The sequence below is a fragment of the Scomber scombrus genome, chromosome 15 (genome assembly GCF_963691925.1).
Source record: "Scomber scombrus chromosome 15, fScoSco1.1, whole genome shotgun sequence".
In the NCBI taxonomy this organism is placed as follows: Eukaryota; Metazoa; Chordata; class Actinopteri; order Scombriformes; family Scombridae; genus Scomber; species Scomber scombrus.
In genome coordinates, this window is record NC_084984.1 from 16,583,162 (window position 1) to 16,727,340 (window position 144,179).

The 144,179-nt window shown below is 39.8% G+C and overlaps 1 protein-coding gene across 1 annotated transcript; it reads right to left on the reverse strand.

Annotated features, from left to right (window-relative positions):
- Positions 1–14,004: 14,004 nt before the first annotated feature.
- Positions 14,005–92,421, reverse strand: LOC133995562 (ephrin-A5b-like). Its single transcript, XM_062435019.1, has 5 exons — positions 92,297–92,421; positions 26,429–26,721; positions 15,920–15,985; positions 15,703–15,783; positions 14,005–14,129 (listed from the first exon to the last, which is right to left on the reverse strand). The coding sequence occupies exons 1-5, from the start codon at positions 92,419–92,421 to the stop codon at positions 14,005–14,007; spliced, it is 690 nt and encodes a 229-aa protein (XP_062291003.1).
- Positions 92,422–144,179: the final 51,758 nt, after the last annotated feature.

The window sequence follows — 144,179 nt, forward strand, 5'->3', positions numbered from 1 at the left end:
TGTTCCAGTTACTTTGTACCACTTTCTCACTTTCTCGTCTCAGAGGTCGTCTCCTCAGCGACAAGTTGTGTATGTGTGTGTTTATGTTTCAGTATGTGATGTAGAGCTGCCCTGTCTGTGAGCTGGCTCCTGGGATCTCGTACAGTTACATTGTTGGGGGAGGTGTGTTTGTCTGCATACTGTAACTGTATGTAAGTGTGTGTGTGCGTACCTATGTGCCAGGTGGCCTCCGGAGGCCCCGGGCTGGGAGAACACCTGCCTCTGCACTGCCTGCAGCTCCGTGTTGTCCCATGTGTTTCAACTTCATGTTGTTGTTGTGTAACAGTTACTGTAACACATTGGTGAAGGCTGCATGGAGGCAGCAGACAAACCACTGTACACTACATAAACTCTGCTACTACTACTATATTACTACTATTTCTACCATTAATTCCTCTCTTAATATAACAAATTCAACTATACTAAAGCCTCTATTTAAGGGTCAATTCAAACTAATTTTACCATTCCATTTTCCTTTTATTTCTAGTGGTCATAGTTTAGATTTTTTAAGTCAATTCTTGAGATCTGAAACTTCTACCACCCACTGAAGTTGACAAAATTTCACCTGTGTGTCAGATATTTTTGCATTTTATGGGTTACTTTGTACTTCCTTTTAGTTAGTTAATTGTTTTATGAAAAAACAAGAGCACTTTACAACATTAAAGTCCCCCTCCATACAGAAAAGTGTTTTTATCATGTTCGTATAGTTGGATGTTTTGAGCTTGCAGAATGTTGTAGGTGCAGAGTTTGACACTGAAAGGCTGTTTTCACATTCATCTGCTGAAAAAGTAACATCACAACTAGTGTGGAGTAAGAGTCACTTTTTATAAGTTATTTGAACTTTTGTTAAAACATGGGGAAAGATGAAATATCTCACAATATTACCCTATTTAAATTCAAAATGTACAGTTGATAAGCGTAACAGACTTTTCAGAGTAGTTTGCCTTGTTATCAAGCACTGCTTTCTTATCAGTTAACTAAACTAATAAATAAAAACGGAGAAGGACAGTAGCAAGCAAATCTCAAGCCCCCAGGAACAGCACCAGGCTTCAGGACCAATTTGGAATAACATATTGGGCCCATAGAGTATGCACAGTAAGGCTTTCCACGCACCACTTTCATATGAACTATGACTCCGTATCTAGTTGTCTTTATACATCCATGCCAAAGCCATGTTGATGATTATGATACCGAAGCATCTGAGAAGCAGTATATGGAAGTGTTTTAGGCTCTAACACCGTAGATGGCAAATTACCCCAAACCCCCCAACCCCCAAAAAAACCACAGTTGCCAACTTTGTAATGAGCAGCTGGCTTGCTTTACAACGACAACAAATCTGAGGATTTAGCAGCTAGCTAGCCACATTAGTGAGACAGCAGAGGCATCAATCAAGCGGAGCAACATCAACTCTACAACCTAATCTTACTGCCTACTTAAGACACAGAGTAATCTCAAGACATAAAGTCCAGTGGTATGACATCACATGGGAAAATACTGAGACTATACTGAACAGTAAGATGCTCAGACACTGACGAATGGACATTGTTGGCCATTTATTATATGCCTATAATTGTCCCAATCATGGTCCAGTATTCAATTTGTTAAGTGGAAACTTGAAGCCTCCAGTACCTAACACTGAGAATGGTCTTCACAATGAAGTCCTGTGTCTATAGGTTAAAAGTTTAAGATCAACAGTTTTTGTATATTCTTAGATTCTGGGTTTTTAATGAACTAGAAGAAGAAGATGTAATTGTAACACTTTCTAACATGTTATTTGAAATGAAAATGTGTAAAAAAATGTATCCAGTCAAGGTATTACAATTTATCTGTTACATAGTTTTCGCAGTTGTCCCTTTTCTGCAAATACAGAGGTGCCTTTCTAAACTTTTGTATGCTGTGCAGCTTGAGAAATGTACTCTACTTAAGCCCCAAAACGTCTAAAGCCACCACATCAACTACTTCTGAAATATCCAACAGCTACTGAAGAAGTCCTGCTGGCTCCGTTTATGCAGAAGCACACAGAAGTGGCTCCATAATTTAACCCGACATTATTCTAACATGACATAATACATAATAATGAGATCAATGACAGACAAAATAGCGTTTTGGGGCTCTAGAATAGAGACAAATAACTAATGATCAATCATGGTGCTCCAATCTGTGCTACACAAGTACAAGAAGTCATTTTACCAATATTGATTTTTTTTTCCACGGTACCCTACAGTCCTGTATGTGTCTGAATAATAGATTTAGCCCATTTTCACTGGCCTTGAGTCAATCACAGTGCCTTGCTCTGTGTTTTCTCTGGCTCAGCTCTCTCCTTTCAGAGATCCTATTCAGCTTGGAGCCATCCACAGCGAGACGAGAGAGCGATGAATATGTTCTGTTCCACTCAGTCTTTATTTTTAGGTTTGAGTAGACTTACAGATGGCCTACATAAAACTGAATAGGGCTTCATTTTAACAGCGGGGCAGAGAATTGGCCGGCGTGCCATTGTGTGGTCTCTGTTATGGGAATACGGGGGAGTTCAGTAATACAGCCTGTCCCTCGCTGTCCGCGCATACGGCCAGCGTGATTTTCCATGATGATGTCTAGAATGGGTTTGTCCTCGGGGTTTGCGGCTGCGCTGCCACGCGGTCGAAGGTCGGCGCTTTTGAAGAGGTAGCGCGATTGTTTGGCTGTTGATATTACGTCTCGTTCTCCCCGAAAAACATTTGCTGCAGCCCGTCACTGGATTCCATCTGCTTGAGCCTTCAACTAAATTGAAGAGGACAGGAATAAAGTTTTAAAGAGGAAGCATTTACAATTCAAGTGGAGATATTACAGGAGGGGGGCTCTGGAGACGTTCTAAAGACAGAGACAACGGGAAAATTAATCAAGAGAAATGCGGGATTATGAATTAGAAGGTGTCAAATTGGTAACATGCCAGTCTGTATTCCCTAAACTTTTATTTATTTTAATTTTAGAGCACATAACTACATCCTGAAAATCCACCTCTATCAGCAATCTATTCTATATTTTCCCCACAGTCTGTCCTCTAATACCAGGATCAGACTATGCTATATTTTTGTCTTTCGATGGTTCCTGTGTGAGATCAGGCCATTGTGGAGTCATATATGCTTGCTGTAACTTGGCAGAGAGCCATGGTAGACTACACGATTGGACCCCGACCAATCATAGCTTGTCGTTTCTCACAGCTTGCGTGATGTACATTACATGAGGTAATCTGTTCCACCTGACAGCACCATTAAAATGCTTACATGTAGAAACCAAGTGAAGTTTAAACCCATTTATGAATGAAAGTGAAGCTGGGAGTGTTGTCACTCTGCAGCGACAGTGGGATCTGTCTCTTTTTTTCCAAGTCAGTAGAGAGAGCGTGTGTGTGTAGCATAAATGGTTGCAATGGTTGACGTCTTAGCCACAGGTGTGATTAATTTGTTTTAATGCTCCTGACCCGAGGGTGAGGGAAATAATCAAATGGTTATGGGTTCACTGAAACGAAAGGAAACGTTATTCTTCTTTCACTTTGCCATGTTCATGTTGCAAATTAGGTCATGGAAGGCAAAAATATGAGAGACTCTGACGTGCTTCTGTGTTTCTGTGTTTGGTCCTAAGGCTTCCCAGACGCTGCATCATTTGTCTTTCAATATGACAAACAAGTTCTATTACATCCTCCAGAATATCCTCTATAAGAGATTGTACCATACCATTTCATCACACTATATTTAGGCAGTTGGCTTTCTCTGTAAAAGCCACAACTGAGTGGAAAGCCCTTACATACTGTTCATATTCTACACCCTCACAGTATGTTTCGGTTCACATCCAATCTAAGAATCCCCTCATAAAATGTGTCAATACCAAATTTTAAACCACAGATATGTTTAGAAAGCATCAATAGTTGATCTGACTGATCAATAAATGTGATTAAACCTTGATTAATGTTTCAGAGAGCAGAGATAGTGTATTGTTTTTACACCTTTTTTACACAACCCTTTTACACCACTCATTTTTGGAGAAAAACAGCTACTATCACACAATATCATGTCCTATTTTACCTAAGACATGAAAATATAACATAGCAATAATGATTGAAATGTATTTTATTGAAACTGAAAATGAAGAACTTTATGGAACTGTGGGGTTTATTGTATAACCATTAGAGCCATCAGTCTTCACTGCTATATCATAAAAAGAAATCCTCATAACTACTATCTTATTAAAACTATTACCTATTCATTTCACTAAAACACATGTCAATAGATACGGGTCAGATTTGACCCACAACAGCCTCAATGGATAAACATGTGTAGCACATATACAAAAGTACAACATTTTAAAATATTTGTCTTTTTATGCATTTTGGGCCACTTTTTACAAGCTGTCACATGTCAAACTGAGTCAAATATGACCCGGACAGTATGTAAGGGTTATATTGTTTGTTAATATTGACCCAGTAAAGATTAAAATTACATAACTCTGGTACTATACATCACATGGTAACATTTATGTTTAACCCTGTATGCTCCCAATAAACTCATTACTACTACACAACACAGGATACCACCAGCAAATGTCCCAACACACCATGTTTGTCATTTCAAGATAATAGTATGTAGTCTCATTAAGCACAAGGAAGAACTCTTTTGCTTATTTAACTTATTTTTTTCTTTTTTCTGTAAATTGAATTTTTATTTAATGTATTTTTCATTATACTTTTACTCTTATATCTTTGTTTTTTTTTCAAATGCTGACTGAAGCTTTTTCTGTCAGTCTACATTTTATCTGCCTCCTTCTCTCTCTCTCTCTGTCTCTCTCTCAGACTAAATAACAGCAGCCACCAGACTCCACTTCCTGCAGCTGACATTTTCTCAAGGTGGCAGGTTTCCTCAAAGCCGAGTTAATGAAAGTGACGCGCCTCGCGCCTCCCGCCAAGGCGTCTGCTGCGTGAAGTGAGCTGCAGATGGAGGAACTGACAGAAAACAGCTTCTGGGCTTTTACTGGTTGGATAGAAAATGATGGGGCAGGCTTCCCCCCGTTCTGTCCTCGCTTTCAGGTGTTTTAATGCAGGATTACACAAACATGATCGTGCACAACACTCCTATGATGTCACGTTGCTATCTCCAAATGTCATGATTTTTAAGTTTCTAGAAATGATGTTTGTTTTTGAGCAATATCTTCACTCTTAAAATAGCTTGTTTTCCTGAATTCATCGAAAGTAGACATTTAGGTTGGGAGGAACCCATCTCTCGTGATAATCAGCAGCTTTTGAAGTCTTAAATTGATCTATCTGACAGCGGGGCGAGTTCCTGGATTTATCGTCCATAATCTCGCAATAAGAGTTTAAACACAAGAGGAGTCCCACAGGTTAAACACTGATTAGCCCGCATCCTCCAGAGAGTTGCAGAGATAACATTGATTGCATGTTTACTTCCTGACACATTATTCACAAAAGTCCTCTGGGCTCACGTAGCCACAGATGAGGTCAAGAGACAATGATGCCAAAAAAAGGGGAAAGTCTGTTTTTTTTTAGCTAATAAAGTTTGGTTTAGTTTTAGGTATTTTAAATCCATGCTTATGATCAACAATATCAGTCTAGAAGAGCACAATGAATGGGAAGTGGAAATGTCTGACATATATTTCCCTCAAAATCAAAACACAGATAGCAGGAGACTGGTTATCAGTGGGAAGTCCAGTTCGAGACATTCCCACAATCCAACCGTCTGTCAACATGAAACAAATACAGCAGGAAGCCAAAATAAAGAGCTGGGAGCTAATACCCCGTTTCCATATAGGCAGGTTATTATGTCGAATAACAATTAGGAGCATCATTCCGTAGATTGTCAAACAGGTCTGCCATTAGCGATTTGATATGCGAGTTTCCATAACAACAGGAGACAAGAGCTCAAAAAGGTCAGATCGTGTGTGTCTGAAGTGCAGGTGCATCAATAAAAAACACTGTCATTCTTTTATAAATGTCAGGAATGACTGTGTTTGTGGTTTTATGTTTTAACGCACATGAAAAATGAAACTAAAGAATAAGTTTGTCTCGCTCAATTTATGTTCTTTCTGTCTGACATGTTAGATATTTGTACAAGAGTCTGTTGAGTGATGCATGTGCTTGTTTTTTTGTTTTACTGTGACTGCGTTGTCCCTGTATAATATACTTATTTTACTTTCTTTTCTTTGTGTTTTTTTTGTCTTGTGTTGATGTACGGTTGATGTAAGTGGAGCACACATCAAATTAAAAGAATTGAACTTAAAGTGACCGTTTTTCAGGGGTCAAAAATTTGTGTGGTTACAAAACCAAAAGAGAGCATGCAACTTCCAGCTCTGCTCATACCAGCTGATACTACCTGACCCTAACTCTTAGCTACCACCTCAATCAGCTGGCTCATTGTTAAAGGGAGTGTCAGACTCAATCAGCTGATGTCAAAGTGGCTGACAGCTTACACTTACACTTCACAGCAACTATTAACTATAGTACAATGATTCTAAGAAACCTCTGAATTTTGTATTTATTAATTTCTTTTTTTTTTTTTTACATTTTTAAAAAACATAATTTATCTAATTATAAAATCATAATTTTGGCTCCAACTGTATCTGTTTCTTTATGATATATCTGTTTAATCTCACCAAAAAAACAACCTGAAGTTTTCAGGATTTTTTTCCAATTGTAGTTTTCTTTTCTTTTTCTTTTATTCTCATATATATTTTTTTTTCTTTTTTCTTTTTTTTTGGGGGGGGGGGGGGGTTCATTTTTATTTCATTTGTTATAGGAACATAAGACTTTAATCAGCAGTTCTGTAAATGTCCCACTGTTAGCCAGCTGGCTCGTTTTCAGCTGCAGTTCTTTGGCAGGTTTCTTTTCTTTTTTTAATTTCTTTTTTTTTTTTTTTTTGCCTAAAAACCTTTTGCCTCAAATTTAAAGGTATTTCATCTAAAGTCTGCTTATTTTAGGTTTTGAAGGAAACTTAATTCCTGCCTGAATTATGTTCCTTGGCAACATTTCCTTGGAGTGTAGGAAGTGCTACATTTATTTACCAGCTCAGGGTTCATGAATAGGAAGGTGATGAAGGTGGATGGTGGCTGTACAAAGTGCAGGACTTTGACACTGTAGACCAAGGTTCACATCCTGAATATGTCAAGGCAACCAAACACATCCATTAAGGTTAGTAAGACCTTAAAATGCCTCAAATTGACCTTCAAACATTATATAGAGATATGATAATTAAGTTTTTAAGTTATGTTGATTAAAAAATCACTGGAAAAAATTTATTTTCTAGTATATAAATGTTATTTCTGAGAGACAACATTGCTTAAACATGTCAGTGTCAGCATTCAAAAGGTACAGTAATTTGTGACAGAATGAACTCTTTTCTGAATAGGGATTTTTTTTAAAGTTTTTTTTTTTGCAGTGTGTTGCTCAAAGACACTTCAGCAGCACGGACATATTGGGGTCAAAACGAGACTGAACTGGCCGATTGAAAAGGCCCCTCATCTGTCTTTCACCGCTGCAGTACACACAGAGTAAACTCAAGTGTGTGCTTCAGTTAGCACATGACCACAGGGCCGTCTGAGAATAGTCATGTGGACGGCCCCCTGAGGACCACGATGGAGGGTGGTGGTGGACTTGGGTGCCACTAGTGGTTATGAAAGGATATGAAAGAGTAGAGAAGGGTCACCGGCAGCTTCTTTTTCCCAACGCTGCATGTTTCTTCTGTCTGGAAAAATACACTTCACTCCATGCTCAAACAGAGCTTAGCTGCAGGGTGGCAAAGTAACTTGAGTATATTTACTTGACTAATCCTCCTTTCTGTCCATCTTCCTGCAGAATGTTGTGAAAGAGGCAGGAGTGGGTGAACTCTCTGCCCTCCTGCCTTTTATACAAGTTTTCACCCAACAGTAAAACGGTTACTATGAGTTTTAATCAAGTTAGACACTTGATTTTAAAATGCCTTTATTGTCATTGCATGTTAACACACAATCAAATTTGCTGTCTGTCTTAAAAAGGAAAACTACCCTATTCACTCTACTCATCCGTCCATTCTCTCACATTAAAAGAAACTGCGGGTTGAATGAGTAAATAACTATAAAAATATAGTTTAGAATACAATATAAAATTAATTAAAATGCTTATGCAGTTATTGCACATTTTCGTATTATGATTGCACTTGAGGTAAAATTATTGTGGTGGCAGAGTGTGTGTGTGTGTGTATGTGTGTGTGTGTGTGTGTTTGTGTGTGTGTGTGTGTGTGTGTGTGTGTGTGTGGAGGGGGGGGGGGGGTGTACTCTTTTACACTTGGTACTCTCACACTTATTCACTTTTTTTACTTAAAAAAGTGAAAAAAGTATAAGACAAAGTAAAAAAAATTAGCAAAAAGTGAAAGTAAATTTTTTTATGCATTTACAATTTCATATACTTGGAATCAAGGCTGAATTTGTACCACTCAGGGGCTCCTGGGCACTGAAGCTCATATCCCCCAAACAACCTATATTTTATTCTGCTACTGGACATACTATAGGTTTCTGACAGTGACAACAATAATCAGCATCAAGAAAATGGGTCAAGCCTTGTGTTGTTTTTCTGTAGAGCCTGATAAGATAACATTATTTAAAAAGTGCACACATTTTTTGACTTCCATCACCGAGGGCCCCTTTCTGCTCGAGGGCCCCCTGGCGCTTACCCAGATTACCCGTATGGAACATTCATGCTTAGAATTGGGTATGGTGTGTATGGTTACAGTGTGGTATTGCTACTTGTATTTAATCACAGGATTCCTGCTCTACCTGTAAAAAACTACTTGTGCAATATGTAATGAAATAACCCTGATGATGTCATGGTGATATCATGGCTTGGGTTTGGAGAGTACACGTTTAATAAAAGATGAAATTCAGCGTTACAAACTGGGGGAGTGGAGTTTGAAAGATATGGGCCTTTCTCAGTCAGGGACATAAACATACATGCAAAATCTGATTCAAACACTAAACAGCACCTTTATTACTGTTAATAAAACAAGTTTCTATATTTGATCACACAACAGTCTTCACCATAGATATTTCCGAGCATGCATGTGACAACCTGATCTAAACATTTTGTGCAGCACATTGGTAAAAGGTGGCAAAGAGAGACACTGGAGAGACAGAAAGAGGAAAAGAAAGACAGAGAGTGAGAAATAGAAGTAGACAGCAGGAGAGGCAGAGCGAACCAGGAGCAAAAGAGCGTGTGAGACGAAGTTTTCTTGGCGCGGCTCCCTGAAGTGCTGCACATTCCCGCAAGATTAATTGAAGCTGTTTCTTGTTTTTTTGTTTTTTCAGTCTGGCGAATTACCTCCAGATTATAGAGAAACAGCTGTTCACTCACTTCCCCTGGACTCAGCCTGTGTGATTATGCATCAAGTGACAACCAAGACAAACAGGCAGGGCCTCGCTCGAGCTGCTCCGACGGCGCCTCCACGCCTTTTTGATGTTCTTTCCATTTCACAAACCGTCACATATTTGCATATAACAGTTAATAATGAAAAAAAAATCAGACATGATAATTACAACGACAAAGAAATATTTATTAAATCTTTTTTTGTTGTTTGTTTTAGTTAGTCATAGCTGCTCCAACACGTGTATTTACAAAGAAATGGCCTTTTTGTAGAAAAATCTAGTGAAGGATTGAGCAGGAAAACAGACATTAGAATAGTTTAGATGAGTACAGGAGAGGATGGGGCTCATATAGGCACAAGGTACAGTTACTACAGTTTCAAAAGAAATGTGCAGTTTTGTGGCACATCCATGTCTAGTTTGGGAAAAAACACAGTTGTGAGTAAAGTAACGAAAACCTTCCCATTGCTAGATGCACTGACAAAAACACATCCTTTTTTTTTTTTTTTTTTTTTTTTTTTAAGAAGATACAGAGGATGGAGAACAGACACTGCAAACCAGGGACACAGTGGTGTTAGCTTCAGGCTACATGGTACCAAAATCAGGTGAAGAAGAAGAAGAACACAACTCCTTTTAGAACCTGCCCTCCTCAAAGCACAGTTCGTTCAAAAAACATGAGAACATCAGAATTCGACATGGAGAACAGACTTTTCAACACATCAAGCTTTTACACCAATAAAAGTCAATCGCATCTCCTGAATCCTGCAACGCCATGCACGGCAGCTCAGCGTGGAAACAGCTGGAGGTGAAGATTAGCGAAGGACTGCGAACTGAAACAAACCAAATCCAAGTACATCCTGCACCTGAAAGACACTTTGGATGCAACGATACAATGAACAGGAGCGTTGTCTTTTTAAAAATCCATCCATTCTTTCTTCAGGCCCTTTGATTCATGATTGTAACCCGACCACACTGCATGTTTGATATGTGCCGCGTTTGCACAGATTTACAGATAGAGGGTGCTGTTTTTTTTCCTGTTTCATATAAAAGACATACAAAATGAAATAAAGCATTTTTTTTTTATATCAAATGTTGACTTTTTTTTTCTTGCTAATCGCCCTTCAAAAGAGTTGTGAAAAAAAGAGAAAGTATCTAGCACTGTATGTTACAACAGACTCATTGTTGGATACACAGTATCCGCAAAACTATCGGATTGTTTTTTCTCATTGTGGCGTGGCTGGAGGCGATGATTTCAGTGACAGTGGACTGATGTTGGACGGACTCAAATACAGAGGTTGGTACTGTAGGTGTCAGGAGGAAAAGATTCTTGATAAGTCGTCGAGATACATGAACGTTCTTAGGATTTTGTCTGTAAAACACAACATGGTGATAACCTGCTGTTCATAAAAGAGAAGGGAGGGCAGCAAATTAAGTAAAATCTGAGAGTATGTGATACAAATTTAGATGATTTGAATTAAGGATTCAAAGGAATTCATGTGACATAAGCAAAAAGTCATAGCAAGAATACAGAGGGATTAATGATGCTACTCATTCATTCCCTTTGAATTAAATAAGTATCAGTCCTGAATCCTGCAATTTGATGAAATTATTTGTATGAGCATGAATTACTTTTTAAAGGGGCATTTCATACATTTTAAACATGACCTTGTGTTTAGTTGTCACTACTCAGTTACTGAAGACGATTACTTCATAACAAAAAGTCTTCACAACAAACTGGAGGGGGGAGTTTAAAAGACAGGGGCAATTACCTGGCTGATACGGTCCTTTAAAGGCATTACTGAGCTACATTACAGGAATTGTAGGATCTAGGATTGTCTGGAGTTAAACCTGTACTTGATACTACAGTGAGGATATCTTGGCGTCTGCTGCTTCAATAATGACCGTTCTTTTTCAATCTGTCTCTTGTGACCCCTAACCTTACGAAAGTGCAATACTAAATTGCTGGAGTGGAGTGATCCTTTATGGGGATCATTTATGAAAAATTCTCCTCTCTGACACGTGCAGTCTCTGTACTATGAGTATTAGGGACACTGCTAAAGGGGGGGGGGGGGGGGGGGGGGGGAATCAAGAGAAAAGTTGTCATATTTTGAGAAAACATTGTTATGAGAACAAACCTTTTGTATTTATATTAGTTTTTTCTCATAATGTTAAATTACAACTTTATTGTCATTATATTTTGAGTTTTTTCTTATAGGCATATGTTATGACTTTCTTATTAAATTATAACTTTTTACTCATTACATACTGCTTCTTGATTCGTAAAATTATGAATTTACTTTCATGATATTCTAGTTTTGTCTTTTTTTTTCTCAAAACATGGCATTGATCTAATTACATTTTTGTGACATTATGAATGTAATAACTTTAATTCTCCTGAAATTAAGCCTTCATTAACTCTACATTCATATTTTTTCTTTTAATATTAGTTTTTTCTCCTACAATGATTTTATTTAGAAAATTACGACTTTATCCTCATAACTTTCTCAAAATAACAACCTTAATGTAAATCTCTGATGTTTTTTTCTCCCCCAAGAGTGTCCCTAATACTCTGTTATACTGTAACAATGAGCAGGTGCTACAGGTGTTCATTTTCAGCAGTAAACCTAGCAAGCCTATGGTTTAATTTGGCAGTGAGTGATTGTGACGGTACTTGTGCAGCTGAGAGTGACGGGTGGAAAGGATATGTTTACCGCATGTTCCTGCTTTGCAAAAAGAAAAAAAGAAATAAAAAGAAGAAGAACACGACTATTGATCTCAGCAGGAGCACTACAAATCTTCACATCTCCTCTATCCTTCTTTTTTCCTCTCTCAGGTCCACTGGTGGTAGAGTTTCAGCTCGCCCCGAGAGAACAAGACACCTCGTTCTGTTTATTCCATCTCTCCCGGTGGTCGATTTTTCATTCCAGAAATAACCGGTAGGAGGGTGCCCCCGGTGTATTTTCTGTACAGACGCCACTTTACACAACATCAAAGAGGGCAACTGAATCACACACAAACCCCCTGCCCTCCCTACACACACACACACACACACACACACACACACACACACATACACTACTACCACCTGCTCTGTAACTCGGTCACTGTCTCACTGAAACATCTTTAGCCACAGAAATTGTGCTGCTTTTTTCAGAGGAGGAGTAACTCATCCCTCCCCTGATTAAAAAAGAGACATTAGGCTCTGGAAATTAGGCATGGACACATCCCTGAACTTTTGTAGGAAATTTGCCTCTATGTACAATAGTTGTGTTATGACAGTGATTCACAAAAGCAATAGTGTAATAGTAAAACTACATTGGTGACATTCGTTAATAACAAATCCGAAACACAAATATTCTATGATTTCTACACCCTGATAGCACATCAGACTTCTTTTTTTTTTCTTCCTGGACTCGGTTAAAAACAATTAAAAACCATTCACTTAATTCAGCGATAGACAGATACATAAACTGTACTCAGTGTTTTCATATGATTGTATCAAATGAACTGTGTGTAATATGAGCTAACTGGATGGGTATAAGTGTGGGTGTTTTTTTATTTTTTTATTGCCTTTCTACCGTACTTACAGACTAAACCAGAACAGAAAAAAACACGAGGACTTCACAATAAATAGGAAAATACATTTTGCCTGGCAAAATACCATATCCACTTCTTCTACGCTCCGTTCAAATATTTTACTATACACCCGTGTTGGCTGCTACAATTGAATTACGTGATTTTATTAAAAAACAAAAACATTAATCATTAAATCGCCCCTATCCCAATACTAAAAGATGAGTGCTTCTTTAAATTTACTTATTTTTATTCTCAACGAGGGTCCTCCACAGTCTGAGACGATGCATCCACCTCCTTTTTTAACCTGAGAGAAAGGTTAAGTCCTCAAAAGTCCTGCCTCATTCCCTCATACCATTGGCATCCGTCTCCTAGCAACAACATCCTTTTTTCCCACTTTTTTAAAACTTTTTTTTGTGTGTGATGTGTCGCTCCCAGAACTTCTTTGCAACCTCTTCTACTTTCACGTGAAATTTAATCATGTTACATGTCGGGGGGGTTTACGTGATGTTCCTGAACACACAAAAAAGAAATGTTCAAAGTCTGTAAACTTTGAAGGATCCTGCTGTGCTTCTTTGCCTTTCAAGCTAAAGAGTGTTCTGATTGTGTAGTTCGTGTCCTGTGTGTGCGTGTGTGTGTATATGTTTAAAAGCATGTATGTGTTCTTGTCTTTAATGCAAATAAATGTTTTAACATCTGCATACTGTGAACAGTAGCGAGGCAAACAGGTAAGAGACTCTGCCTCTTTCACCTCAGGGTGCCTCGACCATCAGCCACCCGCCGCGAAAAGTCAAGAATCACACTAGTTTTCCAAAGTCAAAAAAACAAAGAAGGCTTCAGTGTCAAAGTCTCTTCTTCTCTCTTTTCACATAGAGAGATTGTCAGTGTTTTTCTTATTTTTTATTTTTTTATTTTAAAAAGTGCTCCTTGAGGGGAGGGGGTTGAAGGGTAGAGCGGCCTGTGGTCCAATCAGGACAGTCCATTCCTGGTGGGGGTGGGGGGTAGATTCTTCATGACTGGCCGCTATAAAGATAAAATGGCAGCCAGGAGTATGAGGGCGAAGCTGAGCAGGAGGACTGAAGTCTGGCGCCGACCAGCAGAGTTCACATCCCTTCGTGACGGCTCGGGCGACTCATGACTGATGTCGTCTGAGGGCAGAGAGATGAAAATAATCAATAATCAGAGGATAAACGGATGAAAAATATGAAATGAAATAAGGGTTTTGTTTTCTTTGTGAGGAAATCAGACACTGGGCAGTGGTTGGCGCAGCCTGGTACATGCATAATAGTGTCAGCTCAGGCAGTAACAATAAAAGGGTAAATACAAATACAACAAGGCTGGATTAACAAGCAAGCAAAGCCCCACTTTTAGGAGTTGTAAAGGCTAAATATTAAGCGCTTATTAGCTGGTTTGTTAGTAGATTAACTGCAAATGCTCTTGGGCATACACACCATTAAAGCAGCACCTGAAATGATAAGGGTCTTAAGCACAATTTAACACCTAGTATTAGCATCACGCACCCCCTTCACAAGCTTAAGAAATGCACCAAAGGCCTGTGTCAACTGTAACATGAAGCTACAGTTAGCTTAGCTTAGCTTAACGTAAAGACTGTGGAAGCAGCAATGAATAAGTTGCGGGGGGGTTACGTGACAAAACTATTTCTTAGCAGGGTGCAGTGATGCCCTGGAGTCGCGTTGTCACAATGAGGTTGTCAAGCTAACACTACAAACTCCAGGAAGCCACTGCAGTCTGTCAAGAATTAATTCATCACATTATCCCCCCATTAAACCACAACCTGTCATTTTTACACTTTCTTTATGTAACAATAAGATATAACATGTTAATTCATGAGCATTAGTGGTGCCAGTAAGCATATTTCTTTGCACTTAGACAGCACCAGGTTAGCTGTTGCTCCTATTTGTGCTAAGCTAAGCTATCCCATTCTTGCTAGTGGCTGCATATTTAGTGAGACTGGTAAACATCTTTTTATCTAACTCTTGGCAAATAAAGTGAATTAGTACATTGCTGTCACCAAATCAGCACAAATAGGGAGCTGAAAGTAGCCTACAGCTAGTTGTCCCCCTGGAGCTGACTAACATATTAACCTAGCCATGCTGTAAAATCCAATTCATCAATATGCTATTTAAAGTCATGGTCTAACTGTAAAGTGCTATTGGTAAGCACTTATTTATGTCTATGTATTTTATTGAGTGCTCAGCTACTTTTGTGGTTATATAAACATAGTTTTTATTACAAAAATACCATGTTTACCATGTACTTACTATTACTGTTCTATTACAATGCAAATTTTATGATAACATGATTATATACTACAGTATGTGCTACATTCTAAATGTTATGATTTGCAGTTTTCTTGTATAATAATTGTTACAGTGTACAATGATTTTTATTTTTTACTTTTTAAAGTTTTAAAGTTCCCACTGTGAACAGACAATACTCAATGTCTGGTTAGATTAAGTGCATAATATGGAATTAAGACAGGAATATATTTAGATTTTTTCAATTCTTAAACTCTCTGTAATAAAAACAAAATAATTCTAAAGGAAATGAAAAGAAAGACAAGATTATGAGCAGATGTAGCAGTTATGGGAAGGTTAAATTCAGGATAATCTTTATTGAGCCTATCATTCAGTCTCTTACACACAGATGCACACACACACACATGCTCACAAACATGATGTAATGTATATTCCCACCAACCTCTGGGTTCTAGGGAGTTGTGACTGTTCTCGTCAAAGTCGACCCCTTCCTGCGAGTTCCCAGAGTTTCTCACACAATTGTCTTCAAAAACACAAAGAAGAGAGAAGGGGATGGAAAGATTAGTGGAGTCAAACGTCATGCGTCCGCAGCCTGAACGCAAGCTGGTGCAAAGCAGAATGGAAAACCAGCAGAGTAAACACAACAATCTGCAACTCACTTTGAGGCCTGACGAAGACTTTGAGTCGAAGGCAGCTCCTTCTTCCCTTGTCATCGGTGATGGAGGCTGTGGAGAAGTCACACAGAGTTAAGAATAAAATGGAAAAAATTATAATGGACTACAATTCCAATCACCATTATTACTGCACTGCTACACTACTGTTTTCTTTATTAGACACTTCAAATCAGGTTTATTCATTAAACTTTATTTTGTCTGTATACTTACACTTTTAATCATGCAGCCTTATTGAGAGAAACTATAATTTCACTTAGGAGGGAGGTAATGACGGTTATTGAGAACTGTTCTTAAATTTGTGCTTGTTTCTGATTTGTAAGGACCAACCAGTAATCTCCTGCAGTAGTCAGCACTACTATCAGTACTGGAGAGTTATAGTCATTCATTTAACGGAAGAAACTTTAAGTTTACACATTGTATAATAAACTAACTCAGAGGTGTTCTTTTCCACCCCTTGCAGTGAAAAACTCATCCAAAATGGACACTAAAAAAGACAATTTTAGCAAATGTCAAGCTGTATTTTATTCAGGCAAAGTTCAAGTATGCCTGATTATGTATTACAACTTTTAACATTTGAGAACTTTGGCTTCTTTTAAAATAAAATAACAGGTTTTACAGAAAAAAAGGTATGAATGTCTCTCAAGGTAAGGTATTGAAAAAAGCAAGATATTAAAAAAAGTATAGTTTTGGTACCTATAATGATATTCACATGCTTCATCAGCCCGAGTATCAAAAAATGACACCGGCCCTACTAGGCTACACCAAGATGTAGACAACACTATAACATGTCCAAAATCTTTCAGGCCAAACACCTTTTCCCTTTTTGTATCCAACAATAATCTTGAACAACCCAAATCACAGGTATTGTTATATCAGTATACAACCAACTTGTGATGAAAAGACTAGTGTGTCAAATAGACTCTTTTCTCACCCAGTTTGAGAACCTGAAGTGTTACCTGACACTTAGGCTTAATAGGTCTGTGCACACATAGTCCCCAATGTATGCCACAAGGGGTTAAAGAATTAAAGCTTTGTCTTACACTGCACTGTAACCTTTTATTCTCCTGTTTTTCCCCATCTTTTTCTATTTTAGCTTAATTTTATTTCCAATTTAACACTTCTAATCATATTTAAATGTCTTTTTATTTTGTTATGTGTTGCTATTATATCCTGTTTTGATGCATTTTATCTGACATTCAGATGATGTATCAAAAAATGACATCAGCCCTACTGTACCAAGATGTGGACAACACCATTTCATGTCCAACATCTCCAAGTCCAAACACCTGATTTTCTTTAATCCACCTTGAATAACCCAAATCACAGGTATTGTTTAATCAGTACACAAACAGCTAAGCCTGTGATGCCTCATTAATGTCTGTTTGAGAACCTCTACAGAGTGTTCCTTGACACTTCCGCTTGTTCGCTCTGTGCTCCCATAGTCCCTAACGGATTCCACAAGGGGTAAACGACTGGTAGTTGTAGTCTGCCGTGTCTCAAGGCCAAGTCAAAGCAACAGTTAATGAGTCTATGATTGCGTAATCTTGCATAACGATTAGTCTGATGCCAACATAACAGGTTTTCTGTCCCTAGTTCTGCATATCTACTCTTCCAATTACGTCACAACTTCACCTGTGACTTCTTCACTTTGTAAAATCTACCATCATTAATAAAAAGCCACCAAGCAGCGGAGACGAACAACCTGACAAGGTCGATTGTTTCTCCAGCTGAGGGATTCCACACTTATCTCCTTTAAATAGAGTCTGAAGAGCTTTATCTCGCCATCTGAACTTCCCTCCTCATCCTGATGTAAGAAAGGTTTCTGCTCCTTATTTGATGATATGAAACAACTCAATGTCACCCTCGTATTTCCAAGTCTAATTTGGTCACGGGTAGTCATTTTCTGCAGATGTGTGACACGCTGTTATGCACACCTACAGAATCTCATTTCCTGTGTTTCCTGATTGTGAAAGGCAAAGATTAAAAAGTTATTTTGGGGGGGTTTCTGTGATTGTTTAGTGGAGCTCACAAAACTAATTAGTTTTCAAGTAGTGCTGAGGACCGAGTTGCTAATAGAGCGCTGAGCGTGTCTCCAGCTGTGACAAATGACTTCAACTTCTTTCAGTACTTTTGTCATAAATATGTGATGTTTTTTCTGGCCTTATCTTCATCCCACAATAGATTTCTCTCTTTTCTTTTTCCTGATAGGTCTCAATACTCTGACCTCTGTTATTTCCTGCTGTCTGCCAAGCCTTTCAAACTGCTCTTAATCTGATCGTACACACACACACAGCCTCGAGTATGTTTAGACTTCCGTGACTATGACTTGGGTATGTGTGCATGCATGTACTGTACGTGGTTGTGGTTTTCTGCATATGTCCATCTGTGCACAGACGTGTCCATAGTTTGTCTTTCCTTTCAGCCAGACGCTCCGTGTGTGATGGATTTCTGAGACAGCGGTGGATTCCTGATAAAAGTAAACCATGTCAGTGTTTCCACTGTCGCCCATGACTCAGGCTCTTATTTTAAAAGACACTTTATCAGATACAGTGCGGCTGTGAGAGGAGATAAAAATCATCTTTAAAACTTCACCATGAGGGAAATATTTTAAGTGAAGCGGCAGAGGGAGGAAATAAACGAGAGAGAAGCGGTGTCAATCACACTGCTTCTGTCTGTGTCAGCGAGTATCAAGTAACTTACCCCACACACCCCTACGGTGGCTGGAACAGACGGGAGAACTCACGGTCTTCTGTTTCTGTGTCTGAACTCAACTGACCAAAACTCTGTCTTTCTCTTTATCTGTGTCTCTCATGCTCTTCTGTCTGGGGTTCTTTGGTTGTCTTGATCTCTTTAACTGTCCTAACTGTCCCATAAAGTGTGCTTCTGCACTCTTGCATGAACGTCCTGAGGGTCACATATATCATGACAGATTGTAGAAAAAAGCTTGACATTCTATTGATCCTTTATTCAGATAAAGGTTGCAACTTACAACTAAACAAATCTCTTAATTATATAATTAACAAATTAATTGTTCAGTCAAAAAAAAAAAAGACAGAAAATGTAGAGTCTAAGTGACTTCTTCAAACTCTGACTTTTGTGTGCCCTACAGTCAAAAACCTATAACCTAAAAATATTAAAATATTAAAGTTACACTGATATGAAACAAAGTAAATAAGCACATTTCCACATTTCACAATATGAAACTAGCACATGCTTGGCAGTTTGACTTAAAAACTGACTTAAAACATTTCTTTTATTGGAACCTTTGACTTTTAACTAACTTTGCTGGTTGCTGCTTTTATGCTCTTAATTTTATGATGTTTTACATTAGTTTAAAAAAAAAAACTTTTATATTGATGCTTTTACTTTGTTGCACTTGGAGCTTTGCTTCAAATGTAAAGTGCACATAAAATATATTATCACTATTATTATTATTAATAATAATAATAATAATAAATTATAGTAATATTAAAGTTATTACAATTATTAATATTATTATTACATTATTATTATTGTTGTTGTTATTAGTATTATTACTATTATCATGATTATTATTATTATTAAAATCCACATTTTTAACATTTCTGTCTGTTGATTAATCTGCAGCATTAATCCAGAAAATATTTGTTTTCCTAACACGCATTTCTATATATTTTTTATTTATATATTTCTGTATTTTTCTTTTTTCCTTTCTTTTTTCATGCAGATTACCTATCTATCTATTTGACATTTGTATATTTATTCCATGAGTATAAAATAATGAAACGGAGAACTTTGCAACACAGTACAGCTGTTTCAAACACTTGTTGGTTCGCTGCTGCGCCTCGTTGGCTTGTTTTTTGGCAGTTTGCCAATAGGCTTCAAGTAGATGTCGTTTTTCATTGAGAGAAAAAGAAACGTTCCTTTTCCTGTCATGATTTCAATGTGCACGCAGCAGCAGGCAACTAGAAGCAAACGGGTTACCGCAGGGCAATAATGGTGCTACGTGCATATCATACGTGTATTGTGGGAGTAAAGTAAAAGAAAAAGAAAAATAATTACCATAATTTTATTTTGCCCCCCCCCATTTTGTCATGTACGTAAAGACCCAAAATGAACAGTGTAAGAAAACTACTTTATTACTATAAGAAGATTATTGAATCCCCAAATCAGTAAACAAGATATGCATACTGCTTATAACCATAGCAACAATGCATATGCTTCACGTTGCCAGTTAAAACTGACTACATATGTTAGCTACATGTTGAATTCACAGATTAACAGCTGCCTCCACAAACAAGCTATTCTCATTATTTTTATGAATAATGTATTGCTGCTAACACACCAAAACAAGTGGAGAAAACCAAAATGAAATGCAGAAGATAATCTTTCAGTTGATACCAAATCAAATTCTGGAGAGCGAATAGAGGTGCTAGGTTATCTCTGAAATTTGGCAAAATATTAGAATTGTGATTTCTTTGTCCTTTCTTTGTCAAAATTGTGAATTCCAGACTTTCCAAAGATGCACCAGCCATATCTGTTGGCTAATCAGCAGTGTATATCCAAAAAAAGAGACAAAGAAGCAGCTGAGTCTGTGCTGCAAAAAGAGATAATGTTTTTTGAAAGGTAAAAGCCAAATGAAAAGTATTAAAAAGTAGGAAAATGTGAAAAGCCTCAACCTCCGTGACCATGGTACATGCACAATAATGTACCCTGAGGTGTCATATATAAGGAGACGCTCAACCTCATCATGTAGAATCACACATATATTAAAAACAACCTGTTATTGCTTCAGTATGATATTCTTGGAAATGTTTTTTGAAGACACAGAGTAAATAGCCAATCATTTGTTTAGGTACATCGGTAGGCAGCACCGGAGATGAGTTATGAAGTCGGTGGACATCCAGCTTTGGATGATGTATTAGCCACGATCAGACCAGTGGTATTTCAGCCATAACTCTAAAGCTAAAACATCAGTTCTGCTGCCTTCAGATGCTGCAGGGATTTAATGAACTACGGGGAGAAGTGTATAAAGCAGCTGTGAACAGCAGCATCCACATTCATTTACAGATCAATACAGATGCTTTAACCACTAAACGTTATTTTCTGTTTTTTTTTGTTTTGTTTAGACAGTATTTAATTAAAATAACTTATTCATATTTCCTGCATTAATCTATTATTGCAGCACATCTGCAGCAAGTATTTACTTTGCTTTTGTTGATAAAATCACCAAATGGGAGCGGGGCTGATTTTGCTCCAGAAACAGATGTGGTTCTGAGACCTCTAAGACCAACGTTCCACAAAAACATATCTGGGCGTCTCCCGTCGGCAGTTCACTGTGCATGCAGCGGTGGCACCACAATACCAGGCAAAGATAATTTCAAAGTCACGAAAATACCAAACTTTCCATGTCCTGCTTGCGCTGGTCAAAAACATTGTTATTGGTCAAATTATTTAAACTGGTCTAAAATTAGTAGTATCAAATACAAATTAAAGGATAAGTACTAGGATGAAATTAAACTAGTATAAAATTAAATAGACCTATAAAATAAAATAAAAATGTTGTGTGTGTGTGTGTGTGTGTGTGTGTGTATGTGTGCACGCGCATGTCTTTCTATCTTTGAGATTCAGTTGAAGCATTGTGAGGACATTTGTGTAGCGGGGATATTTTGTCTATTTAGGGTAAAGGGTAAAGACTTAGTTTTAAGGTTAAGGTTAGAACTGGGTTTAGGTATTTAGAGTAAGGGGCTAGGGAATGCAAGGATATCACAAGGATATAAAGACAAGCGTGTCTGTATGCAGCCATAATAAGCTACTCATGGTCCTCTATGTTCTGATTATGATTGGATTTAAAGATTCAACATCTTACATTAGGCTTAGACATTATCGCTGTGACAGTAATATCTTTGACGTTACCACTTTTTTTTTACCATAACACCTGAAAGAGGAGGGACAAAAAATGTAGTTATCCCCCCTATTCCAGGGTTGTTGCATGGCCTTTATTTTCACTTTGAGATTATCCCTCAGGGGTTCTGTCCGATAAACTGTAAGATGGTTTTAAGGAAGATCCTTCAACCTCCGACATGTTGTCTTGTCAGTTAATAAGGTGCAGATTCTTTTTTTCTGTCTTTGTTTTTTTCTCCTCACTCTCCTTCTTAATCTTTCTCTGACATGGTGTCACACTGTCTTCCTCTCATTTCCCTCAGCCTTTTTCTCCCTTCACAGATTCCAACACACACGCAATTACCCAACTGACTCTCTTCCTTTCTCGCATGTCTGCCACCGAGGTCAGAGTCTGGGTTTTCTGTCCTCGAGCAACACAGCCGTGCTTCACCGTGACTGTAACTCCAGCTCTGCTTGCAACTCGAGACCAAGCGTTAGTCAGGTCATCCGGCCGCCGCCTCACTCTGTTGAAGGCGAACCTCCCGGTCACACGCTCGCACACAGTTTACACGTTCAGTCATGTGCTGCCGGGCCTTGTGATCGTTGCAGTCACACATATGGCTCTGGCAACACATATCACAGATCATGAAACGGGCTTCGGATGCCTTGGAAGGCTAGGCTTTGGTGTGACTGCGAGGTGAATTAGACAGATCCTGATATAAATACTGTGGGATCAGATGTTTTTTCTTGTGATGATCGGTTTATCTTGGGGGAACAAAGCCCTTTGTCTTTGCTTCAGCCGTGAGAAGCTAAAGGGGAACTGTTGGGGCGCTGTGCTGGCGGGGTTCATGTCATTATCGATGTAGATCTGCACTGGCTGTACGGAGCAGGACCCGGGCGTTTGAAGCGCGAGGGCTTTACAGGGAGACAGTCATCTCTCTCACACAGGGAGAGCCAGACTCTCAACTGTCTCCTCTGAAAATTGGATTTCTATCCCCTGAGATTAGGATCAGGCTTCCCCCGCTCAACTGCAGCTCTATTAGAAAAACATGCCGCCCTCTGAGGCCACAAGAAACTTGCAGAGCAGACCTCGCCGTCATCTCGGTGACCTTTGACCTTCCAGGACCAGCCGTGACACTGATCCAACACCAGTGTGGCTTTCCTCCGGGGTGTCTGTCTGCCTTCCAGACAGGCAGGCCTGTAGCCAACTGCAGGTGTCATCTATTTGACGTGGCCCCGCCTCTCCCCCCCCGCCCCCCCCCTGCCTGGGGCAACTGACGATCATCCCCACACGAGGACAAAGGAGTGTCTGTCTTTACTGAGACAAGCAGACATGAACCCCCTTCAATATGTCATTTACATGAGCACTTAACAGATTCCCAAACCATATACAATACTGGTATTATCTATCAGCTATTGTTAAGTTTTGTTAGAGTAAGACACAGTCAACATGCAATTTGACACTGATAACAGCAGCTGATAAAACATACTGTAACACAACCAGCATTTCTAGATGTGGATGTTTCTGTTGGGAAAATGCTGTCTTATTTATTTACTACCATCAGTTAACAATCTAAACTCCTGTAAAATGTGCCTTAAACACTTATCCAAGGTATACTTAAAGTAAATTGAAAATTGTTCTTGAACCATTAGTATTACATAAATGGTTTTAGTGTCTTTTAAAGGTAACACCGTTTTTCCCCCAGCAGTCAGAATCACTTTAAGTGCTACTGGCATTGAGTAATAGAAGTTTGAACACACTGAAGTAGATGATCCAATATTATTTTGCAAACAAATGCCTGCAGATGACCTATAGCTGGGACTTATTAGCTTGAAATCACAATGGGACCACAGCATGGAGTCTTACCTAATCTAAGTAAGTTCAATTTAATAACAATACCACAGAAAATGAACAGTTGATATATGTTTTTATAAGGGTCTTCCAAAAGAAGACCATTTAGAGACACGAGATGACCCCTGCAGAGTTACTGAAGCAAAAACATATTCTAGTGCTTTGTTTCCTTCTTGAAACTAAACTATCGGACAAATTCAGTCACCAAGCTTAAAACTGTGTTGTGTGCGCAGTTAGCTGAAGCTAAACTTTGTAGCAACCTGATTAAACATTCAGCAGCTAAAAGCTCCACAAATTGATATTTATGCAGTATATTAACAATGAATCAAATTAGTGTATATAACGTGAAAATGGGTTGCTTGTAATGAGAAACCTATATATCATAAACTTTGCAGTTACCCGTAGCTCTATGGAGCATTTTAGCTTCTTTACCTAACAGTTATGTTTTTTTCTTTCCACAATTTCCAGCAACAGCAGGCAGCTTTTTTCAAGCTAACTGATTGTACGCTACCTGCCCAGCATCAAACAGCAGGTGGACAAAGTTAGCAACTAGCTTCAATAGCAAACAAAGCAAAGCCTCTAAAGCTGCGCTAAAGAGCCAGATATTTTTTCTTCTCTAACTTTTTGGAGACCAAAACACAGCTACTTCCACCAAAATACACAAATACACAACTAAAAATGAACGATAATGTTGCTCTGTAGGCCTATTAGTTAGATGTGTACATTGTTTGCTAACACACTGAACTCTTCTACATAGTGACAGTGGCTGAGGCTCACATGTGGTGTAGTATTATTTAGAACCATCTATCATACTATACTTAGAGAAACACATGATTTCTCAAAAGGGAAGTTAAAGTAATTAAAACTGATGGCCATTACATAAACCTACCATATCGTTACATTATCCATGTGACTCCACTGATTCTATGCTGAGGGAACATAGAAGATATCATTAAAAAAACCTTTCAAATGTGAATTTAGTAGTATACATGAAGTATACATACCACTACATGAATCTATACAGTGTTATGTGAAATGTTCTGACTATGAGGCTTTGGTATGCTCCCTGAGGTGTCATTGTGTTTTGTTATTTCATCCTGTGCACTGATCCTGTGTTCTCAGAGGGAGAAAAAAAGTGTCTTTGGTGAACAAGGAACTGATGGATGAGTCATAAATCTGAGTCGGCGAGAGATAGTCCATATGGCCTCAAACAGCTCAAAGCCATATGGACCGTCTCTCTGCCTTTCCCTCTCTCTCTCTCTCTCTCTCTCTCTAGATGATCCATCATCATCAGAGTCTCCAAGAACATCATCTTCAGTCGGTTTCACATCAACCACAGCCAACTGTACAAATAAAGAAGGATTAGGCAACTTCTTTTTGAATCGATATCCAAGGAATTGCAAAAACAACAATTCTGCACAATTTTGCTAAACAAAAGTCGCATTTTTGCAATGGAATCAAGTAGACTAGCCAATGAACGCTGTTCCAACATCAACATCTAGTGAAGGATAATACATCACTAAACAAAATACTGCAACAATAATCTAGATTCAGATCTTGTTTAACTCACTTGAGTACAAACTGATGATCTTGCAATCCCAGATGCTCGCTTGTAGCACCATCCAAGATCATTCAAGGGAAGGCAAACTCGACAAAATCATCAATACTCAATACTTAATTATAAAAAAAATGATCCTTGTGATCTTCAGCTGCACTAAGCTACCAGCGCGTCAATCACTACAAACCCACAGAAACCAATTTTAGCATCTAGTGGCAAACTTTTCAAAGATGTGTATGAATAAATTATGCACATTGTAAGGATCATAAAGCCTTCATCTAGCATTAGAGCAAGCAGTTTTAGAACATATCGGATATCATATTGCCACCAAAATGAAATTTAAAAGGCGACATCAGGGTTCAAAGTGTTTTAAATCAATGATTAATTAGTTCATACAGCAAAACCTTGTGCAATTTGGCCAATTGTGGTTGGGAATTTGACATAAAAAACATTCTGTTGAGATTAGCCAGAGAAGTGAAATTGTGTGTGTGTGTATGTGCTTTCCAGAACACCTGCTCTGAGTCTGGATACACGGCTAAAAAGCTGTACTAACATTGTAGAGGATGTTTGGGGAAAATACTGGTATCTTTACTTCTTTGTATTTGTAATGTCAAATTTATGCTCTCTTTCCACTGACTCTTGCACTCATTGTTTGTTCCTGTTAATACTCTAACAAGATAAATAGTTAAGATCTACCATCAGGTGCACTGTATCTTATCGAGTCCTTTTCTTCTTCTGGCTGCTGCAGGGCACTGACTTTAAATAGGAAAACATGACTTCCCAGCTGCTTGTTTTCCACTGTCTTCTCACGAGGACGAGAAGTCTGAGCTCAGCCAGTCGGCAAAGAAAGACACTGAAGACAAAACCTCAACAGTAGAGATGTTTTCTGCTCCCTCTGGATCATGTTTTGGCTTGGCCCTCATTCTGAGGGCTTGCAAAACAAAACCATTACATCGCCGCTCTGTTTATGCAAGATTCCAGGATGAAAGTGATACCGATCTTCTGATGTAACTCACAATCTGGACTAGATATCGTTTGAAATATTTCTAGTGGTGATACAATACCTGAGTTTCATTACTGACAGTAAATTTATACTTTTGGGTGCCTTGCTGTGAGAATTTTCCTTTTCTAAAATACCCTTTTCTGTTTCTCGTTTAACAAATGAAGCCAAAGTTCTCAAATGATAATCAGTGCCACATCAGAATGGTAAGTGCATACTCACAGATGTAATAATACTCTCTGCCGGGGCGGAACTCAAAGCCTAAGGAGAAGGGGGTGAAGAGCTGGAACTTCTCGGAGAACTTCAGCGGTCCGTTCGGCGACAGAGGCCTGTTGCACTCCCAGCGTTTGAAGCCCTTGGCGGTGTGGTCGCAAGAGCTGTAGCCGTCGTAGTTCACCATGTAGAGGATGTAGCGCTCGGCCCGATCCTCGGAGACCGGTCCGACGTAATGCGGACAGTAGACATCAAGGTAGTCGTTTATGCAGACGTCGATGTGGTAGTCGCCCCGGTAAAACCTGGAGGAGACAGGAAAGTGAGAAATATGAGTACATTGTGCAGAAAGACATCAAATCTGTGTAATAATACCACAATTCCAACTTATTACCATAGGTTTTACACATATTTTTGGAAATTATAGTCTATAGACCTCATTTAAATGAAATTATATCTAATTTTTTACTTAACACCTCTTGTCCTCCTGTGTCAAAATTGACCTGAGAACAACAGGAGGGTTAAGGAGTCTCGAGTAAGTAAAGTCTCCCGGCAGTTAGTCCGAGTCAAGTCTTACTTTCTCATTATTGCGACTTAAATCTCTAAAGTTCTGAAAAACACATAATATAAAAACATGTCTGAAGCATGAGGAAGCATGTGACCTCTCTTTTTCACATGACTGGATTGGGTTGACTGGTTTCTAATCCACAGCAAGGTCGGTTTGTGTGTGTGTGTGTGTGTGTGTGTGTGTGTGTGTGTGTGTCAGCAATAAGGCTAACATGATTAATCAATTATTGGTCAGGTGATTGTTCTCCGTGTGTAAATACAAGGAGAATTCCCACAGTAGCATCATACAAATCACGCGGTCGCCGATCTTGACCTTTTTCTTTTTAATGATTTGTTTACTGAACAATGAGGATATATGCTGAGCGTGCAGGTTCTGTTACAGCTGCCTGCTTTGTATTTTGTACACATTTAACATTCACATTCCCTTGAAGGTTTGCTTTGCTCGAGGGCACATTGGTTTCTCCCCATCGTACTCCCCAATGACGCGTGCTCCAAAGACTTCCGAGGTCTGATGACAAGATATGATACTTAAGGTGTCTTGTTGAGGCTCCAGCTGAGGAAAAAGTTACCATATGTGCTCGGAAACACAGGACGGACTGTGAAAGATACATGAAGGATCGGGCTCCTCTGGTTTTGTTTACAGGATCTCATCGTGTCAGTCTTAATCATCCCAAGCCTTTTGCAAGACCGAATCCCCCCCCCTCCTATTACACCTCCCCACAACCCCACCCTTGGCAGAAACCTCTCACGACACACGCTAGTCAATCCTAAGCCATATATCAATGTTAGTGCTCAGCAGAGATGACTTATGCTGGTGCTGAAATTAAAGTCCCCTAGCGTTACAGGGCTAATCCCCTGGTTAGCATGTGCCTTTAGCAGCTTTAAGAGGATCCCTCTGTAGAATGAGATTTTCATTAGCCCAATATGACAGCTTGATGTAGGAGCCCCTCGTGGAATCTGCAAGTATGGGAAAATGAGGCCTTTTCTCAAGGCTCCAAGCCTTGAAATGGCCTTGAGATTTTTCGCCTGGTGTTTACTGTAAACCGAGTGGACAGGAGAAGTAGAGGGGGGAGGGCGGCAAAAAAGAGCAGCGTTGAGATATGCCAGGTATTCCATTCCCAAGGAGAGTGATTGGAAACACATATTCCCATAGGCGCCGTATAAGGTTGCATTTCTGAGGTTTTCAGCAGAGACGGATTAGGCTTGGACGGCCAGCTCGTTGTGTGTCTGTAGCTGCTAATGGCCCGCGGTTCAGTATCACTGACATGCTGCGGATGTCTTCAATGCTCCACCTCTGCTCATTGACACAGTGACAGCCATCAGGGGAGATAGGCCAAGCCAGAGACCGTGCTGGAGCATGCAAGCAGGCTGATGATCTGTTACGGGTGAACTCGCCAGAACGCCGCGGGGGTGTTTTTTTTTCTTCTCACCCCGACGGACCTGGCCTCGCTGAGTCAGATATTACGCATACTCCTCGCCAAGGGGATGGCGGTAACAGTCAGCTGATGTGAGGCCAGGTGAGACAGGGAGGGAGGGGTCGAGACGCAGCTGTTGCCACTGACACGTACACGTCGGGGCTTCGGGAGGCGTGACTAGCATAAAGGGAGGTGTGTGCTCGCCGTGGCCTGCTGGGGGTATCGGGTTGTCTTTACACAGATTGTAAATGTGCTGCAGGATTAGTGGCCGTCCTACTGGGTTTGCAGGGGCTGCAGATGAGCGGATATGTGTACGTGTGTGTGTGTGAGAGTGTGTGAGTGTCTTGTGGCATCGTCAGCCATATTCTAATCTTTTTCTCTCTCTAATTATAGTCTGGTCAAACGTGAAACCAAAGCCCTTGTTTTCTCTCCCATTTTCCTTTTTTTTGTCCTTCCTCCCCACCCCCCCCTGCAGCACCAGCTGAGCGCTTTGGCTCCAGGCAGGCACAGCATGGCCTCCCCTTAGCCTCGGTTTCAGTGGTGCTCCCTGATATTATGACTACCAGGGGTCAGCTGGCTCCACAGTATCAGGTCCTCAGCCAGAAGCGCTGTGGGATAGCCTGCTTTGTCCTCTCGTGTCTTTCCTAAGCCTTGAACGTTAGCTTCAACCTTGGAAGTGTTAGCGGCTGTCAATCAGACATGACCCAGGAGTAACAACTAAGATTAGTCAGGATTAAGCGGTTTCTAACAAATGCCTCTCTGGGAGAAAAGTGAGAAAAAGATTTTGGGAAGCATGTGATCTGGTCATGTTTTGAAGATGGGACACTTTGCATTGAGATACATCCAGATTATGTCTGGAATGAGGACAGTGTTTACTCTTGGCATCAACATGCTTCTGGAAATCAGTCTCCAGTGAGCACGTCTGATTGGATTTCACTTCGCCAAATACATTCATCACATTGTAATGCTTCAGTGAAGAAAAATCCAAACAATAAGTCAGTGCCCATCTTTGCTTATAACAGGCAAGCACAGAATTTAAATATTATTATATGTGAATTTCCTAATTTAGCTGTTTTCACTGTTGGAACTACTTTTTAATGGGGCTTTCGATACCAGTACCAATCCAAGTACTTTTAAAGTGATATTGATACCAATTGAGAAATTCATTCAATCCCCCTCATGTGAATAGAAGCATTAAATCACATAAAATGCCACCGCTCCTCCACATCTGTATGATTAGATTTTTACACAGATGTATTTTGAAAGTCTTCAGAGTGGGCCAATCACATGTCGCATTAAATTGAAGAACGCTTGCCTTGATTAGCTGTGAGCAAGTCCATACAAATAGTCGCATTTTCTAGCTCTGGGTGCAAAAAGGATCGATTGCAGATATCGTTTGACGGGATTGATTCCTTAAAGGTTAGGGTTAGGGTTAGTACCAATCGAGCACGAACACACAGCCCTACTTTTTTTTTACCAAACAATCAGTTCCTCTAAGACAAGTTTCTTTTGAATTTTGAGATGTAACTTTTCAGTTCTTTGATGCGTGGAAGCTCTAGAGGTCAAAGGAAAGATATAGTTAAAAAGTTAAGATCAGGCAACAAGAATAACATGAGGACTAATAAAGTACTAAGAATAAAATACAATTGGAAACAATGTGCGTTCCTTTCTGTCTGCAGATGTTGCCGGGGGTGATCAGATTCTTATTCGTGTCTCGGATGCATATTTTTGTGTCTCTTTACGATCGGATCACCAGGCGTTGATTTTTAATAGCATTTCTGAGCTGGGTCAAATGCGGCCAAAATATGCAGCAAAGATGATGAGCCCAAATAAAATCTAAAGTATGGACTGTAGATGTAAAGTGTTGAAGTAAGTGTGGGAGGGTTCCCACACTGGGTCTCAAAACCTCAAGTCTCCCACACCACAGACATCTGTGCTGACCACTCAGTTAAACCTCAACTCCTGCAGACAGAGAGATCCAACTATTTATACATCCATGACACATAAAGCAGACGTCATGTGACCTCACACGGTTAGAGCCCAAACCTGGGGTCATGTTTTTTTTTCTTCCTCCTTTTAAAAAAAAGTATTCATACAAAATAAAAATTCATAAAAACCTCACAATTTGTGCTGTATTTGAATTTGGCTCCACACCTAGTAGCATCGGCACATGCCGGTGCTCCAGCTGTTTGCCAGATGGAGGCTATGTGGAGGTTTTTGAGTGGCAAAAATGAAATACTGATAAGACACAGAGCCATAAACACAATGCCAGACTCAAGATGGAGTCGAATAGATGAGATTTGAGCCTCTATAGACTTTTTAAAAACTTTTCTTTCAGAGGAAACTGACCAGACCCTTTCTCTTGCTCATCTGTACTCTGATCTCTAACCGAGAGTGCATCCGTCAACCCCCCACCACCCTCCGACTGCGGGGCTGGACTGAAAAGCGTGAGAAGCCTCCATTCGTTTATCGAGCTGTAAACCTTTTGGCTGTATACACAATCTTAAGCATCGGGGTTTCTTCATTTTCATTACCGGCGAGATTTATTCATCTGTTTTTCCGTAATGGCTTTGTTGTTATAGGCTATTTAGTGAGTCATTAAACCTTCACGGGGCTGATCGAGGTAATTTCAACAGTTGTGTTTTTTTCTCTCTTGGCGTCGTTGTGAGCAGCGGGAGGTAGGCAAGAGCTGATCGAGAGGGGTTTCGAATTTTGATAGCAGGAAGCAGAAAGAACGATTGGACCCTGACAATAAAAGAAAACACACCAAAAAGAAACCTTTAACAGTTTGGCGTTGGTTATAAATGTGTCATAATGAGCCATTATAGCGTATAAAAGCACCTAAATCCTAAATCCATTTGTCTTGGGGATTAATGATCCCTGATTGGCTGAATGGCTCACGGCATGCTAGAAGGACTTATCAATGAATCAGTAACCAGAGCTCTTAGCAAAGCACACATCTATGGATAATCCCCCTTTTCAGTGAGCTCCCCCGCTTGTTTGCTTTCTTTATCCCCATCTGTTGTGTTTGTGTGTCACTCTTTGGCATGGCACAGGTAAGGTATGGCAGAGAGCAGAGGAGAGGGTTCAGTAAAGAAAAAAAGAGAGCTAATCGGAAAGAGGGAGTGGAAGAAAATAAGAGAATAGAGGCAAGAGGAAAGGAAAGGGTGCAAGAAAGTGAAATGGAAGGAAGTAGAAGAAAGGAGATAAGATTGCTTTCCTTTAATTATTGATGTGGGTCACCTCTGGAAATTAACAAGTACCTTTCAACTCAACCCAACAAACTTTAAACCCCTGATTAAAACATCTGTCTGGGTCTCTATTTTCTCCATATTCCGGGAAAATTATAGTTATAGCTCCTTCCAGGAAACTTGTTAGGAAATTGTTATGAAACGACTGTAAATAAAGTGTCACCGTTCTATCGTCCAACATGAAGGTCTCAGTGCTGTTTTCAAAGCGCCGCTCGCGCTGCCAGGAAATGCTTGTGGAAAAATAATTAATTTGATCCTAATTTCTTTTCTCGTTTGGTCGAAGAAAGAGTAAATACAGGGTCTGGAAATGCTGGAAATGGCCTAAAACAATTTGGCTTGAGAGAGGAACGTAAGAACCCGCTACAGTCGCTGAAGCGCCGAAATTGCCAGAAAATACGAGGACATGACCCCGCCATCCTCGATGCGAGCTGCAGTGCTGGGTGAAAGTTGAGAAGGGAGAAGAGAGAAGGAGAAAAGTTTTATAGTCCGTAAGCATAAATATGAAAGTAGTAGGAACCAAAAAAAAGAGGACATGAGAGAAAGAGGAGAAGGTTGATGGGGGAGGAGTAAATAAGTAAGTGGAGTAAAGAAGCAGAAGTAGGAGAAATGGTGGAGAAGAAGAGGAGAAGAAGGGGCAGAGGCAAGAGAAGAGTAGAACTGAAAAGGAGGAAGGAGAAGAGATGGCGAGAAGAGAGTAGGAGGGAGGAAGACTGTTGAAGAAAGGAGAACAGGAAAAAAGAGAAAGAGGAACAGATAAATGCGTGAGGAGCAAAAGTAGGAAAATGGTGAATAAGAGGAGAAGAAAGAGGAGAGTAGAAGAGAAGAAGAGGGAGAAGAAAAGATGGAAAGAGAAGAGTAGAAGGGAGGAAAGGAAGAATGTGGAAGAATGAAGTAGGAGGGGAGAAAGGAGAAAGTAGATGGGCGAGGAGCAAATAAGTGAATGGAGGAACGGAGCAAAAGGAGAATGGGTGAAGAAGAGGAGAAGAACGGATCAAGGCAAGAGGAGAGTAGAAGGGAGGAGAGGAAGAATGTAGAAGAAAGGAGAAGAACGACAAGGAAAAAAAGAGGAGGGGAGAGAAAGAGGAGGAGGTAGACGGGCGAGGAGCAAATAAGAGTGGAGGAAAGGAGCAAAAGTAGGAGAAATAGTGAAGAAGAGGAGAATAAGAAAAAACAAAGAGAAGGGAGGAGAGAGAAAGCATGTAGAAGAAAGGGGGAAAAGAGAGCAGGGGAAGAGAAGTAGTGCAACAGGAATAGCAAAAATGTGGGAGAGGAGGTGAACAAAAAAGAGTTAAAAAAGTAGAGAGGAATGTAGACAAAACAAGAGGGGTAAAAGAAAGTAAGAAGAGGGGGAGGAGGAGTGGAGGAGAGGAGCTGGGGAGAGGATAAAGCCCTCCTGTTGTTTTCCTCATGCACACAGCCGGGTCAGACGAGGGGCAGCTTCCCAGGGTTATACCACAAAGAAAGAAAAGAGGAGATACTTTCAGACCGCAGAAACACATGAAGCTACTGTCTTCACACACACACACACACACACACACACACACACACACACACACACACACACACACACACACACACACACACACACACACACACACACACACACACACACACAATCAGTGACAATGTTTGCACTGAAAGACAAGAGGGCGCACCAACCACAAGCTGCAGACCTCACGCTGCTTCTATATCAAGTCCTTCAATTTACTCCTCCACAAAACCCAGAGCACTAACTGGCTTTTAAAACAACTGTAGTGACTCCCATGTAGTTCCACATCAAAGCCTCCAGGGGGCACACTTCCTAAAAAAAGAAGGGGGGGGGGGGGAACCAACTCTGGTCATGTGATGTGATGTCACCAGATGGGGTCTGTCCTGTTGCCCTCGGGGTTGATCACCCTCCTTCCACCTGTCCCATCATTCATAGCTTCGCCGCTGGGAAGTTAAAGCCATTATTACTTTGTCGGGCTAATTATATATACACACACACACACATCTGTCAGTGGCCTCACAAACACACATATACACACACACACACGCACACTTACAGTGTGTATTTAAACACATAATGTGCCTGCCAGGGGGCTCAGTCCGACTGGGCGTCGACAGCGAAGAGATGGGAAAAATGGAGGCTGTAAAGTAAAGACAGCGCTCTTTTTTTTTTTCGGTGCTGGGAACAAAACCAGAGGAGGTGAATAATTGGCCTCAGATTGAAAACACATTGCCTCTTGTGGGAAGGCACCTCGGATGCTTAAAAAATAAAGCGGAGGGCTGCAGAGAGCGAGAGGAAACGCAGGCAGGGAGAATGAAAGCGGACTGTCTTGTTTATGGATCCTGGTGGTCCCGACTGTGCCAATCTCAAACTCGTTTTTTCAATGCAGCTGCAGCCACACTGTGTGCCAGGCTGCACACATACACACACACACACACACACACACACACACACACACACACACACACACACACACACACACACACACACACACACACACACACACACACAGAGTGAGAGAATGCAGCGCGTAAAGCTTCATGTATATTCTAATCTCCGTCTGTTTGCACATTGGGTCCTGTTGTCATGTGCCAGTACGCTCTCTCTCTTTTGTGTGTGTTTGTGTGTGTGTGTGTGTGTGTATGTGACAAAACTGGAAATTGACTAAATGACAACAAGCTGTTAATACAACACATACAACACTTTTTTAATGTCTGAGCATCATCAGCGCTGATACCAGAAGTATGTTTTTTTTAATACTGTGCTTTGAAAAGCATACAATTTATCTACCACAGAATACTTTTTTCTTCATTTAACAAGAAGCCAAAGATCTCAAATTTAAATGTTTATTTTTCAAGTCCATAATTTCCTAATAATTTAAGGACGTTTCCAGGAAAAAAAATGATGAAATTTGGCTGCACTTTACGGGCTTTCCAGTATTGCACTTCTTTAAAATTGGAGGATTCACAAGAAACACATTTAAAAAAAAATAATGCTGATTGTTAAAGCAGCAGAGACTGATGTATCCTGAAATTTAGTCACTAGTATGGGTCGAGCTCCAAAAATTCTCTCTCCTACATTCCCGATAGTGCAGCTGAATGGTGTCTTTCGTTAAACCCACCTATTCCAAGCTCCCAATGTGTAATGCTTTCGAGAAACTATGACACATTTGTGAAAAATGTCTCAAACTGTACAGTCTGAGATTACCCTGATGACATCATCAAGGTTATTTTCATGGACTTTAGAAAGTTACACATCTTATTTTACTACTATTGTTTGTTTGTTTATTGTTTGTTTACTTATTCTTTATTGTTCTTTATTCTTTTTATTGATGCTCTTTTATTTTTTAATATCCACTTGCTGCTGCAATAATGTACATTTCCTCACTGTGGGACTAATAAAGGAATATCTTAACTTAACTTAATTTGACTTGACTTGACTTATCTACAGAAGACAATATACAGCTGTTTTTGCAGGCTGAGCAGTGCTAAACATGACAAGTAAACCAATCTTCCTATCTAATATTGGTGGAGTGCCCCTTTAAATCCAAATACATATTAATTCAGTGTTAATTTATCATTGGAAACATTGCTATTTGACATACGTCAAATAATATTTGATGTTTTTTCATGCTCTGCTGTGCACTGAATACATGTAGATACAGTTGAAACATGATTAGTTTATAGGTATAGAGTATTAAATTAATTTCCACATCGGAGCTATGATTGAGCTAAAGTGGAAGCAAAAAAGCTGCAAAAGACTCAAAAACTTAACTTTCTTTATTTTATAACCACAAAATAATGAAGATGTTGATTCACACTGGACAAATACGATCAGCTGATCTGTTTTCAGGCATGTAATCTACAGTGGAATGTTGTTGTTCTTTTATTTTCAGGTTATGATCGTTGAAATATCTGCACAGCATGTGTGACATTTCTCATTGGCACTATTTTTGTAATAGAGAGTACCTCATTTGTGAAATATTCCAAGACTTCCCTGAGTGACTGCTGTGAATTCGGTTATTTGAGTGACCTGACCCTTTAAGACGAATATTTCTGACCGTGTACAAACTGAGAGGGACAAGTGATTCTCCTCCTGTCTTACATGGACGAAGCTGTCCAGCAGGTTAATTACTGCCAACGCTATTCTGGTGTCAAGGGGGTCAAAGCAGCAGCAGCAGCATGGGGTTAGTGTCAGTCATCATCACACACACACACACACACACACACAGACACAGACACAGACACACTCACACACACACAGACACAGACACACTCTCACACACACACACACACACACACACACACACACACACACACACACACACACACACACACACACACAGCAGGGCTCCGTCATTCAGTCAGTGTAAAACCCCAAGGGGCCGACAGACCGACTCATAAACTCCCTCTGTGCCAAAGATGGTTGTTCAGGTTGCCATGACGCCAGTTTACAACAACACAATGTTCTTAACACGGAATTGCAGCTTTTGACAAACAGAGTGTTCATACCTGATGGTGCACACTTATACTTAGACCCAGAAACACCCATCTCCTCGATCACCTCTAATGCCACGTAACTCCAGGAGTCCTGTCCTGTTAAAATAACCCCACTAAAAAAAAAAAAGCCCCATCAGCACCTGCCAGGCAAGTGCACAAAGGAACAAAGAGCAGGATGCTACTTCATATAAATCTGATTAGGCTGATGATTATGTATGAATTTTTTGATTTAATTATGCCTTTGAACCAAACAGAGCACACACACACACACACACACACACAGAGAGATATGGTAGCCTCTGAGAGCAACCGAACAATCCCAGGATGCCTCCCCGTCCCCGTCCCGTCAGACGAGACGCTCGCCGCTCGGCTGGTATCGATCTGACACCTTAGACTCCGAGTTGAGGTCAGGGGTTAGTGACAGCTCATTATTCAGCCCTGAGAGCCCGTGTTTGGTCAGTGTCTGAGCCCAGGTGGACGGGCTGACCTCGCTGTCGTCCATCTTAAGGAGACGCAGAGGGACGGAGGGTGAAGTTTAAGGAGAACTCAATTTGCCATGAAATTTGCTTTGTTTTCTGCCTGTGAACTTCTGCTCACATCTCACTGTGCTTTCGAGTTCCTTCCTGGTCATACTGTGTCTATACTTCCATTTTTCTTCATCATCAAAACTACCTTGTATTTTCTTTTGTTGGAAATACTCAACCTTTCTTCCCCCCCCCTCCCCTCTTCTCTTTTCTTTTATCTTTATTGTTTCCTTACATTGTTACTATTGTGCCTGTTTGCCGTTTGAAAAACTCAATACATAATTGATCACAAATGTTTTTTTGTTTTTTCGGACTGTCTTTTAAAAAGCAGCAGATTAAATTTCTTTGTGAATCAAGAGTGGAAAAACACTTTATAGATTAAAAAAATAAGACGACAGGAATGTCTGCGTCGAGCTGATTCAGCAAAGTAAATCAAGATGCTTCCTCACATTAATGCAAAAATCATATAAAAATGCAGCGCTGCCATAAAGCAGCTCTGCTCAATGATTTACAAGATTGCCTACGATGATATTCTCTCTTTTTCTTTTTTTTCATCTAGGAGTTTTTTTTGGAGAAATAAAACACTTATTTACTGCAACTACTTCGACATGCTCCATTTTCTGTCTTTTGCATTTATCTTTGCCTTGATCATGCTCGGTTGGGTTCTTGCTCTGCTGTTGCACACACACATTAAATCACCACAATTGCATGTTGCTTTGATGACTCAGTTAAGTATAAAATGGACATGAATGCAGACTCATATGAGGCTCTGTTTTCATTGGATGTCTGTGTAGGTGGTCATATTCACACATGGGCATATAAAGTGTGCGTGGACCCTCATGGACATGAGTTAATGATCAGTTACATCTATGCATAGACAGAAAGTATCATTAAATCAGGAGTGTCAAACTCATTTTAGTTCAAAAGCCACATACAGCCAAAATTGATCTCAAGTGGGCCAGACCAGTAAAACTATTGCATAATAACCTACAAATAATAAATGTAATATATAACATATATCATAACTTTACCATAACAAACCATTTATTTACAGTACAGCTGAATAGCCTGAGATGTCTTGAGAAAAATGAGCAATTTCAACAATATTATGTCTGTTTTTTCAGATTATTTTGCACAGAAGCTGCTGATTGACAACATTTTACATAATGTTCAATAGATAAATGTATTAAATATGACCACAATATGTATTAATTGTTTTATTAGAGAGTTGTATTCATGGTCAGGGTGGGGGGAAAAAAATTAGAATTACTTTTCTGACATTTTCATACTTTGCAAAGTTATCCAGTGGGCCAGAATGGACCTCTTGGATGGCTGGTTCTAGCCTGCGAGCCATATGTTTGACACCCCTGATTTAAACCATCTAAAGCATCTAAATTTGAAGAAGAAAGAAGAAAGGAAGAAGAAAAGCAGGCCGGTAAAGTCGGAAAATGCTAATACACCCCGCCATGCAACCAATTTTTACTGCTATAGTGTTAAAAGTAATGTTTCTATAATTCATATTCTTTATTTTCTTTTATTTACTTGATTTTGAGCTTGAAGCAAACACACGCTGGAGTTTATTTATTTATATGTAGGCTACATGTAAGTGTAACTACATGTTATCTAGATATTTAATGGCTGAAACTGAAACTGGGACGAAATAGATGGGAAAAAAGAGCAAAATTTGGTTTAAAAAAAGGAGGAGGAGTCACACACGTGACCAAGACTGCTGCACATCCACACACAAAACCCAGATGTGAACATGCCCACGCAGCAGTGAATTCTCCATGAAGGCCCGCACCTGAAGCATGTTTGACTAGCATGGCCCTGACCCCCTCCTCTCTCTCTCTCTGCAGAGCTAAGACTCAGACCCCTGACCTCCCTCCCCCTAGGGGCGATCCTAGCCCCCCTGCACTGCCCTATCACTTTACTGCACCCCAGGGAGCCGTGGCCCCTGCAGCCCCAGGCCCGACACACTCTGAACCCACAACCAGAGAAGGCGGATGGGGTGGGGGGAGGGGACGGCGGTGAAGAGAGGAACCCGCAACGTCTGGACTCAATCACCCGCCCATGACAAGGCTGCAAAGCTTTCACACACACACACATAGGCACACACACACCAACGCCAGCACTTATCCACCAGTGAGGTCTCACACACATCAAAGTGCAGTGGAGCTGACTTGGTTGAGTAATAGGCGTTCTGTGGGGAGCTGGTGAAATGCTAAAACTCAGGCTTGGAAAATTTGTTGTGTTCAAGGTTTTGAGAAGAGAGTAGGGGAGCAAACGGGTGAGGGACTACAATACTGAAGGTATGAAAAGAGAGAGAAAGAGAGAGAGAGAGAGAGAGAGAGAGAGAGAGAGAGAGGTGGGAGGTTGGAGGAGGAGGAGGGTGGGGGGGGGGGGGGGGTTGGTGGAGTGAATTGACAGATTGACTAGTGAGAGAAATGTGAAAGAAGATGCCAAAATGATGTGAGAAAAATTTGAGGACTGTGATAGAGCGGAGTGGGAAAGAGCACATCCTTGATTTAGATCTCCCATAGGTCCCGTATAAGAGCAAGGAGGTCTGTGTGTGTGTGTCTGTGTCTGTGTGTGTGTGTGTGTGTGTGTGTGTGTGTGCGTGTACTTGTTTCTGAGAAAGAACAGGGTCCACTATCACGAACAGTCCCAACTGGGGTCCTACAGCCTCACAGCATCAACAGTTTCCAACCATAAAACACAAACTCCCACAATAAGGAAAAATAAAGAAAATACAAGCACTCCTTTTCTGTCCGTTCGCTCATATATGTACCACTAACCATATGTGTCTCAATGGAAAAATGCAACTCATAACTCATAACATACCAGCGGGGCCGTGCTGCGACATGACAGCGCGCCAGGGGGTCGACAGCGGGGAGTCTCTCAAGGGAGCCGCTACGACATGCGAAACAAGATTCGCGTAACTGACTGAGGCAGCTGAAAGTGCTCAGTCAGTGCTTGTATTGTATAGAAGGAACACGTCGGAGAGAGAGGGCCGGACGTCACGACTGACCTTGAAATCCCAACGTTTAATAAGAACGCTAACTGCATTTCACGGCAGGAGGGGGGAAAATAAGGGAGATGCTTCATAAATAACCTGTTTCTCTGTACTTTCACCTCTGTAATTTGTCCGTGATTACAGTGATTACTGTCATTCATATGCCACGGTGGTCCCTTGAGACTTTTAGGTGGAAAACGGTTGCATGAGGGGACAAGGGATCATAGAAAAGGCGAATGTCCTCTCTGTCTCCCTCTTGCAATGATCGTAGCATCTTCAGCACACCTTACGCTCTGTTTCAAAGGATGGCGTGGAGTTGGGTTGGTGTGGGCGTGTTGCCACAAGTACAGGTAAGAAAATGACCCCAACTGACACTCTAAAATCAATAATTTTGACCCAATGCTTCCCTTTTATTGGTTTAAAAACAGGGGAAATATGCTAAAAAGATCATTATAACGAACCAGAAGAGACTAATAATCCACAAATAGGATTAAAACATGTGCGACACTTGAGTGCGTATCAATACTGATGTAATAAATGCAATAAAAGAGGTCTAACATGTCTGTTGAGGAGGACTGAAGCGGGAGAACCACTTAGGAGGCGTAGCTCTGTCCCCTTTACATCCTACAGCAGGCCTAGGAAAAACAGCACATGTAACATCATGTAAGGGCTAAACATAGAAGCACCCTCCAAGTGCCCTGCATGCCAGTGCCGAGCCGCGCCACCTGGCCCGCTCAATCTGCCCCTGCAAGGGCCCCATAACACACCCTCCGCCAACCAAACCCCCCCGCCTGCTCGCAAGCCCCTTCCCCTTGACACAGAATGTCTGTCAGAGTCTCGTCCATCAGCCGGCAAACCAGAGAACCAATCTCAGATCTGCGCATACCGCCTTAAGAGAGGCGCAGTTCGGATTCACAAACGCCGCCTTTAAAAGTCCCAGGCTCATTTTTTGCGCGATCCACCTTAAGAAGGCTGTAATTCATATTCACACCCGCTGGAGCATTCCTGTGTCAGCGCCGGCGGAGGCCATGTCCCCCCCCCCCTCATTCACATATTCAGCAGCGCCGTATGAGGCGTACAGTCGGTGAGGTAATGGCTTGTCTTTTGGGACTTCCAATGGGCAAATTTCAATGCATATAAAATGGTTTCCTACAACTACAGAGGATAAATGGGCCGGAGAGGTGCCTAAAAATTTTAAGCACATGTGAATATACCTACCTCTACACACACACACACAATCACACACACACACACACAAAGGCGGAAGGAGCTAAAAGTGACTGAAAGGCTGCTAAATCTCTGTCTGGGTGGGACAATATGTGACAATTAACACACTCCTTTCAGCCATACAGTTAGGTCATTTTATTCCAAGTTTCAAATCCCTCATCCAATCTAGAGTTTTTCAAACAACTGAAATAAGAAAAGTTTTAAATAAAAAAAAATTTAGAGACAGTCTAGGTTCTAAAGCTTGTCAGTTTTGGCAGTTAGACATTGTGTTAATATTTTGCATGTTGCTCCTGGCTAATAATAAAAGAGAGAGAGATAGAAAGATATGATTAGACGTTTGTAAGAGCTCGAGGGAGCGTTTGACCAAATTACACCCCACAATTTATTTATTTATTTAAATTTTCATGGGACTATTTCTTTGGGGGAAAGTAGTTCCAATGAAAACTGTTCACAGTGAAGTCTACAAATTATCCAACGGCTGCAAATGATACAAAGAAACAAGGCTATTGTTGGAAAGACAAGCTTAAATTCCATTCCATTCTTTCCAATGTGCAGGCTGAAATTTTTACCACAGGTATTTTAACTTTAGGGCAATTAAAACAAACTCCTGTATCTGTATCTGCATGGTTAGATAACACTAAAGGTAAGAATAAGAGGTCTTTTTTGTTATTTGGTTGAATTGGAAATGAATTCTACCAGTTTAGAACCAGATCTGAAATAAAACCAGTTTTCAGAGCCGAACACTATGTGCAACAGTTAAAGTCTGTAGTGTAGAAGGTGGTAATGTGGCTAAATGTTGTGAGCCTTAAGCAGGGCGTTGCCAAAAAAAAAAAAAAAACCTCCCTGAATAAATAAAAGTTAAGAAAAAAAACACACACATACAAACCCGTCCGCCCACATGTGCACGCACTCACTTTGCAGACACAGCGCAAATTATTCTGAGCGAAAGGCCACAGAGAGCTGCAGCAATCTGGGCCAGGACAAAGCAGAACGGTCCAACAGGGTGGAATGGACAAAAAAAAGAAGAAAAAAATCACCAGTTGATCCAACAGCTGATCAACATTAAAACAAAACCAAGTCCAGTCACACAAACAGGTCTTTTCAAACATTTAAATAAACTCACATGTGCACATCCTCCTAGGTTTTGCAACACCTGACGCATTTCTCTCAACTTCAAAACTGACCCCACACCCTCGTTCCTGCCGGCCCATTCCTCGCCACGATGAGCATCACCTCAGATGAATCCAGACCGGTTTTGAAATCGCTATATAGGAACCACATGTCAGCAGCTGCCTGTCAGTTTGAGGAAGGATTTACTGCGTGGATGTGATGATGGAAAGGGCCATAAAGGATAGATAGAGCCGCTGCTGATAGATCACCTCACCACGGGCCGGTTTCCATCTCTGAGAACACAAGCGGGGCTGCCTCTTCACCTCCAGAACTCGCCGTCGGGAAGGAGACATAAGACAGATGTGTATCTCTTTTTCTGACATCTCAAAAGTCGGAAACTTTCTTTTCTTTCCATTTATCATCCACCACCGTGTGTGTGTGTTTTTCCACGTACGCTATATATGCGCCTGGGTTCAATTAAGCATTTTCGCGGCAACCGAATCCTCCCCTTCTGCCCGTCATTATCGGCGTGTTTTTTAGGGAGCAGACTGCAGTGATTAGCCCCAGCCGCTGAACCGTGGGCCACCTCATTTAACACACCACTTGATGTAATTGTTATTTGAGTGGAGATACTAGCCTGCTGTTCACACTGCAACACGCCACTTCTCTCCTTTCTGTCTCACTCCGACAGTTGCAGGCGACACCGTCACCTCCTGCCCTTTTATTGTGAATTAGAAAGCGCAGAAGGAAAAAAAAAGAAAAAGGAAAGGAATACAGGTTTGGCAAAATGAGTTCTAACAGCGAGAGTGAAATGTGTGTGCTTAGAGGCCAAAAATACAGTCAGAAGAGGCAATTCATTAGCTAAAAACCTGGGGAGGTAAGCGGCTTTGTGTTGTCCCAAGCATTTAAATGATTATATTCATCAATGTGAAGCAGTTACAAACCTTTAGACTTCTATTTATGGCTGGCATTGTTAATAGAACAATCACTGTGTTTGTATAAGCTTCTCTAAACCATAGTATGCATTGAGTTTGGACTCAAGTTGCATAGCTATGTAGCCTGGTTCCACTAAAAAAAATCCATCATCTTCTATTTATTTAGTGATTTGTATTGTTTTGTTATTGTTATTGTGTATCTATTGTGCTCATTTCCCCTGTTTTAGAGACATTTAACAAATCAGATATTAAGAATGGGGACATCATCTTTCTTCATAAAGGGCTAGCTACTGAACACTAGAACATTTTGTCTTAAAAAAATTTGCAAAAATCGGTGATTGGTGTTCACGAAGTTGATGCAAATATAACAGGATGTTGGAAATCAAAGAGTTTCATATGTTATTCTTATTTCATATGTTATTCTTATAATATAAATATTGTGATATAAAGTATATTCATATTACAAAAATACTCTTATCTTTATTGTGATAATCATTTAATTACGCCTAAACGTCTTTCGACCTGCTTCAAATCAGTGGTTCCTGGCATATGTGACAGGGGTGATTTCACAGTGAGAAAAGGAGATGTGAGCTGTGTGAAACAAGAGAAACATGAGGGGAGAAAAATAAAATAGGAAACCGAAGGAAAGAAAGACCTCAAACTGGGATAGAAACACATTCAGTGGGAGTCGGTGGAGTGGAGGTTAGGATAAATATACTCCCATCCGCTGAATGACAGGCATTCTTGTTTCTCATCTACCCCCATGGAGACTAGAAAGAGCATAGCAGGGCCGGTCCTGCCATCTTAACCCTTCCTCTCTGCTCATTTTACACTTCTCTCCCTTTCTTCGTCCCCTCCGCCTGCTCCTCTTTCACTCGCGCTCCTCTTCCAGCTGCCATCTTAACCCTTCATCTCTAATCGTTTTAATACAACCCCCTCACCCACTGTCTCTTCCCCCCTTCTCTCTCTCTTTCTCGCCCTGCCATTACTAACCCCTCTCTCCAGCCCTAAATGGCATGCTGCCGCCATTATCGCCTCATGGAAATAGCAGCGTCATCATGTGCGCCATCATTTTCATCCATAAACATTAGGAACGTTGTAAAAAGATATGGCCACTCTGACAGTGTCTTCAAATAATGGACTGTAGGCACACGTTTCGGACTGTAGCTGCCTGCCATCATCAGCAGACACTGTCATTACTTTTTATGACTTTGAGTACTTTGGCCCTTAATGTACATCCTTCCTGTCCTTCAGTGTTTGAACCCGAAGAGGGAGGGCAGATTAGTGGTGGGAGAGGCCATCTGGTTATCAAAACATCTCTTGTGCCAATTAACAAAGCTTTGTTTTTTTAATCTAAATCAATGTCGACGTTATTTAACCAGGGAGGGGCGGCAATTAAATTTATCTTGTGATCATGTTTCAGTAGATTCACAATACAATACTGGTGTCAATCTATCAAAATGAATGATACAAGTACCAAACAAATGCTGATTATTGTGTTTTTATCTTGTTTGCAAGAAGTTTCGTATTTCATGTGCAACAACAATAAAGTATCTATCTATCTATCTATCTATCTATCTATCTATCTATCTATCTATCTATCTATCTATCTATCTATCTATCTATCTATCTATCTATCTATCTATCTATCTATCTATCTATCTATCTATCTTATGAACCAATATTAATCGAGACTTTTACTAAAAACCACAAATGTCAACCTCATGGTGGCACTAGAGGCAAGGTCAGGGGATCAGTCAGTGGACCACGAATGTCTACACAAAATTCATGGCAATCTCTTTGATTGTTATTGAGAAATTTCGGTCTGGACCAAAATGGTGGACCAACAGACCGATAGACCAACTGTAATTCATAGACCTGTTCTGCTAGCTTGGCTACAATAAAAATCGGTTCCTTTTTTTAAAAGTGAGCTGGTGGTTGGAGTCATCAGTTGTTTAGCAAAGGTATGGTATTGTATTGGTGAGGTATTAAAATATGTGGTTGATGATTACTGTTAAACCACAAGAATGATAAGCATACAAGTTGTCCTGGTACCCATCATGTCATGTCATAAACACCAACACAAAGGCAACAAAGACTTCTATGCTACTCAGTTCAATAAACATTGCTTTGAAAACCTATCATGACATTTTGCACATTTGGGCAGATTGAATAACTGACACCATCCAAATGATTTTGGAATGACGTCAAATGTGCCCATCCCTCGTTCTAATCCCTAAAGCCTATGCGAAGATTATAACTTTCAGCTTTTGTTAACACTGGTGCTGACTCATTAATAATCCTGGAAAATCAAAAACATATGTAGCTTTGTAGCCAAGCGAATAAATGTATATACAGCCACTGAGAGCTGTGTTAAAACACTGCTAAATGTTTCACCTGATTGCATGACCTTTACCTAAAATCACAGAGTGTACTACGACCACTGACAGAAACCGTCTGTATGCGTGAAAGAGGCAGTTTAGGTAAGAGGGCCAGAGTTTAAAATCACTCTGAACTAGCTTCTGTCAACGCATACACCGTGGACCACACAGTACACACACTGCACTCAGCACTCACCATGTTAACACACTCCCAAACACTTCACAGATAGTGTTTACCCTTCTAACAACGGCCAATTACATGGAAAGGGAGGCTTTCAGCAGCTGAACCAGAGCCAGTATAATCACACGGATGCAAACATTTAGGCGTATTTCATGTCATTCTACATAATGTTGTCTGGGTTAAATTAAATGAAGTGAACAAAAAAATGTCAGCGTAGAAATAAAAACAGTGTTTAATCCATTTCTCAACTGAGCCTGTCATACGCAATACTGTTAAACATCCTGAACTCTGTCACTGTTATCATTTATATCATCTGCTGTTTACAGTATTGGGCAATCTGGTGAAAAATATCTCAAAAACAAGTCTGCAAGCATAGCATGATAAACCTGCAAGGGGGCGAGGGCAAAAAGGAACAGCTATGCCCCCTCGTGAACTCCTGATTCTTCTAACTATATGCAGTGTGTGTAGTTCTTCTATGCTGGAACCCTACCAGGCCCAGATTTGGTTTGTGGTGATTTTTACTAAATGCATTAAAACGTGAATAATGGAGTTCTTCAAGATTAAATTTCATTTGGCACATGGTCTCAAGATTGGGTCACAAGTAAATTTCCTAACCAAGTTTTTAGTTAAATTAGTGCAAACCAGGTGACACAGTAAGTGGAGCTTTCAGGGTCCCTAGAGATCTGGGGCATTCAGGGGATGCCTAGTTGGTAAGTCTCAGGAAAAAGTTAGTAATTACTTTTACTCCTGTTATGGCAATGATTTTACTTTTTTGTGTACTTTTACTTTTGGATAATTGGTTTTGTTTTTGCTGATGTCCTATAATTTGCTATAGTTGAAATAACGTATTTTAACAACTCAAACTGTGTACTGGTGACCCCTTATAACAAGAAATGTGAGATGTTGGACCATAGAAAAAAGACATATTTAATAACTGTATCCTACGACCCCCTAGGTTGGGAACCACCACTTTCATTTTACAAGGTACTATTTGTCAGGTATTCCACAACCTTTCGTACATTTGCAGTCAAATATCAATCAGCAAAGGTAAGAAGAGTAACCAGGTTTTATTATGTTGGTGTATTTTATATTGTAAAGCCTATTTTCTCCATTTAATCTCATTTGAACTATATGGTCATTTCTGTTGCTGGAAATCAATACTCCATTTCAACCCACAGAAACATTTAAATACACATAACTCATTGTTCCTTAATTGGAAACGTCATATTTTATGATCATTTGAAGAGGTTTTTCGTTTATGCATTTCCAGCTGACCTGCTAACTGATGACTTAAGACTGTCTTCTGTACTGAAGGTCATGATAGTAATGAATTGATTGGAATTAATTAACTGAACATGTATCACCTGAACATGGTTTGTATTTTTCTGTTTTTATGACCAGTGACATAGTCCTTTCCAACGACCTTCCTAAGAGCTTACAGTAACAGAAACTACAGGAAAGTACGTGCGTGAACCATAAAATAAAAGTATTACCTCATTGTCCTTTGACAGATTAATCTTTTAAAATCCAGTTTTCCATTTTGGCTACAGCAGTATCTCATTTCACCATAAACAAAACAATAAAAATGACTAATAGTCTGAACATTTCTTGGTTGACCGGTTAGGTGAGTAATCGACTGAGATGCTGCAGCACTGTAGTTCAGTTCAAATATTTGCTGACATCAGTTCTAACCAAATATATTGCTTCTTTTTTAAATAAAATGTTAAAGAAGAGACACTGCTTGCACATGAACTTAAATGTTCCTGCTGAGTTGTTGGAGGTCATTCGCATGGGAAGCCAGTTTTGTGCCGAGAGTGAATACGTCATCTCACACATTCAACCTGTCTGATTGCGGAGCCGGGTCATCGCAGTTGAGAAGAGGTCTCAGTTTAACACCTACAGGTCACAAAGTGCACCTTTCCTCTGTCATTAGGCGCTAGCTGAGCCTAACCCAAAGAGTAACCGGAGCCCGCCCCTGCAGGCGGCTAATCTGCCTCAACAAAGCCTTTCTGCTGCTCTGACAGCCTGAGCGATCATCAGTCAGGTAAAGCAAACTGCTCCGACCAAACCTCTATACACACAGGTGTCTTTACTGACCGCTCTGTGTGTTTGTCTGGGTGTGTATTTGTGTGCGGGTTGGGGTGGTATGAGGTCAGAGGAACACATTTGATAAACAGCGCGTCTCTGCCTGCTTGTGTGGTTGTATGTACCTCCGTGAGACATGCCCCGACCTGTTAGGAAGACGACGTGAGACGATCTGACGCTGCAACCGAGCCCGCACAGCCGTCACAGCCAAGACATTCTGATGAGGTCTCCTTTTCTCACGGCTGGTGAAGACTCAAATCCCCATAATCCCTCAAATGATTAAGCTCGGGTCAGGAGTGACAGCGAACACACAGGCACAAAACTCCATTAACAACTGCTATTTTAATGAAGCCTGACAGCTGGAGTCATTTGTATAATAAGTAATAGAGATGGGAATTTAATTTGAAGATAAATGTTTAATGACTACACTGTTTCTGATTGGTTGACCAGTGTCCATTCAATTTGTATAGGTCTATTGATCAATAGTGTAAGTAGTGAAAGTAGCTGTTGGCATGTCCTGAATAAGTACTATCCTTTCTGCTTATTGAAAAAGTATTGACTGTCTGCCACTGTGAGACAAGGATGGAAATAAGTCCTAGATAACTTAAAAAATGTGATATGTCCTTTTTTATATTTAATGTATTACTTTATTCTTGCCAATAAACCAAAAAAAGAGATATTAAATTAATTTAGAAAAAGGCTAGTGGTATTCTTTCTTTCTAATTGGTGACAAATCCCTTGAAAATCCAACTATGTGTGAGTCAGTTTCTTAGTAACCACGTTCAGTGGTGGATTAATACACACCTTTGATGCTTTAGTGAATATTACGAGTATCAGGACGTGTGTGTGGGACTGAGTCACTACACTACAATGTGTGTGTCCATGGTAATGATCTCACCCAGTGCAACAAGTGTGTCTCATTGACGTGTATTTAATAGTTTCTGGGTAACAATAAAGCTCTATGACACAGAAGAATAAGCTATTTTAGGCTCTGTTGATTGATTGATTGATTGATTGTTGGTTTTGGTCTTTTTGTGGACTTTTCCATTTTCTGTCACATTTTCCCATTTCTCCATTGGAAAGTGTCCATGGTATATATTCAATAATGCACGCTGAGGTGTTCTGATATAGAAGATAATGGAAAGTTTTGTATCCACCTCAGGAAAACTGTAACATCTTATGTTGGAACGTATTTGATGGAATTTTAACACGTTTACATTTCCTGTCTAATTTTCCCATTTCTCCATTGGAATGTGTCCATGATATATCCTTGATAATGTATTCTAAGTTGTTCTGAAATAGAAGATAATGGAAATTGTTGCATCACCCACCCGGGAAAAGCATAATATCTTATGTTGGAAAGTCTCTGTTATAATTCAAACACTTTTCCATTTTCTGTCACATTTCCCATTTCTCCATTGGAAAGTGTCCATAGTATATCCTTGATAATGCACTCTGAAGTGTTCTGATATAGAAGATAATGGAAAAGTTTTCATCCATCTCAGGAAAAACATAACATCTTATGTAGGAATGTCTTTGATATAATTTAAACACTTTTCCCATTTCTCCATTAGAAAGTGTCAATAGTATATGCTCGATAATGCACTCGGAGGTGTACTGATATAGAAGATAATGGAAATCTTTGCATCCACCTCAGGAAAAACCATAACATGTTATGTCAGTACATCTTTGCATTGCACATTATCTCTTACTTAAAAGTCTGACGTAAACTGTACTTAATTAGGTTCTTCTTTCATTATTCTTAATAATAGAAAACAAAGAAAGACATTCAGGAGGCAGGAAGGCTGGGGACTTTAAATCAAACTCTACCCAAGGCACCAGTTAGTTTAAATTTCAGGCGTTTTTGATATAGACGAAGGGAATACTTGCATTTAAACACCTAGCCAGTAAAGATATTTAATCTCTAATAAATTATAATTAAAACACTTGAGGACAAATGGGTAACAGGGCAGCTGGTGTGACACAAAAAGGAAGTGACAGGCTTTCTGTTCAGGAGGCTGGTTGAGATTCTCAAGGAGATGCAGGTTAGCCAGAGGCAAACAAACTAAGAAAACAACAAGAATTGCCCTCAACAAAGCTTTTAAAAGCAATTCTTTCATTTGTACCCAGCACAGAGAATGAGAGAAACAAACACACACAAACACAGAAAGTGTCTGCTGCATTCCTATGTGCCTTCTGGCTCTCGTCCCTCCACACTTGTCACTGGGCAGCGCAGGGCCCTGCAGTGTGTGCCGGCCGGCCTGAAGAGCCTCTCACAGGCCTGTTAGCATGCAGATGGTGTCAACTGACAAGAGCCGGAGCTGTAGGACACAGATGGAGGCGAGTGGCTGCTGCTGGAGGACCTAAGACTCGAGAGTTTGTTTCCAAAGTGCAACACCAACATCTCGAAGGGAAAATTAAGTCACTTGAGCTCAACATTCAACATCCAGTATCAACGTCTGGTTTATAATTATTTTAAATGAGTCAACATAGGAACTGAACTGTGGTTGTTTATTCGATGACCTATTTTTAAATTTGAGCTTTAAAATGTTTGCAAAATATATTTGTTGCCAGAGGTGGAAAGCAACACAGTACATTAGCTCATATTTATCCAAACTAGGTAAAGGCAACTTTTGACATTTATTTAATAACGCTGGCATTTCTGCTCCCTAATTTCTTTTACTTAGCGGCCAACATACACAACTGTACCAATATATGATTAATGAACATCAGATGATATGCAGTATTTTGATTAATAAGGATTTATTCTGTCTATGGTTTATCAGAGAAATATTGATATTTGAGATTTTCTGCTTTTCTCCACTTGTAATTTAGAAACTGTACAGTCTGTTTTGTGAAACCACGGTTAGCACGATTTTTATGTGGATTTTTGTCAAATAAAGTAATTTTAAAAAATGTTATTTAAAATTCTACCTGATATTTGCATGTTTCCAATCATGAAAATCTTTGAAACCCCCCAAAAAAACAATCAAACCTGGTGCCAAAATCTTTATCCCTGATACTTCCAATGTGTGAGGCCAAAGTTGGTAATGTTTAACTTCTACACATAGTGACTTTAAACAATAATCTTCTATATAATACTGTTCTTTAAGACACAAAAACCCTAGAATAAAAACAAAGGAAAACAAAGAAATGTCATCAACGTCATGCATTAGGCATAACGCCTGAGAATTTAAAATATGACGGGTCAAACGCTGACAATACAAAACGGTGACAGTGACAAAACATAGTCACGGTCACTGGACTAATAAATCCTAAAATCAGGATTCAAGCAGGATGTTTGGCAGTAATAAAAAGCATTCATACCGTTTAATAACAGACAAACGGTGACATCTGGGTGAAAGTGGACAAAGCCAAATCCAGACAGACAAACAGGCAGCACTCAGTGGCAGTGATGGTGGTGGTGATGTGTGTGTTGGGAAAGGGGGGGTTGGTGTCTTAATTGGGAGGAACAACATTGCTCTTTTCAGCTCAGCAGCAGATGTGAAGCAGGTTTCAGACAGAAAGCACATGTGGGGAATGTAAATGACCTTTTTCACCTTTTTCACCTTTCAGACTGGGATATCTGTCTCCTCTCATTTTTTTTCCGGGGGGGGGGGGGGGGGGGGGGGGGGGGGGGTATGGGAGGGCTCAGCACCGATACCACACCTGGTTTTTGTGCAGTTTCTGGGCTGAGCTTCTCTATGATATCACAGCTATATAAAATATGAAGGTATAAAACATCCTCTTGAGAGCAAAATCAGAATTCTGGCGTTCACAAATGTCCGCCTTCGTGTCCGAGTGCTGCACTCGCTCTCCGGCCGAGATGAACTGCAAACACAGGAGGAACTGTCAGGGGTTTGGGGGATTCCAAAAGGAGACAGAGAACCCTCTGAAGGGTCACAAACCAGCTGTGTTCACTGTGTTTCACATCACTTAGGAGGAGAACAGAAGGAGGGAGGAGAAAATTCAAGAATATAATTGGCAGGGGAGCAAAGAAAATCAACTTTATATTTAGTATTTTTTGCTGACAACACTTGTCATCTCTTGTCATCTAGCTTTGTATATATGTGTAAACTACAAAATCCACACAATTACAGAATATTGAATATTTATATGTTAGTAGTGTATGTATAGTCTACTCTGCACGGCACAGTATGTCTTGTCATGTTCTTGTATATTATACGTGAGGTCCAGTTTACATTGTACCATATGTTTCTGTATAAAGTCCCTTAAAACAAATTCTTGCTTATTCAGTGTCCCCTTGTGATAAATTGGTTCTTGATGATTGCTTGTCATACAGCTTTTTATGCATTTGATTGTTAGAGAATGTGACAGATCAAACAAGATAGAGGACAAGGACACGGGTGATTAAACTGGGAAAATTAGTACATATGCTGGAAACCGCTAATGAATCTTTGAGACAGTCGTTAATTCTGAAATTCTTTCCGGTGCTGTCTCATCCTGTATTTGTCTTCATGAAGAGGAATTTCCCCTGTTTGGAGTAAATATTCACCTCTCTGCTTCCTCTCTTTGCGGCGATGATCTGACACCGGAGATGAGAGCTCATACTCCTGTACACACACACACACACACACACACACACACACACACACACACACACACACACACACACACACACACACACACACACACACACACACACACACACACTAACACACCTCCAGGCTGTTCTGCTTCTTATTAACACTGCAGTGAAGTTCACAGATGTATGCATACAACAGCACACACACACACACATATATATATATATATAAACCTAGACATTTGCATGCACACACACACACTTAAAGCTCACATTTCGCAAATGAGGCTTCTTTCAGCGGAATCAGTCAGCGTGCACATCGCCCAATATTTGACACAATTCTTTGCTCCTGACACATACATCACAGAGGGCTGCGTTTAATCACTCACTAACCTACTCTCAGCAAAACACTCCCCGGCTCTGCCAGCTCTGCCTCTGGGCCTCTCGTCATGACGGAAACACTCGCTGCCACGCTGTAAATGGATGAGAGCATTGGGGTGGCCCGGCGGTCAGCGGGAGCGCCCACCCCCCCAACAAATGACATGCCACAGATTCAGTGCCAGCGACGGCCGATCTGCGCATCTGTGGCGTGTTAAGTAGATGGTGTTGACAGTGAACGCGGCACAATAGGATGATATTACAGTCGATGAGTTTTTAAATGGCCCCGAGTGGATTTCCGAGCACAGACCGTCGGTGTTTGTCCGTAGGTTGCTCTGACGCTGCGGACGCTGGTAAAAGAACACACATGTGCCCGAGAGGAAGGAAGGAACTGGAATAGTGGAAACCATATGGATTCTGATATCACGTCACTGGTTTAAAGACATAAAGATGCAATGAAAGAGGAGGTAATATGGAGCAAGGAGCAATGTGGATGTGGTGAAATTGAGAGTAGAGATCCTCGCTGCTTCTCCAACTCGAACCATTTGAACAAACTCTTTTTAACTGCTTCCCACTGTGATATCACTTGGGCATAAACAGGAGGGTGCAGTTATTTTGTAATTGATAAATTCATTATTAAGTCTATAAAACATCAGAAATAACTGAGAGGTTTCAATTACCATAAAAACTGGTGTATAAGACATACCTTTGATACAATTCTTTTTCATTTAAAAGTGGGGTGTGTCATATGCACTAGTAAAATGCAGGGAGAGGTTGGATCTGCATTTGGTTATAGGTCTGTAAAGGGCCGTCCACACTAAGATCGATAACTATAACTATAACTATAATAACGATGTGAGCATCCACACTTATGAACTATAACGTCCTGTAAACATATATATTTCACTTTAAATCTGTGCAATAACAATATCAACTCAGGAATATTATCACTCAACACCAATATTACTCTTGTACATAATTTCACCATTATCTTTATTATATTTTTATTACTGTTGTTTTTGTATTGCTTTTGTACTTATTCATTGATCTTATTCTTTTTATTGATGCTCTTCTATTTCTACTGTCCACATTGTTGCTGTAATAATGCAAATGTCCCTATCGTGGGACTAATAATAACTATATCTTGACCTTGGTGTTTATCAAAGGAACAGTCCAACACCCAAAGTTTAGGAAAACTATTAAGTAGAACTTTGAGTTGAGATCATTTTTATCACACATCTTTACTCTTGTTAAATTTCTGACATTTAGAAAATGCCCCTCTTTTTTTATTCTACTATGATTTTACTGTCACATAAATGTTTATTAAAGTAATTAAAAATTGAAAAGGAAATATATGAAAGGTTTTCATGGGAAATTCAGTTCAATTAGTCAGTTTTACAGGTCATGGGGAACGCTAGTGCGTATGTGAAAAAGGGTTTGTGGTTCCAGACGGAGCTGTGAAAAGTCTGATAAACTGCCTCAGGTGATGTCCCTTGAGTCAGTTGGTGATTAAAACTACAAGTTTGAAAGTAAAATCTATATTCTGGGTGGTGTGGAGTTAGAAGACCTCTGTGGCCTCATCCTCGTCTTTGTATGAAGCTACTGAACTGATTCGTTGGTCATGCTGCACTATGGGAAATGTAGGACAGCAGGTTTTGACAAGGAAGAAGAATGCAGGGGGAATTTTAAAAAAAAAAGATCCGCTCTGGAAATAAATGTGTGTATAGTCACTGAATGAATCAGTACTGTAAGTCAATACAAAGTCAAAGACACATTTTTCAGTGGAGAAAGCTATTTGGGGCATTTTTTTGGCCGGCCCAAGGGGGCAGGAAACTTACTGAACCATGTTTAATTTAAGCCATGAAATGCCAGCTTCAGTTTCCATTCAGCTGAAAATCACTAGAATGCCAGGCACAAGGTTTTTTTTTTTTTTTTGTGTGTGACAGCTGCGATAAGTCCTACTGTACCCCGAAGAGTAAGGAACGGTGGCTGGTTTAAGGCGGAGGAGGGAAAGGGGGAGCTGGTGGGGGAATGGTGTGGGATGATAGCTGGCTGGGAGGGCGGGTGTCATGGGGGAGGAGCTTCCTAGCCCTTCACCAAGGCTCTAATCCGCCCAGGCTCAGGAGAAGGTGTCGGCCTAGAGAGCGAGCCTGTCAGCACCCACACACTCCGTCCTTTTCCCTCCTCTCTTTATCTTTTTCCCCTCTTTCTCCTTCCATCCCTGACCTGGCTTGCATTCCGGCATTCCACAGATAACATGGCAGGTAGAGAGAAAGAAGAAGAAGAAAAAGAAGGAGTAGAAGTTGAAGGGGGCAGCTGTGGCTCAGGGGCAAGCGGAGGTGCTCTGGGTAAAGCCCACCACTGAAGCCCCTGATAAGCGTATCTCCCTCCCTCATGTGTGCCAGACAAAACCCATTTGTTTCTCATCTGTTCCCCTGATTTGGGCCTGACAGCTCGGGGTGATCTGTGGAGGACCAGCGACAGAGTGATGGAGGAGAAGATGGGTGGAAAAAGAAAACACAAAACAGGAGGAGGAGGAGAAAAGGGAAGGCATGTCTTTCATGTCTCATAGGTCGGGCATGTTGGATTTGAAGCTTGCAATAGATTGCTGAGTTTATCCATCCGACACACACACACACACACACACACACACACACACACACACACACACACACACACACACACACACACACACACACACACGCACACACACCATGACAGGAATTTGATGGACAAAGCATCTAATGTATTTTTTTGGGGTGGGGGAACATATTTACTCTAAAGCATGAAAGTGTGACCAACTGATCTCAACTCAGTGTCCATTTAGAAGCTAAAGCGTAAAGCTGGCCTTAAATACAACACAATTGCAGCATTTGAACAAGCTACCCCTCAGTATGACATCACTAATGGAAAGATAGAGGAGGTATGGGGCCTATTACTGTTTAATCTGTTGATAATTTAGTAATTAATCAATTATAGGTCTATAAAATGGCAGATATTACAGAAAACTGCCCATTAGAAGCTTCTAGAAACCAAGGTGACGTCCTTAAATGTTTTGTTTTTCCCACTGAACGGTCCAAAAGCCAAAAGCTTGGGAAAAACTGCTAAGCGTACCTCGAGTTGAGGTTATTTTTTCACATATTTACTCTTGTTTTGCACTCAATACATTATGAGATACTGCTAATCCGTCTCCTGCCAAACAAACTTTAAAGTATGTCTGAAAACTCTGCAGGTTAAAGTTTTCCATCAACCAGCAGACCTCCACAGTGTGTATAGTTAACACACACACACCCACACGCACACATTTTAGTGCGATCGTGACCGAGGCAGCTGTCGCGAAAAAGCAGAATGTTATTCTAATAATTTACAGAAGTGACTGCAGAGAGGGAGGACTAACGAGGAGGGAAGAGGTGTGTGGTCCCGCATAGCTCGACTGGCAGAGCATGGCACCGTCGCGCCGCCGGGGTGTTGGCGGTGAGGGGAGGGGAGGGGAGGGGTGTGGGGAGGTGTGGAGCAGGGCGGCGGCTGCAATCCCGGCGGAGCTAAACTAAAAATGTATGCACGCAAGGTAGAGTACGGTGTAGCACTTTGGATAAAAGTGCCGGCTAAATGGCGCAGGAGAACAAAAACAGGAGAGGAGAGACCGCTCTTGTTGTTAGTAAATGGACTTTCTCTCTTTCTCCGTCTTTCTTCCCTTCATCCTGTTTTGTGTGGATGTAGGTCTCTCATCCCTCATAATCCCTTCCCCAAACACTGATGAGTGAGTCCTGACACACTGCCACATTGCCAGGCTGGGCCCTGCCTGCTGGGGATTTACTACCTAAATAAACACTCCACACACACAGAAACACACAGAACCACACACACATGCATAAAAAATAAATTGAAGCAATAAATTCACACCATCATGTGTTACTAGGGCTGGGTGTAGTTTGAAATTATGTAATACTAGCGCCTGACTTTTGGGAGCAATAGCGAGACAATTCCTTTTTGATACCTTACTTAGAGGAATATAAAGATGTTCTTCATTGTAATATGATCTAAAACTGACGGAATTGGTTCCATTTCTCAATTGGCGCAATTGGCTACCAATACCTAACCTTCCCTTACTTTTATTATGAGCAAAGAACAATGTAGAAAACAGATAGACTATTTAATGGCAGCTTTTTGTACTTGACACTTTTTTAATATTCCCAATAACCACATATTTTTGGTACTGAAAAAGTACTAAAAGTTTAATAGTGTCCATTGTTCTACCATATGACATAGAGATTGGCAGAAAACCTGCATTCACTCGAGCTTCTCTCAGCGTTTAGCAGCCAGCACCTGAGATGTCACACCGTCTGAAAGAATTTAATAACACCGGTCTCGGCGGAGATTTTTAGTGGTGCATCAGCTCAATGCTTGTCCAGAGGCCAACATTAATTCTGGGGCAGGACCCAGTCGAAAACAAAGTTAAAATCTCATCTAAGACAATATAAAGTTTTATGTTCCTCCTAATTTGATACACAGAGCTGGAGAGACGAATGGCTCCCAGGAGGTTTAGGTTTCCCCTTCACAGTCTTACTTCCCTTCTTCCTTCCTCGTCTTTTCTCCTCTCCCTCTTCTCTCTAATAACCGTGCTGCTTGCTGGCACATGGCCCACGTCGATCTATAAACACCCATCTGGCCAGTGTGTGCTGTCCGTGTGGGTTTGTGATCGGCTCGTGATGAATCCGAAGGTGAACATGAATGAATAACTGTCTGTGTGTGTGTGTGTGTGTGTATATGTGTGTGTGTGTGTTTAATGTTTCCAGCACACCTGCTCCACATACAACCCAGCGCACGGCCTGTTAGCTCCTCTCAACACTTTGTATTGTGCCATTATCAAGCGTGGCATTGCTAATCCGTGGTGTTCGGGGTTAGCTGGAGGCTACTGCGCTGCTGTCTTTACACTTGTGTGAATGGGAGAGGAATGTGGCACAGATGTTCCCTGTGTTGGACCTGGCTCCTGGACCACATGTGCACTTGGCTCGGACATGGACTGTCAGCTACCTGTGTCGCTGACTGTGTTAAAGAATTATGAATTTTTAAACACGTAATGTGGGATAGTTTATTGTAGTGTTTATGAAGCCATTATTTCCTTCTTATTGCCCATCAATATATGCCGTAAAACTCTAAAGATGTCAAAAGGTTCCATATAACTCATACTACAGCTACAAGTGGAGCCTGAGTGATAAATCAGCAGGCTCATCAGTAAATACAAGATTTAAATATTTTTTATTCGTAGTTATTGATTGTAGATTCCGACCAATATATCGGTCAACTGATTTTATCGGCCGATATTGACCTATCACAGATATATCGGTGTCCGTGTTCATACCATTGATATATATTTTTTTAAAGATATAAAGGCTGCATTTGATGTATATTTAACCCGTTTTCGTAATTCAAGTTTAATATATACATATTAAATTCCCAGTGATGTTCTGTTTCAGAGCTCTGATGTCATTTTTATAAAATGTAAGTTTATTCTTAAACTGAAAAATATCACAGCCTCCATTACATATCTTTATCACAAGTGGTTGGTAACTACATTTGGAGAAAAAAAAGTGTTTTTATGTATATATTCTGTATATATAAGATTATCGGCAAATATATCGATATCGGAATGTTTTTATTCCCTAATATCGGCATCAGCCCCAAAAATCCAGTATACAGTTATCAACTGATATGATACATTTTATGTCAACATCAAAGTCTGAAACAAAATCCATCAGATCCATCAGATCAGTTTTCCAGCTTGAATCTACTACAGGACAACACCTCCTCTATTCAACTAAGAAAAAGTGATTATTTCATCCGGATTACATCCCATTATTTAATGGTGACAAACACCAGCAGTGTATAAAGCTCACCACAACATATGGGCCTCTTATTTTCTGTCTGTCATCATGGATTGATGCAAAACAGCATCAGGATATGGCACTGCCCTATTTACCCACCCTCAAAACAAGTCATTGATTCAAAGAGGCCGCCTGGTTTCTACAACTGTATTACTTTATCTCTCTGTATGGCACATCTGGTGCCATTACGGTACGTGACAAGGCTATGAGTTGCTAAATGTCATGGTGTACTTTTTATCTTGATCTTATAAATCTGAGAAATACGCTTCAACCTTTAGAAAGACAGATGAGAGAATGTACCATGAGGAAATACAAATACAAAGCCAGCTAGAGGAGATGGTGGGACTATGAGTCTGTATGTCCAGAAGTGGTTTATTATTTTGTTTTGGGTTTTTTTGCAAATCCCTCTAAAACACACAAGTCATTTTCGCCAGAGGGTCACACAGGCAGTCAGAAAGTCTAGTGTTTTCAGTGTCTTGGTCAAGAACGATTACACACAGATGGACCCAGTGATTGTTGTAGAAATCAAACCACATGATCCCGGCGGCAGGCCTTCCCAAGACTCCTGACGTAAGCACCAAATCTGCAGCTCCCACTGCTTTCCAAGAAGAAAACATGCAAACAATTTCAGCAGGAAGACAATGGGGCAATTACTCTTCCACCATAAAAGGACGGCTATTATGACAGCAGGTCCATTAGCTAAATGGAGAAGGAGCATGTGCAGCATGTAGCTCCGGCTATATAAATCTGCATCCCTCACCCTGACCTCTAGTAGTTACTCCCCTGAGGAGTCAACCTGGTATAATTCCAGACACCCCATGATGGCCTTCCTTGACTCGGGTCATAGTAAATCTCACACTGATCAAGACCAAGTGACACCCGCGAACGTCCCTTCTTCTTCTCCACGGCAACGTGGTGTCAGCGGTCATGAGGTATGTCAAGGACATTTGTCATGACCAAAAAGTGCTTAGCTGGGCAGCTGGTGGTCAGGAAGCGACCGGAGTCACGTGTCCTCGCTTTTAGGTTTTCCACTCAGGATATTTATGTGTCTCTCGGTAGGACCTCAGCAAAAGAGAGAGAGAGAGAGAGAGAGAGAGAGAGAGAGAGAGAAAAGAATTAACTCTGGCTAATAGCCATGTTGGCTAACGAGTCACACGTGCGTAAGGGTTACAGAATGACTTCCCCTCTGTGCTTTAAAACAGATGAGGGCTGCGACCGCACAGACGCACAGTAAAAAACAGGACGTAAATTAAGGCCTTCTCCTTCTCCTCTGCTGGAGAAGTGTTCGGAGAAAATAACGGTCTTAAATCAAACGCTCCAGCAGGCTTCATCCAGCTCTGGGAAGCTAGACCTCAAAAATTTCTCAAGTAATGGCACTAAGAGTCATACCAAAGATATGAGCTGGTAGTTTGTGGACAACACGTCCCGGCAGAGCGGTGATAAGAACCGAAATCTGGTCAATGTCAACAAAATGTGTACAATTAAATGGATTTAAAGGGGGGAAGTCAGCACTTAGAACATGAGCAATACTTATGTACACTACATATGACATATTTCATATAATTAGGCATATATCTTCTTTAAAACTATATTTACACAGTGGATATTTGATGAGAGCTTTAGGGCACAGACCCCTTTATTCGCTGAGTGAGCAGAGAGTTATAATTATCCACTGTAACCATATAACTGAATATTTATCCAATATTCGGCAAATATTATACTCATATTCTGCATACAATGTGATTCAACAGAATTTGATACAATATTTACATGAGAAAAATGTACCATCTAATGACAGCTGCTTAGTTTGAGGCTCTATACATTAGAAATGGAGCTTTAACATGAAAAAAGAAACATGTCAAAGTGAGACATTAATATAAAGTAAATATTGTGCTTTAGGAGGAGCTGATACTTTTTACCTAAAGTACCTATTAATCATATTCCTCATCCTGATTATTGATCCAAGTATTCTGGCTATGAGCTGATTTTTAGGGCGCCACCGCAAAGCAGCTTTTTGGAAAGTGTAATGTGAAATGAAGGGAGTTTAAATCTGCCTTTGCGTCACCATTAACGTGAAGGATGATGAAACTAATTTGAATTGAGCTACGAAAAAAAAGCCTAAAAACAACATTAAGTGAAAATTTATGGCATAAACATAATTGTGTCTGAATTGTTAGACTCCAGTTTCCTGCCTGGCTATAAAAACAAAATTAAATCAATGGGAAAACCATCCACTATTACACAGCCATACAACAAATGCGCCTTTTAAAATACATGACCAACTGTGAATCATGTCCAAGACGTAAGATGTTACCATGTCGTCATCTTGATTTAGCAAGTATAACATTTTAAATTCTGTAAAATTCAATATTATTTATAAACCTGACCCGAACCCTAACCTTATATTCATACTCCACCGGTTGAGCAAGTGTGTGAGAGAGTGGCAGAAAAGAGTGGAAACGGTTAGCAGTAAGTCAATCTGGCAGTAAATGTACAGTATAGACTATAATAAATGTGGTACCTTCTTAAGTCCAAAAAAAACACTTGTCTATTGTTTCCTCAACTGCTGAAAAAGTGAAGGAGGTTAGGCTAACCTGACCGAGCTCACTTACAGGCCTTTTCCCCTACACATGTGCTGGCTTGACTCGGTTTGACTCGGTGCGTCAGCCCAGCACAGCAGGGATTTGCATCTCCATTACAACAGGGTTAACTGCGCGAAGGTGCGTCTTTAACCGATGATGTGCTTCTCTCTCTGTGCACGCTGTATACATTACGGCTGTGACTAGCGGTCAACGTCACGGCTGTAAAACATTCCATGTAAGTCCTTCACAACAAAGGCTTCCGTGAGTTTGTCACTGGAGAGCTTTTAATATGAAGCAGCAGGAAATATGTTTTCATCAGCGACGACTTAATGCGTCTCAGATATGGCTGAAAGCGATGGAGAAATGGTAAAATAAGGGCAGATATTTGAAAGTTCAAAACAGAAGCACAGGAGAGAAACTCGTCTTTGAAACACAAAAATTCAGTTTGAAGCTACAAACTAAGAGCTGAGCACAAAGAGACTTTTAAAAAAAACGTCTTTCTCTGCAGCAGAAAGGCGCTAAGGGGTCGTCACAGCAACCTAGTTGGAGTTGGGTGGGATGGGCCCGCTTTGGCACGACTCCACTAATGGTCCATATTGGGTGTGACTCAGCATGACTTCACACGTTTAAACTGGTAATGGAAACGCAAATCAGCACAACATAGTTTGACTGGGTACAGCTAATAGAAAAAATGCCAATAGAAAAAACCCATTAAGGTAGACTGACCTTTAAGGTGGACCAGCTACTCTCATTTTAGTGTCATTCTTACACCTCTCCTAAACAGAGAAGTGCTGAGTCTGCTCAGTGGGAAACACTGATTACTATAAATCAGTCCTGCTGACTGCTGACTGATTTGCAAGATTGCCCTCAGTGTCCTGACGCAAGGAGAAGTATTAACACCCTGTGATGTGAACTGATCTTGTCACAAGATGTAAAACCCATCCAGTAAATGGGATGTGACATCAGATGAGAAATTTCTCACCACCTTCGCAGCACAGTACCGAAATGTACAGGAGCTCATGACTCCGTGCGAAACCCACTACCACAGCAGGCTCTCCCCTTTAAGTGACCACAGGTCAATGATGGGACCATTCCTCTCCTTCTACCATGAACACCACTGTTAAGTCGATATCAGCTGTCTGGATAGGTCACCACACACTAGCAGTAATCCTGTCCTTTCAAAGAGCGTCACTGACGGATGTATAGAACTGTTTTGGAGCATTTGCTATCATCTGCTTTGTTTGGGTTTGTGTGTGTAGGTGTGTGTGTGTGTGTGTGTGTTTGTATTGATGATCTCAAGAGCAGAAGAGGAGGATGGGATGCAAGAGGAGGCAGAGAGACACCGCGATAAGGTCAGGGCCCCTTTACATCTCAGTGTGCTGATAAAGCAGGACACACACTCACACACACTCAGACTGCCATACCAAAGCATCAAAGACTGATAACACACCTCAGCTTTATCCTCCTGTGGCTTTTGTCCCTGGCTACAGCAGCGCACATGCTCCTTTATTTTCATTTAAGCAGAGCAGGGGCAGTGTGGGGCTTCAACAGGGCGGATCCAGCTCCAAGTGTAAGAAGTCAGATCAAACACAAGCTTTACTCTGATGAAAAGTCTTGCTCAAAAACAAGATTTTTATCCATTTTAAAAAGCGGAATGATACTGATTACTGATACCACCAGCAGGAATTAAAAGATTGGTGCTTTGCAAGTAGAAGAAGTTCATTTAGCTCCTTTGCTGCTGTCAGATGTATCATCAAAATGCGAAGTCTTTATATCTATATCTGCATCTTGCAAATTTCTTCCCCCAAAATCTGACATTTAAAAGTGAAGCTTACTTAAGATCTTTATTTGCAGCAAGAAATAAAATAAAGAGATGCAATTTTTCAGAAATCCGAGAACACTAAGTCAGTTTGTCTCCGCGGTGGAAACCCAGCAACTGAAACACAGACAAGGTAAACCGAAAATCCTTGGGCATTCTGACAAAAGCTAAATCCAGACAATAGTCTTATCCTTCATCCAGTACAAAGCCCATTCAGTGAGCTCTTTCATCTGCGCAAACAAGGCAGGGGGGAACAGAAAACATTTGATCAAGTCAAAGTTAATCTTCCAACAGTTTGAACTCGCCGAGCTTTGTTACAGTGGGACCCCACTGAAGGATTTTGTGCCTGAAAGAAAAAACAGTCAGTGTCCCCTGGTGTTGTTTAATGCCAAATATACTCCATGTGCAGAAAAACGCATTTATGTGAGATTGTTTTCTCCTTTTTTTCCTAAGTGTCAGCTTCTTTAAACCTTGATACCAGTTACTTAGGGGGTTATACACCAAGCACCTACAGTGTGACACCTTGCAGGTCTATCTTTAAATGCCAAATTAAGCATCCTCTTGTTAAACAGCAAACTTCACATGGAGACTCAAAGAAGTAAGATAAACTCTTTGTGTTTATTTCTGCAGTCACATACGGTATGTACGGTATTTATAGAGCCCACACTGCACTCAACATAATGTGAGGCCCTTCAGCCCTCTGTTAAGTTGTCAACACATGTGTAAACCAACAAGAAAGCAATTCATATTAACGTAGTAACAGCTAAAATGATTCTTTCTGAATATGAAGTTCCCTCAAACTTGTTTTTCTCCTATCGCTGTTGACTTAAATTATCTCCTACTTCGGTTTGATAGAAAACGAAGGTCTTCAAGAAGTGATTACTGAGAATTTAATTATTAAAATGTGTGTCTTTTGGGTAATGCAAGCATTATCAGCGTAATACAAGCACTTAGTCAAGTTAAAGTCAAGAGAGACCTTCAATTACCTTTGGGAAACCTGACCTTGAGCTGCATATGATAATAAAAAAAATTGCTCTGAAATGGTTGATAAGGGCATAAACTTAAGTTATTAAAAGGCATAAAATAAACAGGCAGGCTGAGCTCGACTCCTCGGGCCCCTGGCTGGCACACTGGGCAGCAGTGCCACCCGATCCTGGAGCCGCGGGGCCTCGCCACCGTAAATCAAGAGGCATCCGAGACGCTGAGCTCGCGGGTGAGAAGAAGATGAGACCGCAACTCGACAGACAGGAACACTGATGTGTGTCTCTGATACTTACACACCCACATGCATACACACACGCGCACACCACGGATCCCTGAATTTCCCTCAGCGTTCCCACTCGGCTCACAATAGAGCCCCACAAACTGTCGAACAAGAGGAGATCACAGGACAACTGACATAGTTGTGTACACACTAATTAGGCACACTGGCACGACCACAATGGGGTTTTTCATAGCCTGCATGCACAAATCACACACACACACACTTTTTCACACAGACACACACACACACAGACACATGCATGCAGGATGGGTATCAGGGTTGGGATGTCTGCCATGTTTGCTATGATACCCTCTTTGATCTGGGGTGAGAAGTTCTCTGCCCCTGATAGTAAGGAAGAAAAAAAAAGGGAAGAAAGAAAGAAAGGAGACAGCCGTTTTTTTGAGAAGGTGGCAAGCGTTTGTTGGAGTGTTTGACAGTCTCAGTGTGAATGGAGGATGCTGTGTTTTGTTCCGGCTCTGTATGAACAGGCGTGTTGTTTGCGGGATGACATTTAGACAATGGCTGCAGGACGGGTGGGAGCAGGGGGGGGGTGTCATATGAGCGACGTCTGAAGCCTTTGTGGACGGCTGAAGAACAGCGGGGTCAGCAGGTCAAGACCGGTCGACCTCTGCTGACATCAAGGCACAAAATGACATTTAGAGAGAGGAAACAATAATGCAGCAATGTTGGTTTTCCACTTAATGCCCCCCCCCATTATACATCAACATATATGCTGCTGTCATGGCTACTCTGACCCTCACAAGCCTCATTACTGCTTTGCTGTTTGATTTAAAAAGGCCCATCAAATGTGAACAGATGTGTGATTTATGTCGGAAAAAGAAAAGTGTAATTATAATTGTGTCATTGAGTGTAATTATACACAATCCTGACTTGACAAAAGTCCAATTCTGTTGAAATGCTGTCTATTTCAATGAATTTGTGATTTTCCCTCACACCAAATCATTAATTTGATCACTTTTGATAGATTTGACAAACCAGGAAAATAGAAGCCATCAGTGTTTCAAAAGGGTATCCAACGCATTAAACTAAACTTCACTTTAGTTTGAAGTGGTTTGAACAAGTGGTTGGGAAAGTGGGAAAAAGTCATTTGCTTTTGTGTGAAGAGTTAAATGAGAGGATCGATACCACTCTCTGTACTTGAAATATGAAGCTGGTACTCTTGCCATCACTGTGAGGTCGCTGCGCCCGGCCAAAAAAAAGTCTGACAAACATATAACGACAAGGCAAAATGGCACTTTTTGTTTTTTTTACACTTCAGTCTTTGTATGGATTAAAGAAGCACAATACAACATGCTAATTAGCACTTTAACTTACTTCTGTTAGCTTTGGGCAGAACCAGGCATGCTTTTTCTCCCTGTTTCCAGTGTTTGTCCTAAGCTAAACTAATGACTGTTGGCTATAGCTTTATATTTACCATACATGCATGAAAAGTGCTCTGTAAATTGAAATCGAGTAGTTGTAATAGTAAATAGGACATTATAAGGAGCAGTACACCCTAAAACCATGAATTTCTCCCTAAATAACAAATGACAAGAGACTCTTATGCCCCTTGATGTACACAAATGTTGCAGAAAGGAACTAATGCGTGCTAGAAAGAGGTGGATCAGTCAGACTGTTAACTTATCTGAATCTGGTTCTGACATTTTGTTGTGGAGATCGTTTACAGATTCAAACGCGTCCTCACAAACAAGTTTTTACCACGATTGCGGCAACGGAGGGTGACACCAGTAAATGAGCACTACACAACCAACTAAAAACATCACCGCAAGATACAGCGTGAACAAAAAGTGCCAGAAAATCACTGTCACAAACAAAGGCGGAGATGAGTGCATCATGAAATCTGATAAACTCTCACAGGCACAAAGATAATAGAGAGGAAACACTTATCAGAAGCCATACAGCCCTCACCCACACACACACAGGTAATCATGAGTGTTCACCAGTGATCATGCAAATACACAGTGTGAACAAAACCGCCATCACTCCCAACATCATCCGCTCACACAGAGACTCAAACGCTCATATGTACGCAGTAGTCAGTACCTGGCTGTGTGTGTTGAGTGACTTCCTGCCGGCTGTTTGTCGTCTTATCTCTGAACCAGAAGCTGATCACTGTGATAAACACACAGTGAGTCATTACACACATGTGCAACACTCAGGTACCTCCAGTCGGGGCCAGTTTTGTTGTGTCGGCACTATTCGCCACAGGTGGCGACTCAGGTAGGACCACTGCTGATATCAACAAACTTCAAAGCATTTTACAGTCAGATCATCCGGCAAACGCATGCGGAGAGGCTGAGCAGCATGGGTGAAGTGGCGGCAGACATGAGATTAGGTCATGATTTGGACTCTCTGCTGAGAGTGACTCAGCGTCTCAGTTGTAATGTTGACACAGTTTGAGACAGATGAGGATGGAGATCGGAGCGGGTTCAATCTGCTGTGCTGTCTCCAGGTGCTGCTGTACCTGTGTTCCCTCCTATCTCTTTCCTCTCCCCCACTATCTCTTTTCATCTTCTTGATAATAAACCCAATCAGACAGCTCTCTGTTCCAGAAGAAACTATAGGTGTGTGAACCAGGATTCTCATTTATATAATGCTTAAGAAATTATCCTTTAATAACCCTGTTCTTTCCCTCTCTCCCTTATAGAAACAAGTTAAACCCAGGCCATCAAGAGAACAGAGAGGCTCGGCTTGGCCTTTATCCCCACAGATTTAAACACCTCATCAAGCTGGCCTTACACCTCCCCAAAAATAGACACTTTCCATAGATAGTAAATAAAATAAACAGTTGCGCCTCTGTCTGCCTCCCCTGCTGCCTGGCCGGAGAGAAGATTTCTGCTTCTATCAGTGGCTCCAGGGCAGCGGTTTAAAGGGAATCACATGTTTGGCGTGACATGAGAAAACTCTGTCAGATGAGTTGAAAGCAAGACATTGAGAAATAAGTGTGAAAGAGGAGGAGTGACTGGCTTCACTGGTTGCTTTCCAGGCCGACTCTGACTCCCAGCTCGGTAAGCTGTGACCGGCGAGGTGAGGTAAAGAGAAACAGATTTTTATGGGAGGTTTTACTCCGTGTAAAATATTGGGTGTTGATAAGGCACCGTGCGGTTGTGAGTTTGAGAAAAGAGCAGAAAAGCAAAGAGCCTCGGTTTTATTTTTGGGGTTAGTTTTCCCATCAATTTCACTCAGGTCTCTAAAAGGTCCATTAAGGCGAGTCGAGTAGAAACGGCGACAGAGGGCAACCTGACATCCATCACCTCTGCTGCTTCAGAACCCGGCAAGGCACTACCCCAAAGAAAGCTAATGAAAGAAAGTTGGTGAGGTTTGTGTGTGTTGGTGCGCGCACAAGCAAAGCGTCCTCTTGTGTGTACAATCCTATCAATGTCACAAAGGTTACGCTCCCTCAAGATAACCCGCAGAGATCGCTGTGGGCTCCGGCTGATTTTTTTTCACTTCTCTCTTTTTGTGATTAGGTGTCAGCAGAATTTCCTTGGTGCGCAGACGACGGCTTTCATGTTGGGGGTTTCTCATGGTCTCATGGACCTATCGAGCCGCCCATTCAACCACCATGCAAAGTAGTTGCAAAGCAAAGTACACAATGTCTGTTTGTAGTGTAGTCGCACAAGCGTGAATCCATATTTATCTGAGTTCGACAACACGCTCTCCTGCACTTGCTGATGTCGGCTAGCAGCAAGGAACTGCCATTTTTACTTTTCTTTTTCTTCTTTTTAAAAAAAGTTTAGACCTTGAGAAGTCCGAAAAGTCAAAACTGCAAAAGTACAAAAGGTTTTTTTTTTTTTTTTTAAACACAGTAGTCACATACCTTGAGATGATAAAGAATAAGTCTTATCTTGAAAACATTAAGGATAAAATCTCTTCATTGAGATGGAGATCCTCTGATTAATTACATAAATTGATACAGATTGTTGGGGAGAGGAATGTGGCAGAAACATTTTGAGTATGCACAGATGTGGCAGGACTGGCAGAGTGCTATTTGGCAAGGACACACAGCCTCTGGAAACAGGATTGTGGTTTGGTTGGTATGTGGTATTTTATTTTATTTTTTAACATGGACTTCTCATTTAGTGCAGTAAAAATTCTGAAAGACCAGTAGCATCGCTGGGATCACAAAACTCAAACCAGTATCCTTCATACTTCCACTTTCCACTTACCCGTTCATTTCAATGTCTGGCAGAACATTGTTTAAACTTAACCCAATGTTCTAATGTAAAATTATTAGACAAATACATAACTCACAAATTCAAGAGTGTATTGAAAAGCATTATCTTTAAAGATCATCTGCAAGGTCATTACAACAATAGTCATTACAACTTACAGAATGTTGCTAGAAAATTATTAGTTATATAACAGGTTTGAATTTTCACAGCTGACTGAAAGAAGAGCTTGATAAACCACATTTAGATTTAATGTTTAAAGTAAATTTGACCATAAATTATGGTTATACCTCTAGGCCTGCTACTATAAAAAGAGCAAAACAAGGATGCCCTTTGTCACTGTATTTATTCATAATGGCCATGAAAATGCTAGCTACTAAAGTCATACCTAGCGGGCACAGAAGTTGGTTATATAAGGATACACACACCCAGATATCTTTTATTTGACCCATGCTATAGTGTGTTATTCATAGGATAAAACTGAAAAAAAGTCTTCGTCAATTCAAATATGCTGTTTTTATGTTTTGTTTATTTCAGACAGTTGCTGATCACTTTTAGTAATCTAGAAACACAGAGCTGTTTTCCCCATGTCAAAAAGGTCTCTCAGCTCTCTCTCATTCATTTCAATGACACCACTGTTGGTTAAGGATTATCCACAATGTTGAACCTGTCACAACTTTTTCTAAAGTAAAGTACAGTTTCATCTGCAAATATGTGACATTTGATTATTAAATCCTATAATTCAAGCACATTTTTCATCTTGTGTAGGATGTATAGCTTTTTTGTATTAAAATTCTTGATATTTTAATACCTACTGCTACTTTATTTCTTTAACTGGCTTTTTTTCTTACTTACATTTGTTTCTTTTATATTTGGTATTGTTTTATTTCTTAGCTGACTGGATTTAAAACTGTAACAATGAACAATGAAAGTTGGAGACCATGACAATGAAACTTGAAAGTTGTATTTCCCTCAAAGATATTGCGAGAGATGAAGAAGTAATTGCTTTCGTTACCTTCCAGAACTATAAAATCGTGCCTCAAAGGAGTATAAAATGTTGTAAAATGTTTTGGCGGCTGATATAGCTTCAAACTGCCCTTTCTTTGTTTCTCATCTTCTCATTCGTATCGAAACACCATTGAAGACCGTTATGGGTTTTTGATGCAGTGCTGTTGTGGGTCTCAACACAGCCTCTCCCATAGTATTCGTTGCATTCTAGTTGAGGCCTAAAATGTAAATGTGAATGTGATTTACCATGGGAACTTCATGGCATTCTTCTTGTTTTGGAGGACTGTGAAAAGAACCGGACTTGAGCCAGCTGAAAAGAACAGTGAGGTCTAACAGCCAAGAAGCGGCTGCAGTGAAGCTAAATTGAGAGCGCCATATAAATCTTGGCTTTTTTAGAGAGGAACATCAACATGCCATCGCACACACACACTCACACACACATACAGATGCATGCACGCACAGCAGCTCTGCAGCGACAACTGTTTACAGCTGATATGTTAATGGTTCATCCAATGTCAGTTTGGTGCCAGGCTGCCCAAACTGGCCTCTGAAAAGCTCCAGTTATAATGAAGAGGAGTTCACAAAACTCATTTACACATCGAGGACAGAGGAGAAACACCGAAGGGTGTCCTGTAACTGAACACTAGCCTGCCAGCTACTCAGTATGTGTGTGTAAGCATGTGTGAAATGTGTGTGCAGTATGTGCGAAAGAGAGAGCAGAGGGAGATGGTAGACAGTGAGGGACAATGAGTCAGAGAGAGAGGGAGGGAGAGAGAGAGAGAGAGAGAGAGAGAGGGAGAGCAGTACAAGTGTCAGACCCAAACACCCATCCCAGTGCTAATACGCACCCTGGGCAGAAATGTCAGCGGCAAATGGGGGAGGAAAAGGAGTACGGGTGAAGAATGTAAGCGAGGGCTGCGCACGAGTGAAAATGGACTGAGTGAGGTGAATTGACTTAACTAGCGGTGGAGGAGAGCAGAAGGGGAGAGCAATTCATCTCACGGCTGGACGAGTGTAGAGCAGCGGGTTGTCGAAGAGGTGAGAGAGAGTCAGCGACTGATGTGAGGATGGAGGAAGCCGGCCGGTGGGGAAAAGCGAAAAACGAAATTTCCTGGGTTGTGATGTCATGGGGCGGAGGCCTTGACTACAAAGCTAACCTCTGACTGCCCGGGCCTTATTTAATCCTAATCAGGCCGGTAGTGCTGCTACACTCTGGTCCAGACTCTCTTGTACAGTTCAAGCTGTACTCGAGCAGTGGCCTTATTCACTCCACCTGTTATTAACTCAACATTTAACTAACATAAATCAAAACTGTGCTAGAATAACCCAACACAAGCTTATACTCCTTATATTCTGCAGGTTATTTCATAATGTTGGAGAGTTTTATCTCTATGAGGCTTGATCGGTTATTTAAATGAAACAATGTGAGAGGTTTTGAGGGGAAATCTCTTTGGTGGAACTGCTAAAAACTCATAAAATCCCAACTACAGGTCCCAACTGCACAGACTTTTTGTAGGAGCTCAGAAGCCCAACAGATTACTGGTTTAATATTTAACAAAGCAGCATAATTTATATGTTTATTCGAATCTAAAAAGTAAATAAAGCTGTCAAATAACTGTAGTGGAGTAAAAACGACTCTATTTCCTGTGTTTTACAGCTTTAGCAGTTCTGATAACATCTCGGAATAAAATGTGAAAGCTCCCAAATCATAAAAATGTGACTTTATTTTAAAAAAAAATCAATTTTCTGCCCACCTGACGAGAACGTGGCGATCGCAAATACGATAGGGAGCGACCGAGCCGCTAATCTCTAAAACTTCTGTAGCATCTATAGAAAGTAACCTCGGTGAAATACAATGTTACTGGCGAGACTTTTCAATTTATGATCGCCACAGCTGCTGACGAATATTCTGTCAACAGGTTTATTTAGAGCTGTGAGACTCCGTGAAGGAGTTGCAAGATAAATCTGATTGGTCACAAGATGGCTAACGGGAAAAGAAATGATTCAAAACACATTTCTGCTTCGGGAAATCATACTTTTTGTCTCATGTTGTGCAATTTCCAGACAAATTCATTCAGGCTTCTAAAATTGTTCAAATGAATCAATCTGAGGAGGAAAAAACACTATGATTATTATAGTATAATATATATGTATAATTACAAATACTTAATTTTAAGGGGCTTGAGTAAATCACAGAATACTAAAAGGTGACAGTTGAACCTAAATGGGTTCCTAATTGGAGTAAAGCAAAGGCGATGTATTAGAGCTTGTGTTCATACAAAGTTAGGGATGCATTATTTATTGTACTTTGTTCCATATTACCATATTTGTTTGCTGAGTACACTGGAACAGCAACTTGTGTGTTAGAAATTTCAAGGACGAGGTAACGACCAAACACAAACATGTGAACCTCCGCTGCCACTTGTTTATTTATTTCCTTCTTTGGGTTTTCCCTTCATGCTCCAGCTCAGTCAGCACATGTTCACTGAAGGCCAAGGCCAAACACCCGCAGGCAGCGACCCTGTCCTCGACAACGCTGCCTAACACATCATGCGGCTTCTTTCTGCCTCCCACTTAACCCTCACCGCATACACAAATATGCTTCCCGCTGCCCAAAGACACAAAATATGCCGAGACCAAACAAACATGCCACGGCGGTGAGGAAATGCGAATAAATGCTGAAATGTAGAACAAAAATTGTACAGACGCTGAAGCCGGGCAGTCTGAAACGATGCTGGCGATGCACCAACACACACACACACACATATACACACACTCATATATGTTCACACACACACACACACTCAGGTCTGCAGCAGAGCGAGGTGTCAGAGCCCGTTAGAGGCCTTTGGCTGGACGCAGCTCCAGAACAAGCTGGACAAAAGCGTTGCCTGTCTCCCCTCATTAAGTGATTTAAGATCCCGTGTTCCCTCGACTCCTTTCATCGCCGTCCAAAGTGAACACACTTAAAAAGCCCAACAAGAATGCCAGAGCCTGCTGACATGAATGGGGTGAAGAGGGGCAGGAAAGCCAAGTTCATGGCAGAGGACCAGGGTCCAAAGCTGAGCTACGCCAGCCATGCCTATTAGCCTGCATGCAGATGGAGGAAAAGGGGGGGCAGGAGAAGAGGGGATAAGGGGGATGGGGGTGTCTAGCTTGAATAAACTGGGGTACGATGGAGGCTTGGCCCCCGGTTGGGAAACAGCAGCCACTTAATCCATTAACAGTTCTTCCTCCACAGAAGAAGCAACGTTTTCCCATGAAGGTTCAGTTTAGCTGAAATGTGCTGTTTCCACATTCCTGGCTAACAAGGCAGCGCTATCTAGGGAGAGGTGGGAGACGACGGAAAGACGGTGGAGCTGGATGGAACATCGAGGCCAGGTCCAAAATCAACCTCGTGAGAGCGCGGGTTCAGTCGAACAGTGTCATAACTATGAGTGATTAAAGCAGACTATCATATATCACAGATTTACCAGGATTTGCTATGAAAACTCCATTACTGCCCGTGATAGGGGTTGGGTCTGGATTTGTCAGTGTGTAGAAAAGAGGAAAGGGGGGGGGGGGGGGGGGGTGTACCAAAGAATTCTGCAACTGTTGCAGAAAAAGCTCCATCTCTTCAAACCATTAAAGCTATATTATGAGCCCTAAATGTCTTGTAAGGTTAAACCCAAGAAAAACCTTGATGCCGCAAGAATTTTCTAGAAACAACTCATCAGTGTCTTTACATAAAAACTGAATAAAGAAAAGAAAAAGAACGTTTCTCATTACATGAAGTCATTTTTGTTTATTCTATATCTAGAAGAACATTAATGTTTCAATACTTTTTAAATAAATTAGCAACAAACCCAAAACAAGTTAGAATAAGGCAGTAGTGGAACATACCAAAGCTTTTCACAGCTGCTGCCAAAATCTTATGAAGTATTCTTTGTCAATCGTTGAGTTCTTTAAGTCTTGTTTTCTTATACTTAGTGAAAATATCTTGGTTTTTCAACAATTTCCCATACGTGACTACAAGACAGAGGGTCAACGAGGCAGTCATTTTTGGTCTATCACGCACCCATAAAGTCTTGTTTTTGTTAAAACTAGTAAAACTTAGAATCTCCGATCTCGTAAATCTTGATGTTGTTTCATGAATTTTTCAGACATTAAAGCCAGTTTCTTGATAAAAGACAGAATAAGGCTTTTACAAGACAAAATGTACCAAAAGGATTTTGTAGAACCTGATTTAAAACCAAAAATCTTGTGTTGTTTCCAGAATATCAGTAGTTCAAAATGACAGATTACGGTAGATTACAAAATGAGATACTTGTATATAGCACATTCAGTGGATTTGTACAGGAAACCACTTCAAAAGCAAAGTAAAGACTTTCTATCATACTTTTTTCTGTGTGTGTAGGGGTGAATTTATGGCAAAAACACACACACACAAACATGCCACACACGGCTTCAATTAACACCTGAAAGGCAGCAGCCTCCTCTAGGTCATTATGTCATCTGTTCGGGTTCAGATTGAAGCTTTGAGAACGCCCTCTCAGATCAACCACCGTTCATGATCTGTACTTAAAAAAAGGACTTTCTGCAGCCGCTTTGATGAACGCAGCAATGCGTTTGATGTTGGTCAACGTTCTGAGAGGAACGTGAGGAGCAGAAGAGAACCCCTAACTGAGATGACATCAACAAACCTGTAATTCACTCTTCTGATACTGCACAGAGCTGCATCAGAGAGATCGTGGCATGGGGAATAAATCTTTAACATTTCCATTAAAAGGAAGGCTCTAATTGGAGAGTGAGTGTGGTCTGGAGTGGACAGTGTGCAGAGAATGCAGAAAAATGCCCTATTTGGATTTAGAGGGGGGAAAAAAAGATGCTCTGTGCAGCCAAAGTCCAATTAGTGTGGTATATGATGTGGGATCCAAACATTTGTTTACAAGAGCCTGTTTTTTTCCTTGGCTCCCTCTCTCAGGGACAGGGGACACTGGTTGGATTCCACGACGGCTCCACAACAGAGTGGGTGTGGCTACACCACACAAACCTTGGGGCCTTTTGACATTACACTGCGCAACCATGAGGTCAGAGGAAGACTCTTTCTTCTGAGGCACAAAGGAGTGATTTTTCACTCGCCCCGTGAGAACAGCGGTGAATAATGAACTCTTGGGCCTCTGGTATCACGTTCGGTTTCACACGCGTCAACTCCATTCTGGAGCGGAACAAAAGGGCAGTAGGAGAAACATTTGTGGGGAGGGAACGGCGTGACCAGGGCATGCCATGGAGGGTGAGTTTGATGCGTTTTAAAGCATTTTAATAGAATTGTTACCCATTAAATTTGTAGGAAATTATTTTTGTTATATTTTCCTCTCAGATACATGCATCTCACCGCCTGGGAAACATGCACAACAAGGCTACCAGACACATGCACGATACATGTGTCGAGTCTTGTTCGAGGCATGATCTGATACCACTGCAGCTGTTGCCGAACCTGCGGCTTACAGCAGCGATATAGTATGAATGAAATAAAAGTTGCGTAAAAATCTGAGCATATGCTGTATCTGGATCCACTGTAACTTGACGCTCCGCCAGGCAAGGGGAGCTTTCAGATCGCTGGTTAACGGCAGGAAAGAAGAAGACTCCAGCACAGCCTCAAATGTAAGGAAGTATAAATTGATTAATCCTCGAATTAAAGAAAGAAAAAAAAGTGTGATTTTGTCATTTTTTACCAAATAATGTTCAATTTTTAATCGAAGTGCACCAGATTTGGAACATTTACACCCTGGATCTCATTGTGTCCCCACACACCTAAATGTTGCGTCTTCTGCCTCAATAAGACACCGTTAACCACAATTTACATTAACCTAGATCCTCTAGCAGCGAGCACCGTTCCCAATATACCTCATATAGTAGGAATCCAATTTTTAGTGGGATTTTTGTGGCATTGGTTTTCGCCTTTTTTTACCCCGTTTTTTTAAAATTCGAAGCAAAACCTTAATAAATTCCGAGATTTGTCTTGAAAAATAAATACCGAAAATAAGCAGCGCTAACTAAAAGATGAACATAAAGAACATAGAAACTGCTGGTGAACTGTGAGGCAGCAAACAAAGCAAAGCGACAATTTCAGCTAACACAAACTGCAGAGATTCAAGCCAACAACTGCAAATGGACCAGCTTCCTTTAACAAACTGTTATCTGCATGTTAGTGTATTAAGTTGATGTTGGACGGCTGCAGTGGATCTTTGACTAAACAGTGGCTCAAAAACCTTCTAAGGAAGGAAGTTGTTTTTCTGAAGTTGTTGACATGAGCTACAGAGCATTTGCAGATGTACAATCTTACACACACACACACACACACACACACACACACACACAGTTCAGTCCCGTGACATCATCAGTGCACTAACTGCAGCTGTGCAATCAGCTGACACACCTGGCGTTCCCTGACACCTCTACCTGCTCCTAGAGAAAGCTTTAAAGTAAAATTAAAAGCTTGAAACTGCAAGTATGGAGCAACTCTGCTCTTATATGTTTTAAATATAAGTGGATATTCAGGGATTTTCCTCTCTTCATCCTTCGAGACACACATTTAATCAGAGGGGAAGACATTTATTGCGCTCAAACCACAACTGGGACTTAATCTCGCGACATTCCGGTTTGAAAGACACCAGCGCCGCCACCCAGCCAGCCCGCTCTGTGTCATCTCCTCTGTTCAACTATAAAGCTTTTGGGAACGGCCAGACGGATTAGGCTGTAGTTATTCTGACATGAAAAGCTGCATTTAATTCCAAAGCACTCATGGCTGATTAATCACTAATTATGATCAAACAGCTGACTTACAGGATAAACATATGACAACCCTGCTCGCATGTCTGCATCTGTGTGTGTGTTTGCCTCTGTGTGCAAGCATATATGGCTTGTGTTTGTAAGTGTGTGTGTGTGTGTGTGTGTTTGTGATAAACTACTTTCAGGGACCAGTTAATTGGCGACGACTTGAACAATTGGGGGAAGAGCTGATCTTTGGGTCAGTGGTTAAGGTTAGGGTGAGGCAAGTAGTGGTGATGGTTAGGGTTAGGGTGAGTCTCCAAGAAATGAGTCCGTCCTCAGTAATGTCCCAGTAACCAAGGACCCCATATGTGTGTGTGCGCGTGTACGTGTGTGTGTCTCCACAATGTCTGCAGACTCATTTTCCCCAGCAGATTAAATGTGTGTCTGAGCCCACAGAGCGCAACACCAAATTCAAAGTCACCAACACACTGTCTTCACATTCATCTGTGCAGCACCTGAGCCTTTTTCCTTACAAGATCACATCATGAAAAACAACACATGACAGAACAATATGAATATAAGGAGCTGAGATGCGCACAAACTCTTCATGTGTCAATTATTTTCTGTTAAACCAATTATTTCGAAAGGGGATCGACCACACTAATATCAACCTATAGTAAGTGTCCAGTGCTTGTATGTCACACACACATTGGAGGTAGTAACTGTGGCAGAGAGTGGAGGAGTCAGTTGAGCAGTCAGGGGTTGAAGATGGGTTGTTTTTTTTGTGGGGGTGAACAAAGCCTTAATCGGTCTTCTCATATCTGATAGCAGAGCCAAGCTTAGAGAGAGTTTAGAGCCCCCCCCCCCCCCCCCCCCAAGCCACCAGAGGGGCCTCGAATGAGCTGAAAACGTGAGCAGTTTCTGGGTTAATTGTTTGTCATAAATTAACACGTTTATTAAAAAGGATATTAAGAGATGGGTAGATATATGCCATATGATTGTGCCATAGCGTAATAGCATAATAGGACTCTACAACTGATTTTTGGATTACAAAACACATTTTAGGATGCTCCACTACATCTTGGAATTGTATGGTGCTGTAAAAAATGTTGGTTTTATTACAAATAACACATTTTTGGATGCCTAGAACACATTTTAGCATTGCGGCAAATACATTTTGGTCGACTACAATAACTGGAAGTGAGTGTTGCAATGAAAAATGTTGATTTTATAAAAATAAATACATTCTAGATGTCTTGCACAAGAGGTTTGGAGCTCTATAATAAATCCTAACAAATGTATTTTGGGTTTACCACATACAATTTGTAGGATTTGCACACACTATAACATATTTTTTAATTACAACAAGAAATTGTTATGTGATTATAACAAATCCTGGAGCTGTTATACAACCCGTTTGGATTCTGGCACCATAACAAATTTTGGTATTATCATGAATAAATAATGTTGGGATCACTATAACAGATTTGGAAGCTGTGAGGGCAAAAAAAACATATTTTGGGCTTCTGAAGCAAGAAATGTTGGTAACCTTACATCAAATTTTAGGATTATAACAAATACGATTTGGTAACACTGCACCAAATTTGGGGATTTTGTAGTTACAAACATAGCTATTTTCATACATAGCAGATTGTTGGTGCACCTCAACAACTTTGAGTCATTTGCATTATGTTGAAATTCTTGTGTACCAACAGCAACATTGTGTTTAAAACAGATTTTGGGGCCGCAACACCACGTTTGAGTATCACAAATAGAAAAAAATGTGGGTACTGCACCACATGTGGGAGATTTGTGAGTACTATGACAAGATATGTCATGACGTTTCACAGTACCAGTCACATTACTATGACAGAGAGAGAAATGAGAAGCACTGGAAGCAATAATGAGCCAGCAAGACAGAACGCAAGCTCAGCTCTCCGTAACCCTTTAACATTTATACTGTGGAGGACACTGCAACAGTGTGTGTGTGTGTGTGTGTGTGTGTGTGTGTGTGTCTTTGCCGCGATGCACGGACACCATACAGATAGTGATTTATTCTGATAGTTGTTGGCATTTCACTTTACATCCCCCAGAAAGCTGCAGCCTGAATTCAACATGCTGCATTAAGAGCTTTACTCCCTTCAGGCAACAGGAATTCTGGGTTATTTCTGCCCTGGTGTATCTGGCATAGTTTTGGTTATCTGTGCTCAACGGGCCAATGAAAGCACAGCCGCTCCACGCCTCATTGGCTGCCGCGAGGTTATAGGTTAATCCTGATTGGTGACTTTCTGAGAAGACACACCCCTGCTTCTTTTTTTTTCTTTTCTTTTTTTTCTTTTTGGGCTTGGAAGAAATTTGCATATTTATCCATTTTCACTGTAGTGTGGAAGACTTGTAACCTAATTTTGGAATATTTTGGGCTCCAAATGGCAAACGTGATATCACCAGACGTGGAAAAGACCTCTCAGCTGGCAATCCAGCTTCAAAAGTTGCTCTTCAAACTGTTTCATTGAACACAAGGATATTAATTAAAGCCGTTTTAATTATTTCAAAACAAACTTTATCCTCACGCAGAGTTTTAAATCTCTTCGCCGCACTTTGAAATAATCACATAAAATCGTGGTTTTCTGAGGGGAAATGGTCAGAAGTGTGTGAAAGCGTGGTGCTGCACCATAGCACCACATCTCCCACTACACTGCTGGGTTGCTGGGCAAAATTTAGAACGGGCCTGCCTCCATACAGGAGTGGCTTGGTGGATGGTAAATGTGTGTGACGTCTTAGCCGGCGTGTTTCTCTAACCCCCCTGTGTATCGCGTGTCTAGACCTCACCAGCACTACTTCTGGAAGAACCATGTGACCCAGAGGAGCAGTCACAGGACTTCAACATCCACACATCAGGCCTTTCTTTTATTTTTTTTCCTTCCTCTTCTTCGATCAATTCTTCCCTTTTATTCCAGCCTGTACTCAGACAGACTCAAATAAGTGAAAGTGACAGAAGTGGACCCCGCGCCAACGACACATGGCTGCATCAAAGCGAGGTTCAACCCTGCAAATGCCAGCTCGCCTTTGAAAAGGTTGTTTTTCCAACTAATTTAGGTGAAACACCGGTCATAAGACTCAATATGAGATTCAATTTCAAACTAAGGCTACATCGAGGCAAAAATACGTAATTGGACATTTTTAAATAAATAAATAAAATTTGAACGGATGTAAAATCAATAAAATGACTGGGTTTTGATTTTTCAGTTTTGAGATAATTTTATTACTATGAAAATGCAGTTTGATTATTATATTTTACACATTTTAACACAATATACAATGATTTCATTCATTTTCAGTCGGCTAAGTGTAAATTTACAGTCATATTATACGATAAAGAAATTGTAAAAAACAATATTAATTCAAATGTATATTAGCACATACTATGGATACACAAATACAAATAATATGTGGATATTACTACACTGTATTATTATTATTTTTATTTTATGTAAATAATGAATTTCGGTGTGGTGTATTTTTATATTATAGAAAACTTAAATTCTAACTTTCATGCTAACATTGAAAACTATTTTTAAAAGCATTCTACTATAAATAAAAGGTTAAATAAAAATAATCCTATTATTATAAATGATAAGCATTCTACACTGAAATTAGCAACGTGTCTAAGTCACTATGGATAAAAATAGTATTTTAAAAAATTGTGAATAAAATATATATTTAGATGCAGATGTTTGATTATATTGATCAAATTCAGATGTTTTTAATGTTTACACTGAGACAAATATTTCGCTATAAATTGAAGCAATTTCTATTGGCATTACAATTTGTTCCCTCTGCAATAAGATAACTCTGTGTAATATATATGTGTATATATATATATATATATTCATCAAAGTGCCTCAGTTTAAAAAGGGAGAGATAAAAAAAGTCCATTAACGAAAAGAAAAAAACTAATTAGTGAACTTTTGGTGACCAGGCTTTTGCTACTTACAAAAGTCCACTAAAACTTAATAGTCACCTCCATCCAGAGACAGAAATATGAGCGCTGAGCCATAAAGACTTCTGATGGAAACCTAAGCAGCCGGCACACTCAGGAAACAAATAAAACATCTTTATGAGCGGGATTTTATGATCTTAATAGGCACAGTCCCGGTCCAGTGGCCTCTAAGTGCTCTGCTGGACAGGTCTGTGTTTCAGAGCCGACTTCAGTCACCAGCTACTGTCTGCAGAGCCGCACACTAAACTCTGCACAACTTAGTGTTTTCAATACGCCGGCTGCTGGATAATTACAAGAACACTTTCTATGCCCGTGAAATTAGAATAAATTCCCATTAGCTGCTTCCAATACACATTCTGCACTTTAATACACAGAAAACAAAACTAATTTAAAAAAATAAAAAATAAATAAAACTAATACACAACAAATACTGTAATAAAAACTCACATGGTCTGAATAATAGCAGATAAAATAAAGTAAACTAGTTCTATAAGTTTCTTAAAGCATTTTTTTAGTTTATTATTTACTTCAGTGGAGAACTGTGGTGATTACACTGCAAAAAGTCAATATTCCAAAATATATTTCCTTAAATCAAGTGGAACATTTTTGTTAATGAGGTGAAATTATTATTAACTTTCATTACAAATGAACATGTTTCAAGCATTTCTTTTCACCTTTCTTGACTTCAATCTCTCCTTTTCCAAAATAGTGATGCTTAATTTCTGGAAAATTACCCTTAAAAAAAATTCCAGGATTTTAAAGGTTCAACATAATATTAAATGACCAATAAAGGTTTTTTTTTATTAACTGCAGTATTTTGCGTCTTAACTTGTAACAAATTATTACAATCAAAAATGTATCAGTTCAATACCAGAGTAAATAAGGTGTTATTGTAATTTATTCATAAATATCCACATTAAATACTAACTAATGAGCTGTTTTGAGTCTTTTAAAATGGTTATAATAACTTATCTTCATTCTCAGGAAATATAATTCACATACATATGACTTTTTGCATTTTTTTCCAGTATCTTTCTTGTGTCATTTTATAATTTTTAGACATATTCTACTCTTGAAAATGAAAAATAACTAAAAAATTAAAACTGGGTTGTAGAAACTTTGGGGCAGAGTGTGAAACCCGTCTCTTCTCCTGCTTTTTATTTCTTGCCTCAGAGTTCGTGTCTCTCTCTTTGAAGCAGGACGGGGACAGGTTATCTGTTACCTTGTCCCCTTTTGTTACACAGACAATACAAGCTTGTTGGACCATTAGTTTCTCTTTGTAGGAGTTGGTCTAGGTGTGATATTCACCCTGTCACTGCTGATACCGCAAAGGCATCCTCAGATTCCACTGAAGGGACAAAGAAAGCTTTCTGAAGCCACAAATACCCCCGAGGTCATTTACAACATTCTTTTCTCATTAAAGTGGAATCTCCAATAAAATGTTAATTATCTCAATTATACTTCTGAGTCAACCTGAAGCTTTAATGCCACAAATAAGAAGGAATAGAAGCCGACAAGAGCTCAGAGAAGCACTAAAAACCGAAGAGTCTGTTGTCCGATTCATGAGAACGTAGTACTCCGCTCGAGAGGAGGCGTCTGATTGGTGGGGAAGAGAGGCGCCGCGATTGGCTGGGGCGGTGACATATTCTGTGTCGACTCAGCGCTGGGACCTGTTACGCCAGATGCCCTCCTCTCGTCCCCTGCAATGTTTGCAGCCCCACGCACGCGATCCCTCGCTCCGCTTGGCTGCACCCTCTCATCGCATTACTTCTGCTATTCTAACTCCTCCATCAATTATGCACTAGAATAACTCCGGGCCCTGATGGAGCCAAGACATAAAAGGGGATCATCAGCGCGAGCGCTCGCAGCGTCTGCCTGCGTGTTCCCACCGTGCTGCTGCTGCGACCAGTGATATGAGCGCCAAGGTACCAGCTTGTATAGGGCACCAGTGATGGCACACACCAATATAACAAACAACAATCAACAGCTACAATCATCAGTGTTAGTAGGTCAATCAGGCTGATAGACAAACCTTCAACAAAGTCAGAAGATCTGATTTCAGGATGATTCAACCTTGTTTTTTTCTTCTCTAAAATAAATAATCTTGTCAAGAAACATTTGCATTAGATTATTAAACTTGATTCCAGACATCTGCTTTTGATTTTTCAGCTGGAGCTCATAAAGAAACAAGTCTACAAAAGAAACTGCCTAGTCGTCACCCTCGTATCTCAAACATCTGTTAAGAGAAAACTACACGGCTCTACTGGTTTCAGGAATCAGAGCAATCTTGAAACTAGACTAGATGAAAACAGCAGCCAAGTTACATAAATAACTTCTGAATTGAGCTGATTTACAAGAGAGTTTTGTTTCAAAAATCCTTTTTTTTGCCTTCTTGGATTTCTGAACTTTCATTGTTTATATCAAGTCTGTTTGATGATTTAAAGGACAAACAGTGCTAGATATTAGTAATAGTGTGGTGTGTATTGGCCTGATTTTCATGATAGTTTCAGTAAACCATTTTATTTTCATCACTGGCAGATGTTCTTGTTTGACAAGAACACATTTCTGAAGAATTTTTTATTGTAGAAGAATATTTTTAGCAGTTCTCGCTTGTCTCTTGTTGCGATCTTTGATCTACCAGCCAGGGAAATGTTAGTTAATGAAATCTAAAAGAAGTTCCCTATAATAATAATTAGACAGATTTAATCAGCCATAAATGTTGGGTAATCATCATAATATTCGGCGATTAAAAAGGAAATAACTGTCTGCTATACTGAGTCGTAAAAAAAATTATTTTCTTCACAGATGTGAAAAATCTACAGGCGATTAAAACAATATTTCAACTCGTTTTCATTAGAAAAGAATATACATGTGTATATAGTGGAGCAGGTCACTACACCAAACTCAAGAAACACATGATAGAAGAAAACACTCGATATAAACTGATCCATATCGATAACAGAATTTTACTTTCACCTTTTCACTTTTCTGAAATTAAACACAAATGAATTGAAATGAAGGTGTGTTTTTTTGTTTGTTTTTTTGCGGTGGTTGAACATCAGATCAGAAACCGCTCAAGTGATTTCCCAGGATTCGTAACCTACTTTTATTTCCTTGAAACAAAATGGAGTCGAATTTTGGAAAATGGCTGCCTGTGCTCCCCGCTCCGCCACACACCACAGAGAAAAGGGCGAAAGAGGAGGAGAGAAGTCAGCCACGTCTATGGAAAGTGTACAGATTCTGGCAGTCTGAGATTTCAATTAATGACCCTGCGCTCGTGTTGCGCTATGATAAAATACCAAAAACAATTTAATCGCAGTCATTCATCACCAAAAAGAAACACAGGCCAGGAAAAGATTTGTGAAAGAAAAAAAAAGAAAAGCCAACATAATGTCGACCCCTCTATTAAAGTCATGGCGGTCCTGACCTGGATTTCTCCTGGTTGCGTGTGAAGGTTTGTCCAGACTCTATCGTGAGATCACAAACAGCTTTTTAAATATTTCATGGGTCCCAAAGCTGCAAGTGTGCTGAAATCCAACAGGAGGAAACACTTTGAGTCTCAATGGACCTGATAGCCACACGAAAAAGTCCCGCAAAGTCAGACCAAGTTCATGAAACAACAACTGTTTTTCACACGCAGATAAATCACATTTACTCCTTTTAATATTTCTCACAGCGGGAGTCTTAAAAACGGTAAAATAAGCGAATAACTTCTCCTGTGTTTTGGTCTGCAAAAAAGCAGCGCTCCAAAACCACCATCAGATAAAGCCTCATACCAAGATGATTACTCCACATATTTGAACTCGAGAAACAAAAGCAATTAAACGACAGCGACGTCTCCCCACAAAAAAGCTGCTTCATCATCAGAGATGTTTTGGTTTGTCATTGTGGCTCAAGGAAAAAAAAAAAACAACCTATCGGACGTCGCTGAAAAGAAAGCCTCAACACTTTTGTGAATCACACATGATTCACAAAGCCTTGACTGGAAAAGTAACACACTCACATATCAGCATTGTCTAATTTCTTCCAAAATACACAAAAAGCCTGAAAGTCAGCAGCCATTTAAAATCAAGACATATCACCCCAGACGAGGAGCTACACATACTTTCTTTTCTTTTTTTTTCTGTATTCAGGCCTCCCTCCAAAGCCGCACTGACCCAAATATATTTCCAGAAACATTTACTGGGAGGTTTTGGCCCAGCTGTCAAAATGATCACATTTGCTTTTTGTCAAGCACATACAGTTCAAGCCAATTTACATTTGAGCTGTAATGGTGTATATGATTTGAATCTCAGTGATGTGCCAATTTTCTTGTTTCATTACTCCCGTTTGTCTTAAACCAGAAGAGACAGCGAAGGATATCCGCGTCAGGTATTAAACTACTGACATCACAGCTCACAAGTCAAAACTGCAAAGGCTTTGAGCTGAGAGAAGAACAAAAACAAAGCTTGGTTATTTACTTCTAAATAATTCAAACATATGAGACAAAAACACTGCTGCCGCTTATGATTGTGTTTTTCTTCCAGCTTTCTATCTTGTCCCGTTAAACCCACTCATCCTTTTACATTTCCAGCTATAGTTACACTACAAATAAATCTTCTTATCAAGTCATTTATTCTACTATTGACTCCTTAAATGTTATTTCCATCTGTTTCCAAAACAAACCGGTTTTCCCAGAAGTGAATCTTCAAGCAAAACTCAATAAATTAGACCAGCTGTTGCACTAGAATCACTAAAAATGGCAGCTGGTTCTATAAAACACTTGAGGCAAGTTGATTTGTATTGGAAACAGGTTAAAATAATCAAGAAAACCAATTAAAGATTCAACAAAATTGTCCTCATTAAGATAGAGATTTTTACAGTGTAGTTTTGCATAGAAAAGTACTTTTTTAATAGAAATGCACAAAAAAATGAATTTCCTTGCAGCTGACAAACCTTCACTGTTATTTCAGGGCTTGACAAACAATCTAAACTCATGATTAATTAGTTTTTAGTGTTAATGAGACCATGAAAGGAAGCCAGGATGACCAAGAACCCACCCTGCCATCTTTGATACTGTGTGATGCCCTGCAAACAGCAGCAGCCCTGCTCAGTCTGTTAGCAGCTTAGTGGCTCTTTAGGACCTTTTTGGAAGCAGTTTTTAGAAGCTTTACTGCAGTCATTAGGAGCTAAGGCTGATTAATGTGAATGGTCAGGCAGGGCTTGGCTTTCTGAGGGAAGAACAGAGAGGGGTGAAGGGTCCCACAGGAAGTGTTTTGTGTCTCCGCACAAAGGGAGGGCTGACCTCTTAAGCCCCTTAGAGCCTCTTTGCTAATACCCTCACCGGTGCCTACAAAGACACAGGGGATGCCATTTCACCACTCACATTTAAACAGCATACACACACACACACACACACACACACACACACACACACAAAAAAGCCCCACTAAGATTAAAACGGCAGAAAAGTGAACCTCTGTGCAGCGGAGTGAGACTGCGAGATTAGGGTTGAAGAGTCCCCTGCTAATCCATTGACTGTCGCGCACATCAAACAGAAGAAGCCAAACTCACACACTATCTGATGTGGACAAAGATGGAATCTTATCAGGTCATTTTTGGTCAACTGATGAGTCATAAAAGTTTGGTCTTCTTAAACAAGTGAAAGAAAATATGCCAGTAAAGAAAAAAACTGTTTCTACTACTTGTTTTTGTTAGATTCATGTGTCAAATTCCCTTTTTTTCTTGTATCTTCCCTCAAATTAATGACTCAGCGTTAAAAAAATGTTAAAATAATCACACTGCAGGTGTTTTTTCAGTTGAGTATACTTTACTAGATCAAAAAAGGGTTAGGGTTAGTTAGACTGATGCTACTGTCTGCCTCTTCTTTCAAGATTGTAAAACTTAGTTCTAGAACATTCTTCAAACAATTGGATTTGAATCAGAAACGTGTTGAAAATATATAATATTATATCCACTGATATTATCGGCCGATATTGACCTATCACAGATATACTGGTGTTTATGTTGTCTGATACGTGCTGATATCATTTTTTAAGATATATATGCCACATTTTATGGCATGTATATTTGATCCTTTTTCCTAATTCAAGTTTAATAAATACATATTAAATTCCAAATTAAGTTCACTGTTTCAGAGCACTGATGTCATTTTGTAAAATTGAGTTTATTCTGAAACTGTAAAATATCATAGCCTCCATTACATATCTTTGTCAGTGTTTGGTAACCACATTTGGGGGAAAAAAGATTGTTTATGTTTTATGTATATACGATTATTGGCCAATATATCGATAACGGAATTGTTTTTCTCCCAAATATCAGTATTGTCATCAACCCCAAAAATCCAGTATCGGCCAGGCTCTAATTTTAAGCCAAATTTCTTCTTCAGGAGTCATTTTTATGGACACTAGTACCTCCATGTTCCTTCCTTTAAGATACTGACACTCAATTCTACAAAATTCCTGAAGCAAGTTGACTTCTTCTGGGATCAGGTGTCTGGAGCTAAGTAGTAGTTAAATGTTTTGTAGTGATGGAGAACAAAAAAAAAGAAAAAAGAAAATGCTCCAACTCTTTGTGTCCACGTTAAATGTGCCGTGCCAAAACTTGAGAGAAATATTGCTGTAAAACAATAATCCTGCCACACTTATTAGTAACCTCTTGTCACTACCTCCTGTCAATCAAGCCCCGGCAGCCTGAGGGCCTCGCCTTATTAGTCAGAGCGTACAGGGAGTGCTGGGGCCGCTCAGCTCTGCAGGCAGGGTCGTAGAGAGCATGAGGAATGGCGGGCGTCTCCGCAGGACGACTGACCCACTCCTCCTCCTCTTCCTCCCTCCTCCCTCCTCGCCTCTCTGCAGAAGCCTAGGTATGTGAAACTCACAGGTTAATTGGCTTGAAGGTTCAGTCTTTTAAAGTACATTCTGTAAGGTACGACTGATTAAACTACAGCAAGTGGGAGGAAATTGATACCAGAAATTGAATATGGCAGATTTCCTATCTGAGATGTGATGCTCTTTCATTTCAGGCGCTGAAAGCCTCGAGTGCTCTGAGGAAGCTTAATGCTCCTGCACTTTGTAATAAAATAGAAGGTAAACCACAGATAAGAAACCACTCATCAACAGTTTATTGATACTTTCCGAACCCCCTTGGGCAGGAAATCCTATTCAGTCAAGCTCCCTTTGATGCCTTTTGAGATTGACACTTCCTTAGGGGTGGAAACACTAGTTCTGACCCCACCCTGGAACTCCACGGCCTGGACACTCTTCCCCCGTCGTACCCTCTGGCCTCTTCCTAGGAAGTTCCTCTCACCCCCAGTAACTACGCTGTCCCCCCCCTCCCCGTTAAAATTCCCTCTGCCCCACCTTGGATAACATATGCACACTCTCCACCACTCCCTCTATTCCTTCTCTCTGTCTGTCTCTCTGCATAGCTAAAAAGCCGGCTATGGGCCGCTGAGTACGAGCGGAACAATAGCGGCCTTTCAAGGCGGTCTGGCCAGCGCTGGGAGAGAGCTGCGGTCCTGAGACCCAGTCAATATTTGGACGTGGTTGCCTTTTTGTGTCCGTTTTTAATCCGAGCGGAACCGAGCAGCAGGGAGCCGGGAAAATGCTGAGAGGGGAAGGCGAGGGTAAACACTTGGAACAATGCAAACGGGGCAACTCACAATACCATTGGGAAACTATCACAACATCGGCTCGCCACCAAGTGAAAAATGGAGCATTGTTTCTTTAAGTGGAGATTAAAAAGAGGGCAGTGTAAGAAAAGCAAATAGCGGGGGTCATTCCGCTATGAGAAGACATGTGCGCAAGTGTCAAGCAGAGAACTTTCCTATAATCGGAGGTATTCACTCCACAGAAAAAGCGCCAAGTATGCGCAGAAAGTGTGAAGGAGAAGACAACACGGATCATCAGAGAGGTCTCGTAAGTCAATAATCACACTTATATCAAACATGAACACAAGGCCACTGAAAAGATTCTTTGATGGTGTCATGGAGAAATATGTTGCATCTGCTGTGGAAAGCTTTAGATGAGCATTATCAAGGATTAAGGGAAACCCCTGGGGTGACAGTGCTCTCGCAGAATGCTGGAATCCCTCTCTCCCCAGCTGTCAGGTCGTTACTCCCACCCAATGAGGGTCTTTGATGACGAGGGGTATCAGTTTCCATGGCGTCGGAGACACAAACAGCTCGGGAGATTAGGGACAGAACTCGGCCCTGATTCTCCGTTGATCCCACCTATCAGCAACAAATAAACACCTTGGGCCACGGCAACGCCTGCATGCGGACCACATGGACCTGAGTGTGTTTTAATGAAGCAGCTAAATAGCTGGTGAGCAGGGAATTCGCTAATAGCTCCTTGTCAGAGACGCAGTAAATACCCCACTCACACACTTTATTCCATCATTTGGTTACTGAAACAGACGGCGAAGCTGGCAAAGAACATCTGTGTCTCATTTTTCTTACATGAGCTTTTCCACGACGAAATGCTGCAAGTGTTTTTTTCACGGTTTTGATGCCTTGTCGTGATTGGGATCTTTCTGTCTTGGTGCCACTTTCTAATGACGTATACTTAATGTAGATTTAAAGATTGTAACTAATGACTTCACTAATGGTTAATGTGTGTAAACAATGCTTTTGAAATCACACAATAAAAACATTTCTTTTCATTTCTTTAAATCTAATCTGTTGAGGTACACATAAAAAACTTTATAAATTGTAACAAATGGCTGTATTGATAACTAATAAATCATTTATTTACACTTTATAGATGATCAATAAGCTACTTATAAAGATTGTGTTCTTTAATCTTACTCAGACTAACTAATCTGTACTAAAATCCAACTTTTCAACATGCACAACTGTCATAACTAATGTTAAATAATGATTAACGAGTAAATTATTAATGCTTTAAAAATGCTTCCAGATCATTAGCAAGTACTTAATGTTAGCACAAGCATTTATTATAAGTTATTTATCGAGTTTTAGTCAGAACTTGTTCATTTAATGTCTTGCAGCTATTCATATAAATGCATTTTTTTGGTTTTTTGGTCATGAGCCTCTCATTTTCTAATAAGCCATCAGGTGTGTAATTATAAAACTTGGTAAATCATTAATAAAGGCTTCTTTCAGTACAATAATCCATCAAGTCTGCAGGTGTAAATGTTAATTAGTTGATAATGAGACGATGTTGGTGCAGTATATTCTGCAGCCATTGGACGAGTCTACGTTTTTACCAAAAGTTGTTTTAAAGCTTATCACTGATCTTTATATGTGAACAAAATATTTATTAAGAATTAAGCCATTTGTTGCAGTTTATAAAAATCAATAAGTATAAGTCTTATGCCTTGTGAAACCAAGTGCTTGCAGTTTATTAACATGTGCATTCATCTAACAATGCCTTGTGAATATGAGGGATTGTACTACGGCGACCACGCATTAGTCCTCATTATTCCTTTATAACAGAAACATGTGAAAATAGTGTTTTGCCACACTGCTCTCAACACATCTTTATAAAATTCCAACATTTTTTTATGATTACATCCAAATAAGGGCCACTCCCAGCCTTTTCAAACCTACACAGCAGTTATGTGTCCTTGACTAATGGACTGCCTCTGACTGAACAATGTGACAAGATTTTCACTGCAGCCTCTTCACTGAGGAAATTATGCTTGACTGATAAATAACAAAATCGCACAATTATCTGCAGCCTTTTTGGGGTTTTTCTGGGGGGGTATTTCAGCATCAAAAACAACTACGAGTCATCGCATCAACTGTGCCTCAGCGGTCTTTCTGACAAGCCTCCCTGATACTGGAGTTTCCTTTAATTTCATTAAGCAGCTTATACGAGGACAGCTACTCGCTTTCACTATGGAAGCTTTTCAAACTCCAGGCAAGGCTGAACCATCCTCGGGGCTTGTCCTGAGAATGAAATCCCTCCTCCATCACGCCTGAATCCTGCTCGTCTCAGCCTGATCAGCAGCGTGCATCAGAGCAGGAAGATGTTTCCCTCAGATGAAAGTGTAGCAAACACGGATGCACATTTATCTAAATGACTCTAAAAGGCTCCTCTCAGGCCACTTTGAAACAATAGAAACGTATGAAAATGTCATCGCATTCCCCCATTTTTCACAACTCACTTCCCATTTCAATTCCAGAGCTCCTGTAGGGGATTTCATGAATGGCTGAGTATGGACTGCTGCTCTCGGTGCCATTTTCCCCCCCACTTTGGTCAAATATGCAGCAGAGAGAGAGAGAGAGAGGAGACGGGGGTAAGAAAGCTCATCTGGAAGTTGGGACTGAACCGCAGCAGGTTCCCAGGGCTCCAATACTGAGTATGGTTACATTAAACAGCAGGGATCCGTGGCCCGAGAGCTTGTATGGAATACTGTTAGGTTCTGCAGTGGGTCAGGGGGGCCCCCAGTTTTAAGCACAACCCCCCTTACATTATACAGCCAGGGTCAGGTTTAGATTAAAGTCATGAATGAGTAAAGGAGACAGTCATTTAGAGTTACTCATTTATTTAGCCTCCATTCTGCCGAGACAAAGCCCAGGCGGGGTGCCGTTGCGGGGCCGTCACCGGGCCCCATGGCCAGCGGTACTGCCCCGGTTTTGACCCTGACAACGGTCCCCTCTGTGCTGCTTAACCCGCAGCTCGCCTGGTTACTACAAAGTGTGTGACCTCAGCATGTGTGGATCTCTCACAAGACCCGGCACCACGCTGTGCCTTGGCCGCTGCTGAAATACCCCTGTGTACCCCCTCATTGTCTGCCCCAGCGTGGGCCGGGAGGGAGGCAGAAAGGGGTGGAGGGGACACTTGGAACGGGGGGGGGGGAACATGGCAACCAAGTAAGCAGAATTGGGAACTGGGCACTGTTTAAAAGGCCAAGACAGAAACCTGCACTAAAAAAGAAACCTGCAGCTCCTGAGTGAAGCAGAAAGCTCTTATCAGATATCTGTGTGACAGTTGTTGCTGCTGCTACCTTTGATGTCACCACCACCGCATTTGCATTTGTATCATTAACATCCTGTCAGTTCATCTCCTCTACAAGCAAACTGTGCACATGCTTTGCCTCAGGGTCACCGTTAAAAAGACACACACACACACACACACACACACACACACACACACACACACACACACACACACACACACACACACACACACACACACAGCAACAGCAGCCTTGTTATGCGGGCTGAAACTGTGACTTGGTAAGACCTGAGAAAAGTCAATTTGTGTCCAACTGAAACAAAGTGACACACACTCATTATATCACCAAGAGCTAAAGTGCCAAGAGAGAAACACTGAGTCACCAAGGGAGGTGCCGCAACACACACACACACACACACACACACACACACACACACACACACAACACACAGGTGGGTGTGAAGATGGCAAAATGTCATTTTAGTATCTAATAGAAAAATCTAGGCTCCTATTTAAATATTTTTAACAGGCAAATGTCTGATGATTAGAACCAGATAGGAACTTAAAGTTTTAATTGCAGGTTTTTAATCACCCAAAACAACAAAATACACTTTATCATCACTTAATAAGCAAAACAGTGTCAGCTAAATGACACCAAAAAAACACATCAACTCACTTTAGACAAACACATCTCCAATCTCTCATTGGATGAGTCGCCAATTGGCACAATATCGATGGCAGCAGACTAGAGCGGAGGCGACTCAGCATTATTTTAACGCAGCAAACCACGGCTCAGCCGAAACTCTATTTCTCGCAGCGCGTGTAACACAGCGCGTGTATTTCATTTTCGACCTGAATATGGAGCAAACACTAATGCGTAATGGCGCGTAATGGTGCGTAATAGCGGACAGCCTGTATGAAAATTCCCTGTTGTTCTACTGTCAGGTGTGATTTATGCTGCTCAACTCGCACAGTTGATTGTAAAGATGATTCCGATATGGAGGGATTATTAAACTTTAATCATCACAACAATTCATCAATGAGGCTCAACAAAATAGAGGAGGTTGTAGTCATGAGTGAACCTGACAAAAACTCCATTTATCAAGCTTGTGGTAGCAGGAGAAGCGTTAATAATTGGGTTTAATTAGACTTTTGGCACTTGTGATGCTTCAAATGGAGTGCACACTGTACAACAAAGAGAGCAGAAGCTGCTGCCGCTCAGAGTGCAGCTTCCACCGGGCAATGTCAAGGGTGAACTGAGCCGCCTGGAGCGGGTGAAGACAGCCCTTGTATGCCGGTGTGTTCCTGCAGGAGAGCGGGCAGGCAGGCAGGCGGGGTGGGGATACTTACTTGGGGTTGGTTCGGTTCCAGAAGACGGCGTAGCGGTCGGACACCACCTTGGAAGCCGGGTCCTGGCCGTACACACACATCCCAATGATGAGGATGAGGAAGAGGATCATTTCCACCTGCGGCATATTTGCTCTGGAACTCCGATGAAGTCAAATTGATAACAGTCCCTCCTGGTTCGGGTTTAAATGTTTAGATGGTTTGTGGAATCTTGTGATGAGAAGGGATGAGGACTTCTGACAGTCCACTTCACGCTTCTTCTTTTTAAAATCTCACAGATGCAGCTCTCTCTCTCTCTCCGGTGTTTCTAACTAAATTAAAGCGGGACCGTCTTCCTTTAAACCAGAGGTGTCTGTTCAGTCCGCGTTTTAACAGTCAGAACCTTTACTCTTCACTGTGAATAAGAACAAAATTGACTTACAGTAGTACCGAGAAAATCCACGATATGTTTAAAAAAGAGGCACGGCTCAACTCTGCGCAACGCTGCCAACAGTTTCACCAACTCGCACTGAATTTCCCAGAGAGGTGGCAACGTTGCGTACGCAGAGGGGAAAATGTAAAAATCAAAGAATAAATATTCCTCAAACCAGAGATCAATAGAACAGAAATACAGTCCTGGTGCTGTCGCTGTATCTCAGCGCACCTCTCCGCTTGGGATCTTCGGTGTGAATGAACAAGAAGCCAAAAAAGAAAAAAAGGGGGACTCGAAGCAGCAGATTCAGCTCCCGACTGAACCCGCAGATTTGCCGAGCAGCACCGACAAACGCACGCAACAGACAAATCGAGCCACTCAGCTCCGCGCAAAAAAGACGCACGATCTCCGGGTTAAATGTCCCCAGACGAGCAGCTCCGCCACAACAACCGAGAGAGCGCAAGAAGCTGTGTTATCAATCTGGATGAACCAAACCAAGTCGGCGCTCTTGCTCCTGCGGCCATGCTCTCCCGGACCAACCCCCCCTCCTCCAAACCCTCCACCCCCCTCCTCTCAATCCTATTCTCTCTCTCTCTCTCGCTCTGTCTCTCTCTCCCGTCCTCCCTCCTACTGTGCCAGCCGGAGCACACTGCAAAAAATGTCCGTCTTGACAGTTCAGACTTGTATCCTCAGAGACAGTTGAATCTTTTGGAGCTCAAAGGAAATGAAGTTCTGTCCAGTCACTTCTGATCTGAGCGCAGGTTTTCACAAGCTGCTCCAAAATCTCCTCAGAGCAGATGAATCCATTTGAAAAGATAAAATCTCACTAATCTGTGCAGAAAACAACACATATCTTCACCACGCATGCATGCTGTCATCGGATTTCTCATGCCGGATTCTATTATACTATTGTTTGTTGTTGCAGATATTTCTTGCAGCGTACAGTTTCACGGGCGCTCACAGTCTCATTGGCTTGGATTTTGAATGACGGCCGTTTCGCTTACAAAAACAACATCCCTCCTCCTAGGGGGGTATCTGTGCTTCCCAGGCCGGCAGACAGAACCGAGATCATATCATAAACATGCTGCACAACAAGCTCCTTTCACTGGCTGAACTTTCTTTCCACTTCGTACAAACAAGCAATGATCTCACGCCCCTTCCTTTTTTAATTTGACCCGATAAAATGCATATAAAGTTGCTTTTATTTGAATGCGCCATGAGCACATTTAAGCTGTTTTCAATTCGAATTAACTCGTTTAAAAAAAAAAAAGATATTAACGATCTTGTAAGCGAATGTAGTTCCTTTCAGTTTTCTTTCCTGCTACAAAACTGGTTTCAAAGCAGTTCTTCAACAGGCAAAATCGTTTTTTTATCTCGTTTATCGCTCCTGGCAGAGTTTCCACTTGTTATGGGGAAAACAACATCTCTATTCTGTACTAAATGGCCCAAGAACAGCTGCACGGTTTACTGTCTGTACAAAAGAAAAGCTGCTTTCTTTTAAATTGGCTACACATTTGTCTCAGACATTATAAAACTATGCCTCTCGCAGGTTTCAGAGCTGTGCATTCACAGTGTGCTGCACTGTTTGGGTTCGTGGCCCAGTGCGCCACGTAGTGGTCGCCGTAGGAAAAAAAACATGAGTTATCTGCCTCTTATGCAGGAAATCATTGAAGAATATCATTTTAAACATTTCTCTGCTGGATGGAATTATGTTATGGAATATTAAGCATTTAAGCTTTATAAACATCACCAGGTGCTGTTTAGAGATTGTCCATTAGTGAGTCAGTGCAGAGACAGACAGAGTTCAGCCTGCTATAGTTGAGCTAATCCTCCTCATAACAACAGTACCACTGAGGAAGCTCGTCTGAGGGCTGCTGAGCTCAACAGGAGGATTGTAAACATTGCCGAGACGCTGAACAGTCAAACTGTGGCTCCTGTTCACAAACAGCCTGATTTATTCCACCTGAACGGGCCTGTTGCCCTTCATCTCGCTGGGTTCAGAGATCCTCTCCCATCTGTTTAGCCTCCGATGCCACAGTGGGTACACTCATTTTTTAAAAACTATTGGGTTTACTCAGAGGTCAAAACAAAATAGATTCTACAGAAGCAACATTTAAATGCTGAGAAGAGATGCGTCTTCACATGATAAGATGATCTATTCGAGGGGTTAGCACTTGCAAAATAAAGTGAAATAGAGAGGGCATTCGGTAGATATAACATCAAATGCTTTACTGCTTGTGACTTGAGAGCAGAGTGGTTTACTCAGTTGACTGCAGGTTTGCATCCAACTATAGTACTTCAGTAGTTCAAATGATCACACTGTCTCATTCTATGTGTGGCTTTTTTTTCTCCAGGAGCTCCAGTTTCATCTTAAAGTCCAGACAAACCGAGCAGGCTGTTAAGCGTTAGCAGGAAAATCCATCTTCTGAGTGTCATTACATTACCAGAGAAGCACCTGAACCCACCCACAGCAGAGGTAAACCACTGTGACACGCACTCTCTGTACATCACCAATCCCCCAAATCACCGGGTGAGCGAGCTGAACCCAAACTCGCCTGCGCCGCCATCATCTTCCTGTGGGCTTTGTTTACAGTAAATCCCCTTCACACTGTGTTTGTTTGGGTGTCACGTCGAAGTCACGGCGTGTGTGAGCGCACGCACGCATGCACATATGCGTGTGTGTCATGTAAATGCACCAATGCATATACACGAACCCAGCAGGTCCGAGGGGGTGCTCGTTGAGCCCCACATGCGTGCCTCTCTTTTGTGCACGTTTGTGTGCGAGCGTGCACGTCAGGCCGATCATCCACCTCACCCAGGCAGACTAATCCATGAGCTATAATCACCTCATCTCCCCAGCTAAAGTGCCTGTCCTACTTCATTTACGCCTGATATACGTCTGTGTTCCCCAAGACAATGGAGTCATTATAAATTAGGGTCAGTGGGGCTGCCAGCACAACACACAGCGGTGCATCCTAATCTTTCTCATGGCCTTATGATTCAAATGTCACACGCAGGAAGAATAAGATCTCCATATGATACATATATCACACAGTTTTACCACAGGACACACAAAGTGAGGCGACAACAGCTGACAATTGTTCTTTGCATTCTTAATTTTTCCCCTCCTGTTCGTCATGAATGCAATCCGTAATAAAGCAGTGCATTTCGAAGTGCCTGTGAGTGTTTGTGCTGTGACACAGGCATTACAGCCCCTCGTTCTTCTTCCATTAGCAGCTGGTAAACAGACTGTAATCACATTCTGCACTGCAAAGAAAAATCCACTTCATTATTCCTATCTGGAGCTGAGAACTGAACATATTTGTTTGTTTTTCTCAACAAGTTAAATATCGGCTGTAACCTCTCGAGTTATAAAACTGTTGATCAATTTGTCAAGATTTCACTTTTTTGTGTTACACGCACATTTATTTGAATGGTAGAGGGGACGATTAAAGTCAAGCAGGGGGAAAAACTGCAAAAGAGATATGCTATGTTAATATCATAGCACTTCCCCAAGGCTTTGCTTTCTGTTGTTTTTAAGTTTGTTTTTGGGTTGTTGTTTTTTTTATGAGTGATTTCTTTTTTGTGACCAATTTTTTAATTCATTTTCCAGATGGAAGTTACAATACAAAGCAACCAGACAGTACACTTAACAAGCATAGATAATCAATAAAGTATATATGTACATGTGAGTGGATACATATGTTGATATTTGCAGCAGCCACAAGATCACGGCCACAAACCAGCAAAAACAATCCCCACAACCGTCCCATAAGTCCTCACCATTCAAATTCAAATTCTAAATTACTATATTTATACCGGAGGGGAAATTCAATTAGTCTGTTAGCTCTTCTGTAAATTATTGAAGAATTAGACAGCCTGATGGCTGTAGGAGCGAAGGATCTTTTAAATCTCTCCGTCCTGCAACAGAGAGAGAGGAGCCGTCCACTGCTGTTTTTTTGGTCCATAAAGGTTTTGTGTAGCGGATGATCCGGGTATTTCAAGATGGCCTCGACATCTTGACAGTGCATCATAAGACATCTTATGAAATTTGTCATAACTATTGAATCAATATTTGAATCAGAAATGTGCTGAATCTATTAAGTGCTAGGGTAATTACTTAAGGTTAGTTCAAGTATGGGTTATGGATGATTTCTTGATATCCTGGATTGGTTGCTGTCCTTTAGATACATGCCTGATATTTTCTCAGGCAATATTAGGAACAGGTTTCAATATAATGCACTCCAGTACAACACCACCACCCACTACAGTTTCAATAATAAACATAAAGTAGAATTATCACCTTTTTCACAATATAAACAAAAACTGAAAATGTATAAGCTTCTTAAAAGTAGAATTTATGGCAACACTGTTGTATTGGATTGCATTTATATTTCACAGGTAGTACAATGTGATTGTATATAAAGTATATGACGGCTTGTTGCCACATGTTTTGTGAAATGTCTGACAAAGTCACAGGCATCACCAGCCTGAAATGTAGCAATTCAGTAAATTTAGTGTAATTTTGTGAAGGCTGATTTTTGTAACCTTGACTCGACAGTTTAAAAAAAAAAAATCAGGATTCAAAATTCTTTGTTCATGTCAGATTTTTATTTCATTGTCTCAATTGTCAGATTTTTAAATATACATTTTATAGCCTGACTAAAATATGCTACTAGAAAAATTAGTTTTAAAATAAATAAAAATCAATATAACGAAGATACTTTTGTTATTTAAAGTATCTGAGGTTGTAAAATGCTCAGAATGCAAGTATCTGCACAATGGTCAATATAACATATTAATCTTCTCCCTACAATTTCTGATTTGCACATATCCTATGAAAGTAGGTTAGTGAGTAAAATTGATTTATATAGCACTTTTCACAGACAAAGGTCACAAAGTTCTCTACTAGAGAAAACATAAAAAGCACAGAAAACAGTCCACACACACACACACACTGTTACTGTATACATGCATACACATATTCATATATAAAAACAGAAATAATGATAATGCAATGTAGAAATTAACACCTGACTAAACAGATGTGTTTTGAGTTGTTTTCTAAATGTATCAAATGTATGAGCGCTTTCATCATATTCCACACAAAGTGACATAGCCATATATTTAGTTACCTTGCTGTGAATTTATATTTTCCTTTAATAAGAATGAACCTGACACCATACATACCTGGTTCAGTTTTTGGAGAGTTAATTTTAAGTGAGATATCAAAATTAAAGCTTCTGCAGTTTCTACAGTTCAAAGATTCTGGTTTTCCTGTGGATGTAATTTCTAGGAGATCAGGCTGGGCTGCTATTTCAATTTTTCATTTAAAACAAATCAAAGCTACTTCCATCTTCCTCAAAGTCTGTTCTGCTAACCTGCCTGAACTGCAGATTTAAGTCTGGTTATGGTTATGGTCACTTAACATTCTCCAAGCCCTGCTCTGCTAGTTTTCAAGAGGGCTTTAGAAAGGAAAAAAGGTCGGGGCATTGTTATTGAAGTAAATTGTGCATTAGATAGAGAGGGAAGTACATGACTCATCAATCTGTATCTATCTCTTGTACTCTCGCCACTCCATTCTATTTCCTTACTTTCTCCTATCCTCCCTTTCCCTTCATTTTCAAACTCCTTTTATGCTATCGCCAGCTCCTCATGGAAAAGTAAATGTTTATCTCTCCCCCAAAAGAGCAGTATATTCCTCAGTCTGTCCTTCATCGCTCTCTCTGAAACTCCACTGTGAACCCTTCCAGCTGGCCTTGCAAGTAGCCCTGTGGCTGTGAATATTGAGGTTAGAAGAAGAATAGCCTTTAATAAAACATAAAAAATATATATAAAAATTAAGGTGAAATAGGGGTTGAGAGAGAAGGGGTGTGAGGAAGATGCATGATGACAGGCTGACTCGGGCCCAGAAAGATGTGGGAGGTCTGGGTTATTCCTGTTGAATCTGCACTTGTAGGTCTGTGTGTGGCACCTGGTTGAACTCCTTTTGTATACATGACCTCCTGCAAACACAAATACACAAACTCACACTCGCACCCAAAAGCCAGAGAGTGTGTGTGAGCTCGCACAAAGACACACACACACCTCACATGTTTTTATGGAGAACAAACATCTCTCCATCCATGTTTTCATAGTGATGTTTCCCTGCATGTAGGTAAGTAATGTCTGTGACCCGTGGAGCCTGCCCTGCTTAAAGTCATTCAAACTGAGGGCTGCTGACACTGGAATGCTAACTATGTAGGTGGGGGGAGGTTCCCACCAGATTTGTGCATTTATACCAGTGGCGTGCACAGAGGGTAAAGGGGCCAAACCACCCCATTTATTGTAATCTTTATAAACCCAGGATATGCCTGTGTCCTGATGGGACAGTTTTATGCTTCATTTTTGCCTTATTTTTATGCCAAATATGTACATGCGTCGCCCAATGCAATTCTGGTTAACCAAAACTCTTCTCTGTTCAACCAAATTATCCCTCAAGTACTCCTCTTTTTGGCTGAAGTGCTGTTCTGGTTGAACAAAGTGTCCCATGTGGTCAACAAAAGTACCATGAACTGCACCAATGGGCAACCAAAGTGCCCTGCCAGCCTTTTTGTTCACTTGAATGGTGTCCGGCGAAGCAGCAGGATATCTCAAAAAAGTTGTACCAGGCTCAACTTTCATGGCAACCCAACATGATGTGTTTCGGCAAGGCACTGCCTCTGCCAGTCATATGCAAGTGTAACCTCCTGGTGGATTACTTTGTAATGTAACGTGGTATGTCTACTACTACTGAAAGAAATGGTTGTACAGTTGTCTCTGAGTATTATAAACTGCTTGGTTTTGTTATGTCTAAGAAGCCTTCGAATTCACAGATCTGTTCCTTCGGTTCCTTCCTAGATTGTATCTCATGTTTCATTGGTACCTGAAGCAACCCACTCCTACCAGTACAACCCTTGAGTTATTCTAGAGAAGGGTTTTATTTTGGTCTGAGTGTCCACCAAAAGCCCTCCTGGTTGATCAATGTGTTCCTGTAGTTAACCAAAGCATCCCTATGTGCACCTGTGGTCAACTCGACTGATTTGAAAGGTCTGGTCAACCAGCATGCTATAAAATCCTCCTCTTTACGGAAGTGCCAAGTTTACCTTTTGGTTAAAAAAAGTGCCTCAAATGCCCTTTTTGTGACACCTTAGGACCAAAATAAACCCTAAACCTACACAAAGAGGAAGAGTTGCCGCCCCATCCCACACATTTCCTGTGGAGGCAAGCCAGGCCGGTCCAGCATCAGACCTCTGAAAGCCTCAATCGAGAGCCAATGAAGAGTCACAGCTGTGAGTGACCGCCCCAAAGACTAAATGAGAGGGTGTCATCCAAATCGAAGCTAAATCTGCCTCGGGGAGTGAAACACTGTTGAGATGAAGGTCCAGCGTTCATCTGATCATTGATCGGCCCTTATTGCCCTTTCAATCAATCCACTCTCCCATTCCCATAATACAATTTTGTCAGCCTGAAATTAGCTTATTTCGAAAACCATAGGAGTTGAGATTAGATTTGGGGAAAGTAATAAAAACAGAGTGGAAAATTGCTATAGAGATTTACATATATTGAGTCGTATTTTGTGCCAGTGTTGAGGTCTTAGTCCCCTCTTGATAAACAGAAAAACATCCTGGACAGTGTTTGGGACCAGAAGCCTTTTTGAAGTAGCTCTTTGTGTTAATCTATATCAAAGTGATTAATTATACACCCGGCAATTTCACTTCTTGGAATGAAAAGGCCAGCTTTTTATTCATTAGCCTTTGATCTAAGCCATTTCAAGCTGAAGTGGGTACTTGATCATAACAGGACATCGGGGAGCTGTGAATCAGACTGGTAAAACAAAATCACCCCGAGCGTGGTAAAATTGATCCAGAGCCAATAATCGAATAGGTTCATCAGCTAATGTGTCTCTGTCGGGTCAAGATCTCGACCTGCTAGGTCTCGATAGGGAGGGGGCAGCCAGGGGACCGGGGCTGTGGAAGAACAGGAAGGGACACATTGTTGGATCTCGGCTTCCGACAGATATCTGATCCCCCTCTGGGAAGGTCTGTGTGAAAATGAAACAGACACTTTTCAATAAAGCTGGTGGCCTTTAATACAGGTTTTTGAAAATAAATAACTTGTCGGCTTTAGGAAGAGACCCAAAAATCCAAACAGTAACATCTAATCATATGAGAGGCGATTTCACGTTAGAATATACAAAGACACTCAATAACACAAATAAACTATTGGGTTACCTAATGTTGATGTAAGTATGTGATACTTCTCATACAATTGACATACGATTCAAACATAACCAGGCCAACCAATAGCAAACAAACTTATCTACAAGATTTATGCTAGGGCTAAAAACTCACAACTATTTTCATTATTCATTCAGCTAACGATTATTTTCTCAATTTATGATCTAGTCTGTGAAATATCACATCACAATTTCCTAAAGCCCCGGTTGCTATTCAGTTTATTATTATAAAAGACTTAAAGAAACAGCAGTATTCACATTTGAGAAGCTGGAGAGAAGTTTTTTTCTCATCCCGAACAAAAATCCATGATATGAAACCCTCTATATGGCCAAAAGTATGTGGACACCCTTCATATTTTAGTGATATGTGATCTGGGGGCTGTTTAAGCAAGGCCAATTAGTTCCAAAGAAGGAACATTGTAATGCCACACCTCATATATATAAATAGTGTACTTCCAACTTCACTTCCACACGCTTTATGACCAACTTTAGTACATTGCGAAAAAGGCCGAACAGCTTACGTCAAAAAGAACCTGACCAATTAGCATCCAGTTGATCCGGATCAGCAGTTTTCAGTATGATGCCTGCATTTCATGATGCCTCTAGGAAACTTTGTTTCTACATTATATGCAGCTGTAGTTCATCTATGAATGCATGAGTTCACCTCTTTTGAGTATTTTCCAATTCCGTTTATGATGGATGACTGTTTCATAGTCGGTGTGTTCACATAATAAACCAAACATGAGGTCAGTTTATTATGTACATCATTATAAACGAAAAACTGATAAAGGTTCCTCAAGGATCAAATTAGGGTAAGTATGTTGAGACAGAATTGTGATGTAAATCGATTGCATCACTGCACTATCTAACATTTAGATCTGACCCTTATGTGGATTGTAACACTTAATCAAATAATGAGCACCAAATATCAGCCACGCTCTTCCTCTCTTGTATATCTGTGGCTTTCGAAGTTTCGAAGTGGCCCAGCACCAAGAATTCCTACACAGTAACCAAATTCATGCAACTGTCAGAGCCAACAGGAACCAGCAGTCAGGTGTAGCACCAGTGGCATTTCAACGATTGGTGAGACATGTGGTAAGACCAGTATGTGGGCGATACAGGCGATGTCACTCCACAGTTCACCTAAAAGCAGTCATCAACATGTACTGACATTTCTCTGCTCTGTGGAAAAGAAATAGATTTCTGGCAGGTGGTTTGTTGAGATGCAGCTTTTCACACATCATACTGCTATGTGTATAAATTTCACAAATATGAAGAGTTGTACACCGATATGAAAAAGTATGTATGTTTGTCTTATATCTCATGGTGCTTAGACCCCTAAGAATAACATTATGTATCATCATGCCCTTAAGTTTCAGCTCAAGATAACTCTAGGACTAAACTTTAACATTTCATTTTAAATATATACTTTTTTTCTGGTGGAAGATATCTCATTTTCAGACAAAACTTTTGCTATAACGGCATATTTCAGCATTCCCTCTTTGAGCTACATCTAAAATATCCCTTTTCCATGTTGGGCACGCATGCACTTGTAGATGTTATTACAGCACCGCTACTTCACAACTCTCTGCTTTTCCTAATTAGCAGACAGCCTGCGGAGAAGTGTAAGGCTGAGGTGACTCTGCATTGGCGGTAGCTGGTAATGATGGATCACAGGCGCCTGTGCCAACCCAGCAGAGCGGCACAGCTAGGACTCTGTGGAGAGAGATCTGCAAAAGATCTGCATGTTAGCTACTGATTCTGTCTTGTAATGAGTCGAAGAAGATCTGTTACCATTTTACACTTTGCAATTTAAAAAGAAATTAAATACAATAAGATGAAACCAAGTTTTAATTGTCTCCAATGCAAATATTTAGATTTAAGAATTGCCTTGAATCCACTGATTGACACTCAGTATTGGCAATTTCTTGAAAGTGTCGCACCACAAGCAGTTTTTGCACTACTCCACTGAAAATTGACCTTTTGATGATTAAATACTCACCGATGTGTTTGATCAGTATGCTCCAAAGACTCATAGTTTCTCCACAGCACAGCACACACAAAACTACTTGTGTGTCACACGCTCATCCCATTATAACTCCATTTAGCTTTGGAGTATATTGAGGTTCTTCTTTTCACTGCATTTTTGTTTGAAACAACCTGACTCCTCCAATGGTGGGGGAGGCAATTATGTAGTCATTTGGAAGGTTTTCTATTGACATTTTGATGACTAATTTTTGTCATTTTTGTAATCATAGTCTCCATCAGAAGCTAATTTAAAGTCCCTGTCAAACCAGAGAGTGACACAATCATGTTCATCTGTGTGTTCTGGTGAAAATGGTTGGTAGTGTGGTGACTATTAGCTAATACTACATTCAACACTAATACTAGTACATTCTGAATACTAGTATAGGGTGACCAGACGTCCCCGAATTCCGGGGACAGTCCCCGTTTTGGGTGACCTGTCCCTGGTCAAAGCTGTCCCCGAAAATGTCCCAGATTTTGACACTGAATGGGGGAAAAATGCGCGCAGAGTCAAACACCAGTTATTACGGTAGCCATCTAACGCATCGCCAGAGAAGACGTCGTATGACGTACAGACGTTATCAGGACGTACGACCAGACGCAGCAGCGTCAACAACAACAACAATCTAGAGGCGGCAAAAAGGAGAGAAAAGAAGACCAGCGGCCGCGATAAATGGTATGTTGTGTATGAACTTATTTATTTTGTGTGAATTGGCAGTAGACTTGGCTGTGTGTGTGTGTGTGTGTGTGTGTGTGTGTGTGTGTGTGTGTGTGTGTGTGTGTGTGTCTGAAGTGATGTAACGTTAAGGTAAGTATGATTGTTTATCTGAACTGAAGACCTAACGTAACTTTTTTTCAGTGAACGGTAACATTATGACAATGTTTTCATATCTGTCATTAGTGAAGCTGTAATGTTAACGTTAGCATGAGATTACCAGGTGATGACATTGTATGTGGCTCTGTTTTGGAAGAGGGGGAGGTGGAAGACTGCTTTGGTAGCATATGATTTTCCTGTAGGCATAGGGACATGAGACTCTGTTAAAAATAATTAATTAAACTAATAATAAGTCAATGGTTGACTGTAGTAGTTATATATGCAGACCAGCTGATGCCCTGAGTCACTGTTTTGTATGTCACTGTTGTTAGTAAAGGTGTAACTTGTTATATTAGATTACCATGAGATTACAATATTATCTCTATGTTGCTCTGTTGTAGATTAGGGAGAAGACAAGTATAGGAGAGGCTGATAGTAAAGAGTGAAGGAGTGAGGAGGAAAAGAGCAGAAGAACAGTGTGGAAAGGCAGAAATAAAGAAGTTAACAACAGAGTGAAGGAGAGAAGAGGAAAAGAGCAAGAGAACAGTGTGGAAAGGCAGAAATAAAGAAGTAAATAACAGTGATGAGTGACTTTTGTGGGTGCACTTTATAAATGTAGGTTTTGATTTTAATACAGTAGTAAACTATTACTATTGGTTCTGTTCTTGCAGTTTTTCTCATGTTCTCCTCTGCTCTTATTCTACCCAGGCTCCTGAGGTGGATGAATGAGGGGATCACGGTAATGTTTGATTTATTAACCTGGTCCTTTTGTGTAATAAAAGCTGGTTAAAATACATGAAAAGTACTTGTCCCCATTTTTTATTTCATAATGCTAATATTTAATGATTTTTCACCGCCGCATAGAAAATGTCCCCGATTTTCATTTCAGATATCTGGTCACCTTATACTAGTACTATGTAGCTAGTACTACATTCAGCACTAGTACTAGTACATTCCTGACCAGCGAATGTGGTAAGGTTAGCTAACCAGTAACAGTAGTTATACATTCCTAGTAAGTACTATGTAGCTAGTACTACATTCAGCACTAGCACTAGTAAGAAATGTACTAGTCGTAATAGCTCTCCAAAGCTAGCCAGTTGGCTAACCTAGCCAGCTAGCTCGCTTTAGAGACTTGCTACTTGCAAATGAAACTTCTGTACAACTAGAAACTTTTTAAAAAGGCACATTATATATTGTGGCTCATCTGGATTTGGTCATTTTCTTAATGTTACATTGTATAATAAGCGAGTCCTATTAGTGCTCTAATTAGCGCCCTAGTGCTGGAAGCATTCACTTTCAATTAACTTCAATAATGGATGAAACCAAAATCATGAAATTTATATTCTTGTAGTCTGCCTAATCATCCTGTCATGCCAAAGAGAATATTGTTTCATATTGCATCAGGTCGCACAGGCATACTTTACCACTGGTTCATTGACAATCCCCTGGGGCCCTTAACAGCCAAAGGCTTTCAAATGAGCCCCAAAAAGAAGAAAAAAAAGATGTACAAACCAACAGAGTTAAGCCCTGTACTAGTTCATGACAAAAATTGCCCCACTCAGACAAAAGTAGATGATTGTGTCACTTGTGGGACTTTTCAAGTTAGTTGATGGAAGAGTTTACACAATAAAAATGAAACACATTACTCTGAGTGAAGCTGAGAAAAGATGTAAAGAGGAGGAAATCAAAAAGCAAATTGTTAAACTCCCAAAGGAAACATCTTTATGTCTCTATAGTCGGCTCTGCTGAGGGAAAAAAAAAAAGATATAGTGGGTGTGTGATGGTGAAAACAAATAAGTGAAGAAAAGGGGGACAATAGAAGGTAAGGAAGCCCAGACTGTGTTTGCTTTCAGTCTCTAAAATATGAAGTCAGCTCCTGTCAGAGGGATGAAAACAGAGCTAGCTTTTGGCAGCTGTCAAATGAGGCCAAAAATGGTCTCTGGTTCTTAAAGGGGCCATATTCTGCTTTTTGTGATTTTCTGTCATTTATATAGCCTACTGTTATGATATCAGATATTTATGTTAAACAAGGTCAAAGTTCCAAAACTTGAGGTTAACATATATAAATGCTCCCTGTGAGTCAAAGCCCAGGATTCAACCTGCCCTGAACTCCTTTTTAAGATCTATTAATCTTCTTTCAGACATGCAACTTGTTACATGAATGTGATGTAAATTTTATATATGTGGCACAAGAATTCTTTTTTTTCTTTGGGGGGGGGGGTAACATTTCAAAATTTAGACACAAGATGTAGAGTGAAAATGAATGCCTAGAGATTGTACACACAGAGAATAAAAATCACATCTTGTACCACCTTGTAATAAATATATCAATCATCATTTCTTATGCGCAAAGAAAATCAGGTCTGTTTAATAAACCACAATATGCTGTGAATGAGTCACTCTAAGTTGCTGAAGAGATTCCTCTCATGTTCAGTTCATGAAAATATGTTCCCTCTTGCAGTGTGGAAAAAAGTTTAAAAAAAGCTACACATCCTCATAATTAACTAACATTATAGGTCAAAAACAAACTAAAGTTACGTTTATGTTATTTAGCAGCTGCAGTATTGCACTCCAGACAACAGTGTCTCACATCAAAATGTATCATAGTTACGTTGGTCTACAGCGCAAAACGTACTGGTTTCACAATAATGGCTCAAAAATTATGAGACGTGACTTTCAAAAAATGTGTCTGCAAAAACAAACAAAATTACTGCCCTTGCTTATATTCTCAGTATAAAATGCAATATTTTAAGATAGTTTCAGCATTAAAATGCATTTTGATGACATTTCTAGCTAGACACGTGTTTTATTTTCATAATCTTCGTTCAGTGACTGTATATGATGTCTACTTTATCAGTTATTGCAAAGATTTTTTCAGGTGCCGCCACAAAATTGTAGGAATGCAACGTGTTTTCATTTGTCATGGATTACGTTTGTTTATTAGGTACTATAAATATGTTTCCATTCAACATAATTTTGCTTTCCTACAACACGCTCAGCCACGCGCTGAGTTATTATAAATTACGAACAACCTTTTTGTCTTTATTATTTTTCTGAGATGAGAAGTGATTTGGAGCAGTAATATTGGTGACTGGACTATGCGGTTACATTTGCCAAGTGTTTTGAGATCGTTGACAGTACATGATTTGCCTTTTTTTTGCCTGTGTGGCAGGCTGTAACTGTAGAAATGTGGACTTTTGAGAAGAGGTGCAAAGTATATTGTTGTAGAAGCAGTGGGAACATAAGACCTTCTGCACTGACACGCAAATGGATCAAATCACAAACGGCAATGTAATGATATGTGTGCTCTATTGAATGATTGAAAAATATGCACAATAGCTGCAGTATCTTCACAAACTATGTGTCCTTACATAAGGACAGACCATCTGATCTGAGTTTGTGTGTCAGTGGTTTGTAGGCTATGCGATATCATCAACATAAAAAAACGACATCCGATGTTCACTCTGGACTAAATTTGGCCTGCACCTCAACATTTGTAATAAAATCATTTGTTCTTCAATATAGATGAGCGCCAACCCCAAACACACCCGCTCTACCTCGGTCGCCATTGTCTACTGTGACCGGAAGATAAACAAGGATACAGATACCACACAGACACACACAGCCACACCCCCTAGCGGCATGGCAGTGATTTGCAGAGCAACGCGTTCCCTCGACGCAGAACTTCGAAAGGTGCACGACGGCGTTGGGGCACCGGCTTTAGTATTATATTTAGTGTTATTAAGATTTTTCCTGAATTATTACAAGCTGGGAAATACATATAACAACATATAATTATTAGCAATGTTTCAAATAATTTACATTTCAAAGCACCAAAATGTTACTCAGAGATTATTCTTCTGAAAGATTTGATCACAGGGCTTTGCATGACTGATTAGAATGAAAAACAGGTTTCTTTCAATATTTAAGTAATATTTGTTTCTGATCTTTGTCAGAAAACCTTGCCTATAGTGATTATTTAAAGCTTGGATAATACAATACTCTGCGCCGTCTGCCTTATGACTCCCGTTGGCTTTACAGTAGTCAGCTTCAAGATCCATGTTGCCACGTGTTGTTTTTATATCCTGTCCTGATGCATTTTATCTTTTATGTAAAGCACTTTGAATTGCCCTTCTGTTGAAATGTGCTATACAAATACATTTGCCTTGCCTTGCCTTAAGAAAGTTTTGATCCAAGTTGTATGCATTACCAACAGTGTTGGGCAAGTTACTTCCAAAATGTAATATATTTCATATTACTAGTTACTCGCATTTGAAAGTAGTACGTTTCTTTACAGTATTACCTTATGTGTAGAGTAATAAGTTACTCATTACTTTTTAGTTACTTTCACCAAAATAAACAGTTAGGACAACGCATTACAAAATAAAGGCGCGCAATATTTGTTGCTGTGCTCTCTCTCCAGGTGTTTCTTGAGGTTACTTGTACTATTTTTAGCCGTAGACAGTTCCCTCGGCCTCCCACCAGCACATACAATGCACCTTACTGTGAGGTTCCTATCCTTTTCTGTGACAAATAGTGCGAGTATAACCACTTAGAAAACGTTGAATTATCAGTCGTTGCTATCTTGCCATCTCCAGACCAAACCATCTTCTTCTTCTTCTGTTGATTTAAAACCGTCTTCTTCTCCTCTTTATTTACAGCTGTTGCGCCTGGGTTGTTACCGGACTCAGTAACTGTAATAATATTACCAAAAATATAGTTAGTAACGCGTTACTGCCTAAACGTCATATATTACTGTAACGCGTTACTTTTGCAACGCGTTACCCCCAACACTGATTACCAATAACAAAGATAAGCAGTTTACCAGCAATGTTTAAATAATGTTTTTCTAATCACTTTGTCAGAAAATCTTGCCTGCTCTGGTGAATTTTCTGCAACCATAAAAAAATTGTGGAAGTTCTACATTCAGAAAATGAGGCTGTCTCTCCTACTCTGCATCCTCTGCCTGCTGGCTCCTGGTGGCTACAGTCAGCATCCAGGTTCCATTGATCCCACAGGCTAGAGAACATTTCTTGGGAAACCTGGTGTGGGTGGGTTTTCAAAACATTATGTGTAATGTTGACTTCACTGCAGTCATTTTCCTTACATTCAGTCAAGTCATCAGTGATCAGCTTTTCCTCCGATGTCATGCTCAGGCTAAATATTGCAATTTTTATCCCCTTAAGAATCTGAGCATTTTTAAAGATGTCTCGATTTTTCATCCAATCATTTTTTTCTAACAGACAACAGCATTGTGACAGCATAATGTTGGCTGTTGATTATGAGTCTTATTTTATATCTCTTTCGCTACTCTTTTGTGAAACTAGAATCCTTAAAAGCCTGTGAACATCCTGGCCCCCTGGCAGCCCTGGCCCCCCTGAGTTCCCTGGAGACTCTGGACCTGCTATAATGTGTGGGCGAGGTTGTACTTTAAAAATTCTAAAGAGTACATATATGTGAGAGTACATTAGCTGAGTCATTGCAGTTTGTCATTTACTGAAATGCAGGATGCAGCAATAATACAGCTTGAGCTCATTTTAATGTTGCATTGTCCTGCATGAAGACATTTCAGCACACATGATAACACTAGTTAGATAATGTTTAAACACATACACCAGAAGCACACAAGCTTGACTGTTTAATTTTTGTTGATGCTGTTTCTGTGAGATATTACTTTCACTTGGGTGAATTTTGAAGCCATAGTTTGTAAATCTTAAAATATACTATAATTAATAGGGGCACACCACCAGTTTTACACATGAAGATCGGTGTCTTCATCACAATAAGTACAATCAGTCCGTGAAACCAGCTGTATATATTGAATAGGCTTTCAAAAGTCTGGAAAATTATTTGGAACGTTATCAGAATTATCTGGCTTTGTGATTTTAGATTTTTTATCAGAGAGCGTGTTACAAACTGAAGACAAAGAAATTGAGAGAAGTGGGCATTGATCAGGTGCAATGAAAGACACACTGAGTTGTACTGTGAGGTTGACCTTTATTGGGACTAAAAGTCAGGATACTGTATAACTTAGCCTTTGATTCTTTTACCTTTACCCATCTTTTTAAATATTGTCTCTTGCAAGTCCCCAAGTTTAATGCCAATGTAATATTCAATAAGATTAAGATTAATAATCTTGTTTGCTAAATAACAAAATATTGAATAAATGCATATGTATTGGTTTGCATTATATTATAACACTTACATACTGTTCATATTCTGACTCATAATTAGTCTCTACACCAATTCACATTCATAAATTCCCTCATCAGTCATTAATAAATGTTTTTATTAATCTTATGGAAAAAAATACAATCACAATCACTATTTTATATTATAGTAGAACATTTTATAGAATATGAAGAATACATGTTTTAATGCTGATTTTTGAATTGTGTTTAATAAATACAGGTCAAACTTGCTGCACAAAATTTGAAAAAAAAGCATTTTATTGCCATTTTTGTATACTGTGGGTCACATTAAGAAATGTTTTTTTTTTTAAAAGGGTCAAATTTGACCCTGAACAGTATGTAAGGGTTAACATGTACCTGTGTCCACATGTTCTCTGATTTAGCTTTGGTCTGCTGTCAAAACCAATGACTGGCTCTTATTGAAATCTGTCCAACTTATTGTCAGTAGCTATATTTCATTTATTTTATTCAGATCTTCTTGATTTTGTCGACAATGATCTCGAAGGAGAGAGGCTCTTTCTCCCAGGCCATCGAATTCTGCTCCCAACAAGACCTAGAGCTGCCTTTTTGGCGAAGAACGAGAAGGAGAACAGCGCACTGAGTGGACAAAATGGTCTGGATCAATGTCAACAATAAAAAAGCAGAGGGTAGTTTTGCAACAGATTTGAAAAAGCGTGCTCTGAATTTCACCAAATGGGGAGAAGGGCAGCCAGACACATCTGTCGGGGAGACAGGCTGCACCATGCTGTCAGAAACACGTGTCTGGCGAGTGTCAGATGAATGCTCTCTGAATGCCTACATCATTTTCCAGATATAAAAATGCCTTATAAGCCTTACAAGTACTGCTTAAATGGAAAGTTTTTCATGTATTTGATCTTATCTGGCATATGATCAAGTATTGTTCAATTGTGTTGACTCTGTGTAGGTGGAAAAAAATGTAACTTACTTGTGCAATTTCCTGTTATGCTGATGTTGATCAAATTCAAATGTGAGCGACAAAGATCTCTGCTAATGTCTGTCAATGTTTGTCATATTATAGATGCAATCTTCCCTGCTTCATCCAGATTTGCTAGTTGAACATGACACATCTGTAACAAGTGCTACTGCAAAGTTGTATTGAGCATAAATGCTTCTTTTAAACTAACAGGCCTTTTTATTATTCACTTTATTTTGCTTTCCTTGTGTTGTTTATTAGTTTAAGCTCAGTAAATTCTATCCTATTATGCCCCTTGGGTCAAAATTTTACAGGAAAAGTGGCCATGATGTGCAAAACGTCAGATATCAGTGGAGTTATAAGATACACAGGAATTATAAATGAATCCATTAATTAAAATGAGCACGTCCTGTGAAAAAAAAGACAAATCAAGTATTGTTAACAATCTGAAGACACTTGGCAAACGTAACCGCATAGGCCTGTCACCAATATTACTGCTCCAAATCACTTCTCATCTGTGTGTGATGTATGTGTTGTTGTAGGAAAGCAAAATTAATTTAAATGGAAATATATTTATAGTGCAAAAAATGTAATCCATGGCAAATTACAAAATGTTGCATTCCTACAATTGTGTGGCGACACCTGAAAAAATCTTCGTAATAACTGATAAACTAGACATCATATACATTCACTGAACGAAGATTATGAAAGTAAATTACACATTTCTTGCTAGAAATGTCATCTAAATGCATTTGATTGGTGTCTGGTCCAAGACTGGGTTTTTTTCTAGCTTGTAATATCTGTTGATCATTTTAAAGAACAAATAAATAATTAACTCAGTAACAGGTGAATGTAAAAATAGAACTAACTACTTAACTATGTAATTTAAACCATACTTTATAAAAACTAAATTATTGACTTTGGAATACTCAAAAAAGTAAAACAAAAAATAAAGTAAACAAAATAGCTACTCAATTACAGTAACGTAAGGACTTCTAATTTGTTACTTCCACCCCTGCTTATTGTCATTTATTTATTTCTATGTGCCTTCTTTTTGGAAACTTGTTAAAATTGACCAAAATAAATCACTTTTAATACTACTAATGTTTATATTAGTCATACAATTAATTCTGCGCATGTGAACCATCCAAAAAATAGTCCCTGGCTGGTTAAGTCCCGAATTTTGTCAACTCCTAGATCCACCCCTGATGTGAACGCTGTGATAAAGGTCTGGTTAGGTTTAGGGAAAGATCATGGTTTGGGTTAAAATTACCACTTGACTACTAGAAAGCTAACAATGGTCTCCTGCATTTTTGCCATCTTAAGATCTGGCCGTGCACCCAACCACCTCCTCCTAAGAAAGAAAAATCATCTTATCAAGACATCTCATATATTGACGTCATATGGACTGCATCACTTCCTGAGGTTCATAATAACTATTGCGTAAATGTAACTAAAGGTCATTTTTTGCTGGCCTGAATTTTAGACCTATACTATTGTGTTTTGTTATGAGGACAGGCTGTAAAGAAATAACCTTTCCATACATGCAGGGTAATAATTAGACCAAATAAAACATAAATGATGATTAGATTATGACGTGATGACGGTGATAATTGTATTATTGTATTCACTGTGTGAGGACAGCTTAGCTTCCCTCACAATCGCATTGGTCATTAATTAAGTCTTCAACAGCGAAATGATCTTTTCAGCTCACCAATGCTCCGGGGCCTGTTTTATTATTTTCTCTCTGGTTATTATCTGAGCTTTTACAGCACTTTACAAAGCAAAATAAAGACTTTATCTCATGTATTACCATGAAAAGGTCACACATACCAGAGGAGTAGAGGCTCCTGGCAGCAAATCACAGTTTTTTAAAGCTTTTGCTCAAGGACACTTCAACAGTGAGTGACACATTGATCGCCGTAAAGATGAAATGTGTTATTTCCACGTCGCTGGATGCCCTCAGTAACTATCAGATCGCTCTGCTGTCACAAACGGACACCTTGGTCTCATTCTTTATTCTTCTTTATTTCCCTGCACACATGCTCATCCCTCACCAGTCTCCTTGAAGACAGATTTAGCCTCCAAAGGTGATATATTTGTTTAGTTAATCTCCTTTACAATCCTGAAAGCCTTCACTGGTGAATTGTCAGCGAGGATTATTGGGTAAATCTGTGAGGGGCTGCTTGGATTGGAAGCAAGGGGTCACATTTTTCTAAGAGGGTGTAGGAATTACTTGTCTTGTTTTTGGCGATTTTATTTTTCATGCAAAAGTCCAGGAAATGCTCCCCCTTTGAGTTAAAAAAAAAATGGGTCTTTCAGAAAGTACAAATAATGGATCTAAAAATAACAATTTTTCTGCAACCCGGAGAAACAGACAGTTGACATTGACATTTACCTGACAGTAGGAATATACAAAGTGAATAAATTCCTCTCTGTCCATGGTTTGTGTCACACAATGGATGTGGCTGCAGTGATTTATAGAAAGGTTGAATGGGAGCTGGCAGTGATAGCTCAAGGTAATCAGTGTTTCACGGCACTGAGGTCCCTGGTTATTGTAACCTTGTCATGAAAAAACAAAAGATTCTCATAATGGACTGGGCTGAGCTGGGTTATAGAGAGCAGAACTCAATCTATCCCATCTACAAAGAAAGGTTTGCTGTGTGAAAAAAATGTAGCGGCAGCGACTTTTTTGTGCTTCTAGCATGAAAGGTCTTCGATCGAGCGTTGAAGACATAATTAAAGCGCGATCGTACAATGATGATTGCCACCTCTGTGGAAACAAAAGACTAAATTTGCGATCTTTCTTGTTTGCTCTTTTTGCAATTCCCTTAAACCACATCTGTATTGATTGTGTTAACTTTTGTGTCTGACAATGACTCAGGAGGGCTCAGAGGTATTTTCACAGTAAAAAAGCTGAACATTATTCCTCTTAATATCCAAACAGCAATATAAAAGAGTACTCATGCAGCTCAAACACAGCACTGTCAACTGCACCACAGGATAGTCATCAAAACACTGTCAGACATTACTCACCAGAAATGTGTCATTATTACAACAACTGAACAACTATGCGGCTTTAATAGTCAATAAATATAACACTACTTTCAAATGCCATGGTTATTATGTGAGTATTACTGAGTAATGTAAATATACCACTAATGTAATTTTCCTTTAGGTTAATTTGACTGTTCTCTAAATGAATTGTTACAATTTACCTCGGGACGCACTCAACAATAAGCAACAAAGTTATTTTGTCTGATTCTATTCATGATAAGATAAGATAAGATAAGATAAGATAAGATAAGATAAGATAAGATAAGATAAGATAAGATAAGACATTCCTTTATTAGTCCCACAGTGGGGAAATTTACATTATTGCAGCAGCAAAGTGGAGAGTAAAAATAGGAAGAGCATCAATAAAAAGAATAAAGAACAATAAATAATAAATCATTATAAAAGCAATAAAAACAATAGAAGTAAAAGATACAGAAAAAAATAGTAACATTATGTACAAGAGTAATATTGGTGTTCATGTAGAAACAAGATATGTTTGTGATTATACCTGGTAAAAAGTCAAATGACTATTTTCTAACATAGAATCTTCTTTAAGATATTCATATGTCAGTAGTGTCTTGTTTTGTTCGTCCAACAGCTTAAAAACCAAAGATATTCAATTTACAGTGACAGAAAAACCATCAGAGCAGAACATCCTCACATTTGAAAAGCTGTGACAAAAAATATTGCATGTTCCCACAGAAAATGGAAAGATCAACTAATCATTTAAGTTGATCTTTCAATTTTCAGTGGGAACATTTTCAGTGTATCACAATGAAAAATGACAGAATCGGCCATCTGTTCAAACCCTTAAAATGACTATTCTATTTATGTTTTCCTGATAATCAATGGAAGTAGCAGGATGGTATTTTACTGCTGCAAAATCATGTAGGGAGGTGTATGTGTGTGTGTGTGTGTGTGTGTGTGTGTGTGTGTGTGTGTGTGTGTGTGTGTGTGTGTGTGTGTGTGTGTGTGTGTGTGTGTGTGTGTGTGTGTGTGTGTGTGTGTGTGTGTGTGACTGAGAGTCTGTGTTTACATCACATCTACTTCCATGAATCAATCCATGGTTTCGATCTCTCTATAACCATAACCTGTTGTGTCCTTTGGGTGTGAGAATGTGATGCAACTTTTCAGGAGGTAAATAAACTCAAACATAGTAGCAAAACTGTTGTTTTGAATGAGTTTCATGAACTTGTGGTGTTTATCCAGTTCTTAGAAGACCATCAAAACTTTTAAATCCAAGAAAAATGCAAAAAAGCCCAAGCTGGAGTTCACAGCATTTCATATATCAGAATAATTTGTGATTTTCTGCCAACATTAATGCCAATTCTAAACAATGGTTTGTCCTTGAGAGTCTATTACTGCGGTGAAACAATAAGCCCTGCTGCGCTAACAGAGCCATTAGCTTTGTATTGCCTCTGCCTCTTATTGGCACTTTATGAATATGGTTTGTATTTCATCTGACAATTTGCTCAATGAATAAAATTACAATATCCAGTTTCTCTGCCTCCTGACGGACTGTGATGGAACTTGACTGTTCTTATATCCACCAGGCTGAGTGATGATACATGATCGTGTGATCCATTCTCTAACATTATGGGTTCATCATAGAGTGTGTATGGATGTAATGGTCATGAATATATACGTTGATTGTTTTCTTATGATAATGAGACCATTACATTGCCTCATGGCTCTTCGGAGTGTTTACACATCTCTGCGTCATTGCGGCTGATGGTGATACTGAAATGATTCTTCACTTGTGCCCATCTACTGGTTGGTCAGTTAGTGGGGATTCAGACTCAGTGCCTTGCTAAAAGACACATTTCGGCTGGGTGGACTCTTAAATTAAATCATCAAGATTTGGACTGCGTTTAAATAATGTTCTGTATAAATACACTTTACACTGAGCCTTTCATTCAACCATTCATCCACAAACATACACTCATACACTAATGGCAGTGAGCTACCAAGCCTAACCATTGGTAGCAAGTTGACTTCAGTGTCTTTCTCAAGGACACATTAAGAAGTGGACAAGAGGAGCCAGCGATCTAACTGCTAAAGAGAAATATGAGACTTGAAAAGAACTAAAGTCACTATACCAATAAACTAAATACTATGGTATAGTGGAAGTAAATGCCATTGGTAAAAGTAGTTGTGCTGGTGGTGGCAGTAGTAATATTAATAATTGTTGTACTGTATCACTTATAAGAGCAGCAGTAGTTCTTGTAGTATTGGTAGTAATAGATGTAGTTAGTACCGGTGATGCTAGTAGACTTTTTATTGAGTTAGTAATAAAACTAGCAGTTTTGAACATTGTTGCAGCAGGAATATTTTCTTGTCATAACGGTATTAGTAGAAAAATACTTGTAGCAGTGGCAAAGCTGTGTCCACACAGGCTGCATAGTGAAAGCAGCATGTCAGGAGCTCATCAGCAGGAGCTTCAGATCTCATCACGATGTCTACACAGTGTACGCTAAGCTACTTTTGGAAGTGGTTATGCAAATGTTTAGATTAAAATAGAATGTTTCTGTTCTGGATGATGAAGAAATACAGCTCAACACTTCCTCTCTTCTTTTGTAGGCTGCTGCTACAATGACTTCTACTGCCACTGTAACAGTAGTGGCAGTAGAAGCCATCATAGCAGCAGCCTTTGCTGTAAAAGAAGTTTACTTTTTTGACAGCTGTAGCAGTGGATGATCTAGGAGTTGGCAAGATCCGGGGTTAAGCCCACAGCACCTAGAGCCAGGGCCAATTCTTTTGGGTGGTTCGCATGCACAGAATATAATGTTACTGTATTGTATGATTACTGAAAATAGCTTTAGTAGTAGTTGTGACTTATTAACAAGTCAGCGGCTGGTTGAAGTCACTGTTCAAAAAAAATTACTACAATTTTTATTTTTTTATATTTAAATAGATTCAGGGCTTTTGAGAAAATATTTAGGGGTTTGGCCCCAGAAGCCACCCCCTAGCTCCACCCCTGAGCTGTAGTAAGTTGTTGTAGCAACAGTACTACCAGTTGCAACAGCTGTATTTCTTGTAGCATCAGGAGCAGTGCTAGTAGCAGCAATAGTTTTTGTAGCTGCAGTAGTTGTTGTAGCTGCAGTTGTGTTGTTGCAACAGCAGTACCAGTTGTAGTAGCAGCAACAGCAGTAGCTATTGTAGCAGCAGTAGTAGTTGTAGTACCGGTAGCAGCAGTAGTACCGGTAGCAGCAGTAGCAGTTGTAGTACTGGTAGCAGTAGTACTTTTTGTAGCAGCAGTAGTAGTTGTAGTACCGGTAACAGCAGTAGTACTGGTAGGAGCAGTAGTATTGGTAGCAGCAGTAGTAGTTGTAGTACCGGTAACAGCAGTAGCACTGGTAACAGCAGTAGTAGTGGTAGCAGCAGTAGCAGTTGTAGTACTGGTAGCAGCAGTACTTTTTGTAGTAGCAGTAGCAGTTGTAGTACCGGTAGCAGCAGTAGTAGCGGTAGCAGCAGTAGCAGTTGTAGTACTGGTAGCAGCAGTACTTTTTGTAGCAGCAGTAGTAGTTGTAGTACCGGTAGCAGCAGTAGTAACGGTAGCAGCAGTAGCAGTTGTACTACTGGTAGTTACAGTAGTTTTTGTATTAACAGTAGCAGTTGTAGTACAGGTAGCAGCAGTAGTTTTTGTAGCTGTTGTAGTTGTTGTTGCAACCACAGTAGCAGTTATAGTAGCAGCAACAGCAGTAGCTATTGTTGAAGCAGTAGTAGTTGTAGTACTGCTAGCAGCAGTAGTTTTTGTAGCAGTTGCAGCAGCAGTGGTGCCATTGTTGTAGAATATTAGTTGTAGCCTATTAAAAGCAGAAGCATCAGCAATAGTTGTATGAGCAGCAGTGTTACCAGTTTTTGCAGCCGTAGTAGGAAATGTTATTGTTGCAGTAGCAGTAATATCACTACTAGCAGTAGTAGTATTTTTGTTGCATTTGTAGCAATTGACATATTGATAGCATTCATGGTACCACTACTATCACCAGTAGTGAATTTGGTGAAACACTATAATAATAATGATATTATTATAACACTACACTGGTACTACTGGTAGTTTTAGCACTAGTAATGGTGGTATATAGCTAGTGCATATGTTTTGACTAGAGTCTTGTATGCTGACTGTGTGTGTGTTTGTATTCATGAATGAATGCCAGCATGCTTTCACAAGCTGGCATTAGCTTGTCATCCTGTTAGCTGCGGCCTTAATCCAACAAAGAGTGTAAAAAAAATAAGAAGTTACTGGTTCAGAGATATGTCAACAATTCAGTTTTAGCCTCAGTGACTCTGCAGCACTCTGCGGAGTGTTTTATAGTGCCACCGTCTCCTCAACCATCTTCCTGTGTAAGGATGGCAGATAAGAGGGATGAAAGATGATGATAATTAAAATAATACGCCTCTTATCGTGGCACAGAAAGACTCTCCGTGCCCACTGAAGAGCCCGTTTCAGGCGGTCGATATTGCCTCTCTGTTAAAAATGAAAAGTATTGATCTCTTTTACCTCAAGCTGCTCAGCTGATTGAGCCTGAGAAAATCTGTATCAGCTGCCAACCCTCACAAGCAGGGCCCGAAATGATAAACCAGATGGAACGACTCAGAGTTCATCTGAGGGGACCGCATTTCCTGTCAATATGATTTCAGGCGGGGATAGCTGAGTCGCTTGTCCCGTCCAGTCCTGTAAGTCACACTGATAAGAGCGTTATCTCTCCAACACCCCTGTCCTCCATCACACCTGGACATCCTCCAGATTTCAGATGGACCTACATACTTTTGGGAAGCCAGACGTGATCTCTTGTTTACACATACATGTCTAACCGGAGCTGGCGAGGTGTCTAAATTGAAGCAAAGGCCGCTCACTCCCACAGTAATCAGTCTGGGAAACAGCCGCTGGCTATCAGAGTCGGCCCAGACACAGCTTGTCATTGAGCAAAAAGGTAACGTGGTGACAGACTGAGCTCTGTGTTCACCAGGACTACCGTCTCTTTCATAAACGCTCGCTCACTGAGCTCACAGCTAGATGATTAGATTAGTGTGACCTGTAATGGAATGACAGGGTCCGGTGACACGCAAACAAACAAACACACAGCAGTAGGTGATTTCTTCTCTTGGCTCCGTATCACAACATCACATGCACATACCAACACACTCAGATACCAACACAAACACAGTTCTCCTGAGTGAATAGTTCCAATTGCTGTGTCCGCTGTGTGTTTGCTGGAATATGAGATAATGAGAAAAGTGGAGGGAGAGAGGCAGAGAGGCAGAGGTCACATATTCCATACTGATGAGGACATTGATCGCAGAGCCCTAGTTTCAGGATGAATAACTGGGACTGAGCAGATCATGAGGTTAAGAAATGTCTTTTTTGTCCCCCTTATGTTAAGATATTTGAAAAAATGATTATGAATTACACTAATAAATAGTGTGTAGTGTGTGTTTTTTCCACAAAAAAGTCTAATTACCAAGTTAGAAATCCTAAAAACTGATATCTACTCCGTCACCTTATGAATATTCAAACTTTTTTTTTTCTTCATAATTTTAACAGCTGGATACAAGAGGTTGCTGACTTCACCATTTTCACATCAAACTTGTGTTATTAGCATGCTGGACCAGGATTGGCTCCAAACTAGTTGTGATGTCACAAATCATGGTCGTAGGTACACGCCTTAAACTCAGATTCAAGGTGAACACAATGAAACTTTCCACTGTCAGCAGATGATTGTGAAAACAGCCTTCAGGTGTCAAACTCATCACATACATCATTCTGCCCAATGAAGCTCAAACATCACAAGGAAGTAATTTATGATTTGAGGGGGACTTTTATGTCAAGATTTAAGATTCAAGATGAACTTTATTGTCCCAAACTTTATTGTAAGAGTCAAATAACATACAGGAAACCACCAAAGCACATCCTGGTCCTATATGCCACTATTCAAAATTTGTATTGACAGTGGGATAAATTAATAAACTAAATCTGTTTAATCTGCTACAAGGTACTGTGAACCTCCTACCAGAAGGCAGTAGCTGTTACACAGTAAATAGCTAATTGTACCCAATTAGCTTCGACAGAGTTGCGGTTCTTTGTAGGTGTCCTCGAAAATTTAATGAAATGCCTGGAGGTGTTGCTCCTGCTGTTTTATCAAAGATACTTTAGGAGCTGAATTTTTTTAGGTGAGGAATTAACTGTTTACATCCCAAATAAGTGGTTGCTTAGTGTTGCTGGTCATTCCTGGGGAGGAGAGGCTTATGTAGGCAAGCCTTTTATAATTGACTGTTGGTGTCTGTGTTCCATCAGATAGCTATCCATAACCATGTTATATATGACGGTCCTGGATCAGGGCTAGATGGAAACAAAATGCAGAACAGATTAAGAAAATAAGTGCAATGTTTTTTCACATCAAAAAGAAGAAAAAACATTAAAAAACAAATTAAAATGAAAAGATGTCTCAAACAGATGTGAGAATCTTGCTGATATGTAATTCTAAAGAAGCCTCAGTGCTGAAAACCTTGACATGTCTCTGTGTAAGAGCAGGAATATTATGAAGGTTTCAGCAGTGGACCCAGCCATATTAAGATAATACTGTATTAACGTATAAAAGGAAGTGGCTTACACAGCCTTGAAATAGCATCAACTCATGCATAAAAAATATATAGAGTACTGGGATTATTATAATATATAACTAAATCTGCTTAAATGAAATGTCTCTGGCCTCTGAAGGTTATGATAGTCCAATTTACTTCCATTAGTTCCTCTGTCATTGAGTTAGTCTTTTACACCTTTGCCTGACAAACAGGATTTAGGACAACTTAACTATAAACTAAATAACAGACAACACGTTCATTGAAGATACTGAGGCATGCTGACCCACCTTGGGTTAAAAAAACATGTCGGTCTCCATCTGTTTCAGTGAATGCTGGACCTGTAAAGGCCTTAATATGTGTCACATGAACAAGGTCATGTCATTCAACCACATCTGAATGTTTATATCTGAATATCCACACTTAAGGACAAGGTGAAAGGCCTGCTATCATAGCCTCCTGCTGCCATCCTGATCTCTCTCAAGTGTGTTTTTAGGTATATATGTAGTCTAGACACAATATATGGTACAAATGGGGTTAACCGTACACACATTAGGACAGTCTCTCCTCAAGGCATTTATGGTATTGTGTGAGCTTAAGAGACATCAAAATCCTGCCTACTATTACCTCTGCTCACCTGTGTAACGGACGTCTCGAAAAGTTACATGATAATATTTTTCTGCCTGCATGGTTTTTGAAGCAAACTGAGGCCTTGAGGAGCTGATATTGGTCTTTCAATTTGCATATTGTGTTCATCCTGGGATAAAAAACTAATATTTTAATTCGGAATCATATAAATTTGCTTCACCTTTTCTGGGACAATGAATCAGAAGAACACAGGATGATACCTCTGCCACAAGAAGCGAGACATTTCTAGAGTATAATTGTCCTTGAAAAGTGAAAGGTACACAAATGAATGAACAACCTTGTCCCTACAAAATTATGTTAATACGCTGCTAATTTGGCACAGCAATTGCATTTTGAAAGGAACGTAACATTGCCCTGATTAAACTTTTTTTATCAACATAATTAAGAAACATTAATTAACATATCAGGCAATTTGCAAAATGTTGATACTGAACCTATCAGTAAAATGTTCCCCGACAGCATATTTCACTTGTTTCCTTACAACACTGCACAACAATATCTGATCGTCACAACTAAAGAATTGTTAATCTTTTTTATGTCTACGTTTAAGCCCTCACAGCAGTTCATTAAGGTTAGATACCTTATTAGAATTAACTGAAACCAAAGAGATTGTCGCCTAAAGCTCAGGATGTGAACCCTGGTCTTTAGTGCCAAAGTCCTGCCATTTGTTAATGTTTGCAACACAAATAACAGCGGATTGTGGAATAATGTATGTATGTGCTAGTCTGATTAAGGAGAAGAAAGAGGAGTAGGAAATAAGAGAGAGCAGTTTTTGACTGGTGAGAGAAGATGAGGAATGAAAGGAAAAGGAGCAGGGGTAAGAAGAGAATAAGGGGGAGGGAGTAGGAGGGAAATGGTATTGAAAAAGGATGAGAGGGAAGAGGAGAAGATTAAACGACGTAAGAGGAGAGGGAGCAAAGAGAAAAAAGAAAGAGGTTTCGTGAAATCTGAGAGAGAAAGTGGAGGAGAAATAAAAGCAGGACGACAAAGATATGTAAGAGTAAGAGGAGAGCGTAAGGAACACGAGAATGAGGAGCAGGAGATAGATGGCAAAAGGAAAAGCACTCAAGTAGGAGAAGGCAAGGGAGGGAAGAAAAGAAGGATGAGCAGCAGATGAGTGACAAGGAGGAGGAGGAGTGCTCAGTTAGCACTGAGGCTCCAGGCAGCAACGGCAGATCTGCCTGCAGGTCATGGAGGCCACAGCTGAATCCACAGATGTTCCCCAGTCAGGAGGATCCGAGGGTGACCTCTTCCTTGAAAGAGGAGGTGATTTATCACAGCGGCCATAAATCAGCATGTCTGACCTCCCCTGCACACAGCTCACGCCCCAAACTGTTTACTCTACCGTCCCGGCGATCCATTATGTGGCCAGTCTCAGATTCAACAGCAGCAGATATACTGATGATATACTGGTCACAGTCGCCCTGAGTGTGGAGATGGACAGGTTTATGTGCTGCACGCCTAGGACAGTTAAATGTGAAAGATTTGCTTTCTTATTTTTCAAACTCACATACACAGAGACACTACACAAGATTTTCTTTGGGATGGTGGGAGACCCAGGACAATCGATGTGATCACTGGTCTTTGTCTTTGTTGTAGACCCAAACTAGTGGTTTTTATTATCATCAGCAGCCTTTTGAAAGTGATCAACAGACTACTCTACTTCTATGTCTACTTTAATGTCAAAGTAACTAAGCACAACTGGTTCAACTAAATCATTAATGGTGCAGCCAGTTGCTTTCGATCTATCTGGTGGAGGTCACTTGTGGGGAGTGACACAAGGAGTGACAGGTGGGTTTTTGGGTAGCATTTTATTTGAAGGCCATTTAAAAATGTACCATACCAGTACCAGTACCCAGTGGTGATACTGGTACCAGTTGAATACTTCATTCGATACCCATCATGTGAATAGAAGCATTAAATTGCATAAAATGCTGCCACTCCTCCAGATATAAATGATTTGATTTTTACACAAATGCATTTTGAAAGTCTTCAAATTATCCAGATTTATTAAACACAAAATGCTCAAAATCAGCATGTGGGTCTCAGCATACATCACAAACTCTTATAAATCCATGTATGTGTGTATTTGCATAGATGTTATCTGGCAAATAAGAGTCATACAAATAGTCATATTTTCTAGCTCTGGGTGCAAAAAGGATTGATTGCAGGTATCGTTTGACAGGAGATTTCAGTACTACTTGATATCAACTATTTCGGTCGATACTTTTAAAGGTATTGAGTACCAATACCCAACCCTAATCATAACCAACTGGTAGACTGCTGTTCAGCTTGTAGAAATCAGAAATTACTTGTGATGGGCGACATCTGTGGACTTTATACTTGAATGTTAGGTGAATTGCTGATAGGTGAATTGGTGAATTTGCATAAACCACCCGAACATGACCCGACCCGGAAACCGCCAACTTTTTTTTACAAACCGCATTCACTAAACACCAGTATGCCCAGTGAGTCCTTTGAATGTTTGTGGAAAATCTGGCCCAGGTAATTCAAATAGAAATCTGTCCACAGGCTTATGTTACATTAGTAACCGCTCACCCTTCAGCAATAAAAAAACAATTAATTCAATGTGTAATTTGCTCCACAATTCTATATACAGAACCTTTAAGTTGGTCAATTATACGATTTTTAATACAAAGCTGACATTGTTTGGGATGTCTTTGTTATGACAACTTAACCAAGACAACATAACCTGTCATAAACCTAAAGAAACTATTTAGCTTCATGTGTTTAACATTACATTAAACTGTCATATGTGGTTGGTTTTAACATTGACTGTCATGAGACCATAATAATGTGTCATGAATATTTTCCTTAACCTCGACCACAGTGGTAAAATTTGGACTAGTCATTAAAAAGTCATTAAGTGTTATTACACTGTCAAATGCGTTTCTAACGGTGTCATGAATAAATTCCTTGACCTCAACTACAGTGGTACAATATGGACTTGTCATAAAGTTTTATTACACTGTCAAATGCTTTTTAACAGTGTCATAAATAATTTCAGTGACCTCAACTACAGTGGTACAATTTTATGATTTTGTATTGATGTCTTTAAATGTTATAACAGTGTTAACTGCAGTTGTAACATCTTCACAAACATAACACGTTTTGGCACCTGGGATGTGGATATTTATATAATATCTTAACAAAACCAAAAGACAAGTCAAGGAACTGTTTTTCTTTATTGCATTTGCACAACAAATGTTTCATATGTCCTTAAACAGAATGTCCCAGAATGTGAGATAATCGATATTTTCATAATTTCAGACTTATTAGAAATTAATAGTTGTTAGAGGATGATACTATTCAGATCAGTCTTCAAATTAACAATTAAAAGATGAAAAGTTTACCTTTATATTCTATTGATTTTGAGAAAAATCAACCCAAAATTGACTGAAAACAGTACAGTGGTAGGTTGAGCTGTGCAGAGAGTAGATATGTCATTTGAGTTTTCCAGTGGGCAGAGTTAGCTCCACGACACCTCAGGAAGGCTCAACAGTGAATTTCAACCTCCTACACACCCAATCCAAGTCCCACAGCGCTGTGTCACTGCTACCTACAACCCTTTTTAAACAATTCTACTCCAAAATCTACATTTCACCAAACATGCTGGCATGAGTTATTGGCAATACTAAAGCCACATTACTGTTACACGAAAAGTACACAATATGGACCATAATGGCTGCCAAATAACATTATCACCTTCAATGAAGTAAAACCCAAACCCAACAGGTTTTAACCTCCTACACTTAGGATATTTACTTGACTTGGGGTTTTTTTTTGCCAACACACCATTATAATGGCATACACCTAACCAGTCATGCCACTCTACCATTGTGAGGGGAATCTTCAGTGACTCAAGAGTGCAATAACCTCTATGAAGCAATATTCCCAACTATTAATTCTGCTATGCACACTCAATATGCGTAGTATAAGCACCAGTCTCTGGATCAACAATGTTCTAGGTTGTATATGTCGTTGAATTTGGCTTATCAGGGCTTGATTTATCTAAGAATGGGTCTGGAGTTACCATCAACCTCCAGCATCTTGAATACCCAATGGCGTTCATGGCGATCTCAGTAAAAAAAAGGAATGAGCTTTTATCATGACTTCTCTATAGGAACATCAGCAAAGTGAACAACTGTCCATTAATTTGGTTGTGAGAAACTTGCCTGTTTACTTCTGTTAGGCTTTTTGATCCTATCTAATTTGCTGTTTATGGAGCCTATAGAAAATTATAGAGCCAAATAGTAAAAAGCAGGTTGATGTTTTTGTGCTACATGTCTAAGTATGTTTTTTCAATTCAAGCATGCGCTGTAGACCTAAATTTGGTCAGCACTCAGGAAAATCAACATACTTCTCATTTTACACTTAAACTGCAGGCTCTGCAAGCTGGAACAATACACCATTCATAACAATTTCAAGTATTTGCAGTATGTTATATGGTGAATGGTGTTTGTGTTAATGTACATTAATTAGCGCGTGAATGAGTGTGCACACAAGAAAACTGCAGACAGCTGAATGTTTCCCTAATTGTAGAAACAATTATGAATGTGAAGCAAGGGTATAATACAGCTACATACAAATATACAGCCTGCCTTTCGTTTGTGGGCAAATTTGGTCTCGTTAATACCAAGAAATTGATGACTACCACTGACCACTACCACCTTACATTGTAAGGCTATTTCTTGTCTGCTTCCCATCTGAAAATGTTTCCAACAGGTACCATCAAAGGTGAGCTGTGGGACTCGGTCACAGTAACTTCACTGCTCATTAGACAAAGCCAGAGAGTGAAAGTCCAGGGAGGAAAGGCAGATAAGGATTCGGCCTTCAACTATTAATACTTAGCAGAGACCGAAAGAAACTCCCTAAAGGAAGATACAGTGAATTGATTAAAAATAATTGTTAGGGTGATGAATATTGGATGATTGTCATTTATGCTGCTGTATGTACAAATACTGACACTGGACTTCATACAGTATCTCCAGTATCAGCCAGTGGGGGTCCGGTCCACATTTGCAAATGTGAACTGGTTATTGCAATAAAACATTGAACAACTTGTTCTTTATTAATTCATCTTTAAATTTCCATGACAACCACCAATTCTCATTCCTCTCTTCTTTCTTAGTCGCTTGAGGGCAGTAAAACACACCTTCAAATTAAGAGGGAAGGTAGAAATAAAACATTAAAACGTTGACTTGTATGTATGAGCAAGTTTCAGATTAAAGTGAGTATGTATATTTCACACACTAGCCATCAATGTACTTGTGTCACTATGGGTACCAATGGTGTAGCAATTTTGGATCCAATTGTCTACAGTGGGTTTTGTCAGTATCTTAGAGCTTGATCCCCTCAGTGATCAAGTAGGAAAAGAAAAAGTCATTAAGAAATCTAATTGGAGTCTCCCGAAATTGTACTATTGCTGAAATGAAGGCATGACCTGCATAATGGCCTGTAATTGAATTGGCCTGACATGCATGCAAGTAAAGGCGAACAGTAATATGCAAAACAAAACTAGTTAGCCACCTCGCTATTTTCATTCAGATATCATAGTTTGATATTAATGTACAAGCTTTATTTTTCTGTCATTGTTTTGGTACAACAAAAAGACACTGCCATCAGACTCAGCTACAATAGAACGGGAAAAAACACAGAGGCATTGGCCAAACTAAAAGAGAAAACCAAGATGGATGAACAGAAGACTGAACACCTTGAGGACTGCATTAAGTACCTGGAAGAAGTCAACAGTTAGCTGAAAAACAACAAGGATTTATTTTCCCAAATTAAGGAAGCCCCTAGGATTCCTGCATCTACTGGCAAGTCAGCTACAATGACAATACAGTTAATGTTATTCATGCAATACTAGTACTAGATGTTCATGGATGATCTAGATCAGGGGAGTCAAACATACTGCCCCTGGGCAAGAACCGGCCCGCCAAGAGTAAGTAATTACAGTTTTTCTACTGGTTCAGATGTTTTTTTCCAACCTGACCAGAAAACAATTGTCTGAAAAAACAATGGATACATATTGCGGTCACATTTAAACCATTCATATTTTGAACATTATGCAAAATGCTGTCAATCCGTAGCTTCTTTATATATTGATACATGGTATTGTTGAAATTGCACTTTTCAGCAATTTTTCTGTTTTGTAAATAGATGGTTTATTACAGTAAAGTTATGATATATTATATATGATATATTATTTATAGGTCATTATGCAATGGTCCAGCCCACTTGAGATCAAATTGGGCTGTATGTGGCCCTTGATGTGAAATGAGTCTAGATGGTCAGGAAAGTCATGGAGTAGAGAGCAATAGGCTGGGTTTTCAAGAACAGAGTGTAAGGATAGATAATAAGAGCTAATCTTCATTGCATTGTTTAAACACAGCTGGGACATCCACTTGATTGGAAATGTGTTTCTACGATGTAGGGAACTGTGGTAGTGCCACTATCGACTTTTGCTTCTCTGTCTAAATGACTGCCTCTCCTTTCTGTTAGGGGCATTCATCACAGCACGCAGTGCTAAACTTTAGCTAGGTTCAACTTTAGATGCAAGCTCACCATGGAGCGTGCTTCACTCGGCACAGCAAAAAGCTACCATTGTGGAGCTATTGGAAATAATGGGTTAAAGGATGCAGGGATAGAGTTAAGAAAACCTCTCACCAAGATGATGAAAATGTAATATTAAAAAGAAATTTAAATTTAGATTTAAATTAAGTCCCTTCAAGTGGCTATGAGATAAAATGCGGTAACTTGCGGTAAACCCATTATTTCCAACGGCAGGCACTTCCAATGTCGCTCTGCTCTGCTGTTAAAAACAAGGACTTAAAGAAAGACTTGTGCATCTTGAAGGGACTCTCTTAACTCTCTCTTCTGTTCTCTTAATCATCAATTACAGTGTGCGCATTATAAAAGTCATTATCTGTAATAGAACAAAGCCTGCCTTAGGACATTTCTTCTATGATACTGTTCTCTGCTTTCAAAAACTCAAGACAGTGCCCGAGAGTGAGCCTACATTGAAAAAGACAACTTTTCAGGTTTTTTAGCTTCTTTTTTTTTTTTGCTTATACATCTTTCTGCTTGTCCACCCACCCCACCTTCTCACAGGCTCTAGAAAGAATACTCGGGTTCCTTCTTCATCTTTACCTTCAATGTCTCCCACCCCCTCCACGAAGTCCAAGAAACACACTGATTCAGCCGTTAAAGAAGTAAGCACAGGCATTTTTATAATCAGAAGTTATCCATTACTTTAAATGTTTTCAGTGGTTCATATTTGTATGAAACGCAGCTATTAATATGGGCTTCTTATTAACAATCAGAGAGGGCTTAAGAGTTACTACATTGTGTCCATGTCCTATACTGATTGTTATATTTTAGTAGTCACTCTAAAACTCAGTGATTCAGATCTATCCAGTACTGTATAATAGCTACCTCACTCTCCTCAGGTTATGCTGTGCTCTCCTCTGGTTATGTTAGATATGTTTAGCCTCTGAAGCAGATAAGAAAGGATTCTACTTACTGTGCTGGCTCACTCTGCATCTTCCTTCCAGGCTGGTAATGGCAGATACTGTTAGCCTCATAGCCAGATAGAAGGAGCTAAATCTAATATAACCAGCCTGGAAAGAGGATACACAATGCACCAGCAGAGTGAGTAGCTAGTACTACCTATAGGGTGCCAAATAAACAATATATACCTGAAAATAGATGCTGACAATTATTTTTATGTTTGTTTGTTTGTTTGTTTGTTGTTCATTTTTTTGTTAAGTGACCACAACGGACAGATTCATCCACCGCTACAGGAACACCCCGAGGAGATTCACAAAGTTTAGATCCATAAAAAATGCCTAGATTCGCCGGGATTAACGCTGACTGCAACACAATTGTGAGAACGGCTGTAATTGCTGAGCCAGCCATCACATTTCTGGACAACTTCAAGGAGCTTCTCCCCGGAGATGAAGATAACGAGAAGATCTCCCAGTTCGCAAAGCGTTGTAGGAGGGCTATAACAAAGGAGATGGCTGAAAGGATCACAACAAAGAAAAGAATTTATAAGTACACTTAAGAACATTTGCAAGGACTTTTTGTTCCAATTTAAAGAAAAAAGGAATCATGCCTTATCTATTGCTTTTGTCAAGGTATTTCAAAGAATTTAACAGTGTAACAACATTTAATGACATCTTAATGAAAAGTTTAAATTGTACCACTGTAGTTGAGGTTAAGAGAATTATTCATGACACTAGTAGAAAAGCATTGGACAATGTAATAGTACTTAATGACATTGTAATGACTAGTCCAAATTATACCACTGTGGTTGAGGTTAAGGAAAATATTCATGACACAGTTATAATGGTCTCAAGACAGCCAATGTCAAAACCACATGACAGTTTAATGTAATGTTAAACACATAAAACTAAAGGTTTTTTTAAGTTCATGACAGGTTATGTTGTCTTGGTTAAGTTGTCATAACCTCCAGCAGCTGATAATGCAACTTTGATGATTTCATTGAACCAGTTGTGTTTAGTTCATTGTTTAGTGATCGTTGTTAAGATGTTGGTGATGATTATAATGTTGTGTGAGCAGGGGTAACACATCAAAAGACATAACCCTATTTCCTAAAAATTACACTTCTAAATAGATTTTGCCAAATAACCTTTTGAAGGAAATGTTAATTGTTTCTTGGACTATGTTGAGCGGTAGCATTATTTTCTAGTCCAAGTGCTATTTTCTTGTACTTGCATAGAATTAGGTGGTCAGGGTGGATGCCAGCGTACAAAGCAAAACAGCAGTAGCTCTGACTTCTGTGCCTCAGTGGTATACACTGAAAAAAGCAGTGGAAATATATGCATCCAAATATTTCTGCTTCAATAACTGCAGAAATATGTAGATTTTATGGCCCTAAGTGTCAGAGGCAGAAATTACAAAATTCAATCCACTGGAGGTTTCCTCTTGCTGTCTGTGCTGGTCTCACACTGTTTGTACAGATAAGCCAACCTCACAGTCTTGAGTTAATCAACCTTAATTATCAGAAAAGTGGAGAATGGAAGTGCTTGCTCATGGGGGAATGTCTGGTCTCTGTAAAATATAGAGTACAGTCTAGACCTGCTTTATGTAAAAAAGTGCCCTGAGATAACCTCTGTTGTGATTTGGCGCCACATAAATAAGATTGCCTTGACTTGACTTAAACATTCATTTAACCCCTCGTGGCCTTTTTACACAACGGAATAATAAAGATGTTGTAATCATGTTTCACACGTCTGTGATTTCCCCCGATAATTATGGAGGGATTAATATATTCAGTAGGTTCCATGCATCAATTCACTGTATTTGTTTTGAAATTGCCAGTGTGCATTATATCTAAGTCATGTGACCCACATACAGAGCCATGTAAGTGTTTTCGGTGCCATTTCTGATAGATTCAGGGACTAAGGTTGGAGCTGGATCAGAATACAGTATTGGGCAAAGCGCAGATAGTGGGTTTTTATCCAATATTTATTTGGTACAATTATTTTAAAATTGATTTGTTTTCGGGCAGAAAAAAAACACGTTGAAACTTGCATATCAAACACTCACATTTATGCGTTGACACTTTGAAACGAAATCTTAAGACACATCTTTTTGCTTTATCTTGTCTTATCTTGTTGTTTTCAATTAATTTGGTAGTTTTTATAGTTTTGTCATAAATTATATGATCCATTGCATTTATATTAAGTGTTGCATTGTATATATGAATTGTGCTGTATAAGTGAAGTTTGTTACAATCATCATTGGTGCAGTGTCTGTGTTGGCATTGAAGTAATTCTATGTAATAAATTGGATGTATTAATTTGTCAAGTTGATGGAGAAAGGGTTATCATGTAATCAGTTTTTGGCCAGTCAAATTGGTTTGCTGCAGGTGAATATTAAGTTTCCTGTAAGAATTTTGTGAATTTTGCTCTATTTTGTCAGTTTTCTTAATGTTGTATTTGTTTATTTTCAATACTGGAATATCATTGATTAGCGATATCATTATTTTCTTACTGTGGTTGGGATAAACTGTCATTTGACTGTTCTGCCTAAAGGTAAGGTATTGCATTTATTAACATATCCGTACTGAGCTTAACTTTTCAACACTTCAGTTAATAGGTTTTCACATCCAGATGCTACAGGTCTGCTACCAAAAGAAAAGGGAGCAAATTATGACTGTGTATATTGTACAAATCTTTAGACATGTGTGAACATGTCCGTGGACACAGACATAGACATGTTTCTTGTTTAACCAGTGTGAAAAACTATTTGGATCATATTGTTTGTGGTCAGTGGGAAGATGACGTTCAGGAATCTAATGATCTTGGTGTAATTCCAGTGAAGACCCGACTTTTTGAGTGCCTTGTTCTTGGAATGTAGCTGTTGAAGGTTAGTAATTACTTTCTAACCATGGGCTGGCTGGTTGTGCACTAATTGTGTTTGACTGTTTCTGCAACACTTACATTCACGATAAGTATGTTTCTGTAGTAACAGTGTCACAAGGATGTCCACGCAACACATTCATGCCTCACAACTCTGTAAGGAGCTTGATAAAATCCTCCACTCATGGTACAAGTTATGACTCAACAACAGCAGTTAAATATGGGATTTTGTAATATAATACTGTGCTATCAAAGGACAGTCCTCCCTCTTCTGTCCATAATGCCCCTCTAAAGCCCTGTAAGCTCTCAAATAACAAGAGTTCCTCTGGCTCAAGGGGCGATGACATCACCACTGTCCTCCTATAGAGCTCAAAGGCAGTAACAGACCCCCATGTGACCTGCGTCGCCTCCTAGTGTCTGAATGTCAGCAGCACAGGGTTCACAGGATGAAGAGTTCACAGGATAATGATCTGTAATTAAATAATCACGATGAGATGCTTGGAATCCAGTTAGTTCATATCAGCAAAGACAGTAGCCACATTCAGATGGAGAAAATTAAATCATAACCACACGAGGCCTGGAACAGTACATGTGGGTGCGTTTAGTCACACATGCAGTCTCACACAAGTAAAATAATACACACACATTACAGTCACAGACACATACAGGCATAGAGTGCAATGTGGTGCGGTTTTATGATAATCTATTTTACTAAGTGGTTATTGTCTCAATTCTGATGCTGTCCTGATTAGAATAAAACTAAAAAGCCTGCCATCAGCCCACAGAGACTCACTATATCCCACATGTGCTAAAGTACAGTTCGTTTAAATGTACTTAGAGGGTTCATCCTCTGGGGAACATTAATTTATCCTGTGATAATTTGCCTTTTTTAGATGATTAGTCTTTTATTGAATACTTCTACAGTATTTTAGACTTTTTTTAGTTAACTGACAGGAGACAAATCACGGGAATCATTGAAGCAGTGGCGTAGCAATTCATGGGCAAGGTCTTGTGCACACCAAAGACGACCAACCCAAGGAAAACCTTTCCAAATTAAATGTCCATGAGTATCAACAGTAAATGTCATGGCAATCTGGCCATTAGTTTTTGAGATAGTTTGTCATGGGCCTAAAAGTTCAAATGTGTTCAAACAGAAATATTGATTAAGTCTGGCCTGGCCTTCCTGCTCTGGACACAAAAGTGTTGACCCTGCAGAAGACAACACCAACAACAACAAGAACCAAACTAATTTGTGCTTCAGAGGGACAAAGATATGTTTGCTGTAATTTTTGGCTCATTTATATGGCTTTAATCCTCACACTCCTTACTATTGTTTGCGATTAGCTAAATCTGCTACTGCATTGATTACTAGTCCCACAGCGCCTGCTAAATTCCTAAAATGCAGCGTATTGTGTAATGTGATGTCACCTTATCCCGTATCACAAGAGCTTGGGGTCTACATTCCACAAGCTGGACTCTCCTCGGACTTCCAGACAGGGGTTCTCATTAGCAATGACCTCCCTGTTAATAGCTCTTAATTTCACATGAGCGTGGAGACCTTTAGCACGCCGGGGTCAGAGGTTGCGGCCAGGATCTCGTTAGCTCCGTGAGAGGACACTGGTTACATTTTATATCCTGGTGATTGAACCCCAAGCTGTGGCTCATTCCCATTTCAAAAGAGTCTTTTCTCCCTGTGAATTTACCCAACCCTAACACTCAGCTCTGTTTAGAGCCAAAGAGAGGGACATGACCCCACGCCAAAGTGGGGCGCTTTAGTGTAGATGACACACTGCTTTTTTCCCCCTCTCTTTTAGCTAATCTATTTATTCCCTCTATTAACCCTTTAACACCCATCACCTTGGAGATGTTTTAATAGGCTAGCAGCGTGGCTGTAGAGATGGAAGTGTTGGTTGGTCAGGACATCACTTGGAACGAGAGGGAAATATCTCAGTAACTACAGGATGGATTGTCATGAAATTTTAAATAGATAGTCACGATTTCACTGACTTTGGTAAGCCCCTGTAGCGCCATCAGCAGGTGACGTTTAATTCAGAGTGGAATGTCATCTATTGTATGGATTGCTGCTATATTAATTAAAAAATGTTCATATTCCCCGCAGGATGAATTGGGATTTTTTTTTGGTTAGAATTTCAGTTTGATACTTTGGTTTACAGTTTGAAAGTTCTGCATAGTGCTAATGTCCTGCAGGTTGAACCGCTGGTAAAATGATAATTTAATAAAACAATAAAACAGATTAAATGGAAGACAACTAAATACATTTTATTTATTTTTTTTACATTTATCTAAAAATATTAAGAGGAAAGTAATGCTATGTATACAAAAAGGGAGAAAAGCAACAAAATGATTAACTATTGTACTTATGCAAATTACTGGTGCTAAAAAACCCTCTTCCATACAAAGTCTTTTTATGTTATAAAATACATGCTGTTCTTGAATGAACCCCACATCTCTTCAAAGTAACAACATTTTACCATTATTGCAACTTAACAATTTTTTTCTGTACAAAGAGAGCTTAATAAATCTTCATCCACTGGCTAAGAGTTGATTTTTACCTTTTTTTCAGAACAGGACTGAAATATTTGTCAGCAAGAAAAAAACAGAACCATTAAAACATCTCTTCTGACAAATTGCCAACCCGAACCCACTACAAATGACTACAGTCAAGGAGGGATGACACCATTTAACCCGGAGGTCAACATTTTGTCACCAAGACTGATGAACCCTCACATTCAGTGAGGTATCAGATCTGTGCTGCTCCTTCTGAGTGTCCTCACTGCATGATACGGTTAGCTGAGAAGCTATAGTTGGCATTTTTCCACATGATGTCATCACAAGGCTCATGGGTGTAACTGCAGAATCTGCAAAGGTGGAGACCAGGCCAAACAGAGCTTTTCACATCTAAATAGTACAAAGAATGTAAATGCAAAGATTGAGTTTCTGAAAACAAGCAAACGGCGGGGCACAGGGTTTTGTAAAATAAACCCTCCCTTGGAATTTATTAATGTTTTCTGCTGTGATTTGATCAAATAAATGCAGATTAAGTTAAGCAGCAAGAGAGAAAAAGAGAATGACGAAAGTCAGGTTGAGTCAAACTTGATTATAATGCTGCTTGAACAAAGTGAGTTTGTCTTTGTGGAGCAAGACAGGATGAGAGACAATATTGTGAAAAGCAAGAGGGAAAGAAAATTGAGTGTATCACCAGTGGAACAAGTTCTACACTTTTGAGGTGTTTGCACTTCACTTGAATATTTATGTTACTTCATGCTGTTTTACTCAACCGCTTTTATTTTACAGTTATAGTTGGTTGTAACTTGTAACTGAAGATTTTACAAATAAAAAACATACTGCATGATCACCTTGTAAATGCTCAGTTTAGTTTTTATTTTCCCATTGGGAAAGTTGGCTTACAGCATGGCAAATTAAAAAAGACTCATCCATTTGTCAAAAAGAATAAAGAGCAATAGTAGTTATAAAAAGTAAGAGACAGTAGCAGTAAAAACAATAAGTGATAACAATAAGTAAAAACTAATTAAAACAGGAACCGATAAACAAAAAAAGAAAACAATAAAACTATGAGACAACGACTGTCTTGCTGCTAACTATGGAGGGTGCAAAGTAATTGCTGGAATACAAATAAAGTGATTTTATGGCACATACTAAAAAGGGATGTTTGTATCCATTGCACCTGGCCCTGGGGAGTCTAGCCCTGAAGGTAGCAGCTCAAAGTGTTATGAAGGGGGTTGTATAAAGTTAGCTTTTTGTCAAACTCCTCTATTCTATTAACATTCCCACAAACAAATATATATATGCATTGTTATAGATAGAACTACCCATCATCATAAAGTAAGTCACACCTGACCTGTGACCAGTGGGTAATACAGGGGTAATACTGCTGTACTTTTGAGTGCAGGACTTAGTATTTTTATCATTAACACTAGCTACCTGCTATTCCACTAACTTCTGTAAATCAATGTAATCATTCGTTAAGGGTATGAGTCATCAGTGTTTATGAAAAAGATAAACGAGTACCTATTACAGCACTAGTTTGCCACTTATTTTTACTAAGTCATAGTAACGGTTTCTTCCTCATCCATATCTGCAAAGTTGAAAAACTTTCTTATACCAAGAACAAATCTGCCAAAGCCAAAGCATGATTAATCATTTTATGATTTAAGTGTAGGAAACTCAAAGCACTCGGTTGTAGGAATAGTTCATAAATACTTAATATGTATAATCTGTAAAAATGATGATTCACCATTTCATATGTGCCTGTTACATAATAATAAATTATAATAATGAACTCTCTAACCTCCTTATAATTAGAACAATTGTATTTTTTTAAATGGCAACCCTTTTATTAAATTGAATTCACTTACTTATTCTTATTCAAGGTGGGTCTTTGTGCTACTTAAGGCATTTAGTGTATTCAGATTCAGATTCAGACAACTTTATTGATTCATTCATTTGCAGCTTACCCCGTCCACAATCACACAAACAACATCCAACAACAACACAAAATCACGTTAAATATGCGCTGTCTAGACCAATGGAGTGAACCACACAACTACTTTTTTAGTAATTATTTAAAAATGTCACGAGGCTTTCTTACTTTTTGAACAAAACTCAAAAGTTCCTGTTTAATTTTGACTGTTTGCTAAAAGAAACTGAGGCTGAAGAGGAGACTGAGGGGGGATTTATTGATGCCCATTGGGGGGAATTAGGTAGCTAATTACTAACTACAAATGCACTAAAACAACATCACATGATTACCTTAGGGTCCCATCAACAAAGATGTCAACTGGAACAAACATATTGAGTCGTCTACCAAGGCGTAATGACAAACAAAGTCTTACACACACATGCACACACACATACACACACGCGCACAGCACACACAAATACACACACACACACACACACACACACACACACACACACACACACACACACACACACACACACACACACACACACACACACACACACACACACAGGCAGAGTAAGACTTCATCAAACTGGGAATCAATGCTGACAGTGGATGTGCGTCTCGGCTGGTGGTGTGAGGAGAGACAACACACTGTTCAAAGACTGATAGAGAACATGGTTATGCATACTCACTGCTGATATTAGCCAGCGCCTGCTAACACCTCAGCACAGCAGGCAAATAACACCACTAATGATCTTTGCAAATGCAAGTGGCAATATCATTAAATATTGTGACAAATAATGTGTGTTCTATTTAATGTGTATGCATCAGATACCATTTTATTGTGTTTTTTAAAGAAATTGTTTAGTAGCCTCAAACTGTTTTATGGATGAGAAATAATAGGATCAGATGATTTGTAATTAATGAGATGGCAGCAGCAGTTACACATATGGGATTGGTGATATTAAGCTGATCGTAGTGCTTAATTTGCTGATGCTTAATTATTGGATTTAACTAAGTATACATGTTTAGAATGTCATGTATGTACTTCTCCTTAATTATGTGCAAGATACATATTTAATCCAAAGGAAATGTGTATTGCCTTGCTAACATGAAGGTCTAACACTAGTGTCTGTCTCTCCATTTGTCCCGGGCAAAACATCTGGACAACAACAGCCATGAAATCTGCAGTGGATATTAATAGTTAACAGAAGGTGAATTTGATGGAATCTGTCACCACATCAGGACTGAAGTTAATTGAAAACATGACATATCTAAATCTCATATTGGTTTTTGGTGTGGAACGATATTTGTTACATGGTAATAATGAATTTTCAACAGCTTAGTCCAAACTTTGCTCCTTAGTCCTGCTCCCCAGAGGAGGAAACCTATTGGTTTTGTGGTTCAGCTCCAACGTTAGGCAGCTTTACATCCAAGTGGACAAACATTATGTGATGAGTCCTGCATGGCTCAATCCCTGGGCCTCTTTTTTTTCTTCCATGAGGAAAAATTATACAAAACAATAAAAACAACTATCCAAATTGTGGAGATTGTACTCAAATGGTCAACTTCTCAGCAAGCACTGAACAAATCAATAACTGAATGTGTATGAACTCAGACAAAACTGATATCCATACCATGCTGCTTGTATGTCATATCAAGTCTTATCTATTATATTTCACTTTTTTATGTTTATTATGGACTTTATTTATGGACTCAAATGTTTTGTTGCAGTCTGTTTTTGTTAAAGCCATGTCAATATATATTTAATAATGTAATAATAACAGGTTTTATATTTTGTGTTGACATTTTGTCAATATTTGTACCCTGCACGAGTCCAGGATGTGTTGTCTGATGGTTGAAATGAAAAATAACTAAGTTTTATGAGAACTGTAAAACACCAAAATGAAAAATCAGCAACAATAACAGTGGGAATGGAAACATAAGCATGGGAGTCAAATAAGTAAATTATTTCCATTTGAGCCCAATAAGAACATTCATTTACCCATTGTTGTGTTATAATGATCAACATTACCCAGCGTCTACTGGCAACACAATAAAAACATTTTTTCTTCTCTTTGTAAGTATTTCCAACCATTATGCAAAATAATGTCAGTGTGGTCTTTAAAGGAAGTGGGAACATCATATGACTGATTGCAGCTGTGCAGGGGGAAATACCCAAGCAAAGAAAAGCAGAGAAGCACATGAGCTCAGGAATTCTTTCAGAAGTAGAACAAAGGCTTTGGGACTTACTGTGGACACAAAACACCACTGCAAATATTGCCTTCTTCACGGGGTATTCAATGTAGGTTTGGATTCAACCGTTTCAAAAGTAAAATTGAAAAATGGTCATGACATTAGATTATTTAATTTTCCTCTACTATAAATCACATGATGTTGTATTAAACTATTGGAAGAAAATTGTAGAGGCTGTAGAAACACACACACACACACACACACACACACACACACACACACACACACACACACACACACACACACACACACACACACACACACACACACACACACACATCCACACCCACATACACATACACTCACGCAACCTAATCAGTCTTTATTGATCTGTCTACAGTAAGTCAAAAAGTGTCTGCCCTCATTTGGACAGCTGTGCACAGTCATGTGCGATGTCAAGGTTATATTGGTCACCTAAGGCAAAATCTGAATGTTGAAAAAACACTTTCATATTTAAAGAAAAAAAAAAATTAGACTTTTTAAACAGTAACAAACAAGTAAAATACATGTTCATATCTTAATTTGTTGTGAATTGTTGGTGAAATTAACAAATCATGATTACCCTTTGTTCTTAAATAGCAACACCATCACTGTTTGTACAACAAGGAAACACTCATGCTGTAATATGGGGTAATAAGATGAGTTTTTGGAGATTGCTGTAGGTGTCGGTGCAAAATAAACATAAAAGAAGTTCATGGATGATATGAAACTACAAGAAGGAACACAGAAAATAATAGAATTATAACAGTTCTGGTTAACAGTATCCAGAGAACTCACAGTTAAATATCATATGTCATTTTCATGTCAAGTCAATCGAAGAGACAAAAGCATGTACTAGCATGTCCAATTCATCTCTTTACATAACAGTCATGAATTTGGCTGTTTCTTAATTAAAAGAAGCATGATTGAGCCAGTGTCCCAGCATCAAAAATCACACCAAGATTACTCAGAATAGACTGAAACGATGTGATAACTGTGTCAAGGTTATCAGGAGCAATAATCAATACTTCCATGTTATCTGTGTTTAACTTATTTAAATTATTTGCCTAATTAACAACTGTTCAAAAAAAAAGTAGAACTGGATGACATCAGCATATAAATGATAGGACATGTTGCTGAAACTATAGTTAATCTGTTTTAGTGGAAGCATGCATAAGAAGAATAAAATAGGCCCCAGAACCGATCCCTGGGGAATGCCACATACAAAGCAGCAATGACAAAAGTTCTCACAGAGACTGAGAAAGTCCTATCAGAGAGAAAGGAAGAGAACCACTCCAATGCAGTCCAAGAAATGCCCACCCAGTGTTTTAGCCTGTGGATTAATATGTGATGGTCAACAGTATCGAATTCTGGGCAAAGGTCCTATAAAACCACAATCAAGCACTCTCCAGGATCTGCAGCCAGTAGGATATCATTTGAACCCTCAAGAAGAGACATTTCAGTGGAGTGTAGTTTACAAAGAACAGATTGAAATTTGTCAAACACCCTGTGCAAATCCAGTGTTTTAACATGTTTGTTTTTAACAACCTTTTCAGGGGTCCAGGTTTGGTGTCCATAATAAAGGTTAGACAAATAGCCAGCTTAAATAAGCAGGGGGACACACGACGATAAAAGAGAGCAGTTTCTACTATTAACCAAACAGAGACTGTTTAAAAACCTATAAGAACAGAGAGTTTTATAGTACATCCAGTGGGTGTGAAGAGGGTGTCATTTTTCCTAACAAGGCTATAATATTGTCTATAGAGACCGGACAAAAGAAAGCCAAGATGGAGGGGTTAGAAGAACCATTTTTAACCGTTTACCTTAATATTCACAACCTTATCTATAAAATAGTTAAGAAAGTGAATGCATTTGCAGTTCCTGGAGAGACGATATTGTTTATTCTATCCAGAAGGACTTCTCTTGCTGGAAGATGTTAGATTAGAGAAATAAGAAGATCTCTCAGCCTTTACCATGTCATTTTGGATAGTCATAAGTTCTTTGAAATGCAACCTGTGTACTTGCCTAAAGATTGCCTAAAGATTAGATCTTTCTGAGCTTGAGAGGAGCTAGTACTTAAAGTATTGGAGTCTCCACATTGCCATCCTTTAAAAGTGTCAAACATCATAGAGAGATTCAACAGCTGCACCCTGATTTTTGAAATGTGTGTGTCTCCTATGTAATAGAGACTGAGAATCTAATTTAAAACAAATATCACATAAAATACATTTGTGGTCACTGTCTAATAATTTAAATACCCATTCCATGTGTAGAAACAAGGTCCAGAGTGTGGCCTCCTGTGTTTGTAGAGCCAAATAGGTGTTGGTACTCTGTCCAGATTTATAGTAGATGATAAAAGATCAGCAGAATCTGAAAAAAGCATATAGGATATAGGGTTTAGCCGGCAGACTCTAGATATTTACGATTAAAAAAAACAGTATGACTCAGCGCTTACTATCTGGCATGTAAACTACTCCACCACCATGACCCATTAGCCAGGGTGTGATGATAAAAGAGCAGTCTGCTGGACCTAGTTCGATTAGATGGGAATAGTCCATATTTTGCTGCCTTGTTTCAGTCCAGAACATAAAGTCCATACTTTCCCTGCAAAAGAAATCATTAAGGACAAATGACATATTTGCAATAGAGCATTGATCGGAGCCATCTTGACTGGCGAAGTCTGAACAGCAGCAGAGCAAGCATAGGTGCAAGACAGTTTGCGGAGGTTCCTAATGCACACACCATGGTGATAAGAGGGAGATCATGTTTATCTTTTCTACATTATTTTTAAAAATGCATAATGTAAATAGTTTAAAACCTATTCTATGTGAATGAACCAAGTAATGAAGTTTCTTATACTATAAGAACTGTGCCAGAACTGAACCGATACAGGTATATAGGTGCCAAATGTGTTTTCTCACAGGTGTGCCTGTAACATATATAACAGATATAACATTCTATATAAAGTTTACAAGTTGTGCAAAAGCTGTTACTTTTGGCACTCTTTAGTAAAATAAAAACAACCTATCCCCACTGAATGCGTAGCCAATTAAGTGAAATAAATGCCAAAGAAAATAATTAGCTCAGAAAATCAATATTGAGTGGATTTCATCAACAGGCACATACACACCCACCACAAACACACACCTTCTGATCAATACATTTGAAGCTATTTAAACAAGTGACAAAGCAAGGCAGTCAACCATAAAGCCCATTTGATCCTGACACTCCAGTACAGGTACGCTTATGGGCTGACTCACCACAGGTGTCTGACTGACTGCGTTGCTGGGAGACAGCATGCATGTTTGATTACTAAAGCAATATTTCATAACTTAAAGGATGCTTACACTGATGCTTGCAATTTCTAAATTTAATCTGCTTAATCTCTGTATGTCATATCTCATGGTACTAATGGTTTACTGTTAGCCTTGATTGTACTTTAAGATCATGTATGCATTTTTAGGAGTTCATGTGTTTGTAAATGGTTTATTATATGCTTGTGCACAACATGTGTTCCTTCACTCATTTCATATGCATGCATGTGCATCTATAAATGAACATGTGCTGTGAGCATCACACTCCCCTCTGGCAGCAGAAAGAATGCTATAAACATAAATGTACTTTGTGTGTGCTTCTGTGCACATGTGTAATGAATGACCTCCACCTCTCCACTGTCAGCATGTTTTTCTTATTGATAATCCTGTTGCCTCTCTTCAAGCCCCTGTGTGAAGGTGCACAGGGATTTGGAGGTGCTCGCATTCCTCATGCTTGGGAGTATCCTCGGGCTAGCTTGCATGTAAACCAGGGTAGGTACAATATGTGTTTACACAGTCCAGGCGCCAGAGGAAAGTAACTGGCCCCACCCCAACCCCACAGGCACCATCACGACTCAACTACCCTTCACCATTTCAACCTGTACAAACATCAGCCATGCTTAATTTGCATATAATAATACATCAACAATCAAACTAATGCAGTTTATTTGTTTTAATTTTATGACTAGTGAGGCACCAAATACCAGTGCAAGCCCATAGTGAAGCATACATGTATATGATACAGAAACTTTATTTGCAGCAAAGTCCAAGACTTTAACAAGGTCACTTTCCAATGACAACAATGTTAAGTCAAGCATGATTCTGTTTTAATTTAACATTTTAATTTATTGTTTTGACAGTAAACAGGTGTTTCGGTATGACAGTGTTAATTGGTGACTTTCAGCTGATGCGTTGTGATTGCCCATAGTGATGGCAGCTGGCTCCTAAAAGCCTTATCAATTTAACTTTAATCAATAATATCTGCACTAACTATTTACCATTTATGCAAGTTAAACTGTGCTTAGCAAAGAGCAGTCACCTCTTTATGTTTCTGAAAATGTGGGAAACAAAACGTAGCCTGAGTTGACAGTGCAGCTATAGTCTGTCTTATGATTTTATACTATTATCCTTCAACGGAAGTTGGTCCACATTCAACCAATTAACTTAATGTTGTCATTGTGCATGCACTAAAATAGAGTGTGTTTAACATGTGACCATCAGTGTGGTTATTGCAATGAGATTCAGAGTTTCCTAACAAGAAAGCTATTTGATGAAATGTAAATTCAGCTTGATGGCAACACCATTTAATTTACATAATGTAATACAAAAATGACCAGACATACACTGTGTTGAGTATATGATAATTTAAGAATTTTAGGTGGAAACATGTTGTTTTCAACAGCTACCATCACCATGGCAACCATGTCACATTCAGCTGAAAGTCACCAGTTAATACAGTCACTGGCTAAACCAAAACACCAGCCATCATGTTATTCTCAACTAGCAGTTTTCAAACTTCCTGCTCCAGCGTAACACATCAACAAACACCTGCTGAACGGTTAAAACTTTGAGTAACAGTTATTTACTGATGCAAAGTGAAGCTCAGAGGGTGAAACAAGCTTCCTGGAAACAGAAAGAGACAAAACACTAAACACAAGGACAGACATCTCACTTTGCTCTAAATCCAGACAGCACATATGGACAACCCCTTATTTTTTCAGCCATTTTCAGCTCAAAGTTTTGGTTTTACAGCACATTAACTGTATGGTTCAGTCACAGCAATTTAGCAAGTTTTGATAAACCCACTGTACTCTGAATGTCCAGTACCAAACTACAAACAAAGTTAGCAACCAGCTGATGAAGAAATTGGAGCATCTCACAACTGAAGAGCTAGATATTTTCTCAGGAGTTATAAGAGAGTGCATACTGGACTCAAATTCAATGGTTGGACACAAACGCTTGCAAAATTAACTTCAAAGCCAGAGTTGTAGTGATGGCTCTGTATTTACTAGCCGATTTTGTTCTTCCTCCTCCTAGTGGCTAAAAGCTGATTAATCCTGCTTTAAACAAAACAAAGTTTCCTTTTCACCTTGCTTTTGCCAACTGGGTAAGAAACTAATTTAGCAAAATACATTAAGAAGGGGCTACACTCCACCAACTATTTAATTGGGACTATAACTATGACTATATGGATAATAAAGCTGTAGTATTTCCGATTAATGTGGCTAATGTGGCTATTCATCATGCTACTTTTGCACTTGCAAGCTTGGTTGTAGAAATGCATGCAAAATGACAGGAGTAAGTTGCATGCACCCCCTAAAGCCTTTCAAAAGCAGATTCTCATATTTTTAGACTTCATATATCTAAATTAGACTGTTTTGGGTTAAAAAATAAAATAAATTAAACAAAAATTAAATCAATAAAAATGAACTGTTGTGCAGGCTGGAGCATGCATGAGTTGGTGGAGATCAAAACAGAGCTAAAAGGAAAGTGAATATTAGTTTTATATTCACTGGGTGGCCAGAGACACAACTTCAGATTAATACTAATATTACTCTGTA

Excerpts from the sequence above, each read along its gene's own strand:
- LOC133995562 (XM_062435019.1), bottom strand. The coding sequence starts at position 92,421 with ATGCCGCAGGTGGAAATGATCCTCTTCCTCATCCTCATCATTGGGATG. Across the intron at positions 26,722-92,296 it reads TGGAACCGAACCAACCCCAA|GTTTTACCGGGGCGACTACC; the intron begins GTAAGTATCCCC and ends TGTCTCCTCCAG. Across the intron at positions 15,784-15,919 it reads AGTCTTCGTCAGGCCTCAAA|ACAATTGTGTGAGAAACTCT; the intron begins GTGAGTTGCAGA and ends GTGTTTTTGAAG.